This window comes from Salvelinus alpinus, chromosome 5 (genome assembly GCF_045679555.1).
Source record: "Salvelinus alpinus chromosome 5, SLU_Salpinus.1, whole genome shotgun sequence".
NCBI lineage: Eukaryota > Metazoa > Chordata > Actinopteri > Salmoniformes > Salmonidae > Salvelinus > Salvelinus alpinus.
In genome coordinates, this window is record NC_092090.1 from 82,042,109 (window position 1) to 82,151,696 (window position 109,588).

Here is a 109,588-nt window from a genome sequence, read left to right on the forward strand (position 1 = left end):
GAGTTATAATTAATATGAATTTTCATTATCTGTGCATATCTTCTTTCACAACTCATCAGTGCTCCTTCACTGGGAACAATAATAGAAACACAATACTTTGTATTGTATCGTGATAATAAGCTTGTTATAATACTGTTGGAAGTGGAATATTTGGGATCTCCTTGTTCTCATGTGTGTGAAGGTGGTTTTGTTCTTCATTATGGCTATAATTGGATTATGCTCTGCTCTTCTGTTTGTGTGTGTGTGTGTGTGTGTGTGTGTGTGTGTGTGTGTGTGTGTGTGTGTGTGTGTGTGTGTGTGTGTGTGTGTGTGTGTGTGTGTGTGTGAGTGCGTGCAAGTGCAAGTGAGCGTGGCTTGTCCTTTCCACCTGGAACCTAAGCATATGCAGCTGACGAACGGAGAGTTTGCACAGACTGGAGAGAGCTGGAGAGATCTACTGGATGAAGGTAAAGTATATTACTTTATACATCATAATACTGTATTTCATATTTCTATAACTTGCAAATAAGTAGCATAAGCAAAGGTTGTCTTGTAATTTTTGTTATTTTGCTACAATATGTAACACTTCCATGCTTTCTGAATTTTATGTTGTCATTCATTTGAATAGTTTAAAGCTATAGTGTTGGTTCCAGTAACAATAGTGCTAGTTGCAGTTACATTCAAATATACTGAATATTACAGTGGGTGTTTGTGCTTTTCTGGTAATTACATTTCATATTAATTTGGTAATGTTGCAGTGGCCTTTTACAAGCACTGGAATTATTTTCATGCATCTATATGTATGTTTTCAATATTACACATAAATAATGTATTATTCAAAAACAAATTGATAGAATTTTGATGGTTTGGGAGCCTGTCTCATTGGAGTATGATTGTTCTTTTACATAAAAAATGCTGCTGACAAATAATGCATGTCTATAAGGCAAAACATCTGAAACCAAAACAAAGAAAATCTTAGTGGAAAGAGAGACAGAGCATTTAAGTGCTTGAGTGAGAGATTAAATCCAATCTTAATGACTTGCTAAACTGCTTGCGAGGTAAATGGTCTGCTGTGAGGCCAAAGCAAACACACACCCCCAGGCTCTCATCAGATAGCTGTGTGTTAGCATACCCACTGCTGGCTCTGCTTCCCATGCCAGATGAGTCAGGCCCGTAAGTGCCCATTCACATGCCCACTATCAAGCACTTCCACTACCAGCCAGGGTCCATGGCCATGGGACCACTTTCACTATCACAGTGTTTAACCCATTACACTCTAAGACATCAAAAATATGAAATAACATATTTGGAATCATGTAGTAACCAAAAAAGTGTTAACTTAAGGCTAGGTGTCCCGCTAAAATTCTGGTTGGTTTTTCTTTGGATTTTCTCCTACCATATCTATTGTGTTATAGTCTCCAAAATTTCTACAAACTTCAAAGTGTCTTCTTTCCAATGGTACCAATTATATGCATATCCTGGCTTCAGGGCCTGAGCAGCAGGCAGTTTACTTTGGGCACGTCAGTCAGGCGGAAATTGAGAAAAAAGGACCCTAGCCTGAAGAAGATTTATTTAATTTTAATTAAACAAATCAAAATATATTTTATATTTGAGATTCTTCAAAGTAGTCACCCTTTGCCTTGATGACAGCTTTGCACACTCTTGGCATTCTCTCAACCAGCTTCACCTAGAATGCTTTTCCAACCGTCTTGAAGGAGTTCCCACATATTCTGAGCACTTTTCCTTCACTCTGCGGTCCAAATCATCCCAAACCATCTCAATTGGGTTGAGGTTGGGTGATTGTGGAGGCCAGTTCATCTGATATAGCACTCCATCACTCTCATTCTTGATCAAATAGCCCTTACACAGCCTGGAGAAGTGTTGGGTCATTGTCCTGTTGAAAAACAAATGATAGTCCCACTAAGCGCAAACCAGATGGGATGGCGCAACACTGCAGAATATTGTGGTAGCCACGCTGGTTAAGTGTGCCTTGAATTCTAAATAAATCCCTGTCAGTGTCACCAGCAAAGCACCCCACAACATTACACCTCCATGCTTCACGGTGGGAGCCACACATGCTGAGATCATTCGTTCACCTACTATGCGTCTCACAAAGACACAGCGGTTGGAACCAAAAATCTCAAATTTGGACTCATCAGACCAAAGGGCAGATTTTCACTGGTCTAATGTCCATTGCTCGTGTTTCTTGGCCCAAGCAAGTCTCTTCTTATTATTGGTGTCCTTAAGTCGTTTTTTCCCCCAGCAATTCGACCATGAAGGCCTGATTCTCTGAACAGTTGATTTTGAGATGCGTCTGTTACTTGACCTCTGCGAAACATTTATTTGAGGCTGGTAACTTTAATGAAATCCTCTGTAGCGGAGGTAACTCTGGGTCTTCCTTTCCTGTGGCGGTCCTCATGAGAGCCAGTTTCATCATAGCTCTTGATGGTTTTTGCAACTGCACTTGAAGAAACTGTCAATGTTCTTGACATTTTCGGGATTGACTGACCCTAATGACTTAAAGTATTGATGGACTGTCATTTCTCTTTGCAATTTTGAGCTGTTCTTGCCATAATATGGACTTGGTATTTTACCAAATAGAGCTATCTGCTCTACCTTGTCACAACACAACTGATTGGCTCAAATGCATTAAGAAGGAAATAAATTCTACTATTTAACTTTTACAAGGCACACCTGTTAATTGAAATGCATTCCAGGTGACTACCTCATGAAACTGGTTGTGAGAATGCCAAGACTGTGCAAAACTATCATCAAGGCAAAGGGTGGCTACTTTGAAGAATCTCAAATATAAAAAAAGATTAAAAATGTGTTTAACACTTTTTTGGTTACTACATGATTCTGTATGTGTTATTTCATAGTTTTGATGTCTTCACTCTTATTCTACAATGTAGAAAAGAAAAAGAAAAACCCTGGAATGAGTAGGTGTGTCCAAACTTTTGACTGGTACTGTAGGTGTAGCCCAAACTGTTCGGACTCTACAGACAGAAGTTGGCAGATCAGCTGTACTGACTTCAGACGAGTCCCAAGACGCTGTTCGTGAGAGTCTCATCTTTCCATAGAGGGGTCATAATATACTGAACTAAAATATAAACGCAACATATAAAGTCTTGGTTCCATGTTTCATGAGCTAAAATAAAAGATCCCAGAAATGTTCCATACGCACAAAAAGCTTATTTCTCTTGAATTTTGGGCACAAATTTGTTTACATCCCTGTTAGTGAGCATTTCTCCTTTGCCAAGATAATTCATCCACCTGACAGGTGTGACATATCAAGAAGCTGATTAAACAGCATGATCATTATACAGATGCACCTTGTGCTGGGGACAATAAAAGGCCACTCTAAAATGTGCAGTTTTGTCACACAACACAATGCCACAGATGACTCAGGTTTTGAGGGAGTGTGCAATAGGCATGCAGGAATGTCCACCAGAGCTGTTGCCAGAGAATTAAATGTTCATTTCTCTAACATAAGCTGCCTCCAACGTCGTTTTAGAGGATTTGGCAGTATGTCAAACCGGCCTCACAACTGAAGACCACGTAACACCTCCACATCCAGCTTATTCACCTGCAGGATCGTCTGAGACCAGCTACCCGGACAGCTGATGAAACTGGGTTTGCACAACCGAAGAATTTCGCACAAACTGTCAGAAACCATCTCAGGGAAGCTCATCTGTGTGCACGTCGTCCTCACCAGGGTCTTGACCTGACTGCAGTTTGGAGTTGTAACCAACTTCATGTGGCAAATGCTCACCTTCGATGGCCACTGGCACGCTGGAGAAGTGTGCTCTTCACGGACGAATACTGGTTTCAACTATACCGAGCAGATGGCATAGGGCGTTTATAGCATTGTGTGAGCGAGCGGTTTGCTGAGTGCCCCATGGTGGTGGTGGGGTCATGGTATGGGCAGGCATAAACTACGGACAACTAACACAATTGCATTTTATCGATTGCAATTTGAATGCACATAGATACCGTGACGAGATCCTGAGGCCCATTGTCGTGCCATTCATCCGCCACCATCACATCATGTTTCAGCATAATAATGCACTGCCTCATGTCCCAAGGATCTGTACGCAATTCCTGGAAACTGAAAATGTCCCAGTTCTTCCATGGCCTGCATACTCACCAGACGTGTCACCCCGGGAGCATGTTTGGGATGCTCTGGATCAATGTGTATGAAATGTTCCAGTTCCAGCTAATATACAGCAACTTCACACAGCCATTGAAGAGGAGTGGGGCAACATTCCACAGGCCACAATCAACAGCCTGATGAACTCTATGCGAAGGAGATCTGTCACGCTGCATGAGGCAAATAGTGGTCTCACCAGATACTGACTGGTTTTCTGATCCACGTCCCTACTTTTTTTTAAGGGTATCTGTATTACCAGTCATGTGAAATTCATAGATTAGGGCCAAATTAATTAATTTAATTTGATTGATTTCGTTATATGAACTGTAACTCAGTCAAATCTTTGAAATAATTTTTTGTCACGTTTATAGTTTTGTTCAGTGTAGTTTGTAGGCCAAACCTACAAACTTGGACGCTACAGACGATTTTGTGAGAAGACTGATTTTCAGGACATTTCATGGTCTGACAAACACTGCTCCTAACTGTCACATTTCACCTCAGATTGAGATGCATACAATGCAAAAATATATCTCTAGCTTAAACTGACAGATTTTTAAATATTTTTAGTTATTATGCTAATTAGATTTATGTGGGGGCACAGACATCGCCTCTATGGGGTTAAGTTTTCTGTGTCCACACTGCCTGCACTGTTACACTTAAATTAGTGTCGAATTGTCAGGCATCTACTTGAAATATTTACGTTGAATGGAAATTGAAGTGTAAGCTTTGTTGCCTTTGGTGTTGTATGTTTCCATACTATTAAAATCAATGTTCATGTACGTGAAACACATGCCTCTACGAGCACCAACTGTCACATCACATAGTCATTCTATCCTTACATAGACATGTTGGGCTGAGCATGAGCATGAAAGCCCATGTGATCAGACAGGCAGCTTTCTTCCAGGGGGGCTGATGATAACTGATCTTCACAGTACAAAGCTCCGCAGTCCTTTTCATGTCACCTTCATTGAGTGGAGGGGCTGCTGCTGCTGAACTGGAGGATGAAGTGGCTGGCCTATTGAAGAGAGTAAAGAGGCTAGTAACAGACAATGCTCCACTGCCATCGCGGTACCACTGAAACACACAACCAAAATAGGTATCATACAGAGACAGAGAGACAGAGACAGAGAGACAGAGAGAGTGGTGAGCTCTTTCATATATTACATGGACCACTGAGAAAATGCATACACACATGCACGTGCACAAAAGAACTGCAGCAGTGCAACACAATTGGCAACCCTTTTGGATGCAAAATATTATTAGTTACGCACTATAATAAATCCACAATGAGATGAATAATTGCAAACAACACAGGAAAAATTTGAAATAAATCAGGCCAGGCCCCTGATTGAACTGGTCAAACATTCAAGCTACCTTTTTTAAACCTACTTATATAATATGATGGGCACAATGTTTTTCAGGACACGTACACTGCTGGTGCCATGGACGAGCCTCTCTGGATCTCAGTGTCAGGTGGAGCCCTGCAGTAAGATGCTCGAGTCTATGTTTGTCTGCAGTTCCCCTCCTGTGACCCCTCACCTTTGGCTGCTCATTCTCTCCTGCTCTCTTCATGGTCAACCAGCCCTGTCTGACCTGGGTGAGTGAGAGGCAAATTAAATACAGGGTGCACAGTATGTATGCTCTCGCTTTTGTTGCTGTTAATGCCGTTTAATGTTAAAGAGTGGGGCCAGATGTGGTCATGAACTTGGTGTTGCCTAATGATTGTATCCATAATTAATGCATAGACTGGTTGCTGCACAATTATTGCATAATACTGGTGATTATTTTCTCGTCATATCATTAATGACACTTACAGAACAATGTTTTCATTAGATAGGTCCACCTTTATGAATTGCAACACTAATAATACGAGATAATTATGTGTCAATTAAATACTGATAACTATCATGATTTCTGCAATGATCGAGACCAGTTTTTCTAAATAGTCCCAATGCAAATTTCCAGACCCCATGTATAATGTGACAAAAGGCTTTAAAAAAAAACCTGCTTCAGCTTCATCTGTCTCCTAGCAACATGCAGCTTCACACCACACTGTAATCTGTGATTTCGCTCAGTCCTCAGGTAGACTGGATGTTTGGGAACATATTCAATCATTAGATCTTTTGTAAATTCATATATTAATGTTATTGAATACTCTTATGTTTTTATTTTATTCTGCAGAGTAATAACTCAAAACAATACTCACTTTTGCTGGGTACTTCACTGTCAATGATTGCATCTAACATGAATGTTTTGAAGTATTCATTTTACTATACATAACTAGCAATGTGGGTGCCTAACTGGTGCACTGATCATTGCTGTATCCTTTCCTATGACAAGTTACTGACAATTAGACTGACTGGGTCTCATGTCTTACTTAACATAACTTATAGGATCAACCCTTAATAGGGAAGTCTCAGAATACAATTTGTCAATTTGCCGCCTGTTCTCTCTCTCCGGTTTGTATCTCACACTTGTGTCTGTGTTCAGTGTTCTCCATCCATCCAGAGGATGGTGTTGGTGTACTGGGTGCTCCCCTCACACTGTACTGTGCAGTGTATGACTCCAGCAGCCAGGGGGAACTGTCTGTTAGATGGGAGAGGGCCAGTGGAGAGCCAGCAGCATTGAGTCCTGGTCCTGGCAGAGGGATCCACCAATTGGCCAACGGATCTCTGTTCTTCCCCCAGCTGAGAGAGGGGGACCTGGGGAAATATGTCTGTAGTGCAGGCATTGGAGCCAAACACATCATGACTGTTGTCCAAGTGATGGAAGCTGGTTAGTTGTCCTTCTCAGCTCTTCTATATTTTCTGCTGAAATAATACAATGCATTAGCTTTAATACACATATTAGCTGGCTTTTTTGTGAAATCTGTCTCGGAAATTAGAAAAACATAGATACATTGGATCCTTTGTTTGATACTGTGTGTCTTTGTGTGTAGACCTGGAGGGGGTGTTCTTCAGTCCTCAGTCTCAGACAGTCAGTGAGGGTCGGGCAATGTTCCTCCAGTGTGTCTCAGGGGACAGCTCCCCCCCAGCACACATCACCTGGCTCAAAGACAACACACTCTTCACCAAAGGCGCTCAGATTCAGGTATCAAATGCATTAGGCTTTGCATGTATTGTATGGATTTGATCGCATGTCAATTTTTGTGTATGTACAAAAATGGATATGATCGCATGTCAATTTTTATCTTTGTGTATGTAAATTTGATTGTGTGTGGCTGTGTATGTTTAAATACAAAGTGTGTTTCTCTAGGGGCAATATGGAGGGGGTAACCAGAGGAAGACCTCGGGCACTCTTCACCTCTCTAATGTCTCAATGGAGGACGACGGGGAATACGTCTGTGTTACACACAACGCCTTACTGAACACCAGCCGGGAAAGCAAGGCAGCTACACTCACAGTACAAGGTGAGACAATGCACAGCCTCTCCCCTACTCCCTATCCCTTCTGTCTGCCCTGTCCTGTCCTCTTAGAACAGCATGGATGACGGAACTAGTGTTGAGGTCGGTCTGTTTCTGTATCCTGTATCAAAGCAGTGGTGGAAACAGTACACAATTGTCTATGACTATGAAGGTAAAGATTTCACCTTTATTTCACCTTTATTTAACCAGGTAGGCTAGTTGAGAACAAGTTCTCATTTGCAACTACGACCTGGCCAAGATAAAACAAAGCAGTTCGACACATACAACAACACAGAGTTACACATGGAATAAACAAACATACAATCAATAATACAGTAGGAAAATCTATATACAGTATGTGCAAATGAGGTAGGATAAAAGAGGTAAGGCAATAAATAGGCCATGGTAGCAAAGTAATTACAATATAGCAATTAAACACTGGAATGGTAGGATGTGCAGAGGATGAATGTGCAAGTTGAGATACTGGGGTGCAAAGGAGCAAGATAAATAAATAAATACAGTATGGGGATGAGGTAGATTGGATGGGCTATTTACAGATGAGCTATGTACAGGTGCAGTGATCTGTGAGCTGCTCTGACAGCTGGTGCTTAAAGCTAGTGCGGGAGGTAAAGAGTCTCCAGCTTCAGAGATTTTTGCAGTTTGTTCTAGTCATTGGCAGCAGAGAACTGGAAGGAGAGGCGGCCAAAGGAAGAATTGGCTTGGGGGTGACCCGCGCTACGGGTGGGTGGTGCTATGGCGACCAGTGAACTGAGATAAGGCGGGGCTTTACCTAGCAGAGACTTGTAGATGACCTGGAGCCAGTGGGTTTGGCAACGAGTATGAAGCGAGGGCCAGCTAACGAGAGCATACAGGTCACAGTGGTGGGTAGTATATGGGACTTTGGTGACAAAACGGATGGCACTGTGATAGACTGCATCCAATTTGTTGAGTAGAGTGTTGGAGGCTATTTTGTAAATGACATCGCCGAAGTCAAGGATCGGTAGGATAGTCAGTTTTACGAGGGTATGTTTGGCAGCATGAGTGAAGGATGCTTTGTTGTGAAATATGAAGCCGATTCTAGATTTCATTTTGGATTGGAGATGCTTAATGTGAGTCTGGAAGGAGAGTTTACAGTCTAACCAGACATCTAGGTATTTGTAGATGTCCACATATTCTAAGTCAGAACCAGACAGAGTAGTGATGCTGGACGGGCGGGCAGGTGTGGGCAGCGAGCAGTTGGAGGCCACGGAAGGAGAGTTGTATGGCATTGAAGCTCGTCTGGAGGTTGGTTAACACAGTGTCCAAAGAAGGGCGAGAAGTATACAGAATGGTGTCGTATGCGTAGAGGTGGATCAGAGAATCACCAGCAGCAAGAGCGACATCATTGATGTATACAGAGAAAAAAGTCGGCCTGAGGGATGAACCCTGTGGCACCCCCATAGAGACTGCCAGAGGCCAGGACAACAGGCCCTCCAATTTGACACACTGAACTCTGTCTGAGAAGTAGTTGGTGAACCAGGTGAGGCAGTCGTTTGAGAAGCCATGGGTATTGAGTCTGCCGATAAGAATGTGGTGATTGACAGAGTCGAAAGCCTTAGGCTTAGTAAAGTACAGATACCCCTAAAAACGACTTAAGTAGAACTTTTAAGTATTTCTATTTAAGTAAACTCAGCAAAAAAAGAAACGTCCTCTCACTGTCAACTGCGTTAATTTTCAGCAGACTTAACATGTGTAAATATTTGTATGAACATAACAAGATTCAACACCTGAGACAAACTGAACAAGTTCCACAGACATGTGACTAACAGAAATGGAATAATGTGTCCCTGAACAAAGGGGGGGTTCAAAATCAAAATCTGGTGTGGCCACCAGCTGCATTAAGTACTGTAGTGTATCTCCTCCTCATGGACTGCACCAGATTTGCCAGTTCTTGCTGTGAGATGTTACCCCACTCTTCCACCAAGGCCCCTGCAAGTTCCCGGACATTTCTGGAGGGAATGGCCCTAGCCCTCACCCTCCGATACAACAGGTCCCAGACGTGCTCAATGAGATTGAGATCCGGGCTCTTCACTGGCCATGGCAGAACACTGACATTCCTGTCTTGCAGGAAATCACGCACAGAACGAGCAGTATGGCTGGTGGCATTGTCATGCTGGAGGAGATTGCTTGCAATGACAACAATCTCAGTCCGATGATGCTGTGACACACCGCCCCAGACCATGACGGACCCTCCACCTCCAAATCGATCCCACTCCAGAGTACAGGCCTCGGTGTAACGCTCATTCCTTTGACGATAAATGCGAATCCGACCATCACCCCTGGTGAGACAAAACCGCGACTCGTCAGTGAAGAGCACTTTTTGCCAGTCCTGTCTGGTCCAGCAACAGTGGGTTTGTGTCCATAGGCAACGTTGTTGCCGGTGATGTCTGGTGAGGACCTGCCTTACACCAGGCCTACAAGCCCTCAGTCCATCCTCTCTCAGCCTATTGCGGACAGTCTGAGCACTGAGGGAGGGATTGTGCGTTCCTGGTGTAACTCGGGCAGTTGTTGTTGCCATCCTGTACCTGTCCCGCAGGTGTGATGTTCGGATGTATCGATCCTATGCAGGTGTTGTTACACGTGGTCTGCCACTGTGAGGATGATCAGCTGTCTGTCCTGTCTCCCCTTAGCGCTGTCTTAGGCGTCTCACAGTACGGACATTGCAATTTATTGCCCTGGCCACATCTGCAATCCTCATGCCTCCTTGCAGCATGCCTAAGGCACGTTCACACCGGGACCCTGGGCATCTTTCTTTTGGTGTTTATCAGTCAGTAGAAAGGCCTCTTTAGTGTCCTAAGTTTTCATAACTGTGACCTTAATTGCCTACCGTCTGTAAGCTGTTAGTGTCTCAACGACCGTTCCACAGGTGCATGTTCATTAATTGTTTATGGTTCATTGAACAAGCATGGAAAACGTGTTTAAACCCTTAAAATGAAGATCTGTGAAGTTATTTGGATTTTTACGAATTATCTTTGAAAGACAGGGTCCTGAAAAAGGGACGTTTCTTTTTTTGCTGCATTTACTTAACACTACTGTATCAATGTATACCTCATTCCTGTAACTCATCCAACTCATATGCTGTATGCTAAATCAAGGTTGACTAAAGTAGGGCAACTAAACATAAGGAAACTGAACCTAGGAAAGAAAGCCACTGTATAGTATTGAGGCACACCCTCATGTTTTTCTGTTGCTCTGCAGGAGTCCCTACAAGGCTGCAGATCACTGAGGGCCCTGACAACATCACAGTTGCCATAGATACGGAGGCCTCCATGCGCTGTGCTGTCCGAGGATTCCCACCTCCCACAGTGCAATGGTTCAAAGACAGCCATCTCCTTGTGAACAACTCTGGCTTGAGTCTGCAGAACAAGGGACAGCTGCTTGTTTTCAAGTGAGATCTTGAGGACATTAAGACATTATAAAAGTTGTTTACCTTTAAATCAAATGTAAAAAGCAAGCAGAGATAACAAAAGTGATATTAATGTGTGCTATGCCCTTTATCCCCAGGAACGTGTCTGAGGATGATGAGGGTTCCTACCACTGTGAGGCCAGGAACAAGAGGGAGATAGTCAGGTCTCAGACTGCCTTTCTCCTTCCAGCAGGTACTCTGGTTGTTGTCAATCAAACCCAAATATCATATCTATACTAGCCCCTTTACTGACATACAGTACCTCCCTCCCTCTCCACAGTGATGGGGTGGACCTTTGTCCAGCAGCCTACCAACAAGGCTGTGAGGATGGGGGAGTCTGTTACTCTGGTTTGTAGACCCCCCTACAGCAGGCCTCCAACAACAGTGTCCTGGTTTAAAAACAACCGCCTCCTCGCTCCCAAGACACACTTCACTGTCAGGCCTAGTGGAGACCTCATCTTCCACAGGTGTGTGTGTGTGTGTGTGTGTGTACAGTGTGTGCGTGTGTATGACTAGATTATTTTTCTGTATGATGGTAGTCCTCCAGTCATACTGTACCAGTTTCAAGCTGTATTTAAGTGCTTGTTTCTCCAGTGTCTATGACACAGACAGTGGAGTCTACTTCTGCAGAGCATCCAACGTCCACCTGTACAGATCTGTGACCTCCAGCGCTGCCAGACTGACCGTTCTGGGTAGATACTGTATGACATCACACAGGATGTAGGCTTATTATTGTCTAGTCATGTGTCTGTATAGGAGATATTCAGGATGATACCTGATACAGCATGTTAATATTCATACAAATATACTTGTAATCATAATCAAAGACACAGTTTATTATCTGAGATATACTTCCTTAGGTACAGAAGTAACAAGCTCACCAGCCTATTCTTCCTCCTCCCCCTGACCACCAGCACCTCCCTCTGTGAGGCTGTGGCCACCAGTGGTGACGGTCCCTGTAGGGGCCCAGGTGGTGTTCCAGTGCCAGGTCTGGGGACAGCCCCTCCCCTCCATTGTCTGGTCCAAACAGGGACACTCCATTCAGACTGGTGGCAAGATCGCTGTGGGGTACGTTCAGTGTAATAGAGGTGGTTCTGTGAGGCTTTAGCACAGTGGGCGAACACAGTCTTGTGCTACTGATCACTAGAGGAAGTATTTTGCGTAATCAACCAATCTGTCAGGAACCGTTAGCTTGCAGACCACTAACCTTCTTGTGGTAATGAATGACAAGCTTCTCTGTTCTCAGCGTGAGAAACACTACCCTCTACATCCTGTCTGTCAGGAGCTATGATGAGGGCACGTACACTTGTGAAGCCTCCAACACTGTGGGGCATGACCGGAGAACAGCTACTTTACGTGTCGCTGGTAACTTACCTCCCCCAGTACAGTACACACATTCTGTTTGATGTTATACTATAGAACTGTGTGTATAATGGATGTCTGGATGCCTTAATAGAGCCAAGTACTGTTGATCATGCTACAAATCTTGGCCTATATCCCATGTATGGACAACAAAGTTAACTTCATCACATTAGCCGGAAGTGAAGCTCAGGCGTGTGATTAAGGTGCTTAGTACCTGAATGTATTGAGACAATGTGGTGCTCTCTCTCTCTCCCCCTCTCTCTGGCTTAGTAAGCCCCATCATAGTGTCCTTCCTGGGGGCAGTGAGCAGCTCAGAGGGGTCCTCTGTGGTCCTGCCATGCAGGGCAGTGGGGGACCTTCCCATCAGGTACACCTGGACCAGGGGACACTCCATCACCCCAACCCTGGAGAGGCATGTAGATGGTGAGCCAGTCACATTTTAAATAAAACTTACACCTGCCAAGAAAGATACCCTACCACATTCCCTTATGATGGCATAGTCCCTTCTACTTTAGTGTTTGCAGATCTGAAGAGATGAGATTGGTGGTAAGGAGAGTAATGAGAGCTTTGGTGAATGTGTGACTGTGCCTTCATGTGTGTGCAGATGAGGGGGCTCTGCATATCTCCAGTGTTCAGGTGTCTGATGCAGGGGACTATCACTGTACCGCTGAGAACATAGTGGGACGACAGCAGAGAAGAGCCACCCTCACCATCTCTGGTTTAACCATGTCTTTATGATATCACCTCAACATTAAAGTAGACCACTTTTGCAGCTTCAAAATGACTAACAAATATATATTCATAATGAGTGAGACATAAGGTAATACACTTGACATCAACTTCTTATACATGTGTAGTAACTTTGAATATTACAATAGCAACATTGTTGTTACATAGGACTTTGGAAATTGCAATATAGTGCATCACTATTCCTCTTGTGTACAGTAGTTACAAAAACTCTCAGCTCATTGCTATGCATTTACCAAAGTATTATGGAACAACATACTAATAAAATGTTGCTCCAAAAGTAATTACAGTTTTATTACACAGGCACAATACCAATTTAATGTTAAGTGTTATTGAGAATGATAACAGTAACAAAATATGTCTATTAAGTGTTGAAAGGAAACTAAATATATAAAAAACGACCTTCTTGAATAAACTATGGCCAAGGTAGGTGGAAAATCATGTTAGTTTGTATTCAGCGTAACTATCCCTTTATAAATGGTATAGTGTGTGTTTGAAACAAGAACACTTTCCGTCAGATGGACAAAGAGGTTCAAAATTGTTTTTGCTAAGCATCCAACTTGCTGTTTGCAATTGGATTTGAATTTCTCTTCAGTATTTTCAGGTATCATAAAATTAAGGCCGTGGCTACAGATAAATCGTTTTCGCCCCACCCCGCCCCTCCTGAAACCGATTTCTCAAAGCTAATGCTTCTATTACACCTATATCATCTTTGCATTTTGGTACACCAGAAGTACATTAATTTCCAATGGAATGTTGCGTTTGCCTTGCAGCATTGCATTGCAGAGGCAGTGCATACATTGGATTTGACAGAAATGGTAGCAGAAGGTGAATGTTGAACTGTTGTTGCACCACACAGAACGCACTGCAATTGCCTCTGCTGGGCAATGCTGCAAGGCAAACGCAGCGTTCCATTGGAAATGAATGTACCTCTGGTGTACCAAAACGCAACTTCAATGTCGATGTGATATAGGCGTAACGTAGCTGCTGCTCACCCTCCCCCTTCCTTCACATTTCGGTCTTTACTCACCCTCTTCTACTTCTGGGCAGCCGAACGTTCTAGGCAGCCAAGCATTTAACGTTACCCGAAAAAGTAAAAATACATGTCGATAATGTATTTTGTGCAAAACATGTAAATAGCTGCATGTAGCCTACTCCCCACCTGAAAAAATAACATGACATCGCGCTTCTGCTTTTCTGAGGCATAGAATGCAATAGTTCGAATAGTTTTGTGTATGACATGAAGTTTGTAGGAAATCGCGCTTATGCTAAATGGCCTACTGAGGGAATGCAATAGTTCGAACAGTTTTGTGTCCAACATGAAATGTGTAGGCTACACCAGTGACCAGCCAAAGAGGGGGAGCGACTGTCAGATGGATTGGAATAGTACAGGAGATTGTTTGTGCTCTATTTATTTTATTTCTATTTATTTTATTTCTATCTTCAACATGCAGTTCCAGATGCAGCCCTACCAATAGTTGAAGGCAGCCAATCCAATAGTTTCTGAAAAGTAGTTACTTCTCGAGATCTGTATTAAAATATATATGTTTAAGTAGTTGCTTTCTCAGATCTGTATTCAAATAGTTTTGAAAAAGTAGTCACTTTCTGAGATCTGTATTCAAATAGTTTCTGAGATCTGTATTTAAATAGTTTTAAAAAGTAGTTACTTCCTGGGATCTGTATTCAAATAGTTTTGAAAAAGTAGTCACTTTCTGAGATCTGTATTCAAATAGTTTTAAAAAGTAGTTACTTTCTGGGATCTGTATTCAAATAGTTTTAAAAAGTAGTTACTTTCTGGGATCTGTATTCAAATAGTTTAAAAAAGTAGTTACTTTCTGGGATCTGTATTCAAATATGCTCATCATTATCTCCTCTATCTTAAGCCGAAGATGACCCAGCTGATAGAGAAAGGCAGCATAGACAGATTGTGTCTGCAGTGAATAATAATGAGGTTGGTGTGAAAGTCTCTATCGCTTGTCTGCTGAATTGTTTACCATAATCAGTAGTAGACATGTCTAACATCCTGAGTCACATATTTGTGGCTCTCTTCAGTTGTGTAATTATTTCAAACGGCTGTCAGTGGCTCTGTGTGTTATGCGTTTTATCAATGCTAAATTTCATGAATCTGACTAACATCTTTTCACAAATTGCAGGTCACAAAGACTGAAGCAGAGCAGAGAACTCCCCTGTCCAGTAATGACCTGAGTTTAGTTCAGCATTCTGAGATGACCCACTCACATGTCTCCCTACAGGGAGGAAGCACAGGTGTGTACAGACAAAAACATAAACTGTAGTATGCAGTGCAGGCACATCCTTGTACTAACTACCCTTTGCTGTATTTACTTGCCAAAACAATATTTTACCTTTTTTATGTAATGTGGATTCTTGATTTTGAATCACACTCTTTGGCATCAAACTTTATACAGTCAGCTATTGAGCCTAGAAACACAAAGAAAGGAGTGGTTTTCTTGGTGTTCTACTAGCATGCATTGTTTTGTTTGATACAATTATTTTCTATTTGCAGTCCGAGCAACTCAAAGAGACTCAAGCAATGACATCACCCAAGTGTCTACTCCTGACACTCTACGACTGCTCTCATCTCTCAGGCAGACAGCTTTAGGACTAGCAGGTCTCTTCAGAGGACAAACAGGACTGCTGGTGCCACCTGACCTTCACTCTCTGCTCCCATTGGACCTGGCCTCGGCCAATCCAACCCAGCCCCCAGTCACACAGATCCAGCATCCAGTGCTACAACCCCCACCTCCACCTCTATTTGAACCCTTAGACCTACTCACCCAGCCTTCAGTAACTCATAGAGTCATCTCACTCTCTCAGATTCAAATAATACATAAGCAGCCAACATTAACACACAACCCACCCCCAGTAACACAACGGCAGGTTTTAGTCCCACATAGCCAATCTCCATTAACACAGTCCGTATCCCAAAGCCTCCACAACCAGCCATCAGTCATGCATATCCAGCGTCAAGTCACTGAGCAACCAATTAAACCCCTAAACCACATTGGCAGTATTACCCAGTCTCTGGTCTCACTCCCGCAGCCTCCAGACTCTCCCAGCCACCCTTCTGATCCCTTTACCCAGCGTCCTGATTCTCTTACCCAGCCCAAAGAACCTTTGACTCAGTCTCTACTCATACAAAGCCTGCATGCTCCCGACTCAATCACTCAAACCCACCGTCCTGGAACTCAAAGTAATCCTTCAGACCCACATATCCAGGATCCTAGCACCATCACCCTGTTTTCACTCTCACAAACCCAGACTCAACCATCCAAAACTCAGCCTCAGCCTCAACCATTACCAACCCAGCCTGAACCTACACAAACCCAGCGTACAGATCTCCTCACCCAGCCTTCAGGCTCAAACACCCATCTTCCTGACCTGATCACCATACCCCCCACCCCTGACCCCCAGGGCCCTAGTGCCCCCTATGCCTCCACCCCAGACCACCTGCAGCAGAACACGAGCCAGCCTGCTAACCCAGCTCATCCAGCCAAAACAACTAGGCCCAATGACACAGAGCCCACAGAGTGGCTGAAGAGGAACACCTCTCAGTCCCCCATGAGGACCAACGAGGACCCCAGGTAGGGCACCATGTGGTACAGAGAGAGGAGGCGGGAGACAGAGGGGAATTTTATTCCTCCCAGGCTTGCCTGCTTACATCACGGTTCCCCAACTAGCAGCTCACCACAAGTGATTTTATTTGGCCCCCCATGTTTTCTGAGCAAAAACAACACATTTTCTATTTTATTTTTACTGTTGCACATTAAAGACTGTAAAAACACCAGCAAATCAGTTCCAAGTGATTTTAATTTGGAAAAATGTTCCCAAAGTATTCCCACGCATAATAGAGAGATACAGTATATGTGACCGTTTACCAATTTAAGCATGGTTTGAAATGATGTTTTGGGCTTCTGCGGTCAATTTGCAGTCTACATATTATTTGTGATTATGTTCCGGCCCTGTGACCATCCGCTCAAGTAAAAATCGGGCCACAGCTGAATCTAGTTGATGATCCCTGCGTTACATCATACACTAGATAGTTTCTACTGTCTCTGCTTACAATGTCCATACATTTATTTGAGAAAAGCAAAAAATATAATACTCAATGTTTTAATTAATGGAATGCAACAATAAGGCTTAATCAATGCAAGAACTTTCAAGACCTGAATTTCTTAAAATAGATAATGATCTGCCAAAGATGTCTGGATTTGGATTGGTGAAGATTGTAGATACCGGTATGCAGCTTTTATCTATCTGGGGCTGACAGGCTTAAACTCCAGATGAAACTCCACCACAGCTGCTATCACTTTATCTTGCTTACATAGTTGCACGAGTTACGACATGCACGTGGGCGTATTATTCTGTTGACTGTAACGACCTAACTTTCTGCATAATGAGACCATGACTTGGTTATGTTCCTAATTATTTTGATTGGATAATGTTGCAAGAGAAATGTACATCACAACTGAACCTCCTAATATCCAAAGTCTGTCTTTTACATACTGTATTTTGATCATTTGACAATTATAATCACCATTAACAATGAGAATATTTGAATAATCTCTCTCGCTCTGTCTCATTCCCTGTCTCTCCTCCCCCAGAGTAAAGCCTCCTCCTCCGTGGCTTCCAGTACTGCAGAAACATGACATCCCCATCGTGGTGGGAGTGGGCGTGTCTATGGCCTTCATCTTCATCACCATGGCCTTCTACTCCCTGGTCCAGAAGAACGAGCCTGTCCCCACTATTAGAAGTCAGTGGGCCTGTATAGCTCACTCTGTACTGTAACTTCCTCCTATTGTCCACCCTTTGGCATACTGTACTCATTGTTTAAAATACTCTAAGACACACTCATAACAAACCAGGGCACTCCCTATTAATGTGGGAACCCCTATAAAAAATATAAAAATTGTTTTGCTCATTCCCAAGATTCTGTATGTGATTTGAACCCTGCATGGAGTCAGAAGTGGAAATATTAATTTCTCTTATTGAATCCCATTAGCCTTGTCTTCCACAGTTCCCAGGAACCTGGGCGTCCCATGCAGACATGCTGAACGTCTGGACACTGGGAGGACCTATGAGAACAGGTGACTGTTTTCAGCACCATTGTTGTTGTTGTTGTTGTGGAGGATATCTCTATGAAAATAGGGCCGTACTTTCCGTGATGGCTAATATTAAGTACATGTATCCTCTGTTCTGAAAGGGCGTTTGAGGATGATGATTTGGTGGCTGTGATTGAACAAAGCCCCAACACATCAGATACACGTGCCAGGCCTCCTGCCCCCAGCCCAGTCACTGTGATGATAGACCCTGCCTCTGATGAGACACAGCCCCCGCACACTCCAGAACACTCGTTCATAGCAGAGACCTACCCTGAGCCCAGCGAAGACACACAGGTCAGTGTGTGTGTGTGCGCGTGCATGAATATGTAAAATCAGGTCAAATATAACATTTCCCACACATTACCATACCAATATATTACAAATTTGGTTGCAGCAGCTGTCTGGATCCTCTCCACCTCAGGTTGACCCCTTCCTGGATGAAGAGAAGGAATGCAGCCTGTCTCACCCCAGCATCCAGCTGCAGTGTGTGGAGGACTGGGGGGGCGGAGGAGTAGAATATGGACAATGCCAGGGCCAAGAAATCTTACCCCATCCCCCCTCTCTCTCTCCTTCCCCCCCTCCTGCGCGTGAGGAAAGCCTGCGCTCCTCCCTGACCCTCCAGACCGCTGAGCCCTATGCCACGCCGGTCCGCCACAGCGTCAGCATCTGCCACGGTAATGCCCCCCTCCTCCTCTCCCACTGCATCTCCCTGGGGCTTACCACCGTCGCCGTTGATGTCCACTTCTACCCAGCAGCCCCTGCTTCCACCACCACCACGACTGTGGCAGCCGTCACCCAGATCAATGCTACTGCCGCTGCTGCTCCAGGGCCCCAGCTCAGCTCCCGATTGGCCCATAGTCAGGAGTATGACCAATCGGCTCCTAGCGTGCGCCAGAGTAAGTAACTAGATATTGGGAAAGGCAGATGGAGAGATTATTCCAACACAGATGTTGCCATTAGTCCCCACTGGAGAGTTTGGCTAGATTGTTGGTCGTCTTCACATTTCAACTGTCTTGTTCTGTCGGTGGTGAGGAGAATGTGTGTGTATGAGAAAGAGGGATCCATCTGGATTCTGGAACCATCCACTGAAGACTATAGGACAACAGCCTTTACTCTGATGCCTTTTATCAAACCTAAATGCGCTACACATACCGTACCAGTCAACTACAAATGTGTCAATAACATACAGTAATTTCAATGTATTCTGTTTCTGTCCTTCGCAAAGAAAAATCATGAGAATAATTTATTCATATTTATTATTTCTGCTCAGTTTTCTATTTTCTTACTACTGAAGTCTTTGAATAGGGAAACAATGTATTATGGCTTCAATGTGTATTAAAAATGTCAGTTACATAATGGTTCTTTAGGCCTAAAATAATGCATTCATAGGAAGCAAAAACAATATGTAATATAGGCAAAAAAGTATTAACTGCTTCCATAATATTCTACATGCCATGGTTTCTGACTTTACTGAATATATATAGTGTTGTGTACATGTCCATTATATTTATATACTTCATAAACTAGTTTGAATGTGGCAAATACATTTTTATCAGTTGTATATTCTACAATGAAAAAGCCAAGGAGAAAACAGCAGTGTACAAAATATTGCAATCTTTGTTGCTGTACACTTCCTATTCAGGTAACCCTCTCTCTCTCTGTTGGGCCATAAACAGACTGTTACTTCTGTGCTGAAACCAAAGGAAGATGTTATGACGACAGGGCTTAAGTCCCAACTGAGACCCAGCGGACCCAAAATTGAGATGATCAGTGATTTTGTGTTTTCATTATCTGGATCAGTTCACTTTATGTTCAGTGAAATGTCTCAATTTCATGAATTTCCTTTTCTACTGCCATGAATTCATCCCTCAGACATTACTGTGTAACAATTTAGAATTCTGTTTTTCCAGTATTTATCACTGTATTTGTTTCAACAACATGTACAGTATCAATTGTTGCTAACAATTACAATGTCAACAGAAGTGATTGTAAACAAAGGTTTTTATTTTGTAATCTTACATATTTATTTTGGTGGATAAAAATATCAATCTTTAGTGATCTTGTTACCTTTTGTATGGGTGATAAAATAGCAACTAAAAATATTAAAGTTATTTGACACAGATCTAACATTCACATTCTGTGAAGTAAAACAAACAAAAACAGTACTGTATCAAATAGATTTTTTATTTACTCAAGAATGGCCAACAAGAGGTTAAAATAATACCGCTGTACTTCATTTGACAATATTCTATTATACAGTTTCCACAATGTGATTGTCGTTTGTACCTTTTTGCAAAAATACTGTTAAATCAATGACCATTGCTAGATCATTATGGATGTACTGTAATGTAGACCTAAATCAATATAAAATAAACCGTATTACAGACTATTTCACTGTCGGACTATTTTATGAGTTTTTATCCAGGCTACTTTTCATGTTCACAAAGTACAACGTACATAGGGAACTTGGTGATGATTCATAAATGCAGTTATTGCATTGTAAACATAATATACAGTACAGGCATCAAAGGTGGGCAAGGGCATTACAATAATACCATACAACAACACTAACGTAACCATGAATTACAGTAAACTCACTATAGCTTACAGTTCAGTGGACGGTTTCCTTGGCGGCGGCTCCTGCCCGGCTGGAGGCACACTGAAGGCTACGTACGGACACCACTTACTGTTCAGACACACCAGTCTCTCCAGCGAGGCTGAGTTGACTATATCAAAGCCTGTCTGGCCTCCGAACGTGCTGGGCTTCCAGTACTCAGGGGAACAGATCGGGTTACCCAGAAGGCCTTTCAGGGAGAACGGAGCCCCCATCTCCACCATGCTCTCGCCAAATATGGCGTTGGGGCGGGTCTTCTCCAGCATGAGGGCGGGGTAGAACTCCAGCGCATCGATGTCACCATAGAGCTCCTCCAGCTCCCTGGCTATCTCCTCCTCACCTAAGAACAATAGAATAGATCTTTATTGTCCCAGAAGAGCTATTCAGTTGCAGCACAATTACACCGATAGGGCACATTTAAAGCAAATTAATACAACATTTATATGTTGGTTATTTAGCAGATGCTCTTATCCAGAGTGACTTACAGTTAGTGCCTTTATTTTAAGATAGCTACAGTGCATTCGGAAAGTATTCAGACCCATTGACTTTTCCCACATTTTGTTATGTTACAGCCTTATTTAAAAATTGATTAAAAAATTGTGGATACAGTACTTCGTAAAGAGGTAGGTTTTCCAGAATTTTTCGAAAGTTGTGCAGGGACTCAGCTGTCCCGACGGTAGGGCGAAGCTGGTTCCACCATTTGGGTGTATACAATACAGTAAAGAAGCGTAAAAGGGTTAATCAGAAACACATGAAGTTAAAGAGAAGACTGGTTTAAGATGACAGGACGACAGACTGCAGTTGGTTTCTTAACCCATAAGAGTCTAAGCCCCGTCTAATCTGGGGGAACCCTATTTTTGTTGTGTCTGGGTGTATTGATACACCATCCAAAGTGTAATTAATAACGTCTCACCATAATCAATGAATATTCAATGTCTTCTTTTAAAAAAATTTACCCATCTATCAATAGGTGCCTTTCTTTGCGAGTTATGGGAAAACTTCCCTGGTCTTTGTGGTTGATTCGGTGTTTGAAAATCACTGCTCGACTTATAAGGTATGTGTGGGGTACAGAGATGAGGTAGTCATAAAATAATCATGTTAAACTACACTATGCAGGGCATTCAGGAAGTATTTAGACCGCTTGACTTTGTCCACATTTAGTTACGTTACAGCGTTATTCTAAAATGGATAAAAAAATATCCTCAATCTGCACACAATACCCCATAATGACAAAGTGAACAGGTTTTTAGAAAAGTTTGCAAATGTATAAAAATTAAACACAGAAATACCCTAGTTAGATAAGCATTCAGACCCTTTGCTATGAGACTCGAAACTGAGTCTGAGACTGAGAAATTGAGCTCAGGTGCATCCTGTTTCAATTGATCATCTTTGAGATGTTTCAACAACTTGGACAAGATTTGGAAAGGCACACAACTGTCTATATAAGGTCCCACAGTTGACATTGCATTTCAGAGCAAAAACCAAGCCATGAGGTCGAAGGAATTGTCCGTAGAGCTCCGAGACAGGATTGTGTCGAGGCACAGATCTGAGGAAGGGTACCAAAAATGTTATGCCATATTGAAGGTCCCCAAGAACACAGTGGCCTCCATCACTCTTAAATGGAAGAAGTTTGGAACCACCAAGACTCTTCCTAGAGCTGGCCGATGGGAGAAACTTTACAAAGGACAACCATCTCTGCAGCACTCCACCAATCAGGCCTTTATGGTATAGTGGTCAGACGGAAGCCACATGACCAGCCGCTTGGAGTTTGTCAAAAGGCATCTAAAGGACTCTCAGACCATGAGAAACAATATTTTCTGGTCAGACCCAAAATTGAACTCTTTGGCCTGAATGCCAAGTGTCACGTCTGGAGAAAACCTAGCACCATCATTACGGTGAAGCATGGTGGTGGCAGCATCATGCTGTGGGGATGTTTTTCAGTGGAAGGGACTGGGAGACTAGTCAGGATCGAGGGAAAGATGAATGGCGGAAAGTACAGAGAGATCCTTGATGAAAACCTGCTCCAGAGCGCTCAGGACCACAGACTGGCGCGAAGGTTCACTTTCCAACAGGACAACGACTCTGGAGAGACCTGAAAATAGCTGTGCAGCGACTCTCCCCATCCAACCTGACAGAGCGTGAGATGATCTGCAGAGAAGACCGGGAGAAACTCCCCAAATCAGAGCCGGTCAGCCCTATACATTCACTGCGGAAATTGTGTAGGGCCCCGCAAATTACACAAGGGCCCTGCCTCCCCCTCATGTCAAAGTGGGTGTCAATGTTTACAACTTCAATGAGAGGATAAAGCTGAACTATCCTTCTGGTCACGAAAAGAGAACAAATAAAACACCAGAGTGAATTGCGGGAACAGCAATCAGGTAAACTTGTGTTCTCTCCTCTCCAAGTTTGATGTAATCAAATAACAGTACCGTTAAGTTGATGTGCTAGCTTGCAGTGCATCTCTCTCTAGTCTGTCTGTCTTGCTAACCTAGCTGGGCAGAGCATCTCTTGGTCTGTCTGTGTCTTGCTTGCCAGCCACTTCCACGGCTGTGTTCTGTGACTTTGTGCCTGATAAAGTGAGAATGAAATACAACTATTTGGGGCAACAGTGTTTATAAACTGCAGTTCGGAAAAGATAACCGTGTCGAGTGTGAACATGCGTTCATATGCGCGTGCACGAAATGAAACTTGCGCTTTCCAGCAGCAACCTCTGTGGTAACCAGTCCAGACAATATATGGGCGTGATGGCACTCCTCATAGGCGCAAATAATTTTAAAACAAGACAATGATTATCTAGTCTCTCAGTCAAGGTTTAGTTACAACTCTGGACTAATGCAAGATGGAAAGCAATGGATTGACATTGACTATTGATTTATATATTGAATTTAAAATGTTGATTAGCTGGGCGTACTGGGCAATATGGATGCACATCTCTCAGTAAATAATAACCATCATTCAGCCAAAGCAGAGTATAAATAGTATTTTATATTTGAAAATGTATAAAAGGAAATCTGGGGGAGCCAGTTTGAATGGGCCTGATGCAGCTGATAAAATTAATAATAGTATTGTTATCTATAATTTACAGGTGCTATGCTTACGTTTGTCAGTAGAGGAGATGCTGGATCATCAGCCAGTACAAGCACAGACTCAGTTGATCCACATCCAGCCAGTACTAACACAGACCCAGTACAGCCGGTTTCAGCAAATACTAACACAGACCCAGTACAGCCGGTTTCAGCAAATACTAACACAGACCCAGTACAGCTGGCTTCAGCAAATACTAACACAGACCTAGTACTGGCAGCTTCAGCAAGTACAGTACTAACACAGACCCAGTACAGCTGGATTCAGCAAATACTAACACAGACCCAGTACTGGCAGCTTCAGCAAGTACTAACACAGACCCAGTAAGTACTAACACAGACCCAGTACAGCCGGTTTCAGGAAATACTAACACAGACCCCGTACTGGCAGCTTCAGCAAGTACTAACACAGACCCAGTACAGCTGGCTTCAGCAAATACTAACACAGACCCAGTACTGGCAGCTTCAGCAAGTACTAACACAGACCCAGTAAGTACTAACACAGACCCAGTACAGCTGGCTTCAGCAAATACTAACACAGACCCAATACTGGCAGCTTCAGCAAGTACTAACACAGACCCAGTACAGCTGGCTTCAGCAAATACTAACACAGACCCAGTACTGGCAGCTTCAGCAAGTACTAACACAGACCAAGTACTGGCAGCTTCAGCAAGCACCAAGGAGTACAACTGCTCCAAAAAAAATCCCAGAGCCGTGTTCGTCCCAATGACAAGCTAAACCTTGTCATTGCAGATGCTGCCAAATCTTCAAAAGATGTAGTTGGGTTTAGTGCAAAAGCTCTTCACCTTCTTTTCAGCTGGCACATAAAGATGGAGTGTTTTCAAGAAACACATGAACATAACCGTGAAGTCATGGAGTGACACAAGATGGGAAAGTAGGCTCCAAAGTGTTCTGCAATCAGGCATCAGGCTTCTGAGGTTCGGGAGGCATTACTGGAAGCCAGACAGATGATCACAACAATCCTGTGGCCAAAGTGGAGGCACAAGCACTTGCAGAGGAAGTTGGGTCCTACCGCTTCTTGATTTGCTGTGTCGTATGGTGTGAGATACTGACAATGACAAACAAGGTGAACAAGCTCCTCCAATCCGCCTCAATGCAGTTGGACATCGCAGTGAATTTAGTCTCAAATGCAAAAGGCCTCCCTCACTACATACCGGGAAACTGGATTCTGAGGCCCAGACAACAGCCAAAAGCATTTGTGAAGAAGTGAGTGCTGCATCAGATGACCTGGCCTCCACAATCCCCCAACCAAATTGAGATGGTTTGGGAGTCAGACCGTAGAGTGAAGGAAAAGCAGCAAACAAGTGCTCAGCATATGTGGGAACTCCTTCAAGACTGTTGGAAAAGCATTCCAGGTGAAGCTGGTTGAGAGAATGCCAAGTGTGTGCAAAGCTGTCATCAAGGCAAAGAGTGGCTATTTGAAGAATCAAATATATTTTGATTTGTTGAAAACTTGTTTGGTTACTACATGATTCCATATGTGTTATTTAATAGTTTTGATGTCTTCACTATTATTCTACAATATAGAAAATAGTAAAAAAAAAAAAAAAAAAAAAAAAACTGAATGAGTAGGTGTTCTAAAACCTTTGACCGGTAGTGTATGTAAACTTGATTTCATTTTATTTTGGGGGGTTTTAAACATTTGCAAACATTACTAAAAACCCATTTTTGATTTGTCATTATGTGGTAGTGTGTAGATTGATGAAGGAAAAAAATAACTATTTCATATATTTTCAAAATAAGGCTGTAACTTAACACAATGTGGAAAAAGTCAATGGGTCTGAGTACTTTCCGAATGCACCGTATATACAAAAGTATGTGGACACCCCTTCAAATAATTGGATTCGGCTATTTTAGACATACCCCATTGCTGACAGGTGTATAAAATCGAGCACACAGCCAAGCAATCTCCATAGACAAACATTGTCAGTTGAATGGCCTTACTGAAAAGCTCAGAGACTTTCAACGTGGCACCGTCATAGAATGCCACCTTTCAGTTCGTAAAATGTTTGCCCTGCTAGAGCTGCCCGGCCAACTGTAAGTGCTGTTATTGTGAAGTGGAAACATTAGGAACAACAATGGCTCAGCCGCCAAGTGGTAGGCCACACAAGCTCACAGAGCGGGACCGCCGAGTGCTGAAGCGTGTAGCACGTAAAAATAGTCTCATCGGTTGCAAAACTTACAACCGTTCCAAACTGCCTCTGGAAGTAATGTCAGCACAAGAACTGTTCGTTGTGAGCTTCATGAAATTAGTTTACAGCCGCAGACAAGCCTAAGATCACCATGCGCAATGCCAAGCGTCATCATGAGTGGTATAAAGTTTGCCACCATTGGACTCTGAAGCAGTGGAAATGCATTCTCTTGAGTGATGAATCACACGTCACTATCTGGCAGTCCGACGGACGAATCTGGATGTGGAGGATGCCAGGACATTATAGATGATTCTGTGCTTTCAACTTTGTGGCAACAGTTTGGGGAAGGCCCTTTCCTGTTTCAACATGAAAATGCCCCCTTGCACAAAGCGAGGTCCATACAGAAATGGTTTGTCGAGATCGATGTGGAAGAAATTGACTAACCTGCACAGAGCCCTGACCTCAACCCCAACGAACACCTTTGGGATGAATAGGAGCGCTTTTGGTCATGTAGTGTATTATTGCTCACAGAGTGAGTCCATGCAACTTATTATGTGACTTAAGAACATTTTGACTCCTGAACTTATTTAGGATTGCCATGACAAATGGGTAGAATACTTACAGTTGAAGTCGGAAGTTTACATACACTTAGGTTGGAGTCATTAAAACTAGTTTTTCATCCACTCCACAAATTTCTTGTCAACAAACTATAGTTTTGGCAAGTCGGTTAGGACATCTACTTTGTGCATGACACAAGTAATTTTTCCAACAATTGTTTACAGACAGATTATTTCACTGTACCACAATTCCAGTGGGTCAGAAGTTTACATACACGAAGTTGACTGTGCCTTTAAACAGCATGAAAAATTCCAGAAAATTATGTCATGGCTTTAGAAGCTTCTGATAGGCTAATTGACATAATTTGAGTCAATTGGAGGTGTACCTTCAAACTCAGTGCCTCTTTGCTTGACATCATGGGAAAATCAAAAGAAATCAGTCAAGACCTCAGGAAAAAAATTGTAGACCTCCACAAGTCTGGTTCAACCTTGGGAGCAATTTCCAAACGCCTGAAGGTACCACGTTCATCTGTACAAACAATAATACGCAAGTATAAACACCATGGGACCACATAGCCGTCATACCGCTCAGGAAGGAGACGCGTTCTGTCTCCTAGAGATTAACGTACTTTGGTGCGAAAAGTGCAAATCAATCCCAGAACAACAGCAAAGGACATTGTGAAGATGCACGAGGAAACAAGTACAAAAGTATCTATATCCACAGAAAAACCGCTCAGCAAGGAAGAAGCCACTGATCCAAAATCGCCATAAAAAAGCCAGACAACGGTTTGCAACTGCACATGGGGACAAATATCGTACTTTTTGGAGGAAAAAGGGGGATACTTGCAAGCCGAAGAACACCATTCCAACCATGACGCACGGGAGTGGCAGCATCATGTTGTGGGGGTGCTTTGCTGCAGGAGGGACTGGTGCACTTCACAAAATGGATGGCATCATGAGGAAAGGAAAATTATGTGGATATATTGAAGCAACATCTCAAGACATCAGTCAGGAAGTTAAAGCTTGGTCGCAAATGGGTCTTCCAAATGGACAATGACACCAAGCATATTGCCAAAGTTGTGGCAAAATGGCTTAAGAACAACAAAGTCAAGGTATTGGAGTGGCCATCACAAAGCCAGCTCTGTCAGGAGGTATGGGCCAAAATTCACCCAACTTATTGAGGGAAGCTTGTGGAAGGCTACCCGAAACGTTTGACCCAAGTTAATAAACAATTTAAAGGCAATGCTACCAAATACTAGTTGAGTGTACGTAAACTTCTGACCCACTGGGAATGTGATGAAAGAAATAAAAGCTTAAATAAATCATTCTCTCTACTATTATTCTGACATTTCACATTCTTAAAATAAAGTGATGATCCTAACTGACCTAAAACAGGGAATTGTTACTGGGATTAAATGTCAGTAATTTTGAAAAAGAGTTTAAATGCATGTAAACTTCGGACTTCAAATGTAAGTCAAGACATTTCAGCCTTTCCTTTTTAATTAATTTATTTAAAAAATTGTAAGCCAGTGACACAAAATCTCAATTGAATACATTTTAAATTCAGGCTGTAACACAATAACATGTGGAAAAGTCAAGAAAACATTCTGAAGGCACTGTAGGTGCTCTTTTGACCGCAAATCAGTCTTTGTCGACGCTTCATCAATTGAGGTCGAAACGAGTCAACCTTTTCATTAGTAAAAGAGCAACTATGCATTAGAAAATACATATGGTTGTTGCTGTCTTTTTGGATTCATGACTTTACCCAGATGAGCATCCGATTCCATAGAGCCATTTTCTGTTTATCATCAAACGTCACATTTGATTGATGCGCACGCATCCCGACATCAAAAAGCTGTCGCAGGATAGCTAATTCTGATGTCGAGACCTTGACAAAATTAACAGTGAGTGATGACCATGAAAACAAGCAAGACTAATGGCTATAGCTATGATCAACAAGTATATTATATTTTTGGCTTTATCTAGCTCTATTTGGGATATTTTACCTCGCCTCCCTGGTAATCAATCCTCTCATGACATCTGCAATGTTGTAGACGATAACCATCTGATTAAGTGTTAGTTTACTTACACGATCTGCATTTGAAGTTGCATGTGATCGTATCCACTGCTATGTAAACAAAGAGGTTTCTGATTACGAACTGTTTGTGTGTATGCATTGATATGTAGGCTACGTGTGCCTTTTGTAAAAATAAAATAAAAATACTGATGCAGTTCTGTCCTTGAGCTGTTCTTGTCTATTAATGTTCTGTATTATGTAATGTTTCATGTTTTCTGTAGACCCCAGGAAGAGTAGATGCTGCTTTTGCAACAGCTAATGGGGATCCTAATAAAAGACTAATAACAATACCAACTGCGCATGCAACTTTTTATGATGCAGCCGTTAAATGGTTCTATAGAAGCCTTTAGTATCACCGGAATTTCCAAAACTCTAAATATGTAGTCTTACCAGTGAAATCAGAGAAAGATGTGTAGGGCCTCAGGTTGAACCTCTTCCTGTACTCGTTGAAGGGTTGGAGACGCAGAGCCCTGGACTCTTCAATAACACCCTCGGCCACCTTGGTCACCACTGGGTGGATGTTCTTCCCACCTCCTATCTGAGAAACAGAGAAAGGATTAAAACCAACTGACCCCATACCCATAGGTACTGGTGTAGACTAGTTCTAAAAGGATCAGCATCAAGTTTATTGAAAACTCTCCAGTTAAATTAATCATTGTTTATTAACAGTTAAGATTGATTTCAAGTGTCCCTGTGTAGAATTTCCACAACAATAGAAATCTAAAAACAGGTGGCTGCGTCTGTTCTTTCACTTAACTCTTCCTGAGTAACCAATGACTATAACGGGCAGAGGATTGCTTCGCAGGCTACATGACAGAAGGTGAGAAAGGTGCCATCTCAGCAATTGTATATTTTGTATACAGTGGGAAAAAACCCTTTAGACATGGTAGTGACTGCATACGAAGATGACGTTTTTAAAACTGCAGTTGAGGGTCAGCTACTCTAATGTGGTCTGGGTGAGAATGGCCCTCCCAAGAAGGGCCCTAAATGTGTTACTCCATATACAGTATACACCCACAGGACTTCACAGTACATGGATTACATTCCGATTGTGTGTCACTGACCTACACACAACACCTCATGTCACAGTGGAATTATGTATATATTTTTTATTAATAAAAATTGAAAAGCTGAAATGTCTTGAGTCAATAAGTATTCAACCCTTAGTTAATTGTATTTATTATGGATCCCCATTAGCTGCTGCTGGATCCTACTAAATTAAGGCAGTTATACCTCAACTAGCTTTAAAAACATTACAATACATTCACAACAGATTTCACAACACATTAAGTGTGTGCCCTCAGGCCACTACTCTACTACCACATATCTACAACACAAAATCCATGTGTACGTGTGTGTATAGTGCGTATGCTATCGTGTGTGTGTGTATGCATGTGTCTGTTTGTCTCTCTTCACAGTCCCCGCTGTTCCATAAGGTTTATTTTTATGTTTTTTCTAATCTAATTTTACTGCTTGCATGAGTTACTTGATGTGGAATAGTGTTCCATGTAGTCATGCCTCTATGTAGTACTATGCGCCTCCCATAGTCTGTTCTGGACTTGAAGACTGTGAAGAGACCTCTGTTGGCATGTCTTCTGGGGTATGCATGGGTGTCTGAGCTGTGCCAGTAGTTCAAACAGACAGCTGGGTGCATTCAACATGTCAATACCTTTCACAAATACAAGTAGTGATGAAGTCAATCTCTCCTCCATTTTGAGCCAGGAGAAATTAACATGCATATTATTAATGTTAGCTATCTGTGTACATCCAAGGGCCAGCTGTGCCGCCCTGTTCTAAGCCAATTGTAATTTTCCTAAGTCCCTCTTTGTGGCACCTGACCACACGACTGAATAGTAGTTTAGGTGCGACAAAACCTGGACCTGCCTTGTTGATAGTGCTGTTAAGGCAGAGCAGCGCTTTATTATGGACAGACTTCTCCCCATCTTAGCTACTGTTGTATCAATATGTTTTGACCATGACAGTTTACAATCCAGGGTTACTGGATTAGTTACCTCAACTTGCTCAATTTCCACATTATTCATTACAAGATTCAGTTGAGGTTTAGGTTTAGTGAATGATTTGACCCAAATACAATGCTTTTAGTTTAAATATTTAGGACTAACTTATTCCTTGCCACCTATTCTGAAACTAACTGCAGCTCTTTGTTAAGTGTTGAAGTCTAACAAAACTGCCTCGACAATCTTTTTATGAATTTCTCTCAGCCAGTCAGTCATTTGACTAAGTGCTGTGCTTGTTGAATGTCCTTCCCTATAGGCCTGCTGAAAGTCTGTTGTCAATTTGTTTACTGTAGCATTGCATCTAGTCAAACACAATTTTTTCCAAAAGTTCATTAAGGGTTGGCAACAGGCTGATCGGTCAGCTATTTGAGCCAGTATAGGGCGCTTTACTATTATTAGGTAGCGGAATGACTTTTGCTTCTCTCCAGTCCTGAAGGCACACACACTTTCTAGTAGGCTTAAATTGATAATATGGGAAATAGGAGTGGCAATATCGTCTGCTATTATCCTTAGTCATTTTCCATCCACCTTGTCAGACCCCGGTGGCTTGTCACTGTTGAGACAATTTTTCACCTCTTCCACACTCACTTTACGGAATTCAAAATTACAATGCTTGTCTCATAATTTGGTCAGATATACTTGGATGTGTAGTGTCAATATTTGTTGCTGGCATGTCATGCCCAAGTTTGCTAATCTTGCCAATGAAAAAAAGCATTAGTTGGCAACATCAGTGGGTTTTGTGATGAATGAGCCATCTGATTCAGTGAATGATGGAGCCGAGTTTGCCTTTTTACCCAAAAATTAAGGCGCTTCAAAACTTTTTAATATCATTCTTTATATAATGTATTTTTGTTTCATAGTATAGTTTCTTCTTTTTATTCAGTTTAGTCACATGATTTCTCAATTTGCAATATGTTTGCCAATTGGTTTTGCTGCCAGACTTATTTGGCTCATTCCTCTCAACCATACAATGTTTTCAATTCCTCATCAATCCAAGGGGATTTAACAGTTTTTACAGTCATTTTCTTAATGGGTGCATGCTTATTAGTAACTGGAATAAGCAATTTCATAAATGTGTCAAGTGCAGCATCCAGTTGTTCCTCATTACACACCATAGACCAGCAAATATTCTTTACATCATCAACATAGGAATCATTACAAAACGTATTGTATGACCTCACACTATATTAGGCCCAGCCTTCAGCACTTTCTTTTTCCTAGATATGGTTACTATATTGTGATCACTACAGCATTAGTAAAGATGTGATCAATACATGTTGATTATTTCATTCCTGTGCTGTTTGTAACTACCCTGTTAGGTTGACTGATAACCCAAACCAGATTTCAGGCACTGGTTACAGTTTGAAGCTTTTTCTTGAGTGGGCAGCTTGATGAAAGCAAGTCAATATTGAAAATCACCCAGAAAATATACTTCTCTGTTGATATCACATACATTGTCAAGCATTTCACACATATTATCCAGATAGACCAGAAAGTGCTAACAGTCACTATGGCAGCTTCCCACAAGAATGGGCTTTAGGAGAGGCAGATGTACCTGTAGCCATATTACTTCAACAGTACTTAACATGAGATCCTCTCTAAGCTTTACAGGACTGTGGTTCTTAATATAGACCGCAGCACTGCCTGCATTGACATTTCTGTATTTTCTGTAGATGTTATAACCATGTATTGCTACTACTGTATCAAAGGTATTATCTAAGTGAGTTTCAGAGATATGAATGTCATCTGTTACTAGTTAATGACTTCATGAACCTTGTTTCTTAGGCTACATATGTTAACGTGGGCTACTTTTTAGCACTTTTCTGGGATGTTTGATTGTTTTCATTGCTTTACTGCTTTACTGATCCACTGGGAAGCATAGCAGAAGTAGACATGCTTATGCTAGTGCAGGGTGAGCTGCACACAATGGACTTCCTACTAGGGCACACCACCTCAGTGCAACTCTGGTTCATAGGCACATGATTATTGCATACAATATCTGTGGGATCAGCAGAGGCATTATGGCAAGCTTAAACAAGTGCAGGAGTAAAAATGTGCTTAACAAGTCACATAAAAAGTTGCACTGACTCTGTGTGCAATAATAGTGCTTAATAGTGTTGAATATCCCTTTGAGCACGGTGAAGCTATTAATTACACTTTGGATGGTGTATCAAGACATCCAGTCACTACAAAGATACAGGCGCCTTTCCTAACTGAGTTGCCAGAGAGGAAGGAAACATAAGTGGAAACCACTTAGGGATTTCACCATGAGGCCAATGTTCACTTTAAAACAATTACAGAGTTTAATGGCTGTGATAGGAGAGAACTGAGGATGGATTACAACATTGTAGTTAATCTACAATACTAACTTAAACGACAGAGTGAAAAGAAGGAAACCTGTACTGGAAAAAAATATTCCAAAACATGCATCCTATTTGCAATAATGCACTAAAGTAAAAGTAAAACTGCAAAAAATGTGGCAAAGAAATTAACTTTATGTCCTGAATACAAAGCATTATGTTTGGGGCAAATCCAACACAAAATCACATCACTGAGTACCACTCTTCATATTTTCAAGCATGGTGGTGGCTGCATCATGTTATGCGTATCCTTGCTATCGGCAAGAACTAGAGATATTTTTTTTACAAAAAGAAATTCACCTTTCAGCAGGACAATAACCTGAAACACGAGGTCATTGGCGAGTAGTATGCTAGGGAGTGGAGCGCAATGTGCGCTCATTGTTATACTAACTTATACTAACTTCCGCGACGCATATAAGGCCCTCCCCCGCCCTCCTTTCGGAAAAGCTGACCACGACTCCATTTTGTTGATTCCAGCCTACAAACAGAAACTAAAACAACAAGCTCCCGCGCTCAGGTCTGTTCAACGCTGGTCCGACCAATCTGATTCCACGCTTCAAGACTGCTTCGATCACGCGGATTGGAATATGTTCCGCATTGCGTCCAACAACAACATGGACGAATATGCTGATTCGGTGAGCGAGTTCATTAGGAAGTGCATTGACGATGTCGTACCCACAGCAACGATTAAAACATTCCCAAACCAGAAACCGTGGATTGACGGCAGCATTCGCGTGAAACTGAAAGCGCGAACCACTGCTTTTAACCAGGGCAAGGTGACCGGAAACATGACCGAATACAAACAGTGTAGCTATTCTCTCCGCAAGGCAATCAAACAGGCTAAGTCCCAGTACAGAGACAAAATAGAGTCGCAATTCAACAGCTCAGACACAAGAGGTATGTGGCAGGGTCTACAGTCTATCACGGATTACAAAAAGAAAACCAGCGGACCAGGATGTCTTGCTCCCAGACAGGCTAAATAACTTTTTTGCCCGCTTTGAGGACAATACAGTGCCACTGACACGGCCCGCTACCAAAACCTGCGGGCTCTCCTTCACTGCAGCCGAGGTGAGTAAAACATTTAAACGTGTTAACCCTCGCAAGGCTGCAGGCCCAGACGGCATTCCCAGCCGCGTCCTCAGAGCATGCGCAGACCAGCTGGCTGGTGTGTTTACGGACATATTCAATCAATCCTTATCCCAGTCTGCTGTTCCCACATGCTTCAAGAGGGCCACCATTGTTCCTGTTCCCAAGAAAGCTAAGGTAACTGAGCTAAACGACTACCGCCCCGTAGCACTCACTTCCGTCATCATGAAGTGCTTTGAGAGACTAGTCAAGGACCATATCACCTCCACCCTACCGGACACCCTAGACCCACTCCAATTTGCTTACCGACCCAATAGGTCCACAGACGACGCAATCGCAACCACACTGCACACTGCCCTAACCCATCTGGACAAGAGGAATACCTATGTGAGAATGCTGTTCATCGATTACAGCTCAGCATTTAACACCATAGTACCCTCCAAACTCGTCATCAAGCTCGAGACCCTGGGTCTCGACCCCGCCCTGTGCAACTGGGTCCTGGACTTCCTGACGGGCCGCCCCCAGGTGGTGAGGGTAGGTAACAACATCTCCACCCCGCTGATCCTCAACACTGGGGCCCCACAAGGGTGCGTTCTGAGCCCTCTCCTGTACTCCCTGTTCACCCACGACTGCGTGGCCATGCACGCCTCCAACTCAATCATCAAGTTTGCGGATGACACTACAGTGGTAGGCTTGATTACCAACAACGACGAGACGGCCTACAGGGAGGAGGTGAGGGCCCTCGGAGTGTGGTGTCAGGAAAATAACCTCACACTCAACGTCAACAAAACAAAGGAGATGATTGTGGACTTCAGGAAACAGCAGAGGGAGCACCCCCCTATCCACATCGACGGGTCAGTAGTGGAGAAGGTGGAAAGTTTTAAGTTCCTCGGTGTACACATCACGGACAAACTGAATTGGTCCACCCACACAGACAGCGTTGTGAAGAAGGCGCAGCAGCGCCTCTTCAACCTCAGGAGGCTGAAGAAATTCGGCTTGTCACCAAAAGCACTCACAAACTTCTACAGATGCACAATCGAGAGCATCCTGTCGGGCTGTATCACCGCCTGGTACGGCAACTGCTCCGCCCACAACCGTAAGGCTCTCCAGAGGGTAGTGAGGTCTGCAGAACGCATCACCGGGGGCAAACTACCTGCCCTCCAGGACACCTACACCACCCGATGTCACAGGAAGGCCATAAAGATCATCAAGGACAACAACCACCCAAGCCACTGCCTGTTCACCCCGCTATCATCCAGAAGGCGAGGTCAGTACAGGTGCATCAAAGCAGGGACCGAGAGACTGAAAAACAGCTTCTATCTCAAGGCCATCAGACTGTTAAACAGCCACCACTAACATTTAGCGGCCGCTGCCAACATACTGACTCAACTCCAGCCACTTTAAAAATGGGAATTGATGGAAATTATGTAAAAATGTACCACTAGCCACTTTAAACAATGCCACTTAATATAATGTTTACATACCCTACATTACCCATCTCATATGTATATGTATATACTGTACTCTATATCATCTACTGCATCTTGCCATCTTTATGTAATACATGTACCACTAGCCACTTTAAACTATGCCACTTTATGTTTACATACCCTACAGTACTCATCTCATATGTATATACCGTACTCTATACCATCTACTGCATCTTGCCTATGCCGTTCTGTACCATCACTCATTCATATATCTTTATGTACATATTCTTTATCCCTTTACACTTGTGTGTATAAGGTAGTAGTTGTGGAATTGTTAGGTTAGATTACTTGTTGTTATTACTGCATTGTCGGAACTAGAAGCACAAGCATTTCGCTACACTCGCATTAACATCTGCTAACCATGTGTATGTGACTAATAAAATTTGATTTGATTTGATTTGATTTGACACTGTAATTGCTTACCAAGATGACATTGAATGTCCCAGACGGGTCTAGTTACAGTTTTGACTTAAAATCGGCTTGAAAATATATGGCAAGACTTGAATATGGCTGTCTAGCAATGATCAACAACCAACTTGGCAGAGCTTGAATAATTATAAAAATAATAATGTACAAATATTGTACAACCCAGGTGTGCAAAGCTCTTCAGCCTTTTTCACACCGCAGGCCTTAATGCTCAAATGAGTTTGTTTTTCAAATCCGTGTTGGACTACTGACTGTCCAAACAGCTAATTACAAGTGACCAAATTGGATGTGTTGGTTCTGACAGCAGTCATTTGCTGACAAGGCTATGCTAGTTGTCACAGTAATAATGGGTGTGTGCACAAATGTGTAGGCTGTTTTGTGGTGGTGCTTGTGCTTCCTATCACTCAGAAGCTACGTAGCAATTTGAATGTTCCAAATCATAGAGTAAGAACACTTTTAAACCTTGAAAGGATAAGACGATCCAACTTTCAAAACAAGTCCTTTTTGGCTAGCCACAACAGCCAACTAGCTTACTAGGTAGCTGTTTAGTTTTCTAGCACATTCCCAAATTTGTTTGTAAACAATTAACAAGCTAGTTAGCTACCACATGTGCTTGTCAAACTGTCAGAGTACCTAGCAAGCAACAAGATATGTCGAAAAACTGTCGAAAAACAACTTGAGGGCAAATATGTCAGATTTGACCGTTCAAACAAGTCACATGGCCAGGAAACAGATTTGTATTTGACTTCAAACCACCTACGAAGCTGGTTTGAAATGTGGCTTGAAATATCTGATTCCATGTGCTTTTTGGCTGTTCAGACTGCAGGAAAAAAGAACAGATTCGAATCGGATATGCAAATAAATAGGATTTGAGTCACTTTAAACTGCCATCTGCCAATTTAGAGACTTACTCAGAAAGACTCATAGCTGTTTATCGCTGCCAAAGATGATTCTAACATGTATTCACTTAGGTGTGTGAATTCTTATATAAATGAGATATTTCTGTATTTCATTTCCAATAAATTAGCAATATTAAAAAAAACATGTTTTCACTTTGTCATTATGGGGTATAGTGTGCAGATGGGTAACCCCCATCCATTTTGAATTAAAGCTGTAACAACAAAATGTGGAATAAGTCAAGGGGTATGAATACTTTCTGAAGGCACTTTCACAGCCTTATCATTTCCTCTCCATCTCTCGTACACAAAATTTGCCTGGCTCAAAAGAAGAACTACGACAACACACACATCAGGGTTGGGGTCAATTCAGTTGAAGTCACTTAAAATAAATAGCTTCTGCTTTTTGGTGGAAATAGAAAATAGATGCCATTTTTCAGAATTTCTGTTTACTCCCTGAATAGACTGACTTCAATTCGAATTGACCCTAACCTTGACCCTAACCTTGACACACAATCCTATCAGACAGATCACTATAGCCCAGATCTGTATGCACTTTAGACAACTTTCTATGTTGGGGAGAGTGCCAGGTAAGTTGAGCCAAAGAGTTAGTTGAGCAACCCTTTGTTTCTAGGAAACAAAATTAATAAATGTGACCAAATATTTAGGAAGAGGTCATCATTTCATGGAATCTGTAAAGGAAAATCCCACATGGAAAAAGTGGTTAGCAAGTTAGGTAAAATAAAAAAGATTCACAAAGTCAGATTAATTTATTGTGTTAAGAGATTTCATGATGCTTGTATCTAAACTGAATTAGATTGATTTATAAATCAGTTGGGATCTCTATAAGCTACAAGATGAGGTCCTAAACATAGCATGAAAGTGCATCCTTGTAGCTGTATGGGCTAATATAGTCAAAATGTTTGCCTAGGGGTAAGTTGAGCCAATGGCCAACATACCCCATACAAATTATGATTCAATTTTTGTCAGTTTGATGCATAATACGAATAGTATTTTTGCATTGTGTCATGCATATGAATGCATTTTTGTTACAGAGCAGATATCATGCAACAAGCCCCCCTTAAGGTTATTGAGAGAGCAGCCAAGGAAGTGAGAGAAGGGAAAAGTACAAGCAGCAGCAAGGGATGATAAAAACCTATTCCCCCTCAAGAGACTGAAAAGATTTGACATGGATCCTCAGATTCTCAAAAGGTTCTACAGCTGCACCATCGAGAGCATCCTGACTGGTTGCATCACTGCCTGGTATGGCAACTGCTCGGCCTCCGAATGCAAGGCACTACAGAAGGTAGTGCGTACGGCACAGTACATCACTGGGGCCAAGCTTCCTGCCATCCAGGACCTCTACACCAGGCGGTGTCAGAGGAAGGCCCTAAAAATTAAAGACTCCAGCCACCCGAGTCATAGACTGCTCTCTCTGCTACCACACGGCAAGCGGTACCGGAATGCCAAGTCTAGGTCCAAGAGGCTTCTAAACAGCTTCTATCCCCAATCCATAAGATTCCTGAACACCTAATCAAATGGCTACCCAGACTATTTGCATTGCCCCCCCCCCCCTCTTTTACACAGCTGCTACTCTCTTATTATCTATGCAGTCACTTTAATAACTCTATCTACATATTACCTCAACTAACCGGTACCCCCCTGTATATAGTCTCGCTGTTGTTATTTTACTGCTGCTCTTTAATTACTTGTTACTTTTATTTCTTATTCTTATCCGTATTTTTTTAAACTGCATTGTTGGTTAAGGGCTCGTAAGTAAGCATTTCACTGTAAGTATTGTTGTATTCAGCACATGTGACTAATAAAATTTGATATGATTTACCATACTCTGTTCAAAGACATCCATGTCTCAAGGCTTATTAAATCGTTCTTTAACCTGTTTCCTCCCCTTCATGGATTGAAGTTGATTTAACAAGTGACATCAGTAAGGGATCGTAGCTTTCACCTGGATTCACCTGGTCAGTCTATGTCATGGAAAGAGTTCCTAATGTTTTGTACACTCAATGTACAATATACCACACCCCCATCCCATGAATTAAACTTTGACCTATCAGCACCGTCACCCACTTACCCCAAGGCGGTTCAACTTACCCTGTCTCTATGCTCAACGTAACCCATACCCTGGGTAAGTTGTGCCAAGAGGCCACTTTTTTTGGACATGCTATTTTCTCAAACTGTTATGTTTACATGAATTCTAGCATCCTGAAATATATGTAGATATCTCTGTTAGAAAGAATGCTATATTTCCCTTGACTTAGTGATGCTGAATAACATATACCCCACTCTCCCCTATGGCATGACAATGATATTGAGACTAGGGTTCATCAATACAACACTGCATATGACATCCCATAGTCACCACACAACCCATACCTGTCCAGCACACTGGCGTGAGAAAGCGTCCACCAGTTTCTCCACCCCGTAGTGTGTGACGATGGAGGTGTTGAAGATGAACTGGGAGTAGGGCACCACGTCTCCGTCTATGTGGAAGCTGTCTGGCATCAGGGGGTGCCAGTGGTACAGTTGGTTGAACTCCACAGCGATGCGGTTCCTGTACTGGAACGTGGACTTGAAGAGCAGAACCGGATCGAACTTCAGATCCAACAGGTAGCCGCTCAGGTGCTGCACGTAGTCCTCGATCACTATCCGGATAGTCTCACCTGGAATATGAACAAAAAATGAATCTACTATAGCAGTGTGTGGATTATTTTCCCCGTAACTATTCACTCAACCCAGAACATGGAAAGGTTTCCTTAATATTAATATTCCTGCCTAAAGCACAGTGTCTAAAATGGACAGTGTCTGGCAACATAAAAGACTAGAGTGAGATCTGTTCAGTCCAGTGTGTACTTACCTATGACGATGAGCCTGGTGGTCTGGAAGAGCTGCTCATCCCCCCAGGTGGGGTGCTCGGCCTTCAGGATGTCACAGACGCGGTTGTGTTCTCTCAGCCACAGGGTGGCGTACATGGTGAGGCCTGGCAGCAGCCCAAACACCTCCTGCCCAATGGCCATGCGCTGCCCCTCGGGAACCCCTCGAGGGTAGCTCATATTCACCGGTGCCTCGGCTACCGTTGGAGGGTACACCTCACCTTTAATTACCTGGAAGAGAAGATAGACAGTGAAAAAGGGAAAGTAGTACTATGGACCCTTTAAGAGCTTTACTGACTCAATAGCACAATACTGAGCTTTAGTGATTCAATGAGCATGCTTTACTAATTTCTTTGGATGATAAAAAACTAAACATTAGTGTCCCCTTTGGGGTTTTGTGGAAAAGACATTTGAAATATGTCACTGACAATAGAGCAGGGTTTCCCCAAAGTCAGTCCTGGGGAGTTCTGGGAATAATGATAAGCGTATTTCCAATCTACGGCAGATAGTGAGCAGTTGTGAGACATTTAAAAAAAAAAATATATATATATATATTATATATATATATAGCATTGTGAATACATAGAAACCCAGTGAAATCGTCAAGCACTTCATTCATTCCTGGATAAGTGTGCATGGCCCGCCCCAGAAATTGTACAATGACAATGGAGGAGAATTCAATAATAATGAAACAAGAGAAATGGCTGAGAAATCCAACATGGAAGTAGACAACTGCTGCATACAGTCCATAGAGCAATGGACTTCTGGAGATAATCAAACTTGCATTTCTACAGGGAACAGAGCTGTCAACGGACATTCACGTCTGACCTGAAGCTAAGGGCGATGGAACACTGTGGAAACTAAAAAAGTGTATGTATGGCCTGGCAGATGCATCGCTCTACTGGTACAACAAAGTCAAGGCAACAGGCCTCCCGAGTGGCGCAGCGGTCTAAGGCACTGCATCGCAGTGCTAGCTGTGCCACTAGAGATTCACAGCCGGCCGCGACCGGGAGACCCATGGGGTGGCGCACAATTGGCCCAGTGTCGTCCGGGTTAGGGGAGGGTTTGGCCGGCAGGGATGTCCTTGTCCCATCATGCACCAGCAACTCCAGTGGTGGACCGTGCGCAGTGCACGCGGACACGGTTGCCAGGTGTACGGTGTTTCCTCGGACACATTAGTGTGGCTGGCTTCCGGGTTAAATAGGCGTTGTATCAAGAAGTAGTGCGGCTTGGTTGGGTTTCGGGGGAGCGCACGGCTCTCGACCATCGCCTCTCCCGAGTCCGTACGGGAGTTGCAGCGATGAGACAAGACTGTAACTACCAATTGGATACCACAAAATTGGGGAGATTTTTTTTTTTTTTTTTAAGTCAAGGCAACAATGGGTCAAATTCTTTTTTTACAAAAAGTCAAGGCAACAATGCTGAATACAGGTGGAAAAATGTCACAAGTGGGTCCTGCAGTCTTCTATTGGCTTGATCAAGACTGCAATGTGACTGGAGTACCTGCCTGTCATGCTGATGACTTCATCTAGTGTGGCTCACAGATCTTTGCTACAACTGTGATTCCACACTTCAAAACCGTTTTCCATGTCGGCCGTGAGGAGCATGATAGTTTTAGTTATGTTGGCATATAATTTATTACAGCTGACGCAACAATACTGATGCAACAAGAAAGCTATGTCAATCTTTAACCCATCCACATGGATTCTAAAAGAGCCCTACAAAGGAATTCCCCTCTGTGGAATTGAAGCTGATTGAGGTTGCTAGACAGTAGACCTGATGTAATGTTTGATGGCTGCAACTTGGCATCCAACACAAAACATGCCACTGTACAAACCATTCATGAGGCAAACAAAGTTGTTTGTAAACTGAAATCAGAACAAGTGACTAAAGTTTCAGCATGTGGGAAAAGATGACTCTCAGAAACCAGTTGTCTTCAGTGATGCTTCCCTAGGAAACCTTACAGATGGAGGCACACAATGTGGACATATAATCGTGTTAATGGGTGAGGAAGGAAGATTCTCATCTATCTGTTGGCAATCAAAAAGGATAAGGAGGGTTGTCCGGAGAACACTTGCTGGAGAAACCCTTGCTCTTGCGGAAGGAATTGACAATGCCATCTTTCTGGCAAGTTTGTTCTCAGAGCTTACCACTGGTGAGTCAAAACGACACATTGTACCTGTAGTTTGTGTCACTGACAACTACTTTCTAGTTGATGCTGTCAAATAAACCAAGTCTGTCACAGAGAAAATACTTCATATTGAGATTAGCAGCATCAAGGAATTTATTCAAGCACAGAGAATCCAGCGGATTCTGTGGTCGGCCATAAATTAACAGCGTGCTGACTGTCTGACTAAAAAGGGAGCATCATGTCTTGTGCTCCTAAAGGTACTCAGTAATGGAAAGTAGCAGCTTGATTAATAAAAACAAACAAATTGTCAGACAACCCATTTGTAATGGGGGACTTGAATAATACTTGGACATTTAATTATTTTGTTGATGTTCTATTTGTCTTTAAAGAAAACTGGGAGATTGTTAGAGTCATGTTTTAAGTATCCCTACTCTTCTGTTATTACGGTGCAATCACTCTGTTATTAATGCACCTGCGCAGAAATCTCTCTTGCAGTTGGACCTGGCCTGAGTGTGATCGCAACTAAGTACTGTGGAAATACGGTAAAGTAAACATTGTTAAACTGGAACCTAGTCGTGGTGTCATTTATAGTTTACACAAGCCACTGCTGAAAGAGACATTGATCAATGGGGTTGTTACAACATCAGCTCTCCCGGACTCTGAACCAACCCCCATTTCCCAAAAACGGATACCAATCCCAAAACAACTTTCTGTAGAAGTTCATTTCAACAGATATAGCCAATGGGTGTACTTCTTTATCCCGACATGAGTCAAGATGTATTCCCTCTTAAAAGATATGTCTATTCTTTCATGCTAGTGATGCGATAAGATAATTTATGGGGCTCAGAACCAATAGTATTTACTTTAAGCACAAGTTCTTCAGAGTTACCACAGAGTGGTACCATGTTTACAGTAACATTCCAGTGGAGACTTGTCCATGCTTTCGCACAGCTGGAGTGGAGTTATGCATTATTCTACATACCTGGTATTTCATCTTTCCGTCTTTAAGAAGCCGGAGGTTCAGTTGACGCACCAGACTATCGCCGTAGACATGGCCGGCATCCACCTGGTTAGAGATTATTATAAAATATGAGATTAAAAAATAGATTTTGTGAGACATGATGCATGGCAAGAGATAGATGAATATGGTTCTCATGTCTCTCTCTCGTAGAGTGTGCAGGGTTTGTTTCGTTGATGGTGATGACATCATGATGAGACATGATGGTTTAGCTTATTTGAATTTGACTGGCGCTGTGCAGTAAAAGTCTCACAGCGCACAAGTGACATTCAGTAACATGCGTATTCCTATAGAATATTTCATTCAATACAGTAAGCTCCAAAAGTAAAAGTGACATCTTTTGTTGTTTTGGCTCTGTTTAGTATTTGGTCCCAAATTCCTAGCACGCAATGATTACATCAAGCTTGTCACTACAAACTTGTTGGATGCATTTGCTATTTGTTTTGGTTGCATTTCAGATTATTTTGTGCCCAATATAAATTAATTGTAAATTACGTAGAGTCATTTGAGTCACTTATTGTAAATAAGAATCAAATCAATTTGTTATACATCCTCATTTTATTTACACCTTTTTCTACCGAATTTGGAAAGGCACACACCTGTCTATATAAGGTCCCACGGTTGACAGTGCATGTCAGAGCAACAACCAAGCCATGAAGTCAAAGGTATTGTCCTTAGATCTCTGAGCCAGGATTGTGTCAAGGCACAGATCTGGGGAAGGGTACCAAAATATGTCTGCAGCATTGAAGGTCCCCAAGAACACAGTGGCCTCCATCATTCTTAAATAGAACAAGTTTGAACACACTAAGAGTCTTCCTAGAGCTGGCTGTCCTGCCAAACTGAGCAATCGGGGGAGAAGGGCCTTGGTCAGGGAGGTGACCAAGAACTCAATGGTCAAGCTGACAGTGCTTTAGAATTCCTCTGTGGAGATGGGAGAACCTTCCAGAAGGACAACCATCTCTGCAGCACTCCACCAATCAAGCCACTCCTCAGTAAAAGGCACATGGCAGCCCGTTTGGAGTTTGCCAAAAGGCACCTGAAGGACTCTTAGACCATGAGAAACAAGATTCTCTGGTCTGATGAAACCAAGATTGAACTCTTTGGCCTAAATGCCACGTGTCACATCTGGAGGAAACCTGGCACCATCCCTACGGTGAAGCATGGTGGTGGCAGCATCATGCTGTGGGGATGTTTTTAAGCAGCAGGGACTGGGAGACTAGTCAGGATCGAGGGAAAGATGGAGCAAAGTACAGAGAGATCCTTGATGAAAACCTGCTCCAGAGCGCTCAGGACCTCAGACTGGGGTGAAGATTCACTTTCCAACTGGACAGCGACCCTAAGCACGCAGCCAAGACAACACAGGAGTGGCTTCGGGATAAGTCACTGAATGTCCTTGAGTGGCCCAGCCAGAGGCCATACTTGAACACGATCGAACATCTCTGGAAAGACCTGAAAATAGCTGAGCAGCGACACTCAAATCAAACTTTATTTGTCACATGCGCCGAATACAACAAGTGTAGACCTTACCGTGAAATGCTTACTTACAAGCCCTTAACCAACAGTGCAGTTGAAGGAGAGTTAAGAAAATATTTACCAAACAAACTAAAGTAAAAAATAATAAATAATAAAAGTAATAACATAACGAGGCTATATACAGGGGGTACCGGTACAGTGTGCGGTGGTACAGGTTAGTTGAGGTAATTTGTTACATGTAGGTAGGGGTGAAGTGACTATGCATAGATAATAAAACAGCGAGTAGCAGCAGTGTACAAAACAAATGGGGGGGGGGGGGGGGGGTCAATGTAATAGTCCGGTGGCCATTTGATTAATTGTTCAGCAGTTTTATGGCTTGGGAGTGGAAGCTGCTGAGGAGCCTTTTGGTCTTAGACTTGGTGCTCCGGTACTGCTTGCCGTGCGATAGCAGAGAAAACAGTCTATGACTTGGGCAACTGTAGGCTCTGACAATTTTATGGGCTTTCCTCTGACACTGCCTATTATATAGGTCCTGGATGGCAGGAAGCTTGGTCCCAGTGATGTACTGGGCCATATGCACTACCCTCTGTAGCGCCTTATGGTCAGATGCCGAGCAGTTGCCATACCAGGAGGTGATGCAACTGTCAGGATGCTCTCGATGGTGTAGCTTTAGAACCCTTTGAGGAGCTGGGGACCCATGCAAAATCTTTTCAGTCTCCTGAGGGGGAAAAGGTTTTGTCGTGCCCTCTTCATGACTGTCTTGGTGTGTTTGGACCATAATAGTTTGTTGGTGATGTGGACACCAAGGAACTTGAAGCTCTCGACCCGCTCCACTACAGCCCTGTCGATGTTAATGGAGGCCTGTTCGGCCCGCCTTTTCCTGTAGTCCACGTTCAGCTCCTTTGTCTTGCTCACAGTGAATGAGAGGTTGTTGTCCTGGCACCACACTGCCAGTTCTCTAACCTCCTCCCCATAGCCTGTCTCATCGTTGTCGGTGATCAGGCCTACCACTGTTGTGTCGTGTTGGTGTTGGAGTCGTGTTTGGCCACGCAGTCGTGAGTGAACAGGGAGTACAGGAGGGAACTAAGTACACACCCCTGAGAGGCCCCAGTGTTGAGGATCAGCGTGGCAGACGTGTTGTTGCCTACCCTTACCACTTAGGGGGGCGGCCCGTCAAGAAGTCCAGGATCCAGTTGCCGAGGGAGGTGTTTAGTCCCAGGGTCCTTAGCTTAATGATGAGCTTCGTGGGAACTATGGTGTTGAACGCTGAGCTGTAGTCAATGAACAGCATTCTTACATAGTTGTTCCTTTTGTCCAGGTGGGAAAGGGCATTGTGGAGTGCGATTGAGATTGCATTATCTGTGGATCTGTTGGGGCGGTAATCGAATTGGAGTGGGTCTAGGGTATCCGGGAGGATGCTGTTGATGTGAGCCATGACCAGCCTTTCAAAGCACTTCATGGCTACCTACGTGAGTGCTACGGGGCGGTAATCATTTAGGCAGGCTACCTTCGCTTCCTTGGGCACAGGGACTATGGTGGTCTGTTTGAAACATGTACAGTGGGGAGAACAAGTATTTGATACACTGACAATTTTGCAGGTTTTCCTACTTACAAAGCATGTAGAGGTCTGTAATTTTTATCATAGGTACACTTCAACTGTGAGAGAAGGAATCTAAAACAAAAATCCAGAAAATCACATTGTATGATTTTTAAGTAATTAATTTGCACTTTATTGCATGACATAAGTATTTGATACATCAGAAAAGCAGAACTGAATATTTGGTACAGAAACCTTAGTTTGCAATTACAGAGATCATACGTTTCCTGTAGTTCTTGACCAGGTTTGCACACACTGCAGCAGGGATTTTGGCCCACTCCTCCATACAGACCTTCTCCAGATCCTTCAGGTTTCGGGGCTGTCGCTGGGCAATACGGACTTTCGGCTCCCTCCAAAGATTTTCTATTGGGTTCAGGTCTGGAGACTGGCTAGGCCACTCCAGGACCTTGAGATGCTTCTTACGGAGCCACTCCTTAGTTGCCCTGGCTGTGTGTTTCGGGTCGTTGTCATGCTGGAAGACCCAGCCACGACCCATCTTCAATGCTCTTACTGAGGGAAGGAGGTTGTTGGTCAAGATCTCGCGATACATGGCCCCATCCATCCTCCCCTCAATACGGTGCAGTCGTCCTGTCCCCTTTGCAGAAAAGCATCCCCAAAGAATGATGTTTCCACCTCCATGCTTCACGGTTGGGATGGTGTTCTTGGGGTTGTACTCATCCTTCTATTCCTCCAAACACGGCGAGTGGAGTTTAGAGCAAAAAGCTCTATTGTTGTCTCATCAGACCACATGACCTTCTCCCATTCCTCCTCTGGATCATCCAGATGGTCATTGGCAAACTTCAGACGGGCCTGGACATGCGCTGGCTTGAGCAGGGGGACCTTGCGTGCGCTGCAGGATTTTAATCCATGACGGCGTAGTGTGTTACTAATGGTTTTCTTTGAGACTGTGGTCCCAGCTCTCTTCAGGTCATTGACCAGGTCCTGCCGTGTAGTTCTGGGCTGATCCCTCACATTCCTCATGATCATTGATGCCCCACGAGGTGAGATCTTGCATGGAGCCCCAGACCGAGGGTGATTGACCGTCATCTTGAACTTCTTCCATTTTCTAATAATTGTGCCAACAGTTGTTGCCTTCTCACCAAGCTGCTTGGCTATTGTCCTGTAGCCCATCCCAGCCTTGTACAGGTCTACAATTTATCCCTGATGTCCTTACACAGCTCTCTGGTCTTGGCCATTGTGGAGAGGTTGGAGTCTGTTTGATTGAGTGTGTGGACAGGTGTCTTTTATACAGGTAACGAGTTCAAACAGGTGCAGTTAATACAGGTAATGAGTGGAGAACAGGAGGGCTTCTTAAAGAAAAACTAACAGGTCTGTGAGAGCCGGAATTCTTACTGGTTGGTAGGTGATCAAATACTTATGTCATGCAATAAAATGCAAATTAATTACTTAAAAATCATACAATGTGATTTTCTGGATTTTTGTTTTAGATTCCGTCTCTCACAGTTGAAGTGTACCTATGATAAAAATGACAGACCTCTACATGCTTTGTAAGTAGGAAAACCTGCAAAATCGGCAGTGTATCAAATACTTGTTCTCCCCACTGTAGGTATTACAGACTCCGTCAGTGAAGACACTTGCCAGACACTTGCCAAATGCAGTGTATGTCACAGGTGTAAATATGGGTCATAACAGTGTTACCTAACACATAACAGTGTTAGGACACTGGGTGTCAAGTGTTAGCTTTATTTTTATAACGGACACTACCTAACTATCTTGTGTCTAGCAGTTTTTAAACGTTTCATTGTTTTATGCATGGCTTTTTCCTAATCAAACAATCCATCTCAAAAAGTACGTTAGCCAGAGGACTAATAATGAGAGAGAACAATCAATATCAATAGCCTACAGAAAAATTGGATAATAAGCTTAAAATGTATTAAACTTAAGAAAGAAATTATCCATTAAGGCCGAGAAAATCCTTGCATGCGTGGTTGAAAACCAAATGGCCAATAACCCATCCTCCTACTAGGCCTATCATAAAAGCTTTAAGACAAGTTAAAGTTATGATTAGTAGCTTAATTCCCAAATATTCTAGCCTACGAAGGTGTCAAAGTTGTTGTAGGTTTCAAAAATAACATTGAAAGTCTATAAGCCTTACCCTTGGACATTCTCAAATCACAGCATTATGAGAGACAAGCAATATTTATTTTTCTATTATTTTATGAGACAAATAAAGCAAGTATTATCCAGTTCTGAAGACGGCAGACTGCTTCTATCCAGCCCATGGTGTACTGTAGGTTTATAACCCAGCTCATTATGGTAAGACGGTCCGTTCCTCAGGCAGTCACTGCTCCATCATGTGCTCGCAACAGACAGACACAGACAAACCTATTTTGCTCCTCCACCAGAAAGGAATATAAGAAAAGTGCCAGGATTTCAACAACATTATCTTTTGCCATGATTCATTCAGTTGCATTTGATTTTGCGCTATAGCCCAACTGTCGTTTTAGCGGATATTTTTATGTAATTTTGGGGGATATTTTTACATACTGTATCACAATGTTTTATGGGTACTTATGATCAAGATAGGACAAAAAGTTTGACGTCGCCAAACACTAGTTGGAATAGATTTTTGTTTTGCGCCAAGGATTTGAATTGTCTGCCCCCGCTAACGCCTAAATACATTACCTCCCCTAAATATAATAGAATATAATGCGATAATTATATCATAATTGAATAATATACAGTACAGGAAGTACAAATACAGTAGCGGTAGTAACATTCTCACCCCATGCCCCAGCGCCCTGGTGAAGCCTAGGCCCATGCTGTTTTGAGTCTTGAAGAACTGATGGGTGAAGTGCTGAGCGAAGAAAGCAAACATCAGGTTGGTTCCCTGTGGATCCGGCCTGAACTTCCTCCTCAGCAGAAACGTCTCCACAACCAGCTTTGGGTCTGGGAGGACAGACTTTCCTGGAGAAAAGTATGTATGTTAGCTATGCATGTTGCCGTTGGGAAGATTTATTTTCATAAGTAATCTTCAGTAGTCATTATTTTGATAGGAACTTTGGATGCCATCTCACCTTTGGCACCCATAGGGGTGGGGCAGCCTTCAGGCACAGGGGGTAGGATACGGGTGTAATAGGAGACATTGGAGTAGGATTCCCAGCTGAGGTATCCATACTTTGAGTTGAAGGTAGGAGGACTGGGAATAAGGTTTGCTCTGACTTTGGCAGGGAGAACACAGAATTGTTTGACACATTGATCATTAAAGGCCTGAAGTTTCACTGAAAAAGCAATAATGGTTGGAGGAAATACAACCCATAGGATGGAAATGCATGCGTACGTACGTGCATCACACATTTTAGATGAAGAGATGTCACTTCATGAAACATTCTGTAATGTCAGAAAATAACTGACTTCCAAACAACCCTGATGATAATAATTTTTTTAAACTGCAACTTTCAACTCAGTCAAGACACATTCTCAACTTTCAGCTGAGTCAAGACACATTCTCAACATTGAAGAAACTTCCAATTGAAGTTGAGAAACATTCAACTTTTATAGTTTAAAACCGGAATCTAATCCAAGGCCATTGGCAGAGATTCCACTCATGGTAAACGCTGAGGAGGTCGGCTCAAGCGTAAAACACCTTTAAAAAGGGGCATTGTTGGCTGTGTAGTGCCCTGCAGTATAACACGCCTTGGATTTCATCCCAAATAAAAGTAAGTTAAAGTTGAGAAACAGTCTAGAAAATATGATTTACTTCATCAGAAGTGTTGCTTGACTTTGCAAAGCCACAAGCAAACATTTGAGGGAAGAAAGGATCAATATGATGCAACTAAAAACAATTATCATTATAGTACATAATATCAAGAAACAAACTTCTGCAAGGCAAAATAAACCAATATTTCTTAGACACACAAGTCAGTCAGGTTCTGCTTGTGTTTATAGCACATGACAATCAGCTATACATCTTAAAACAACAATGGCTGTGGAAAAATACACGGATCAGATCCTGTAATAAAACTGAAAAACCGTGAGGAAATCCAGCTTCCAGACAGAGAGGGAATATAATCCTGTGAGGAATGCAGCTGGCAGACAGAGAGAGGGGGTGAGGGGAAGCCAGGACATTCAGTAAACAAGCTCACGTCGACAAACACACTTAGCTCAGACGCCATGCCATGAAAGATTAGACCTTAGGAATTCTTAAGACACATGGGGCTTGCTATGGCAGACGAACATGACATGGTTGTTAACAGGGTTGACACAGATGTGTTGGGGTTTAGTGGAGGCACAAGGTTGATACAGTACATACTGATGAGATGAACACCATGGGTTTTATTGTTAAGGCTTAACACAGTAGCCTTTTAGTATAATGGAAGTACAGAAGTGACCCATGCTCCGTCCCGCCATTCCCTTCCATTTCAGTCATTTAGCAAATGCTCTTATGCAGAGACTTACAATCAATCAATGCTTTAAAATAAAGTAGGTAAAACAACCACATCACACCTAGACGATACCAGTATTGCAATACTCGTTAGTATGGCAGCAAGGAAACAAAACACAAAGCAGATTTAACTTCTTTAGGAAAACAGCCCTAATGTTGGAAACAAACATGTTGTCATCCAGAGTCACATTTATTTCCCAAGCTAAAGAACACAATATTTTACATATAGCTGTTTTTTAAAAGGACCAAAAACTTTTGCTTTAGGCTTTAATTTTTGGCATGGAAAATATATTGCGAAACTGGTATCGCCCGGGCCTAATCACTACCCTCTCTCACCTTACCACCCTAACACACCAGAGATCGGTAGCACACTAGTGTCTCTTCCCAGTCATGGGGTTAGAAAGAGGGGAGACAGAGGTGAGGAAGTCTCCATTCCAATCTCCATGGAAGGAAGTGATGTGTAGAGCAAGGTGGTAAATCAGCTGGAGGACCATGGAGCACAGGCCTGGGAGAGAGACTGAATAAATAAGGTCAGGATGTCAGGCCAGGGTACGCTGCTCCACCCAACTACCAGTTAGCACGCACACAAACACAGACAGGAGGAAATTGGTTGAGAGAGTGTGGGCCAGCATAAAAACACTGGACCATGTCAGCTTAAAAACAACCTAGCTGTACAAATGAATGACAGTATGGTTAGTAGAAAGCGTTGTAGGATGCAAATATACATTTAAAAAAATATTGGACAACTCAAATAAAAAAGTCCAAAGTCCAATGATCACAGCTGCTGCAGCTATTTCGACTTTAAGGCAGTGTGTATCTGCAGATGAGTAGTGAACTCAGTGACCCCTTTCCTTAAGGCAACAGCCCGGGCTTCTGAGATGACTTACAATACCTCACCATGCCCCTCTCTTAGATGTTAAACCTTGTAAATACACCTAAAACTGTATGCAGCTGTAGCGAGTTAGAAGGGAGAGCTCAGAGTGTGGTGATGAAACCATGGGCCAATACGTGTTTTCCAAATATTTACATGCTGGGAACATAACAAAAGGAACCAAGAGGCAAATGAACACAAGTTGTAAGCAAACTGTCCAATTAATCTGCCGTAGTCGGAGTACATTGGTAGGGAAGAGCAACTCTTCTCTTAGTGCAGTAACATAAGAGTAGATATGAATATATGGCTCTGGAGAGCGTTAAAGCATTTTCAACAACATAATTGATCCATGCATGCATTTCCATCATCATAACTTGTTCCCCCTGGTTACAAAGCACTGTACATAGTACGGCATTAAGTTAGCCATTCCACCCCTTATACACAGCACCCACACGGCAACCATTTTGTGCCAGAATGCTCACCACGGCTGCATTGAATGCCAGGCGACTCACCTGTGAGGACTACCCTCATGAGCCAGTCCCGTAGGAAGGTCCTGTTAATGAGGCTCCACAGCCAGTGGAAGTGTGTAAGGATGTAGTGGACCACATCAGGGCTCGGCTTCAGCTTCAGGTAGACCCTTGTCCAGAACTCAGCTACACACAGAGATAAGGCACACAGCAGGGATAAAAAAGATAATGCACAAAGCTTTGATGAAGCAGGCGTTGCATAGAGTACAGCAGAGTTCCCAAACTGGTGGCTCACAGGTTTCATTTGGTCCCCCCTAAGTTTTCAGTAAAAAAAATGAGGGGACATAAAAGACTAAAAACAGGAAATCAGCTCCAAGTGATTTCAATTTTGGAAATATGTTCCCAAGTATTCCCACTCTTAAGAGAGAGACACGTGATTGTATACAAATGAAAGCAAGATTTGAAATAATTATGTTTTAGTCAAATATGTGTGTTTGGGCTTCTTGTGGTCAATTTGCAGTCTACAAATTATTTGTAATTTACTTAAGAAAAAAATAAATAGTTGATGATCCCTGCAGTACAGTATCACTCTGTGGCCCACCTAGACAGCCAGTCAATGTTTCCCTCAGATTACTTTACAGGCAGAGTGAAGAGGGTCCCTAAATAATCATCCAGGGTTTCCAAAGCCAACATTTTCAATTGAGACTAATTCAGGCCAAACTAAAGGGGAAACAGAGCAGGGCAGATGGCCCACCCTGCCTGAATAATAGTAAGGGAAACACTGCTGCTGCCAACTATAATAGCCAGGATTGAGGCGATAAACCATGGTAACATTCTAGACTACTGATGAGCACTCCACATAAGGAGACATTTAGCAGAGACAGAATGATGACAAGGAAGAGTATATACAGACCGTTGATGGGATAGAAGAGACTCACTACTGAGTTTATCCAATTTAAAGTCTACTGTATTTGACATTGAAAAGCTATATTATAAGACAACCCCCAAGCAGGACAACAATGGAAATGGCTTGCTTTCCTTTTAATCTAATTTATATTGGTGTTCACCTGAAACCTGGCCGGTTTCTTTTTACTTTGAGCTGTGATAAGGGGATGTTGGTTCATTTCACCTCATTTTGAAAGTCCCCTCTCCACAGACATGCAGTTGACATGTTACTGAAAGTCTATCCTTTATTGAGTATCTATAGATGGACTATGCAAAAACTTCCACAGCTTAAATGTCCTGAAAGTAGAGTTGTATAGTGCCCAAAACAAACATGCCTGTTAGATATGCTGGGCCAGCCCAGGACAGAGTGTCCTAGTAGTGGAGGTTAGAGAGGAGGTGAGAAATGCAACCATGTAGTGCCATCTGCATCAATCACTACTGATCCCTGGCTCCTCTGGTATGAAAATATTTAATGTGACAAATGTGACAAAATGAACTTTATGTCCTGAATATAAAGTGTTGTATTGGATTTGCCCAAAACATATTACTGAGTACCACTCTCCATATTTTCAAGTAGAGTGGTGGCTGCATTATGTTATGGGTATGCATATACAGTGGGGAGAACAAGTATTTGATAACCTGCAAAATCGGCAGTGTTTCCTACTTACAAAGGATGTAGAGGTCTGTAATTTTTATCATAGGTACACTTCAACTGTGAGAGACGGAATCTAAAACAATAATTAATTAATTAATTAATTAAGTAGCATTTATTAATTAAGTAGCAAAAAAAAAATGAATGGAGCTAAGCACAGGCAAAATCCTAGACACTGGGAGATGAATTCACCTTCCAGCAGGACAACAACCTAAAAAGAATTTGCCTGTCAAGAAGACAGTGAATGTTTCTGGGTGGCCGAGTTACAGTTTTGACTTAAATCTGCTTGAAAATCTATGGCAAGACATGAAAATGTTTGTCTAGCAATGATCAACAACCAATTTGACAGAGCTTGAAGAATTTTGAAAATAAGAAATGGGTAAATATTGTACAATCCAGGTGTGCAAAGCTCTTAGTGACTTACCCAGAGAGACTCACAGCTGTAATCTCTGCCAAAGGTGTCTAACATGTATTGACTCGGGTGTGAATACTTATGTGAATTAGATATGTCTAAAAACATGTTTTCAGGAGAAAAAGAAAAATATTTAATCAATTTTAAATTGAGGCTGTAACACAACAAAATGTGGTCAAGGGGTATGAATACTTTCTGAAGGCACTGTAAATGTTCAATTTTTTGATAAGCAAGGTTTTATACTGGTTTGCCTATTTGAACAAGGCATTCATTTTTAACCCTAGACCGTATATCTGTTACCTTATTTCACAACTGGCAGTATTAAGAGACAACATTGAAAGTAATTTCATTTCGTTTTGGTATTATTCATTACTAAATCATGCACTATGATTCCCAGAAACCTTTCCTACAAGTGTGAATGGTACGCCACAAAACATGACTGAATTCGAACCACTATTAACTATTACCCATGTCAGTTCCCGTTAGGATGGAAGAGGGGGAATGAAACAAATTAAGTGTTTACAGAGCTACTAGATGGACGAGGGACCAGTGGAACTTTAAAATGCGTAGACATTTTTCAAGTAAACTATCAGTGTTAGTTAGACTGGACACAAAAATGTCTCCCTGGCTTTGTAAAGCCATACCCCAGCTGTGCAGAACCCCACTACCAAAATCATTCACTTTTATGGCCTAGGAATGTTATTTCCTGGTTATGTAATGCGCTTATCTTCTCTTTCCATTTTACTTGTTACAAGTCCTTCTGCACATCAGGAAAGGATAGCAATATTTTGATAAGCCAGGGAGGAAAATGGAAAATGTAACTTAATCAAAAGAATAATAATCAAAAGAATGTATAAGCCAGACATTTCACTTACGGATAGTGCAATTCTGTCCATAGAAGCCGGTGCGAGTGCAGTCACATTCATAGCGGTCAGTGCCAAACCTGACACACACAGCCCAGTTCTGACAGGGGTAATAGCAACAGGGATTCACTGCAAATGAGAAAACACACACTTCGATTAAAGTATAGTTTGGGCACTGAGCTTTTCCTGACAATTTGAAATGACCAAGAACGCCAAAGTTTTTCCTAGTAGAGCACATACTTTTTCCTGATCAACATCATTGTCATAACAACGCACGTCCGTGTTGTCAGCCAGGACAATATTCAGATGGTGTCCAATGTCTCTCTAGCTTGGATGCCACACTGAAAAATGTGCTTAAAGCATGAGCAGAACAATAATCTCAGGCTGGAATTTGATGTGTTTCCCTCCTCCCTGGCGAGGTAGGGAAGATATTTAATAATACAGTTATGTGCACACAGTAGAAGGGAGGAGGGCAAAATCAAGTTCCAGCCTGAGGTCATTGTTTTGCTCATGCTATAAGCACATTTTTCATGATTGTCATCTGGCGAGGACACTCACCAATACGACAGCTAAATGAGCACGTCATCTTAGTCTGGGCCAAATCCTAACTCGAGGTGTGTACAACCTAACCTACTATTTTCACACAAATCTTCCATTAGCAACGATGCACTAGTGCATTAACAGTAAGTTGAATGATTTCCAGTTGAGATTTAGCCTACAATTAATTTACAAGCCAGGAAAGAAGAGTGTTGGGACTACTGAGAGTCAGACTGGGGTTGGAGAGCTGTGCAAACAGAAATGTCTGCTGCCATGAGACAAGCAAGATGCCAACTCTCACATCCTTGGCCATGCAGTCACTATCATGTTATGGCTTCCTGTCCTTCCCTGCAAGACACGCATCCATTGAGATAATCATAAATATAATTTTCACAATGAAGAGTATGTATGAGTGGCAGTAGTTCAGCCGATCCTTCCTCATTAAGCAGTATTCTTCAGTCATTTAGATAACTGGATTCTTTCAGTCTCTTTCTGCTAAGAGGAAATGGTGGCTTCTTGATTGGAGACATAGCCCTATACTGTACTAGTAGTCAACTCATTCAACCGACAGGACAGATATTTGGTTGAATATTTATAGTATGAAATATGTATTAAACGCCATAGTGTTCCTAACCCATTCAAATGTACAAACAATGGAAGTTTAAGATTTGTACCGTTAAGTGAAGAAAAGAAAAAAAAAGTATGATACAGCAGAATACGGCAGATCATGTAAATTTAAAACAGTCTTCCTCCGCCTGCAAATATGCTTTGTGCCATCTGTGTTAACACAAACAAGTAAGTGTGCCAGTCGGTATTAGGCCATTATTACTACAAGTTTAGATAGCTGGCTAACTTAGCAATCTAAAAATTGTTAGTTTACATTCTAATTGAGTGACTTTCAGTGACAAACAAGATAAAAGAAAATTCTAAATTGTGTATTTTACTATTCTAACTCTTAACAGTAAGTTGAGAGCCCGACAGTTTATTATAAATATTGAACTGGGGTGTATTCATTAAATCCTGCACCAGAAACCGTTTAAGGACCAAATGGAATAAAACTGGGAGGGACCTACCTGGGGTATATTCATTACGGAAATCGTTTACCATTTAAGAACCAAACGGAAGCAAAACGAGAGCTTCTATTGGGCAATTTTAGTTAGGTCCCTCCCTATTTCGTTCCATTTTTCTTAAACTGAAGTACTCTTTTTTCCCCATTGCTAAATGTTTTCCGTTTGGAGTAAACAGTTTGTCGCAAAACATTTTGCAACAGACTAACTATTGTCTTTCAAATTAACTCATGGCTAGACGGCTTGCCTAGGGCACATAGCAGTCCTATGAGTGGGGGCTATCAGTCAGGGATGTAAATCACGTCTTGAATGGCAAACTACACTTGCCCGCTGGCGGTAGGAATTTATGGTCTAAATAGTAAGCGGAAAATAGCAAGCGGGAGGAATTCTTTTGCCATCTGGGCCCCTGTTCATTAGCTTCATATTCATGTTGTATACTTTGGAAAATGTACATAAAACTGTGCTCTTTATACGTTTTGGACATTATTTTTGCTGTTTTCATCACCCACACCAGCAGAAATCCACTTTTTCGAGCTGAAAGACAAGAGCTTACCCATGATTTTGCACAACGATGCAAGTCAATAAGTCATTGTTTTAGTCAAAGTATGATACACACAGAACAGAAATATAAAAACGCAACATACAACAATTTCAAAGATTTTACTGAGTTACAGTACATTAGGAAATCAGTCAATTGAAATAAATTCATTAGTCCCTAATCTATGGATTTCACATAACTGGGAATACAAATATGCATCTGTTGATCACAGATTACTTTTTTTTTTTTTTTATGTAGGGGTGTGGATCAGAAAACCAGTCAGTATCTGGTGAGACCACTATTTGCCTCATGCAGCGCGACAGATCTCCTTCGCATAGAGTTGGTCAGGCTGTTGATTGTGGCCTGTGGAATGTTGTCCCACTTCTCTTTAATGGCTGTGCAAAGGTGCTGGATATTGGCGGGAACTGGAGCACGCTGTCGTACATGTCAATCCAGAGCATCCCAAACAATGGGTGACATGTCTGGTGAGTATGCAAGCCATGGAAGAACTGGGACATTTTTCAGCTTCCAGGATGTGTACAGATCCTTGCGACATGGGGCTCTGCATTATGCTGAAACATGAGGTAATGGCAGCGGATGAATGGCACGACTATGGGCCTCAGGATCTCGTCACAGTATCTCTGTGCATTCAAATTGCAACTGTGTTCGTTGTCCGTAGCTTATGCCCGTCCATCATGGGGAACTCTGTTCCGCACGCCCACACGACGCCATACACACTGCTTGCCATCTGCCTGGCACAGTTGAAAACGGGATTCATCCATGAAGAGCACACTTCTCCAGCTTGCCAGTTGCCATCAACGGTGAGCATTTCCCCACTGAAGTCGGTTACAGTGCCGAACTGCAGTCAGGTAAGGCACTGATGAGGAGGACGAGCACGCAAAAGAGCTTCCCCGAGACAGTCTCTTGACAGTTTGTGCAGAAATTCTTCGGTTGTGCTGTGGAGGTCGTGAAATTTTGTCAGCAGGTAATTGCCAAGCAAATAACTGCTAGTCTCACGGTAATTAACTAACACTTTTAGCATCTCCTGGCTTCCACGCATTTTTCCATCTACATTTTAAAAAGTCTATAGCCTACCCATCACAATAAATTAATTATTTATAGCATATTCTGAGTTTTCCTTATTTTAAGCCCTCATCTGGCTTTGCCATATGGCTTTGGGCTACACTAGTTCATTTAGAAGGCAAGATTTGCTTTGAATTCCATGGTGTTATTTTATATTATTTTACAGTATGAAGAAAACAGGGCGAAAGAAGAAATGTAAGCCATCTGAAATAGCCTATAGCCTACTCCATACGCGCTCAGCCATGCATTGAACTGTCTTTTTTTGCAAACAGTGATCGAGTTATATTAGCCTACATTATGACTATCCAATCTACTCATCACATTACGAATAGTAGGCTAGTCTACAAATGTGATAATGAATGGAATGTTTTATTATAGAGGTTCAATTTTATGGTGAAAATGTGCTTCCCCAAACTTGAAATACACACACCACATACTGTATGTTGTAAAGCAGATTAAATGTGCTTACTTTCGCAAATTTTGCAATAAATATATAAGCACGAGAAAGCTGGGATCTTCTTTTAAATAGTGGCTAGTCAAAACTCTTTTCACACCCAATTGCGCAATGACTAGTCTTATAAGAACAGATGTTTCACTAGGCTCTGTAGGCTATGTCCACTCCAACCGTGTTGCAGGGGTCCTTGGCCTATAGGTGACGTTTGGAGTCATTTGGCCATTTTAGTTGTAATACAAACCTTATCAAAACATATAGGCCTATGGACTAGGCTACATGTGTGCCACTATGATTTGAAAAAGTCAACAAGAAAATTTGCCACTGTTTCTTGCCTGAGACTGCACATGCTGGGCATAATTCACAAGTGATAATATTGTCACCCATCAGACTATTTTCAATTGAATCTTGTCTTTATATATACTAAATAATATATGTGTGTGAAATTAGTTTTAATTTAGAATGTAACATTATCATGCACCTGTCGGAACAGGGTCAGGGGGAAAAAATAAGTGTCATATGCACTTAAATAGCGAATGGAGGAAGCTTTTCCCACAGTAAATTTTTATGCCAGCCTGGTAAGCTATACTCCTGTTGTAAAACAAAGCAATGTGTTTAATATTAGGAACGTTGACAAATAAACAAAATAAATAAATATAGTAGGTCTAGCCTATAGAAAGCTGATGGGATCCTCTTTTTAAGAGACCATCAGAACTGTTTTCTCACGCGATTGCATAGTCTATAGAAATGTTGCGCAACATGAGCTCATGGACTCTAATGAAGTGTTGTATTTGCAATAGCATTTGCATTGACATCAGAGTGATTAGAGGGACAATAGAGCGCTGAGTACCAGGCCATTAGCAACTGGCCGTTAGCAAGTTTGGTAGGCTACTAATGACCATCAGCGGCATCAGAGCGCAGATTTGGAGAATCCTAGTTACCCTGACTAAACGGTCAGGTGGAATTTGACTGCGGCCATGACTTGTGACGGGAATATGCTCACCTTAACAACCCTAGCTGTCCAAACCCACAGTTTCATCAACCGTCTGGGAGGCTGGTCTCAGATTATCCTGCAGGTGAAGAAGCAGGATGTGGAGGTCCTGGGCTGGCATGGTTACACGTGGTCTGTGGTTGTGAGGCCGGTTGGCTGTATTGCCAAATTCTCTAAAACGACTTATGGTACAGAAATGACCATTTAATTCTGTGGCAACAGCTCTGGCAGACATTCTTGCAGTCAGCATGCCAATCGCATGCTTCCTCAAAACTTGAGACATCTGTGGCATTGTGGTGCGTGACAAAACTGCACATTTTAGAGTGGCCTTTTATTTACATTTGAGTCATTTAGCAGACGCTCTTATCCAGAGCGACTTACAGTAAGTGCATTCATCTTACGATATGTGTAGCTATCACAGGCATAGAAAGTACATTTTACCTCAATAATGTAGCTGTCAGTAGTGTCAGAGCTAGAAGGTGGGGTGGGAGGAGGATTATTTAAAGATACTGTTTGAAAGGTAGGGTTTCAGATGTTTCGGAAGATGACTCTTCAGAGACTCTGTTATCCTAGCGTCAGGGGGAAGCTGGTTCCACCATAGGGGTGCCAGGACAAAGAAGAGCTTGGACTGGGCTGAGCGGGACCTGCCCTTCCATAGGGGTGGGAGGGCCAAGAGACCTGAGGTGGCAGAATACAGTGCTCAGGTTGGAGTGTAGGGATTGAGCACAGCCTGAAAGTAGGGAGGGGTAGTTCTTGTTGCTATTCCGTAGTTAAGCACCAAGGTCTTATAGTGGATGCGAGCTTCAACTGGAAGCCAGTGGAGTGTGCGGATGAGCAGGGTGACATGAGAGAAATTGGCATGGTTGAAAACCAGGTGGGCTGCTGCATTCGTTGCAGGGGTTTGATGGCACAAGTGGGGAGCCCAGCCAACAGCGTGTTGCTGTAGTCCAGACAGGAGAGGACAAGTGCCTGGATTAGGACCTGCGCCACTTCCTGTGTAAGGTAGGGTCGGACTCTACGGATGTTGTAGAGCATGAACCTGCAGGAACGGGTCACTGCCTTGATGTTTGCAGAGAACGACAGGGTGTTGTCCAGGATCACGCCAAGGTTCTCTCCAGTGACACTGGAGTTGTCAACCGTGATGGAGAGGTCTTTGAGCGGGCAGGACTTCCCAGGGAGGAAGAGTAGTTTCATCTTGTCGAGGTTGAGCTTCAGGTGTTGGGCCAACATCCAAGTTGAGATATATGCCAGGCACGCAGAGATGCTTGTCGCCACACCTGGGTGTCAGAAGGGGGGGGGGGGGGTAGTTGAGTGTCATCCGCATAGCAATGATAGGAGAGACGATGTGAGGACATGACGGAGCCGTGTGACTTGGTGTATAGAGAGAAGAGGGCCTAGAACCGAGCCCTGGGGGACACCAGTAGTGAGTACGTGGTGCAGACACAGATCATCTCCACGTCACATGGTAGGAGCGGCCTGCCTGGTAGGATGCAATCCAAGAGTGTCCAAGATAGAGCCCCACAGTGGAGGTGTCATCATACACCAAAAAACATAGCAATCAAACGTTCCAATCGTTGTTCCACCATTCATTTCTCCCATAGGGGATTTTAGAAACACTTAAAATAAGGTCTGTGTTTCGTGTAGGCTTACCCTCGCGTGATGTTTTGATAAATTTACATGGTTCTCACGGACAAGATGACTTTTATCAATCCCCCGACCTCAACCAAATTGAGATGGTTAGGGATGATTCGGACCACAGAGTGAAGGAAAAGTATCCAACAAGTGCTCAGCATATGTGGGAACTCCTTTAACTTCTCTAGGATAGGGGGCAGCATTTTCACGTTTGGATGAAAAGCATACCCAAATTCAACTGCCAGCTACTCATCCACAGAAGAAATGTATATTGTTAGTAGATTTGGATAGAAAACACACTGAAGTTTCTAAAACTGTTTGAATCATGTCTGTGAGTATAACATAACTTATTTAGCAGGCGAAACCCAGAGGACAAACCATTCAGAGTAGTTTTTTTTGAGGTCACTCTTCAATGGATTTTCATTGGGAATACAATTGCAGTTCCTACCGCTTCCACTGGATGTCAACAGACTTTAGAAATTAGTTGAAGGTTTTTCCTTTGTGTAATGAAGAAGTACGGCCATTTTGAATCAGGGTCACTTGAAGGGTCCTGTTAGATAGAGGCGCGTGACCAGAAAGCATGCTACAGATTGTTTTAATCCTGTATTGAACACATATCATCCCGTCTTCAATTTTATTGATTATTTACGTTAAAAAATACCTAAAGTTGTATTACAAAAGTAGTTTGAAATGTTTTGGCAAAGTTTACAGGTAACTTTTGAGATATTTTGTAGTCATGTTTCACGAGTTGGAACCTCTCTTTGTTTACAATGGTGCTAACTCAGATAATAGCATTGTTTGCTTTCGCCGAAAAGCCTATTTGAATTCTGACATGTTGGCTGGATTCACAACCAGTGTAGCTTTAATTTGGTATGTTTCATGTGTGATTTTATGAAAGTTTGATTTTTATAGTATTTTATTTGAATTTGGCGGCTGCATTTTCTCTGGCTTTTGGCCAAGTGAGACAGTAGCGTCCCGCCTAAACTCAAATGTTTGGATATAAATATGAACTTTACCGAAAAAAACATACATGTATTGTGTAACATGAAGTCCTATGAGTGTCATCTGATGAAGATCAAAGGTTAGTGATTAATTTGAACTCTATTTCTGCTTTTTGTTACTCCTCTCTTTGGCTGGAAAAATGGCTGTGCTTTTCTGTGGCTATGTACTGAGCTAACATAATCGCAAGGTGTGCTTTCGCTGTAAATCCTTTTTGAAATCAGACACTTTGGCTGGATTAACGAGAAGTTTATCTTTAAAATGGTGTATAATACTTGAATGTTTGAGGAATTTTTATTATGAGATTTCTGTTGTTTTGAATTTGGCGCCCTGCAATTTCACTGGCTGTTGGTTAGGTGGGACGCTAACGTCCCACATATCCCAGAGAAGTTAAGACTGTTGGAAGAGCATTCCAGGTGAAGCTGGTTGAGAGAAAATGCAGAGTGTGCAAAGAGTACAGGGTGGCTATTTGAAGAATCTGAAATATAAAATATATTTTGATTTGTTTAGCACTTTTTTGGTTACTACATGATTCCATATGTGTTCTTTCATAGTTTTGAAGTCTTCACTACTATTCTACAATGTAGAAAATAGTTTTTAAAAAATAAGAAAACCCTTGAATGAGTAGGTGTTGCAGTTTGGATTTACGCATCCTGAAAATAAACGCTTAGACGGCAAAGGCTTTCTGTGGCAGAAAAATCTCTGTAGAACCATTCCCATCCCTTACAATGGGCAAAAATATAGGTTAATTTGTGTGCATATCTCAGCAAAAACACTGTTATTCCTCATACTTTTATTTCCCTTAGCCTAATTACGTCAGCAAATTCTGTATTTAAAATCTGATATGCCAACTTGTGTCTTTGAAAATAAATGTAATAAGCATTTATGGACAGTGATGAATTTAGGCTAAGTCATAAAATGAGAAATGCCCCTTGCCTTAAATATCCAGTTTTGACATTTTAGTATAGTGCACAAGCTGCTAGGCAAAAAAGGTAAGCATAACTGCAAAAGATCTTGCCTATGTAAGATGGCAAGGTTTTGCAAATCAGCCTCAAACACCTTAAAATTGATATTCATTCGATTTTTCTTGAATTTGGGGTTAGTTGTGTAGAAATCAAATGTCACACGAACATATTCAAATATTCAAAGATCAGGCCTGCTGGAGGCCTGCTGGAGGTCATTTTGCAGGGCTCTGGCAGTGCTCCTCCTTGCACAAAGGCAGCGGTCCTGCTGCTGGGTTGTTGCCCTCCTACGGCCTCCTCCACGTCTCCTGATGTACTGGCCTGTCTCCTGGTAGCACCTCCATGCTCTGGACACTACGCTGACAGACACAGCAAACCTTCTTGCCACAGCTCGCATTGATGTGCCATCCTGGATGAGCTGCACTACCTGAGCCACTTGTGTGGGTTGTAGACTCCGTCTCATGCTACCACTAGAGTGAAAGCACCGCCAGCATTCAAAAGTGACCAAAACATCAGCCAGGAAGCATAGGAACTGAGAAGTGGTCTGTGGTCACCACCTGCAGAACCACTCCTTTATTGGGGGTGTCTTGCTAATTGCCTCTAATTTCCACCTGTTGTCTATTGCATTTGCACAACAGCATGTGAAATTTATTGTCAATCAGTGTTGCTTCCTAAGTGGACAGTTTGATTTCACAGAAGTGTGATTGACTTGGAGTTACATTGTGTTGTTTAAGTGTTCCCTTTATTTTTTTGAGCAGTGTATATATATATATATATATATATACCAAACACTCAATCAAACAGACTCCAACCTCTCCACAATGGCCAAGACCAGAGAGCTGTGTAAGGACATCCGGGATAAAATTGTAGACCTGCACAAGGCTGGGATGGGCTACAGGACAATAGGCAAGCAGCTTGGTAAGAAAGCAACAACTGTTGGTGCAATTATTAGAAAATGGAAGAAGTTCAAGATGACGGTCAATCACCCTCGGTCTGGGGCTCCATGCAAGATCTCACCTCGTGGGGCATCAATGATCATGAGGAAGGTGAGGGATCAGCCCAGAACTACACGGCAGGACCTGGTCAATGACCTGAAGAGAGCTGGGACCACAGTCTCAAAGAAAACCATTAGTAACACACTACGCCGTCATGGATTAAAATCCTGCAGCGCACGCAAGGTCCCTCTGCTCAAGCCAGCACATGTCCAGGCCCGTCTGAAGTTTGCCAATGACCATCTGGATGATCCAGAGGAGGAATGGGAGAAGGTCATGTGGTCTGATGAGACAACAATAGAGCTTTTTGGTCTAAACTCCACTCGCCGTGTTTGGAGGAAGAAGAAGGATGAGTACAACCCCAAGAACACCATCCCAACCGTGAAGCATGGAGGTGGAAACATCATTCTTTGGGGATGCTTTTCTGCAAAGGGGACAGGACGACTGCACCGTATTGAGGGGAGGATGGATGGGGCCATGTATCGCGAGATCTTGGCCAACAACCTCCTTTCCTCAGTAAGAGCATTGAAGATGGGTCGTGGCTGGGTCTTCCAGCATGACAACGACCCGAAACACACAGCCAGGGCAACTAAGGAGTGGCTCCGTAAGAAGCATCTCAAGGTCCTGGAGTGGCCTAGCCAGTCTCCAGACCTGAACCCAATAGAAAATCTTTGGAGGGAGCTGAAAGTCCGTATTGCCCAGCGACAGCCCCGAAACCTGAAGGATCTGGAGAAGGTCTGTATGGAGGAGTGGGTCAAAATCCCTGCTGCAGTGTGTGCAAACCTGGTCAAGAACTACAGGAAACGTATGATCTCTGTAATTGCAAACAAAGGTTTCTGTACCAAATATTAAGTTCTGCACTTCCGGGTTGGAGCGAGTAGTCGCATTTCGCTTCGCTCCACAGGTAGTATTACATTTCATTTCATTTCATTACAGTACAACGGTTTGATTTGTTTGATCTTAGCAAATTTTTCTTAGCTAGCTACATAGCCGTCTTTGTATCAAAGACAATTGTGTAGTTTAGAGTAATTATCGAGGTTAGCTAGCCAGCTATTTTCGTCCTTCTAACGTAGTCAACACTGCTAGCTAGCCAACTTCTACCGAATAGCAGCACTGTAGAAACTATTACATTACAACGGAACGACTTGATTAGTGTAGTGTTAGCTAGCTACATAGTTGTCTTTGCTGTCTTTGTATCTAAGATAATTGTGTAGTTTAGAGTAATTATCGAGGTTAGCTAGCCAGCTATTTTCGTCCGCCGCGCCGCCGTTCTCCTACCTAGTCAACACAGCTAGCTAGCCAGCTAGCCAACTTCTACCGAATAGCAGCACTGTAGAAACTATTACATTACAACGGAACGACTTGATTAGTGTAGTGTTAGCTAGCTACATAGTTGTCTTTGCTGTCTTTGTATCCAAGATAATTGTGTAGTTTAGAGTAATTATCAAGGTTATCGAGGTTACCTAGCCAGTTATCGAGGTTACCTAGCCAGCTACACTTTCAAACAAAGTCAACAACGCAGCCACTGCTAGCTAGCCTACTTCACCAGCCAGCAGTACTGTATAATTTTAGTCAATAAGATTTTTTGCAACGTAAGCTTAACTTTCTGAACATTCGAGACGTGTAGTCCACTTGTCATTCCAATCTCCTTTGCATTAGCGTAGCCTCTTCTGTAGCCTGTCAACTATGTGACTGTCTATCCCTCTTCTCTCCTCTCTGCACAGACCATACAAACGCTTCACACCGCGTGGCCGCTGCCACTCTAACCTGGTGGTCCCAGCGCGCACGACCCACGTGGAGTTCCAGGTCTCCGGCAGCCTCTGGAACTGCCGATCTGCGGCCAACAAGGCAGAGTTCATCTCAGCCTATGCTTCCCTCCAGTCCCTCGACTTCTTGGCACTGACGGAAACATGGATTACCACAGATAACACTGCTACTCCTACTGCTCTCTCCTCGTCTGCCCACGTGTTCTCGCACACCCCGAGAGCTTCTGGTCAGCGGGGTGGTGGCACTGGGATCCTCATCTCTCCCAAGTGGACATTCTCTCTTTCTCCCCTGACCCATCTGTCTATCGCCTCCTTTGAATTCCATGCTGTCACAGTTACCAGCTCTTTCAAGCTTAACATCCTTATCATTTATCGCCTTCCAGGTTCCCTTGGAGAGTTCATCAATGAGCTTGACGCCTTGATAAGTTCCTTTCCTGAGGATGGCTCACCTCTCACAGTTCTGGGTGACTTTAACCTCCCCACGTCTACCTTTGACTCATTCCTCTCTGCCTCCTTCTTTCCACTCCTCTCCTCTTTTGACCTCGCCCTCTCACCTTCCCCCCCTACTCACAAGGCAGGCAATACGCTTGACCTCATCTTTACTAGATGCTGTTCTTCCACTAATCTCATTGCAACTCCCCTCCAAGTCTCCGACCACTACCTTGTATCCTTTTCCCTCTCGCTCTCATCCAACACTTCCCACACTGCCCCTACTCGGATGGTATCGCGCCGTCCCAAACTTCGCTCTCTCTCCCCCGCTACTCTCTCCTCTTCCATCCTATCATCTCTTCCCTCTGCTCAAACCTTCTCCAACCTATCTCCTGATTCTGCCTCCTCAACCCTCCTCTCCTCCCTTTCTGCATCCTTTGACTCTCTATGTCCCCTATCCTCCAGGCCGGCTCGGTCCTCCCCTCCTGCTCCGTGGCTCGACGACTCATTGCGAGCTCACAGAACAGGGCTCCGGGCAGCCGAGCGGAAATGGAGGAAAACTCGCCTCCCTGCGGACCTGGCATCCTTTCACTCCCTCCTCTCTACATTCTCCTCTTCTGTCTCTGCTGCTAAAGCCACTTTCTACCACTAAATTCCAAGCATCTGCCTCTAACCCTAGGAAGCTCTTTGCCACCTTCTCCTCCCTCCTGAATCCTCCTCCCCCTCCCCCCTCTCTGCGGATGACTTCGTCAACCATTTTGAAAAGAAGGTCGACGACATCCGATCCTCGTTTGCTAAGTCAAACGACACCGCTGGTTCTGCTCACACTGCCCTACCCTGTGCTTTGACCTCTTTCTCCCCTCTCTCTCCAGATGAAATCTTGCGTCTTGTGACGGCCGGCCGCCCAACAACCTGCCCGCTTGACCCTATCCCCTCCTCTCTTCTCCAGACCATTTCCGGAGACCTTCTCCCTTACCTCACCTCGCTCATCAACTCATCCTTGACCGCTGGCTACGTCCCTTCCGTCTTCAAGAGAGCGGAAGGGAGAGAGTTGCACCCCTTCTGAAAAAACCTACACTCGATCCCTCCGATGTCAACAACTACAGACCAGTATCCCTTCTTTCTTTTCTCTCCAAAACTCTTGAACGTGCCGTCCTTGGCCAGCTCTCCTGCTATCTCTCTCAGAATTACCTTCTTGATCCAAATCAGTCAGGTTTCAAGACTAGTCATTCAACTGAGACTGCTCTTCTCTGTGTCACGGAGGCGCTCCGCACTGCTAAAGCTAACTCTCTCTCCTCTGCTCTCATCCTTCTAGACCTATCGGCTGCCTTTGATACTGTGAACCATCAGATCCTCCTCTCCACCCTCTCCGAGTTGGGCATCTCCGGCGCGGCCCACGCTTGGATTGCGTCCTACCCGACAGGTCGCTCCTACCAGGTGGTGTGGCGAGAATCTGTCTCCGCACCACGTGCTCTCACCACTGGTGTCCCCCAGGGCTCTGTTCTAGGCCCTCTCCTATTCTCGCTATACACCAAGTCACTTGGCTCTGTCATATCCTCACATGGTCTCTCCTATCATTGCTATGCAGACGACACACAATTAATCTTCTCCTTTCCCCCTTCTGATAACCAGGTGGCGAATCGCATCTCTGCATGTCTGGCAGACATATCAGTGTGGATGACGGATCACCACCTCAAGCTGAACCTCGGCAAGACGGAGCTGCTCTTCCTCCCGGGGAAGGACTGCCCGTTCCATGATCTCGCCATCACGGTTGACAACTCCATTGTGTCCTCCTCCCAGAGTGCTAAGAACCTTGGCGTGATCCTGGACAACACCCTGTCGTTCTCAACTAACATCAAGGCGGTGACCCGTTCCTGTAGGTTCATGCTCTACAACATTCGCAGAGTACGACCCTGCCTCACACAGGAAGCGGCGCAGGTCCTAATCCAGGCACTTGTCATCTCCCGTCTGGATTACTGCAACTCGCTGTTGGCTGGGCTCCCTGCCTGTGCCATTAAACCCCTACAACTCATCCAGAACGCCGCAGCCCGTCTGCTGTTCAACCTTCCCAAGTTCTCTCACGTCACCCCGCTCCTCCGCTCTCTCCACTGGCTTCCAGTTGAAGCTCGCATCCGCTACAAGACCATGGTGCTTGCCTACGGAGCTGTGAGGGGAACGGCACCTCCGTACCTTCAGGCTCTGATCAGGCCCTACACCCAAACAAGGGCACTGGGTTCATCCACCTCTGGCCTGCTCGCCTCCCTACCTCTGAGGAAGTACAGTTCCCGCTCAGCCCAGTCAAAACTGTTCGCTGCTCTGGCACCCCAATGGTGGAACAAACTCCCTCACGACGCCAGGTCAGCGGAGTCAATCACCACCTTCCGGAGACACCTGAAACCCCACCTCTTTAAGGAATACCTAGGAGAGGAGAAAGTAATCCTTCTAACCCCCCCCCCCCCCCCCCCTTAAAAGAGTTAGATGCACTATTGTAAAGTGGTTGTTCCACTGGTTATCATAAGGTGAATGCACCAATTTGTAAGTCGCTCTGGATAAGAGCGTCTGCTAAATGACTTAAATGTAAATGTAAATGCTTTTCTGATGTATCAAATACTTATGTCATGCAATAAAATGCTAATTAATTACTTAAAAAATCATACAATGTGATTTTCTCGATTTTTGTTTTAGATTCCGTCTCTCACAGTTGAAGTGTACCTATGATAAAAATTACAGACCTCTACATGCTTTGTAAGTAGGAAAACCTGCAAAATCAGCAGTGTATCAAATACTTGTGATGGAATTTCTCATGGAAGAATGGTGTTGAATTCCTCCAATAGAGTTCCAGACACTTGTAGAATCTATGCCAAGGCGCATTGAAGCTGTTCTGGCGGCTCATGGTGGCCCAACACCTTATTAAGACACTATATTGGGGTTTCCTTTATTTTGGCAGTTACCTGTACCTCAAGGCAGGATTTGCAAAAGTCCTATTTTCAAGGGATAGTTAATCCAAATGAATGACATATTTACATGTTGGTTTCTTAAAGTCAAGGAGAGACTGCAATTCGTACTATGGTTAGCCACTGCCACCAACCATTAATATCATATACAGTTAGCATACTCTAAATTCAATGGCCAAATAATCTGAAAGTAACTTAAACCAAGTCGTTGAGTTTTGAGTGTGTATATTTAAAATAAACCTTAATACATCTGACCAGTGCTTTAAAAAGGGCCTAAGGCTAAACCATGAGAAAACATGTAGATTTGCAGGAAATTAGCTTTAAAACAGATTTTTTTTCCTGGGCCGGACCCATGGAAAAACTTGAAAACCCTGGAAAACTTGGCACCCCTGAATAATACTATAGGTTATAATAATACAAGATATTATACGCTTACCAACATTCGCAGAGGCGTCTTTGATCTCTTCCCCTGGACATGTTGGTAACCTTAGCAGCAGGATAAACGCCCATACGCACACGATGCACTCTAGAAACACAATTATCAAAGTTAATTAATTGAGAAACAACCTATAATAACCATTGTTGGCGACTTTGATTAAATATGTTCGGGGGTGAATTAGTTGTAAGGAACTCACCTCTCATTGTAAGATTTAATGCATAAAACGCACCTTCAACGCGCGCGCTCTTCTCATTAAGGCAGTGCAACAAAACAAGTAGTTATTAGAGTTCTCTCATAAATAAACACCCATACCCGATACGAAGTATTTTCTGACAGGAACCTGTTTAGATACCATCTAAAAACTGACAAGTCCACACAGATTTACATACAGGACATTATGACTGCGAGAAAGTAGAAGCGAAACGAGCGGTGTAGCTCCCCATCTCCTGGTTCACTTCAGTATGCAGCCTACTCAACACCCAGATTGGCTAGTGTACAATGTAGTTTACTGGCTCCATCTATTGGTTATTATGAGGGCATTACAATCCAGGTGAAGATTCTTTAAACTAGTATGAATACTTGCTTTTCTTGCAATTGCAATATCCTTCAATTTTGCAAATGACTCACCCTGAAAATCATCATCATTGTAAGTGTAACCAGTATAGAGGTAAAATGGTTTTATATTGGATATTCAGTTCTCTCCTCAATAGCTATTGAACCAAACATGCCATTACTATGAACATAGTATATTCTGAATCAGGGGTGGATGGAGAAAAATCCACATGAGTTTTTATAAATAAAAAAAAACGATTTCAGATTTCAATCTTCAATAGCTCTTACACGAAGCGTTCCAAAGACTATGAAAATGACATATTCTGGATCGGCGGAGGATAGACAAAAATGTACAGAGTCATCATTTAGGATGTGGAGTTCCAGGTCCCAGTGGGAATTTACAATGCAGGAGGAAAAAAATAAGAATAATAAACAAACTTTAAAAAACACGAGGCTAGACTTGAACTTGCTTTTAGGCTACGTCCATTTGGTGCAGGCCTACATGTGTAACAGTTTAACTGTAGTCCGTCCCCTCGCCCCGACCCGGGACCCTCTGCACACATCAACAACGGTCGCCCACGAAGCATCGTTACCCATCGCTCCACAAAGGCCGCGGCCCTTGCAGAGCAAGGGGAACCACTAGCTAGCCATTTCACATCCGTTACACATGCAACATGCTTGTGAGTATCCCGTCATCTGCAGTGGGGAACTTTACGGAAAGAAACCTTTTATTTTTCTTCTTCTGTGGGTTTTATGGCGGACTACACCCCCAAAAAGTGTATAGCCACTACAAACTGGACAGGGTTAAAACATTTTTCTTTAAAGAAAATCCATATGTGATGGGGAAAACTAACTTCATCCACCCAAATAAAAACAAAAACAAAACTCCCACTTCTTCCTCCCTTCAAATCTTTGCATATGGCTCTAGCCCAATATTGGACTAAAGGAGCCTAATGTTACTCCTTAGTCCAAAGACCTTACTTGTTCTGTTTAAAGTGTGAATTGGCTCTTGGAGCCAAAACAGCCAAATAATCCAATTAAACCTGATTCGATTCTCAATTGTAGTATGGTTCTAGAAACATAACCGGTTTTAACTCAGTTGCAGCCAGCAGTATTTGTCAGACAGTGAAAACACATTTGTGGTGTCTGTGCTGACATGGTAAACATCTGTCGTTCTGCCCCTGAGCAAGGCAGTTAACCCACTGTTCCCCCGGCGCCGAAGACGTGGATGTCGATTAAGGCAGCCCTCCGCACCTCTCTGATTCAGAGGGGTTGGGTTAAATGCAGAAGACACATTTCAGTTGAATGCATTCAGTTGTACAAATGACTAGGTATCCCCCTTTCTCTTTCCTCCGTTTACAAACAGATGTTCGGAGATGCAGATAGCTAATTAGCACAGGGGCCTGTTGCACAAAAGTAGAATTAAGACATCCGGGATAAATGACTCAGCTGAGCTCAATGAAGCCAAAACATGTGCGTCCAGGCTTAATTGGTTGCACAAAGACCAAGCCAGGATGAGCAGACACGGATTCATTAAGCCAGGTGAAACCAATCCTGGATAGGTGCGCGCTCACGGCTCACTCAAATAGACCCCGCCACAGATCACAGATTAACTGATTTACCATGGCAACTAGAGCCGCGTACTTTTCCCCGTCGGAAGCACAAATCCTCATGGAGGCATACGAGGAGGTAAAAGATATAATTAAGAAGAAAGGCAACACCGCCACAGTGATAAAGCAAAGAGAAAAAGCGTGGCAAAGTATTGCAGACCGCCTGAATGCGTAAGTAGTGCACAATTACACACTCACCGCTCCGCTGAAACATCACAATTACAATTCAAATATTTAATTCACATCTCCAAAAATGCAGTTGTACTGTAATTATGAAACGGTTAAATTTTTAATTGAAATGCACTGCAGATATGAGTGAAATTGTGTAAAGTAACTCCATCACACTGTATAAAGCTATGATAAATTTTTTGATATTTTTACTGAAAACAAGACAAAAATACCAAGTAATTTTTTGCAGTGTGACTCCATTAAATGTGTGTGTGTGTGTGTGTGTGTGTGTGTGTGTGTGTGTGTGTAGATTAAACATGAACGGGCCAAAACGGACATGGCAGCAGGTCAAAATCAAATACAAGAACATTCTGCAGAATGGTATGGTCCCTGACTAATATTTAACAAAGCACAAGCATATATTGTACCCAGAAGGTGCCTGCTCACACATTGTCTGTACTGTTTTAGCAGTGAAAAAGAATACCCACAGACAAGGCACGGGTGGTGGGTCACCAAAGGCTGACCTTACCCCAGCAGAGGACATGGCCTTGGAGCTAAATAAAGGCAGGCCCGTCTTAGAGGGGATCCCTGGGGGGAAAGAGACGAGCATAGGTTCCTCCCAAGATGCCACCCGCTTCATTCAAGGTATGTCCTTCCATCTCTACATGGGATACAACCACATTCATATTGAATCAATTTGGACTGTCTGACTTTGGTTTACCTATTGCCTTGCAGTGTCTGGCAGCACTGTGTTCCTGTTAGAGCCACCAGCACAAGCACCAGACGATGCTGATCCAGTGAGTACTCCATCAAAGGCATACTGTAGGCCTGGCATGTCTTGTCTACTAGCTTCAATATGAATCCGATTAAATGTGATAGGGTGAAGGCCCCAGTGCAGCAGCAACAGCACATGATGGAGACGATGATGAGGAGGAGACCATCTCTCTGGATTCCAGAAGGCATGAGGTATCATGTTAAGACTGTGAAAGTACTATTTACTCTACAATGGTGAGGAGTCCTCATCAAAATCAAAAAATCTAATTTCTTTTACAGGACCCAGATGCTATACAGTGGGAAAACCAGCCTGGCAACATAGTGCGTATTAATAAAAGGACACCACATCCTGCCAAATTCCAGCTGCGCTAATTGTATTGTGTTCACAGAGCTCACAAGCTATCAGAAAGTTGTATGGCAACCACCTCCGGCGCCAAATAGAACTGGCAGACATAGACATTCAGTACAAGAAGAAAAAGATGGAAAATCTTGCACTGGAGTCCGAAATAAAAAAGAGGACAATTAGGAAACTGGACCTTGAAATAAAAAAACTTGAGAGGGAGGTGAGATATGCCTTCAATGTACACTGTATGCTAACTGTAACACAAATGTATTAATCATTATTTTTCTTTCCTCCCCCAGCTCCAAGAAGATGACACAGCTCAAAATAAAAATTAGGTATATTCTCGTAAAGTCAAGTGAGCCATGACATATGAGCTCTTATTGTGAGCACACAGGACGGTGGCATCTTTCTAAGGTTTTTTTTATTTTCCCAGCAATCAGTACAACCAAGTCATCGTTATAAGGCATCGCCCTCTTTTGCCCACCCCCCCAGCACCAGGTGTGGCCACTAGCCTATATGAAGGCCCAAAATTGTGTGTTCCTTTCTGCTCTGACAATGGCATGCCCATTCGTGCGAGATGTGGTGGATGAAGAAGCACTTGTGCTGAGGAGAGCCTTCAGGCGAGAAAGGGTCTTCAGGGACCGGTTGGACCCACTGGCCTTCCCTGATGACCATCTATATGAAAGATACAGGTTTTCTGCAGATGGCATCAGGTATCTATGCAGACTACTGGGTCCCAGGATTAAGCACCGCACTGCACGGAGCCATGCACTGAGTGTGGAGCAAATGGTTTGTGTGGCCTTGCGCTTTTTTGCTAGTGGAGCCTTCCTGTACTCAGTGGGGGATGCAGAACAGCTGAACAAGGCCACAATTTGCCGCACAATAAGGAGTGTGTGTCTGGCTATCAAAGCATTAGCAGATGTCTTCATCTCCTTCCCTGGCCACAGAAGACTCTGTGACATCAAAGAGGAGTTCTATAGGATTGCAGGTAAGAGGATCTACAAATTACAGGACAACTGTTAACACATAGTAGGATACTCATTACTTTGTGTGACAGGTTTCCCCAATGTCATTGGTGCAGTGGACTGCACACACATAAGGATAAAAGCCCCCTCAGGTGCCCATGAGGCCGATTTTGTGAATAGGAAATCCTTTCACAGCATTAATGTTCAGTTGAACATAACTTTTTGATATTGTCCATTGACGAACACTCTGCATTGCCAGTGATGTGCATTGATTGGTGTAATATTCCTCATCTTATGATTTCAGATGGTCTGCAATGCTGACTGTGTGATCAGCAATGTTGTGGCAAAATGGCCTGGCTCAGTCCATGACTCCAGAATCTTTCGGGCCTCTGAAATCTATCAGTGCCTATCACAAGGTAAGCCACACAACCCCTATTTATAACCATCATGGCTGTGTCAAGAATATCACTGTGTTTATGAGGTAGTAATGATGAGATTTTGTGTTGACAGGTGAATTCTCTGGTGTGTTGCTGGGAGACAGGGGGTATGGCTGCCAGCCTTTTCTCCTGACACCTTTCACAGACCCCCAGGAAGCACAGCAGGCCTACAACCATGCCCATGCCAGGACCAGGGCCAGAGTTGAAATGACCTTTGGCCTCCTGAAGGCACGCTTTCACTGCCTTCACAAATTAAGGGTCAGCCCTGTTAGGGCATGTGATATTACTGTGGCTTGTGCTGTCCTCCACAATGTGGCCTGCCTGAGGAAGGAGAGGGCCCCCAGAGTGCCACCAGCCATGGACTGGGACAATCCGGCAATCTTCCCTGATGACGACAGTGGTCGGCTGCTGAGGGACCAATATGTGTTGAATTATTTTAGTTAGTATGTGTGCTTTCAATTTTGGTTAAATATGTCCTGCGGTGGCAGAGGAATTTGGGTTTCTTTGGGTTCGTTTTTTGACGAATTTGGCCTCTTATGATGTTTGTGCGGTATACTGTGTGTAATACAAGGCTGCAGGGAGGCTACTGCATCCATTCATTTGTCTGTTCAGTTGATGTGTATGGATTTGTCCTGCATTTATTTTAGTGTGCAGACATGCAGGGTGTGTTATATACAGACCTTTGAATGTGTATGTATCATTTTGTATAATATGCTTGGATTCTGTGCTTTCCATCTTGTAGAGTCACTGTGACTTCAGTTTCGAAAGGAGCTGATGGTTTACCTGCTTTGTTTTGTCCTTATTCAATAAAGGAACATAATGTTACACATTGTGTTTTTATATTCATATGGAATGTGTATTTGTTTATATGACAGAGTACTAGGGCCACACTGAAGAAAAAGGATAAAGTCATAAATTTATGAGGCTGGTTCTTTCTGCAGAAAAGCTACATATTGTTTTTACAGTTTTGATACTTATGACAATGTGATACTTAATATTCTGGCACATCAGCATGTCTTTGTTTATGAAACCATACTGAAGTACAATTTCACGAAATGCCCCACATCTGTCATTTTAACAACTGTCCTCCTTTAAAACAACTGGTTACAATATTATGACTTGTGTTTTTTTCCCCTCTGTGGCCCTAATATTCTATCATTTTATATATAGCCTTATAGTCTATGGGAAACTGTAAATTATCTAATGATAGCAACATCATCTAAAAATCATTTTTTTATCCAAAATCATTGAAATTAATGATCACAAACGTTTAAATAATAACAGTGGGTCTAGTTATATGTGATAACAATGTATAGTGAGCAGTGAAATAACTATTGGTTTCCATTTGTGGTGACTGCTGACTGACATTAGGGATGAGATTAAATAGATCCTGGAATTTAGCCTGGTCTGGAGCAGGCTAGCTCCACAGAATAAATCTCCATGGTAATTTATACCATAACATATCCTCCTGCCCCCTATCCATCTTTAGTGCAACCGGATTACGGATCAATTGAGCCAGGATCACCAAGATATCCTGGCTTAATCCCTTATCCTAGTTTTGTGCAACAGGCCCCAGGTAGTCGACTCTGTCTTCAATCTGTTTTCCGTAAACAAGCGCTGTAACATGGAAATATGGTCGTGTGGGAACACTAACCCTATAAAGGTGTGTATCAATTTAACCTTTTTTTAATGATTTCTCGCAAATATAAAAGATAGTCGTTATGCTTCCAAACCGCAAAGCGGTGTGTGTTGCTGTTCAGAAGCTTTGCGGCTCTTAACAAAACTCCCCCCTACAGAAGACACCTTCATCCAATGACTCTTATGTGTAATGTAATGAAACTGAGAGTCGTGATCAAGGGCTAGTACGTCCCGTGACAATACTCCACGCAATTCCTTCAACGAGAAGTCTTTCAGTCCCAGGAATCGCTCCAACGCCTCCACAATGATATCTATTTTCCTGGACTTCCTGTCAGTGCCATTTATCACCATAGCTATAAAGACCACAAAGTACACCTTCTTAACCTGTAAAATATCTGGGTCTTGCTGGTGAAAGGCAACCCCTGCAGCCTGCAGTGAAGGCCTATCCACCACTAGGGCTGTTACGGTGACCTTATTGCCAAACCTGCGGTCACAAGTCATGAAGGCAGTCAAATTCCATGTGACCGTTTAGCCATGGTAATTAGGCTTCTCCAAGCTCTGATGCTGCTGATGGTCATTAATAGCCTACCAAACTTTCGAACTGCCTGGTACTCAGCACTCTATTGTCCCTCTAAACACTCTGACATCAATGCAAATGTAATCGAAAATCTAATCAAACTCTCCATGAGAGCCCATGAGCTATTGTTGCGCAACATTTCTATAGGCTATGCAATTGCATGAGAAAAAACAAAGTGATCATCTTTCTATAGGCTAGGCTTACTATATTTATTTCTCAACTTTCCTAATATTAAGCACATTGCCTCTCTTTAAAACAGGAGTATAGCCTACCTGGCTGACATGAAAATCAACCACGGGAAAAGTGTCTCTATTTAAGTGCATAGATGACATGTATTTTTTTCCGCTGCCACTGTTTTGAGACAGGTGCATGATAAGGGTCCATTCTAAATCAAAACAAATTTCCCGCATATATTATTTAGTATATGTAAAGACAAGATTAAATCAAGAATAGTCTGCTGGGTGACAATACTAGCCTATCACTTTTGAATGATGTATTATCACTTGTGAATGATGCCCAGCGTAAGGCAAGAAACAATGGCTTTTTTTGCGACTTTTTCTAATCATAGTCTCACACCTCATGTAGCCTAGACCATAGGCCTATATGTTTTGATAACGTTTGTATCACAACTAAAGTGGCCAAATAACTTCTTAAAATGAAACACATGAATCCGCTTTACAAGGGGTGTAGAGCCTAACTGGCATACATAAGCAGCGCGTGAGTTTCAAGTTTGGGGAAGATAATTTTCTCCATAAAAATGCACCTTTATAATAAAAGCATTACATGCATAATCACATTTGCGGTCACTTTTGATAAAGGTGTTTTCCTGCTAATGGAACATTCGCACTTATAGCCTACTGCCCTGTGCACATTGCTGCGCTTATAATGTGATGAAGAGTTTGTCAACATTTTAAGCTAAACGTTCTGATCTGTTGTGTCAGCTTCATTGCGTAAAAAAGTTTTTGGGATGCTAGTGGTTGTATTAATTTGGGATCTATGGCATCCTACAACTGTTCCTGACTATGTTTGGAATATTTATTTATTGCACAGAATAGGACAACTTTTGTAATATGGGGGATAGTAGATTGACATAGGTTAGTACTTTTGCTGTTCGTTAGGCCTACTCATCTTGTTGGCTGATGAAAAGTAAATGTGGACAGTTCTTCCAAATTCTTCAATACGCACCTCGGATTTGGATAATGACACTCAGTGGCTTTCCTGATTTGTCTGTCTTCACTTGTAGCCTGTGAGAAAGACCTGATCACATGATGGAGAGCCATGTGAGTGAGATGTGCTTCAGAGCACGCAGCATTATCAAGTGCTTGTCAAATTGTGAATGAGAGACTGATGAAGTTTAAACAGCCTATGCTGTCTACTATCTCTTATTTTTACACACAATACCCCATAATGACAAAATGCTAGATTCATTATTTGATCATTTTAATGGGTGCAGAACATGTCAGTTCATGCTGCAAGAGCCCTGATAGGTTGGAGGACATCCTCCAGAAGTTGTCATAATTACTGTGTATGTCTAAGGAAAGGGGTGAGAACCATGAACCTCCTATGTTTTGTAATGAAGTCAATGTACCCAGAGGAGGATAGAAACTAGCTGTCCTCTGGCTACACCATGGTGCTACCTTACAGAGTGCTGTTGAGGCTACTGTGGTCCTTTATTGCAAAACAGTGTGTTTAGTCAATTATTTGGTCACGTGAATATATTTAGAATAGTTTTATCTAACAATGAAAAATCATTGTTTTTATTTTTATTAAATTCACTAAGGATGTTCCTCCCCTTCCTCCTCTGAGGAGCCTCTACTGACACAATCTGTACACAAACCATTCACATGCTTGCCAACCAGAGATAATGATGAGTTTAATGTACAATGTCCTAGTTTCAACTGAACAAACAGCACCTCTTCCTTCCTAATCGGACCTTTGAATCTTGTTCCACAGACCTTTCTTTGGAGGGCATATAAATGTTGGCCCTTGGGCTCGCTGTCTCAACCCTTCTGCCACACATCTATCATAATGGCTCTAATTTTACATTTTGCCTCACCTATACCCAGGGAAGCAATAATTTAAATCTAGTTTGAAAGCCCTTTTGGCTACCTGATCTACTTTCATTACCGCCCACTCCCGAGTGGGCTCAGACCCAGCAGAATCGCACTTCTACACCCAGTCTCTCCATAATAGTAGGTCACTCCTATTAGATTTGCCAGATGATAAACTATTCAATACAGACAGGGAATCTGAGCATACTACAATTCTGACAGGTTGAACATCCTCCACCCACTGGAGGGCAACTACTATCACCAACAGTTCAACAGAGTAAACTTAAAGTTCATCTGTTAGTCTTTGATATATCTCCACATCAAATTCAGGAATGTAAACTCCTGCTCCTGTGCGACCACTATCTGGGTCTTTGGAGCCATCTGTAAAAAATGATAAAAGCTTCTACCAGTGTAATTGTTAACCAGTACCATAGAGATAGATAAATGACTCATCTTTATATCTGTGCCATTATAGCGCCTGTGACAGCAGGGCATCGCTATTGAGGCTACAACCCTTAGGAATCCCCAACCATTTGACTACTCTGACTACTTTAAAATGGTGGCAGCATGGTGGAAGCCCTCAATGGCCCTGCCCATATTAAAATGGCCTTTGGGTCACTAAAGGCCTCTATCATTCTCCATGACCAGTATATTATTTTTCTTCTTCTCTAAGGTTTTATGGCGTACCACAACTCAGTGCTGTATTGTTGCCACCAACTGGATGGGGGTGAATAAATTCACAAAAGAAAAGCAGTGTAGGCTGCAGTGTAGGCCTACCGGTATTCACTACCATGGGACCTTTACAGATCTTTCTACCTGTTTGACAGCCTCCACATAGAAGACTCTCTAAAGCACCCTGATTTTGGCAATCTCTTTCACTCTAATTGGGCATTCCAAGGACTTCATTTCATGATCTCCACCACAGTTACTGCACTTTGCTCCTTCATCATTCTCTCCTGCTACACATTCTTCTTCATAGTATTTTTTTCATACATATCCCACACATTTGCATCTTCTTCTTCTTCGGTTTTTAGTGGCAGACTACAACCAAGAAAAGGTGTATTGCCACCACCTACTTAATATTTTTGCAAGAAAATATTAATATTAACTACCAATTTTTTAAAATAAATTCAACTCTGCATTCATTTCCGCCATTGTTCCCTCTCCCTTCGGCAGACACTTGATACATGTCCAAACATTTGACAGTGGCTGCATTGCAAAGGCCTGTATACAAACACTCTGACATTACAGAAACCTGTTTGCACCAGCCCTTTTGTAGCCATAGATCCTCCTACGGAGACTAACCAAAGATGGGTAATCCAATGAAACAGCACAAAATTATAAATTATAAATAACATTCTCCATAGTATAAGGTAGGCTACCATAAATTAATACAAGTTTATTATAATTAAAATACCTAAATTTAAGGGTATACTTAAACAGTAGGTTAATTAATAGGATAAAATTCAAAACTTTTCACATGGAAAACTTACCACTTACTATACTATACTATACCATAGCCTAGAGTACCTTGTTTGAACCCCTACTTTCAGCCAGGGGTAAAGAACAGACTGCTGTAACCTGATTGGCTGAATACGGTGTGCAACATCCGGAAGTTGTCAGAAAATCCAAAAATGGTGGTGGAAAGTTGTGTTTTATTAAGACAGTACGCATATTCTTTTCTGGCGGCACACCATTAAACTAGTTAAGGAGGAAACCGAAACCGTTGCAGCCTTAATGGAGGATGTTTTATGTACGAACCTGTCGCGGGGGGACACGAGTGTAGTACCAGCAGGGCACTTTAAGCCAAGACGATAGTGGAGATCCATAGCCCCCACTAGCGGCTGCCCAGATTAACCACAGCATGTTTGGAGTGGACAGAAGGAGACTTCAATGGCAACAACAAACAATTCTGATTTCAATGATTTACTATAAAGATAACATAATTATCTTAAATATCAAATTTGTATTTCTTTGAAATAGTAAATACATGTCATCATAAATCTGCAACGATAAGATATAACAATGATACGCGAGGACGTGCTGGCAAAATTAATGGGGTGGGTATAATTTGTGGAACGTTCCAACAGGAATCCGTTCCAAAAACTCCGTAAATATCAAGGTTGCCAACAAAAAACGCATACAGTCGTATAACAGTAGAATGACATACCGGGTAGGGAGTGAGCTATGTAATTACGTGTTTCACTCTCCACGTTTATTCGGAAAAATGTCTCTTCGTTCTGCTAGCCTCCACCATTTCTCGTTCGTTGGTTTAGTTATTATTTCCGGTGTTCCTGCATTTGCCGGTGAACTCTGTTGCGCCTCAATTAGGGAATCGCTGTGGTTGAAATGTAACTAATGACCGCTAGTCCCAGTATTTTTGTAGCTAGGTGGCTTGTACACAATTGTTACCGATGATACTGTATATACCTACTCTTACTACAGAAACATGCATTTTGCCAAGTTCTCTCTGTGTTAATCCTGTTTCCCAAATATAGCAGGTAACTTGTGTCTGTCGATGTTGTTGAGTTCATCTTGCCTAGTTAAATAAAGATTAAATAAATTAGAACATTTAAAATATATACTTTGACCTATTTCAGGTAACCCCAAGATGCTTGATTCACTACACCTGCTTTTGAATAACTTTCCAGTCGTTTTTGCTTTACATTCCGACTTTTGAACGTCTGTTTATTGGACATATATATTAGTGTCTAATAAAAAAGAGCAACTTATGTAAAGCATCCTATCTGTTTTAAGGTTATAGTGTGTGTGTATATATGGGTGTAGTGTAGGTCCTCTTGATGTCCACTAGGTGTCAGCACAGCTTCAATAATGTCACACCAGGTTCACAACATGTTTTCATGTGTAACAAATCAAATTGTATTTGTCACATGCGCCGAATACTACATGTGTAGACCTTGCAGTGAAATGCTGAAATTAAGCCCTTAACCAACAATTTAGTTGTAAGAAAAATAAGAAATAAAAGTAACAAATAATTAAAGATCAGCAGTAAAATAAAAACAGCGAGCCTATATACATGGGGTACCGGTACAGAGTCAATGTGTCGGGGCACCTGTTAGTCGAGGTAATTGAGGTGTTCCTTTCAAGTCCAGTGGTGTAAATTACTTAACAAAAATGTATTTAAACTACTCCACTACATTCCGTTTATATCTGTTTTTTTTTGTATCTGTACTTTTACTCTTTCTGTTTCTTTACAACATTATATTTTACTTCACCACATTTCTAAAGAAAATAATATTTTTTTTACTCCATACAGTTTCCCTGGCACCCAAAAGTACTTTTTGCATTTTGAATGCTAAGCCGGACAGGAAAATGGTCCAATTCACACACTTATCAAGAGAACATCCCTACTGCCTCTGATCTAGCAGACTCACTAAACACATGCTTCGTTTGTAAATTATGAGTGTTCCCATGGCTATTTCTTAAATAAAAATACAAGAGAATTGTGCTGTCTGGTTGGCTTAATATATGGAAGGTCAAATCATTTATACTTTTACCACTGATACTTAAGTATCTTTTAGCAATGACATTTACTTAGTATTTTACTGGGTGACTTTTACTTGAGACATTTTCTATTAACATATCTTTACTTTTACTCAAGTATGACAATTGGGTACTTTTTCAACCACTGTTCAAGACGTTTAGCACCCAATATCCAACATTCACTTGGTGGCTTGAAGTAGGAGTGCTGAACTAGGATCTGTTTAGCATTTGTGAGTAGAATGAATAACATTACTTTGACGGGGGGTGGGGGGTAGTGATTCCAGTTCAGCACTCTTAGCCTGAGACATTTCATAAATGCGTACAGAGGAGCACTTTTTTACAATCAGCTTTGCCTAGATCATTCTGACTCAGTTGTGTCTGGAATAAGATTATATGGACAGGGGTGGGTTTGATCATAGATCAGCACTCCTACTCAACACCAGTTGCTGTACCCTAACATTTTATAATCCAATTTCCCTTGCTGTCTATGTCCTTCCGGAACCCCACCTCAACATTGTTCTGTCAAGGCAACAAAAGCAAGTTGGCATGCTCTTGAAAGGAATTTAACTCACAACCTCTCCTTTGGGAATTCACCACCATAACTACTACTACAACTATTTTTAAACTATCTTAACATGTGGCTTTCTTCAGGGGGACCAAGACTAGGAACACCTTTGAATGGTCTACAAAGAATGGCCCCAGGTAAAAGTTGGCTTATACAGAGTATGGTTGTATTGTTACTCCACAGCATAGTATGTTATCACAACTCTATTGAAATTACATTTGAAACAAGGTGTCACTTCATTCTTGCTATTTGATGGGAACTAGCCCCTTTTCCCCTACATACCTCTTGTTTGCTCTTTCAGGCCCACAAAGGCAACACGAAAGAAGTTGCTACATTAACTGTTTCTCTGGGATTTGAACTCTCAAACTCTGGCTTGGGAAGCATCCACCATGGTTCGGGAAGCAGACGTCATAACCACTACTCTAGCAGACAGACATAGACTAAATATTAAGGGGTACATGAAAATGCACACATCAAAGACAACATTTCAGAGGTTGGAGAATGGCGTGGGGGCTTGTACTTCTTGGGTCCACCAACCGTTCCTCAATCTTCTTCTGATGATTACAAACATAGATTATGAATCTTCAAAACCTACACTATAGGATGGATGTGTTTAGGAACGGGGGACGAAATTCAAAAGGGACGTGTTTCCAATTACCAGCAAATAAACCCTAGAAATGTTAATTAAAAATCTTAATATTGGAACTTTGTCACTTCATTTGCCTACTACTGTCTATAAGCTATCATGACATGTGGGTTTTTTCTTGGGGACAAGGTATCGGAACGCTTTTGAATGGTCTACAAAGCATGCCCCCAGGTCAAAGTTGGCTTTTTGCAGACATTGTTACTCCACGACATAGTATGTTATCACAACTCTATTAAAAGGACATTCTATACAAGGTGTCACTTCAGTCCTTCTATTTGATGGGAAATAGCCCCTACCCCCCTACACACCTCAAGTTAGCTCTTTCATGCCAACAAAAGGCAACATCAGAAATGTCTCTCTAAAAATTGCTCTCCTCAGATTTGAACTCTCAATCTCTGGTATGGGGAGCAAACACCATAACCACTACTCTACCAGACAGACAGAGAATAATTGTTAAGGGCTACTTCAAAATGCACACATCAAAGACAACATTTCTAGGGTTTATTTGCTGGTAATTGGAAACACGTCCCTTTCGAATTTCGTCCCCCATTCCTAAACACATCCATCCTATAGTGTAGGTTTTGAAGATTCATAATCTATGCTTGTAGTCATCAGAAGAAGATTGAGGAACGGTTGGTGGACCCAAGAAGTACAAGCCCCCACGCCATTCTCCAACCTCTGAAATGTTGTCTTTGATGTGTACATTTTGAAGTAGCCCTTAACATGTATTCTCTGTCTGTCTGGTAGAGTAGTGGTTATGGTGTTTGCTCCCCAAACCAGAGCTTGAGAGGTCAAATCCAGGGAGAGCAATTTTTAGACAGCCATTTTTGATGTTGCCTTTTGTGGGCATGAAAGAGCTAACTTGAGGTGTGTAGGGGGGTAGAGGGTAGTTCCCATCAAATAGCAAGAAATGAAGTGACACCTTGTGTAGAATGTCCTTTAATAGAGTTGTGGTAAAGTATCAGTGATAAAAGTATAAATTATTTGACCTTCCATATTATTAAAAACCAGACAGCACAACTTTCTTGTTTGTTTATTTAAGTAATAGCCATGGGAACATTCCAACATTCAGACATAATTTACAAACAAATCATGTGTTTAGTAAGTCCGCTAGATCAGATGCAGTAGGAATGACCAGGGATGTTCTCTTGATAAGTGTGTGATTTGGACCATTTTCCTGTCCGGCTTAGCATTCGAAATGAAACAAGTACTTTTGGGTGCCAGGGAAACTGTACGGAGTAAAAAAAATATTATTTTCTTTAGAAATGTAGTGAAGTAAAATCAAAAGTTGTAAAGAAACAGAAAGAGTAAAAGTACAGATACAAAAAAACACAGATATAAACGGAATGTAGTGGAGTACTTTAAATACATTTTTGTTAAGTAATTTACACCACTGGACTTGAAAGGAACACCTCAATTACCTCGACTAACCGGGCCCCCACACATTGACTCTGTACCGGTACCCCATGTATATAGCCTCGCTATTTTTATTTTACTGCTGCTCTTTATTTATTTGTAACTTTTATTTCTTAATTAACCAACAATTTCCTTTTTAGAAAAATATGTGTTAAGGGCTTGTAAGTCAGCATTTCACTATAAGGTCTACATATGTAGTATTCGGCGCATGTGACAATTTGATTTGTTACACATAAAAACATGTTGTGAACCTGGTGTGACATTATTGAAGCCGTGCTGACACCTAGTGGACATCAAGAGGACCTACACTACACACACATATACACACACACTATAACCTTAAAACAGATAGGATGCTTTACATACGTTGCTCTTTTTTATTAGACACTAATATATATGTCCAATAAACAGACGTTCAAAAGTCGCAATGTAAAGCAAAAACGACTGGAAAGTTCTTCAAAAGCAGCTGTAGTGAATCAAGCATCTTGGGGTTAACTGAAATAGGTCAAAGTATATATTTGAAATGTTCTAATTAATTTAATCTTTATTTAACTAGGCAAGATGAACTCAACAACACAACACAGACACAGTTTACCTGCTATGTCTGGGAAACAGGATTAACACCGACAGAACTTGGCAAAATACAATGCATATTTCTGTACTACGAGTAGGTATATACAGTATCATCGGTAACAATTGTGTACAAGCCACCTAGCTAATAAAATACTGGGGCTTGCGGTCATTAGTTACATTTCAACCACAGCGATTCCCCAATTGAGGCGCAACAGAGTTCACCGGGGAATGCAGGAACACCGGAAATAATAACTAAACCAACGAACGAGAAATGGCGGAGGCTACCAGAACGAAGAGAGACATTTTTTCCGAGTTAAAAACGTAATTACAGAGCTCACTCCCAACCCGGTATGTCATTCTACTGTTATACGACTGTATGCGTTGTTTGTTGGCAACCTTGATATTTACGGAGTTTTTGGAACGGATTCCTGTTGGAACGTTCCACAAATTATACCCACCCAATTAATGTGCAGCGCTAATAATACACAAGTAAGTATTGCAAATATGTTATTTATTGTGTGTCGGCATGATGCAACTGAGATATACAGGAATGAAAATGACTTGTATGGAGGTGTTCTTGTAGTTCTTTCACATCAATGCGGGTGAAGAGAAATCCACTTTAGACTATTGAAATGCATACAATAATCCACTAAAAGTAGTGATGGTTTTTCAATACTTTCAAAAGTCATCCTCAGCACAATCAGTTTTTAGCTTTCTATGGAGCCCAAGCATGAGCCAATCCCAACCCTCTGCGACTGCCAAATTCATTCTGTGTGTTCTGAGAGGGGGAAATATATATATATATATATATTATATATATATATAGAGAGAGAGAGAGAGAGAGAGAGAGGGGGAGGTGTAGTTGCATCACTCAACAGCCCAGAGACTGGAGTAGAGAGAGAAGACCCAGCTCACCCTGTATCCTTCATGTCCAAGAACCCAAGACTGTGTCAGCAATACATTCACTCTGACAGTGGCTGGCTCTCTGTCAGGGAGCAGAGACACGTTACGCAAACAGATGCAGCTTTTCTTTTCCCCTGTATCCTTCATGTCCAAGAACCCAAGACTGTGTCAGCAATACATTCACTCTGACAGTGGCTGGCTCTCTGTCAGGGAGCAGAGACACGTTACGCAAACAGATGCAGCTTTTCTCTTTTAAGGCTAATCCCAAAATGGGAATTTTAAATCTGTAAACTGGAGTATTGCAAGCTAAACTCATTGATTTGCTATTAGGCTGTGCCAATCAGACCTGGGTTCTAATAAATATGTATTTGAGTATCTGGTATTTAAAATATTTTTTTCTGTGTATTTTTGTATTTTCAAATACACAGTCCAAAATAAGTACTTTTATTTGAGTATTTGAATGGTTATTTGAAAAAATAAAAAGGCTACCAAATTGTGTTTGAAAGTATTTTCAAATACTTATTTCAAATACTATTTTCAAATATCTGGATTAAATTCACGGAGGTGCATTTGAGTCAGTGTATTTGGTATTTTAAAATACTTTCCAAGTGTTTTTATATTACTTGTATAAATATTTAACTACTTTTCTTTTCTTTTCAAATTAAATATATCTGAATACAAATGTTATTTGTCACATGTACTGAATTGAATACAACAGGTGTAGACCTTACTGTGAAATGCTTACTTACAAGCCCTTAACCAACAATGCAGTTCAAGAAATCGAATTAAGAAAATACTTACTAAATAAACTAAAATAAAAAAAATCAAATCAAATCAAAAAGTAACACAAGAAAATTACATAACAATAGCGGGGCTATATACCGAGTCAATGTGAGGGGTTACAGGTTAGTCAAGGTAATTTGTAAAGTGACTATGCATAGATAATAAACAGCAAGTAGCAGCAGTGTACAAAACAAATGGGGGGGTCAATATAAATAGTCCGGGTGGCCATTTGATTAATTGTTCAGCAGTCTTATGGCTTGGGGGTAGAAGCTGTTAAGGAGCCTTTTGGTCCTAGACTTGGCGCTCTGGTACCGCTTGCCGTGCGGTAGCAGAGGGAACAGTCTATGACTTGGGTGACTGGAGTCTTTGATAATTGTTTGGGCCTTTCTCTGACACCGCCTAGTATATAGGTCCTGGATGTCAGGAAGCTGGGCCCCAGTGATGTACTGGGCCATACGCACTACTTACTTTGAAATGTATGTGAGGTAATTGAGATATCGAGAGATTGGACTATAAGGTTCTATCTGCATTTTTTGTCAAAATGTTGTTATTGCCATAGCCTTTTCCTGTTCAATTTTCTCTACTTATATAGTATTCAAAATATCCCAAATTACGTTGTTAAGTTCAAAAGAATGCAATGTAAAAATTGCTGACACCATTCAAACCAATTAGGGTTCAGAACTTTAAAGCCAATTATCTCAGAATCATCTTTTTGTAGATAGAACCTTATATTCCCAAGCTCTCGATATTTGAAAAATTATTTGAACCCAGATCTGGTGCCAAAACAGTTCCCTCTGGAATGTTTGTGATTGTACAGTACACTCCATAGAATTAGAATATTTATATTCTATTACATTCTATTTCTATGGTACACACCATGGTCTACTACACCCCAGAACACTACAGTCTGAACTTGACTATATCTGATGTCTCTCCAAATTGAGCTCGCAGCAACAAAACCACATGCATCTCGTGATGGATATTTAAAGAAATGAAAAAGCACCAGGAACCAATTATCAAATAATAATTTACCCCTTTTCATGATGCATACCGTATCTGTATGGGGCTATACTCTCTCTATTGGTTACCATGGCTGCACTGCATTATTTGCTCAGGCACGGGTAGTGTTGAGGTTCATATATAGGTTCCCCAGGCAGCAGTAATTGAGATCAGATGCGTGATACATCTCCGACCTGGGCCCTGACTATGACTGAGTAACCTGGAAGCATTTATTTTATCGAGAAGATGTTTAGTTAAGAGCGGCAGTGTGGCTTAATGAGTCTGGACCCGGGCGGCCCGGCCTGGTGATGAATATGATTGGTGAAAGCACTGAAGGCTGGTTCCTGAGCCCTTCCTTCCCCCTGGATCAGGTTTCAGATTAGTAGACTTCCTGTCCAGTGGGTGAGCAAGCGGAGTGGACTGACTCTTTAGCTCCAACTGATGTATTCTGGTGGTGGGGACCATCAAGTATTATCTCAGATGGGGTTTACGACAGAGTCAGGAGGCCCTCTGAGTCTCATTTGTTACATCTGAGGAGAAGCAGCTGATTCGAAATGAGTTCTCCCCTGTCGGGGGGGGGGGGTGTACATTTACCTTGATGGCCCTCTTTGGAGCAGTGGTGTGGGATTTCTAGTGTAGTAGGTGGTCTCCGTCTTCATAAGCTGCTGCTCTCCCCTTTTCGGTTCTTTGAATTTGTATGGGGATCAACTTGAGTTTATATATAGCATGTTTACATGTTATAGGGCCTAATGATGTCTACAACACACGTGACAATTCAACGTGTATTATATAAACAGGAAGTCTAGTCAACATGTAGCATAAGAGTATATCATCTTCAAACAGAATAAAGTGCTGCTAGTGTGATCATTTCCTACCACCCTAGTCCTGCATGGAATGATTGGTAGGCTGAATGGGGGAGCCAGTATTGTGCTCATTTATCAGCTGTCAGAAAGTTGGCACAGTTCACCGTAGGAAAACACAGAGGCCCCTCATTGTAATGTAGTCACTCTAAGCTCTGGGATGGAGGCTGTGCCGTAAAGGGTTAGGCGTTCAAAGGAAATTAGTGAACGAGTACTTAAGGGATTGTCTCCCAGTGTGCATCAAAACACAATACACACAGGAGCACATGAGTTTCTCTTTTGCTGTAGCACTTTGGTTGTGTGTGGGTTATGTCACTTGATGATGTGTGGATCATGACTCTTGACATCTTTGCCCCTCAGTCCCTGATAAATGTCCAATTGCTTATAACTATTCCTGTGCTGGGTAACTAAATGGTCGAGACTGGTTTCACACATTTCGTCTCCTTCTCAAAAGCGGTGAATGACTAGGGGGACTCATTGAAAACACACTGCTGGGGTAGATGAAATTACTGATTGTAGTCCAGGTAACAGGTTACAGACTCTATCCAGTCCCACTCTTAAACACTCCTCTTCTTCCTGTCCAACTGTGTGTATTCCCTCTGGTTGTTCAGAGTGCAGGACTGGCAAGCCTCGGTCAGCTCTCCTTGACAGTGCTAGATTTTACACACTGAGTTGTTAGGATCAACAGGAGGAGCAGGATATTGCAGCCGGCATTAAACCAAGCATACAATGGCCTCCTGCGCAAGTAATCTCCACGTTGAGCCGATTTGATCTGACAGTTTAAACACTTGAACCCAAAGACGTTCTGTTTTGAGGGGATTGCTCAGTGCCGGGGTGTGTTCTGGACATACTGCACGTGGACCCAAGAGGGTTTCCTTTTGATTATGGGCTCATTTTACTGTGAATTGCTCAGGTCATTGTAGGTGAGTGCAAGTAGTCGGATGTAAACAATTTTCCACCTGGAGGTAGTTACCTGATTGTGTAAGTAGCTGACCCTTGACGCCAGCCCCACTCCATACAAATATGGGACTGGTGCTGGGGCTGGGCCTAGGGCTGTGGCTGGGACTATGGCTAGTCAAGGACTGGGGCTGGTATGCTTATCTAGGGCAGTATTTCTACAATACAATAAATGTGTCACCACAGCATTTGACAGTCAGTCAGACAATCAGTCACCTGGATGCCTGCACAATGACCATACAACCTGCACAGGACCCTTGCAAATAGTGGAACATCTATTACCATGTTTACAGACCTCTAACAGCTTGTATATTTTCATCCTGCAGAGAAAAAGCATTAACTCTCCTCTCTGCTCAGCTCCAACCTATGTGCTGCCTCCAAGTAGTAAACACAGAGGCATACTGTAATACACTTGATAAATATCAACCGAAATAAAGCAATCAGCTGCAAGCAATTTGCATGTCTGTGTTGGAGCCAGCGGCGGGTGATTTTCTCTGCTGTCATCCATCATGGGCTCCCAGCTCGGGCCAAGATACACAATGCCCTTCAATTGCTGTCATATGGAGCCCAAGTGCAGAAAAACCAACAATTTCTACTGGTCTGTACTTCAAATAAACTTGTGTTTTAATGTATTTTTGTCCACTTACAGTACAACAATGCTTCAGAGAGAGAGTTGGTGTAATGTTAGGACCCTAATCTCCCTCATGCAGGACCCTAATTTTATTTGAAGAGTAGCTCCAGACCAGTGTTACAGTAAACTCCTCATGGGGTTTTTTCAACGGCCCACATCTGTTCCAGCTTTCAATTCAATATGATAAGATATGCAACAGTGTCCACTCATCATTTATAAGAGAGAATTTTCATGTAGCCTGATTTTCAGTAAAATAAAGAGGTCAGGAGTCCCCGCACTAAACCAAAATTGTAGAAAAAGTTGAAGGCTATATGATCTGAGGTGCTTACCCCAAAAAGTCTCAAAAAAGGGTCCGGCTGAAATATATAGAATTCAATCAATGTAAAGTAAGCAAAAACAAACTTTTATTTTTTGCTCTACAATAACTGACCAATGGAAATATTAATATAATCCAACCGCCAACACCCGTTTGTTTAGCCATAATTTTTTATCAGTGTGTCATATGGTGAAACAAACCCAAGGTGGCAGTGGTACTACAGAGACAAGATAAGGTCCCAGCATTGCGTTTGGGCTTCGTTGCCTCCTTCCCCAAACACTTTCCTTGGCGAACATGCCAAGCAGAGCATCTGTCATTCTGTCACTTGGCTTTAGGCTGTGTGTGTGTGTGTGTGTGTGTGTGTGTGTGTGTGTGTGTGTGTGTGTGTGTGTGTGTGTGTGTGTGTGTGTGTGTGTGTGTGTGTGTGTGTGTGTGTGTGTGTGTGTTCAAGTTCAAGTCACATGCACAGGATGCACATGGTGTACACAGCCCAATCAAATGCTTACTTGGAGGATCCCTCTCGACAATGCAACAACAATAATAAATAATAAAAATAAAAATAAAGATAATGTAATTAAATAGAATACACATTTTGCATAAGTATAAATACAGGAAGGAACTCTACAATTTTACAGTACAATATTTACATTTGATGAGCAAAGTGTTTAAATTGTGCAGTATTTAGCAATAATAAATAAAAGTCTAGTAGCAGCAGTCGTGATGTGTGTGTAGCATGAATGTATATGTGAGTGAGTGAGTGAGTGAGTGAGTGAGTGAGTGAGTGAGTGAGTAAGTGAGTGAGTAAGTGAGTGAGTGAGTGAGTGCATGTGTGCATGTGTGCTAAGGTGCAGAGAGTCAGTGCAAATGATCAGTCCACTCTTACAAGAAAGTCATACAGGAATCTTGCAGAAATGTTACCCTTTGTGAAGGAATTGTGCAAGTGTCCTGCAGAATTCACAAGTATGAATTTCGAAAATGGTACAGAACCATGTCAATTCCTGCAGGAATCCTGCAGGACCGAAACCTTCAGGATTTTGATATTCCTGTAGGTTATGGAAATTCCTGCAGGACCTGGCAATTCCTGCAGGACCAAGTACATTACAGCACGAATCCTGCAGAATTTTGATATTTCTAGGGCCATATCGGATAGTCAAACTGCTGAAGGAGGAGATAAAATGTGTGGAGGTGAATGTACTTAACTTGACTATTTATATTTTTGACAACTTTTACTTTACTTCATTACATTCCTAAGTAAAATAATGTACTTTTTACTCCACACATTTTCCTTGACACCCAAAAGTACTCATTACATTTTGAATGTTTAGCAGGACAGAAAATGGTTCAAATCACACACTTATCAAGAGAACATCCCTGGGCATCCCTACTGCCTCTGATCTGGTGGACTCACTAAACACAAATGCTTCGTTTGTAAATTATGTCTGAGTGTTGGAGTGTGCCCTTGGCTATGCGTAAAAATATATACAGTATATAATATATTTCTTTTTTTATTCATACTTTTTTACTTTTGATAGGCAAGTATATTTTTGCAATTACATTTACTTTTGATACTTAAGTATATTTTAAAGTCAAATACTTTTAGACTACTCAAGTAGTATTTTACTGGGCAACTTTCACTTTTACTTGAGTAATTTACTTTTATTGAAGTATGACAATTGTGTACTTTTTCCACAACTTTATTTAACTCTCCTTTACAATTTACAACAAGAAGAGGAATGGTCATATGACATCTTGGTCACCATAGTAACAGTTGACAATTGGCAGTTGGGGAAATGGCTGCCAGGCAGTGTAGCTAGTTCAAGCACAGATTGAACAATGAAAAAATATTTGGTTCAAGTACTGCTAATATTACTGTTTCAGAGAAACATACTAAAACCACAACAGATATGTATGTATATGAACATGTTAGGGGATAGCATAGTTATTTTTTATGTGTTGAGTTTGTAGAATATTTTTCATGAGTAAGATACTTGCTTAGCTAGTATGATCTCTACCACTGGCTGCTAGCTAGCTTTGATTTAAAAAAAATATTTTAAACTTTTGTTTCTATGGAAAGTGACAAATGAGATCTGATATCCCTCTTGCTACTGTGTCTCTAGTACTTTTGTCACAAGTTAGGCTATCATTTTTAAGTGTTTTGAAACTGATGGCCACAGATTCAATTTTTAGAATAGGTTTCCTTTACTACTACAGTATATAGTTATAGTTATATTCTGAACTCTTCCCCACTCATCTCTCTCCTCCCCAGTTAAAACCGAGCATATAAACAACAGAAGACAGCACTGAACAGCCATGCAGGTGAAGGTAACACAGTTTCAGCCTCTCATTTCTCCCTTTAAAATGAAGCCTAACACACACGCATACTCACAGATGTTGTTGGTGTACCAGCCATATTAAAACAAACTATCACCAAGTTTACAATTGGAGACATCTCTTTCCCTCCTTCACACCAATACACATAAGTTGTTCATGTGACGTCACCATTACTCTCACTCTTGTTACAAAATATGATTTTACCATATTTATTCAAAATCTCATATTTCCTTTCTCCTAGGAATCATATTTTATGCAGTGCTGGTGAAATGGACAATCAAACATGTCCACTGTTGCTGCATTGAATAAAAAAATTGCCATGCAATCTGATACCTTGTGCTTTCTGTCCATTCATTTCAAAGAATGTGGATTATTCTACAGTAAATTCTCTCTGAAGGATAAGAAAGGGATCCTGCAGGTTGTCCTACAGGAAAATGGTCCTGAAAATCTTGTGGAATTACCTGCAGGATTTTTACCTATAAGATCTCCCACTTGATTTTGGGGCCATTTTGCTGTAGGACAATTCCTGCAGGTAGTTCCTGCAGGTAGGACTTTGTGTGCATGCACAGCACGTCTGTAATCGACACCAACATGGGGAAAGCCTGCGGTACTCCAGGAACAGGGTTGCCTACCCTTGGACTAGAACATGTTGTTTTCCACAATAGGACTCCTCCTTAATAATGATAATTTTCCTGCAAGCAATAGGTACACAAACAATGCCTTTAAATAACCCCTCCTTACCTTGTGCATGCATTCACACAGAGTGGACGACACGTGATCCATCATCGACGTACTGACCCATGGACTGTCCACTGGGGCCTACTCAGTGGCTGTGATGGCTTCAACATGTGTTATGCAGGTTGTTGTTGAGGTTGTGGACAGAATGCTTATTGTCTGTGTAGAACATGAACAGATGTATTCTACCTACCGGAAAGGCAGGGCAACAGGAACACGGTCACATCGCTGCACCTCACCTCACAACTTCCACAAAACAACACAGGAAGCAGCAGGATGCCGCAGGTGTCACGTCCCCGCCAGTGACCTTTCCTATTGTCTGAGGATACAACCAATCAAAACACACTTCATGATTTTGTTGAATTACAGTAAGTCCTTAGAGCAGAAGCTGAAGAAGCAAAGCCAAATAAATTGATGCCGAACAGAACGACTATTAAACAGAGAAAAGAGTCATCCATTATTTTTTACTGTATTACAGTAGGATCATAGGTGACAGTAGTTTGAGTGCCAGTCTTCCACTCCTTAGTCCTTGTATTCCGGGTAATGTTCCAAATAACATGGAGTACAAGGAGTGGAATGTTGCAGAGGCTGGTTCCCATCCTAAGGTTAAAGTATATTGTATGGTTATTCTACTTTATGATATAGAATGAGTGAAGGAGACCGCAAAAGCCTGTTACTGACAATCCCATGGTGTTACTGACAAGCCCATCCCACTGGGCACAAACTGGTTGAATCAATATTGTTTCCACATAATTTCAATGAAATTACACTGGACCAACGTGGAATAGACATTGAATTGACTTCTGTGCCCAGTGGGACGGCTGTGCCATTACAGAGCTGCATGGGAGGCTTGCCGGTGTCTGGGAAGTTTTTTATTTTTTTATTTAACCTTTATTTAACTAGGCAAGTCAGTTAAGAACAAATTCTTATTTACAATGATCGGCCTACACCGGCCAATCACGGCCGGTTGTGATACAGCCTGGATTCAAACCAGGGTGTCTGTAGTGACGCCTCTAGCACTGAGATGCAGTGCCTTAGACCGCTGCACCACTTGTGAGCCCCAGTGACACTCCCCTGAATTAAAACTCCATGGGGAAATAGGCGGAAGACATTAATGTAACAAGCAGGACAATGTGGTTCCTCCAGTTCATACTTAATCACATTTGTGTCAGAACAATTAAGTAGGTCTACAATTCATCAATGGAAGTTCCTGAGACAATCCCAAAGTGTAACACGCATGGAACACTCAATGTCCTCATAAAGACGTTGAATGCTGTTTGCAGTGTGTTCTCTCTACAAGAGAAAGAGGTGTGGCATGTTTTTATAGAGAGACATTCCATTAAAGGATGCCTCCCATCAAAGCACACACACACTTCTGAAATGTCCACCAATATTGAGATTTGTTGAATTTAAGAAACCAGTAAATGAACAAATAAGTAGACCTAAATGTTTATTTTGATTGGCCAATTATTCATATTTGATTTCCTGTTACTATAAAACAGGGGTAGGCAACCCTGGTCCTGGAGTGCAGCAGGCACTTCATATTTTGGATTTAACCGACCTGGAAGACCAGGTGTGTTGAATTTAGGCAATCATTGAACTGATCGATTAGTTGTTGGTCAGGTGTGGTGCCTAGTTGGAAGAAAAGTCGGCAGTACCTATGGCACTCCAGGAGCAGGGTTGCCTACACCTGCTTTAAAAGTTTCAGTATCTCGAGTATGATCAAAAAAGTATGCATTCAGCTGATTCAAACCTCAAATCATCACAATTACTGCAGACAAGGTGAATGGGGTCGGAAACATCATTTAGTGCTCCTGTATTTGTGAATTTACCACATCTACTTTTTCTAAGACAAAAGTTTTCTATTTTACATAATAGTAGGCCTATTTATTTAATTGTAATGTTTCATATTTATGCATGATCTCACATTTACTGTAGGACTTTGAAACATCCATGTATAGTACTGGTAAACGAGATTATAGATAGGCCTATTTTCGTCATCTGCTGCCCGCAACAACAATACAAAAAAATCTTAATTATGTTATTTATGCCCCCACCCCACTCCTATTCCTCTCAAGGCAGACCGGAGTAACGTCCCTTTTGGAGAGGTGGAGAGGGCGAGTGCCTGAAGGACCAGTGATTGTCCGTCATCCCCTCAAGAGCTTTCTTGAATGGAAACCGGTCGCTGAATTTCCTGAAAGCACCGACCTACACCGTGCAGAGCGCGCGGGATAGCCTCCCCAACTCAGCGCATGCCGATACATCGCAGGCCACTGTCGATTTGGGCTAATTTGCTGCTGGCTGCAGCTTCAACAACATATAGCGCAAAGGACTGTATCTTGGAAATAAACCCTAACAGGGAGTGGCAGTAAAGCTAACTGTCATGGACAATTAAACCTACTTTTATGAATGTCCGTGCAAAGGGTTAAACGCTTTTTCTGCTGTTTCAATTTAAATGTTCATGTGTAAAATCGCAATTCGCTACTAAACCCATCCCGGAACCCTACTTGGATACCGCCTGCCTCTCACTTAGACTGCCTCTCACTTAGACTACAGTGTTAACGGGTCCCCTGCATGTACTGGAACAATGAAGTTCCATCTCCACTCCCGGAGGAGAATAAAGTCTTATTGGACAATGTTTTCGTTAAGCAGGTATGACATGACATCTAATTATCTGAGTATATGCAGTATAGACTATCGACTCACTGCAAGTGAAGACTTATGCTAATTGCTTGGCTGCGCTGCTCGTTGAATAGCCCAGCTGATTGCCTTTTTGTTTTCCACGCTCCAGCCTATGTTTTAATGATAATTATAAACACATTTAACAATTGTGCTAGCCTAATTTTGTTTAAACGAAGGACAAAATAGATTCGGAATTCCACCCAAAACCAGATTTCTGGCACTCTTTGAATACCGTTTTAATCACCAAGAGAGGCTCAAGTGGCCTATCATAAGGGAAGCCGAGACAATCACCCTCCTTTATGTTTCAAGATCAGCTGCAACTTATGTAGGCTACATTGTCTACTATGAATAGTGCGATGTTCAATTGAGTCTCTTCAAATCTTAGTCTTGTGTTGAGAAATTCGATTTTCGATTACGGCTATTAAAATTAAAATATGCAATTATTCTGGTGGCGCGATGCCTTCTCTGATTGACAGTTGAAATTGACACTGGCTGCCTCTTATCCCGAGCATTTGAAGCCATCACTAATTGCAGGTAGTCCATCTTTTCAGTGCTTTCGATTGCATGGGAACTATATGCGATTATTTAAGGAGGTAGTTTTTTCTGCGTAAAAGAAAAAGATAAGTCCTAATTATAATTGCTTCAGCAAATTTAGCTTTTGTCGCCAGGATTTAAATGCAGTAGAAAGTGTTATTCATTGTTTTGGACTGGATATAGCTTGCAGTATGGGCTGGTAGGGATGCGTAATGCTCAGAGCAGAGCAGGGCGCAGAGCAGACTTTTGGCGCAGCTCCAGGCTTCATCTACACCGCTGTTTCTCCACAAACAGAATAGCTTGATAATGGTGAGTTATTCCAACTTAAAACATTAATTATGTTATCTAATCAAAATAGGAACATCGACATAGTGTAAACTGATAATCGGAGTCTTGGCCGAACTTGGACTACCTGTTTTTCATTTCCCAACCCCATTTTCATAGTTTACTTTTGTGACAGGCCTTTTAAGTTTTGTTTTCAGTAGCAGGGTGTTGTTGTAAGCCCATTTCATTCGAAATGTGTGTTGCATTTAGGCTACTGCATACAATGCTTGTTTTCTTGTATCCTGTGAGTTTGTCATGTGCTGTGCCATGTGTCCTGTAATTTATACAAGTCGAGAGGCCTTGTAGCCTACCTTGCATCCCTGGCGATATAAGATTATGACAAGAAAAATCTATCCCAAACCTCAGTCTCACTCGGACGGGGAGTCTCACGCAGATGTAAAAGAAGAGTCTCCTCTCCTGCCCAGTCCTCCGGTAACACCGTCTATGTGCTCGCATCCGACCCTGGCCTCCCCGACGCCAGTTCGGTCCACGGGGAAAAACCAGTGTGCCAACTGCGGCACAGAGATCCAAGACAGATACCTACTGAAAGTGAGCATTATAATGCCTTTTGTTACACTGCTCAAATCAATAATCATTTAATATTGAATTTAAAACCTGTTTATTCCTCACGAATTGCATGCATATTTGCATAGTCTTTCACATTACTTCCATTTTATAGAATAAGTACGCCGAACAAAACATTATTATTGTTGTTATTATTATATGATTATTGTTGTTGTTATTATTGTTATTATTATCATCATTATTATTATGAGTGTTTATTTATCATTGCAGGTGAACAATTTGAATTGGCACGTGGGATGTCTGGAGTGTTCAGTCTGCAGAATATCATTACGTCAGCACAATAGCTGCTACATCAAAAACAAAGAAATATTTTGCAAATTGGATTATTTCAGGTAGGGTAAGTTTTGCTATTTGTTTTCCTTAAAATGTATGTTCTATATTTGGCACGAGGACGAATGTTCATAAACAATTGATTACTTATTATATCATCGTTATTATACATTTTACTAAAAATGTATTGTTATAAGGCGAGTGTTTCATTATGTCTTGGGACAAGTAAACAGGATTGAACTGTTTTTCGTTGTAACTTCTAAATCAAATAAATACAACTACACGCTTTACTTTTGGTAAAGCAACAACAAATGCAAATCTGTTAACGAGGCTATTTGAATAAAAACCTAGACCATTTATAACATATCATGATAATGCATACTTTTACGACCGATAAATAGTTTTTGTCACGTTATTTTTCTCTTTATATATATATATATTTTAATTGTTGTCTTTAGTGATAATGTGGCGGACATTATCAACATTTTTACTCTCAACCATGATTCTTACAACTTTGAGATCACTAAATTTAGATTATTCGTGTTTGTTGTTCTTCATTTATTAGTGTATTATTCCCTCAGACCGGGGCCATTGCTAAAACATTATGTCCTTTATCAGGGTCTCTTTTTCTCACTCACTCTATATTTGAAGCATGTCAAGTAAACGCTATTGTTATTTTCTCATCATTATTCTATAATTATATTGTTATTATTATCTTATTGCTGTTGCTTGTTATGGTTTTAATTAACATAAGGATAAATAATATTTGACTAAAGTGAAATTAGTTTGGAAAACTGTAAGCAATGCTGTCTATAATCTTTTACAATAAGATTACTTCTATCTATTCCTGGCCTGCACAACATTTCAGGTGACTACAAGTTTATTTTCATTAGCAGTGAAAGACTACTGACAATGCCCCCTGCTCTTCTCTGTCTCACCACAGTAAGTTTGGCACCAAGTGTGGCCAGTGCAGGCGCCAGGTGTATGCCAGTGACTGGGTGCGGCGGGCGCGGGGCAGTGTGTACCACCTGGCCTGCTTCGCCTGCTACTCCTGTAAGAGGCAGCTGTCCACAGGGGAGGAGTTTGGTCTGGTGGAGGGCAGGGTGCTATGTCGAGCCCACTACGACACCATGGTGGAGAACCTCCAGAGAGCGGCTGAGAATGGTACGTGGTCAGACGGGTGTCACAGACAATGTCAGGGAGTAGGGAACCCAAATATGAGCCAAGGGAAGGGTACTGATTCCTAATACATTTTGTGTGGGATGCATGCACCCTCAGAATTTAATCAAGTAAATCACCATGTATGGGATTTTCCAGGTAGGATTTGTCCCTGAGTAAACTGTATTGAGGGAGAATTCAGACATAATTGGGGTCCTACGTTTCTTACTCTTAGGATTGTATGCTTTGATGTCCAGCACCTGCACACATTATATGTGTAGCCTATTTCTCTTTCCATTGTTTTATGAGACAAACAATATAACACTGTGTGTTGTTTTCTTCCACCCTGTTTGTGTGATTTAGGGACGGGTCTCACTTTGGAGGGAGCCTTCCCCTCTGATCAGGATGGCCAACCCAAACCAGCCAAGAGAGCACGTACTTCCTTCAGCGCTGAGCAGCTACAGGTACTGTCGGTGTGTGTTTACATGTGTGAGTGAGTCTGTGAAAGTATGCACAGTTTTTGTCTGACAGAGAGAGACTGAACAAAGAAGACAGGATGAATGTTAGTTTTAGTAGTGCGTTCTACATCATTTAGATAAATGTGTCTGACTGACTGAATTCGCTTGATTCAGTGAATATTCAGCTGAATATATAGCTTCATGACTGAGTTTGCTAGGTGTGTGTTCCCAGGTGATGCAGTCTCAGTTTAACCAAGACAACAACCCTGATGCCCAGACTCTACAGAAGCTGTCAGACATGACAGGACTGAGCAGACGGGTCATACAAGTATGTATGACAATATCAAACTAGTGGGTGTAAGGTTGTTAGACATTTAGGATTTTTTTTAAATAATGTAATAAAATAAATATGATATAATAAAATCATTCATCTATACCACATTACTTGTTGCGTGCATCATTCAACGATCTTTAGTAACGTTCCATTTCCATATAGGTTTGGTTTCAAAACTGCAGAGCAAGACATAAAAAGCACCCTCCCCCCCAGCACAACGGTCACCTCCAGGGAGCCCCCCATCCCCACTCCAGAATCCCCCCCTCACTGCCAGACAACCTCTACTCCCCCTTCAGCAGTCCCGACAGACCACACCTGCTGGCTCTGCATGGATACATAGACAGTGAGTTGGGTTTTTCATATCGATGGACAACACATGCATGTACATTTAGCTGACTTTGGCTCTAACATAATTCAATTTTTTTTAACTCCATTCTTCGATGCAGATTGTCAAAGATAGTTACTGACTATAATGTATTTAAATTCACATCGCATCACTTATAGTTCTTGTGTATTTAGTCTAATTGAGTAAAAAAAAATATATATATCTTTCTGTGCACAGGTCATCCCTTCTCGATGCTGTCCGCCCCTAACCACCTCACCCACCCAGGCATGACCTTACCACAGTTACCCATCAGCCGCTAACTAACACCCCTGAGACCACCACTTCCCCCACAAACTTTATTTCTCACAGAACTTTCCATCCCGCAAAGTTGAGAACATTTCAACATTTGCCTCTCCCATTTTACTATACAAGAGGACTGCTGCGGTTTCTTCCGCCTCCATGGTCTGCAGAGTTGGAAATATCACATTGTCGATTGGACGGACAGTTTTATAATGGCAGCTAGACTTTAGATCATCTGTGGAAAAACATCCCAGTCCAATATAAATATGATAATCATCAGGACCAGATTTGACCACCCATCCATTGACAGGGAATAAATTGGAACTCCAGGACCAGGATTAGGAACAGGAAGACTCATCCAACAGGAAATCTCCTTTCATTCCTTGTGGATTATGATTTTTCATCATCTTATTCATCAACTGGTAGCTCTAAAGGTATTTCATGTTTCAATTTCCATCCTTTTAAATACAATTTTTTTCTGTAACTCTGTCCGCTTGTTTTCCTGTATATAACCCTCCCATACATAGACTATTATTTATGTGTAAGGTGACGATGAAGACTCTTCTGACCTTGTGTGCTGAGAGAGTGTTGAGTGTTGTTATTTACTGTTTCAGTTCAGTAAAATGGAAAGCTTATGTGTCGCTTTATTTATTAAAAAATATACTTCACCAAGAAGCACTTTTAAAAATGTTTTCAAAATAAATAAATAATTTATTGTAAATTGTAAATATTTTACTGATTTAATCAAATGTGCCTGAAAGGCTGTTGGGGGAAAAATCAGTTGAGAAATAGAACATTTCACATAACATTTATAGAAATAACACTATTTGGTTTTACATGGACCCAACAAGAAACATGAAGGATTCGAGTTCTATAATCGTGTGGAATAGGGAACATGCTGTGCAGAAGATAAAATACACAAAGTTTAACTAATTATTTCACTAACACACACACACATACGCATGCACACACACAAACACTTTTATTTATTGCTAAATACTGCACAATTTAAACACGTTGCTCTCCAAATATAAATATTGTACTGTAAATTGTTGAGCTCCTTCCTGTAGTTATACTTATGCAAAATGTGTATTCTATTTAATTACATTTTTATTTTGTATTATTTCTTATTGTTGTTGCAGTGTCAGGAAGGAACCTGCAAGTAAGCATTTGATGGAACTGTGTACACCCTGTGCATATGACAAATGAACTTAAACACACGCACACACACACACACACAAAAATTCCCCCTGATAGAAGCACCTTACACTCATTCAACAATAGTAAATCCATTAGGTTACCCAGTAAAGGCCAAGTACCCTTTATAACCTGTATTTAACAGCAATATTCATAAGTATGTAATGATCATGCTACAAGTTGAGGGTCCCCAATTTAGTCCCTATGTGTTTAATGGCTGCAAAAATCAATCCGATGGCAATAACCATTTAAAGTGTTTAACTCTGTGGATAGTATTGATCTAGCACTATGATTAATTCCATAAGACCTTTTTACTGTGATATTCTGAAGTTGTTGTATTAATTGGCAGCACTCAAGCTGCTGTTGTGGCAAGGAAGAGCATAATGAACTCTGAGGAAGATATAGTCCTGACCGTTTCCTTTGTTAGAGACCCTAGTCAGTTATCTGTTAATACTAAGCATGAATCAATTCCCGCCTTTCCATTTTCATGCTCTCTTCAAGTAGGTTGACAGTCCGTTTTCCCTGATCTTTGAATTTGATCAAATGAGAGAAAAATACAGCTCAATGTACCTTGCATAAAAACCGTAGAACACTTCAACATGTTTTACTACCTGTCATTCTTTGCCTTGTAAAACTAAAGTGAAACACTGATTATACATAAGTCATTGAATGAACAAACTTATTCATACTCATATTGCATACAGTGTTTCCAGCTCACATAATCAAAATTCTCGTTATAACAGTACATTTAATTAAACAGGTATTGTCATAAGCAGTGAAAGTGAGAGAGGAACAATACTCCGGCAGACCTCATACACGCACGCATGCCACATACTGTGGAACAAATGGAAACCACAATCATTCCTAGCTTGTGACATTCGTTGGTGCTTTAACCATGCTAAAATATCTGGCATCCCAGTCAGAACCTCTCTCTGTCAGAGGGAATTCACTTGAAATCAAAGAATCTTGCTGTTGGCATTCAATAGAGGGAAATGTGTTTTGAATTTGATGCATGACAGCACCAGCAAAGTATGTTTGACAAAGAACAGGATTTACTGTAAGCTATCTGTCTGTTTTTTGAGAATTCGAAGGATTCCATTTTTTAAAAGTGTGTTGGTAAAGGCCAAATAGCACCATTTGAAATGAAGATACCTCCAGTCTCAAGAGCCCTCTATTATCACCATTCCCCGCAGGCACAGATCTGGGATCAGCGTAACCTTAATCGATCCTCAACCATTAGGGAGGGGAGAATGCAAATCTGACCTTAGAGGAGTGTTTAGGGGCAATGTCAACCTATACTCTCATCCATACTCAGAGGGACCACTGTTCACCACAAGGGGGCATACATCCAATAACCACATCATCCCAAGCCATAGACCAATGGTGCTCTCGGGAGTAGTAGTTGAGTTGCTCCTTGACACTGATTTAAGGTCGGTTTTTAATTTTCCCACCTAATGGTTAAGATGATGATTGAGAGGGTAAGCTGATCCAAGATATGTGCTTATGGGCAACTTCTACCCAGAACATGTTCTTGCTGCGTTAGGAGACAGATAGCCTCCACCAGGCTTTCACCTGAGTGAGGCCTGAAAGCCTTGGCTAGGAGACAGAGAATGTTAGATACATGACTACATGTTCCTTGACCCAGTGACACAGAAACCAGAGCTACAGTAAAAAGAGGGGTATGTACTATAGATAGAAGCAGCAACAGTGGCTTCCCTTGTGCTGTGATTTGACCATTGAAGATTGATTTGGAGATGGGTATGCATTGACTGAGCCAGGTGTGGATCAGGCAAAGATGTGAAACCCACCCAACATGAGTTGAGCAACGGAGAGGACATTACCATGCCTGACACATGGAAACAAGGACAAGGAGGAGAAAACGGAATCTCAAGATGTGGCCAATTACAGAGAGATGGAAAAGAACAGTCAGGAACAACAGTTGAACAGCTTGGAATTTAACATGACGTTTACATTCATTCTAATTACTCTAATTACATTTGTAATTACAATGTAATAACTTCTATTTTTTAAACAAGTCATTATGAACGGTCTCTACAGCATATTCAAAGTCACTTTTTTTTATTATTCCTTTACAATCAAACCAATTGTGAAATAGAAAACAATTCTGAATTCCTTGAGGTGACTGGTTTTGCAAGACACTTTACCAATAACCAGTGCTATCAGCTATATGATCTGATTTGCCTTTCTTGTGCCATTCTAGATGTAATCTGTGAAAGGACCTTTTTTGTGTGTTGTACAAAGAACTACCTGATGATTATCAATCAGGCATATTCTGGGCTACAGTCCAACTAAATGAGATATAAATGCAAATTCGATTTTTTTGGTCAAATCAAATCAGCACAGCACCCAATACCCATTGAAAGCATGAAGCAGACAGAACAGAGGATTTAGAACCATGTTTCTCCAGGCACAAGCATCTTTGGTAGTTAGAACTGTCTCATTTTGTCGTAATGTCATGCGTCTGCCCTGTGATTGGCAGGCTCAAGTGCTTACAGATGAAATGGGGCCCCATGCTAATGAATAGGACTCTGATTGCAGGATTCCTCTTCCTGGATTACAGCGTAGCTCCACTGATGAGCAATTACATCTACAGTAGCTCTTGTCTCTGCTGCATATTCACATCATCACATCACTGTTCCTGCTACTCACCATCATACTGATCAGCAGCACTTAACAACTCTCGCTGCAGACAACAAAAGTCTGTGCCGGTTGGTGTTAGTTCCTCTACCTCCTCTTTTTTCTCTTTCTCTTCCTAAAGTAAAGTTCATTTCTGAAGTTTCATTTTCTTCCTGCTTTTTTTGTATGCGCACCTTTTTTTTCTGTTCAGAGGAACCCTCATCCATACAATGTATCGCAATGATGTACAGAGAATAGCCTATGACAAAAACAGTCATAATGGTCACAAGGACTTACACAATCTAACATAGATAGTGATGATGACATACTGTAAACTAGAAAAAAAGACAAGCTGTAAAAGCATAGTGTTCTAGGAATGCCTCAGCTTGTTGACAACTTTAAAAGGTCTCTTCCTGTCATCTTTTTCAGAGTATTCACATCGGATATCAAGAATAACAGTCATGCAAGTCCACCACAAAATATGGGTTGAGTGGAGCTTTTTTAAGCATCAGAGAATATTTTGTTGTTGGAACACTATAGTTGTACTTAAACCTCATATTTAAAGTATTTCTGGCATGCAGGGTTATTCATCAGCTGTTTGTGACACAAGACAGAAGAAATATCTACATGAAGGACGTTCAACCCCACTCTCTATTCTGGACCCGAACTAGCTGGATGGGGGCCAGTGGTTGAAAACCATCTACAAGGGCATAGTAGTTGACACACTACTGTACATAGCAGAGCATTGCTGAGAGAAACACCTCACTTTGAGGCCAAGAGCATGCTGTTTATGAGCATTATGTTGAGTTAGTTTACAACAAAAAAATAGTACATGTGTATTTTTCTTAAATATGGGAAGGAGAAATGTGAAAATCATGGAGACTGTACACAAAGTAGTTTCTGAATGCGTGAACATGAAAACCGTAGTATAATAAGCTCAGATTCTTACTATAGCACACAGTACAACTACGCCTACACTAAGAACCATACACATATGCATTCCACATGAGGAGTAGCCTACCACTGAGGAAAACTGAGGAAATAGCTAACACAAATGATAAACTTTGACAACGCTCAAAGCCAACTGCCCACTTTGCAAAAATAAATATGAAACGTCAGCGTGAGTCAAAAATGTGTTTATTTATCAGGGTGACAACAACTGTTAAAACTGTACAGCAGTACTTCCGTTTGATTAATGATTGGCTACACTCACTACCCTATAATTCACTGTAACATATTGGAAGCATCACCCTGACTGTGGCTACTCTATTGTATTGTACTGGCAGGAAGGGGGGGGGGGGGGGGGGGGTGTATAGACTGTGGACCAAGCATCTGGAAGATTAGAGTATAGACTATTTTTTAAATGATTAGAGTATAACAGCCTTTTAGCTTACCGAATACACCCCTGCCCTCTCAGACATAGAATGAGAAATCAGTGTCTATATTCTTAACCCAGTTAATTGCGTATGTTTAGGCCTACAAATGATTTGATTTCTATTTTGCACAAAATTACTGAATTCAAATGCATCTACACTGAGTTTACAAAACATTAAGAACACCTTCTCTTTCCATGACAGGCTGACCCCTTATTGATGTCACTTGTTAAATCCACGCTTGTAAGCAGGAATCAGGATAGAATTATGGTCGGATTTGCCAAATGGAGGGCGGGGGAGAGCTTTGTATGCACCACACACAGAGATGCATAAAAAAGCTCTCCCCCACCCTCCATTTGGCAAATCGGACCATAATTCTATCCTCCTGATTCCTGCTTACAAGCAAAAACTAAAGCAGGAAGTACCAGTGACTCGCTCAACACAGAAGTGGTCAGATGGCGCGGATGCTACGCTACAGGACTGTTTTGCTATCACAGACTGGAATATGTTCCGGGATTCATCCAATGGCATTGAGGAGTATAGCACCTCAGTCACTGGCTTCATCAAAAAGTGCATTGACGACGTCGTCCCCACAGTGACCGTGCGTACATATCTCAACCAGAAGCCATGGATTACAGGCAACATCCGCATCGTGCTAAAGGCTAGAGCTACCGCTTTCAAGGAGCGGGACAGTAATCCGGAGGCCTATAAGAAATCCCGCTATGCCCTCAGACGAACCATCAAACAAGAAAAGCGTCAATACAGGATTAAGATTGAATCCTACTACACCGGCTCTGAAGCTCGTCGGATGTGGCAGGGCTTGAAAACTATTATGGACTACAAAGGGAAACCTAGACGCAAGCTGCCCAGTGATGCGAGTGATGCGTAAAATGCCTTTTATGCTCGCTTCGAGGCAAGCAACACTGAAGCATGCATGAGAGCACTAGCTGTTCTGGATGACTGTGTGATAACGCTCTCAGTATCCGATATGAGCAAGTCCTTTAAACAGGTCAACATTCACAAAGCTGCGGGGCCAGATGGATTACCAGGACATTTACTCAAAGCATGCACGGACCAACTGGCAAGTGTCTTCATTGACATTTTCAACCTCTCCCTGACCGAGTCTGTAATACCTACATGTTTCAAGCAGACCACCATAGAACCTGTGCCCAAGGAAGTGAAGGTAACCTGCCTAAATGATTACAGCCCTGTAGCACTCACGTCAGTAGCCATGGAGTGTTTTGAAAGGCTGGTCATGGCTCACATCAACAGCATCCTCCCGGATACCCTAGACCCACTCCAATTCGATTACCGCCCAAACAGATCCACAGATTACGCAATCTCAATCGCACTCCACACTGCCCTTTCCCACCTGGACAAAAGGAACACCTAAGTGAGAATGCTGTTCATTGACTACAGCTCAGTGTTCAACACTATAGTGCCCATGAAGCTGATCACTACGCTAAGGACCCTGGGACTAAACACCTCCCTCGGCAACTGGATCCTGGACTTCCTGACGGGCCGCCTCCAGGTGGTAAAGGTAGGAAACAACATGTCTGCCACGCTGATCCTCAACACAGGGGCCCCTCAGGGGTGTGTACTTAGTCCCTCCTGTTTTCCCTGTTTACCCACGACTCCAACACCATCATTAAGTTTGCTGACGACACAACAGTGGTAGGACTGATTACCGACAACGATGAGAGAGCCTATGGTGCCAGGACAACAACCTCTCCCTCAATGTGAGCAAGACAAAGGAGCTGATCGTGGACTACAGGAAAAGGCGGGCCGAACAGGCCCCCATTAACATCAATGGGGCTGTAGTGGAGCGGGTCGAGAGTTTCAAGTTCCTTGGTGTCCACATCACCAACGATCTATCATGGTCCAAACATACCAAGACAGTCGTGAAGAGGGCACGACAAAACCTTTTCCCCCTCAGGAGACTGAAAAGATTTGGCATGGGTCCCCAGATCCTCAAAAAGTAATATAGCTGCACCATCGAGAGCATCCTGACATCCTGACTGGCATCATCGCCTGATATGGCAACTGCTCGGCATCTGACCGTAAGGCGCTAAAGAGGGTAGTGCGTACGGCCCAGTACATCACTGGGGCCAAGCTTCCTGCAATCCAGGACCTATAAAATAGGCAATGTCAGAGGAAAGCAAATAGAATTGTCAGATACTCCAGTCACCCAAGTCATAGACTGTTTTCTCTGCTACCACACGGCAAGCGGTACCGGACCAAAAGGCTCCTTAACAGCTTCTACCACCAAGCCATAAGACTGCTGAACAATTCATCAAATGGCCACCGGACTATTACATTGACTTCCCCCTCCATTTGTTTTGTGCACTGCTGCAACTCGCTGTTTATTATCTATACATAGTCATTTCACCCCTACCTACATGTACAAATTGTCTCTAACCTGTACCCCCGCACACTGACTCGGTACCGGTACCCCCTGTATATAGCCTCGTTATTGTTATGTTATTGTGTTACTTTTTCAAATTTTTTCTTTCCTTGATTTGGTAAATATTTTCTTAACTCTTCTTGAACTGCACTGTTGGTTAAGGACTTGTAAGTAAGCATTTCACAGTAAGGTGAGCAAGTATTCGGAGCATGTGACAAATACATTTTGGTTTGATTTGATTTGAAGGGGATGAGACAGGTTAAAGAAGGATTTTTAAGCCTTGAGACACTTGGAACATGGATTGTGTATGTGTGCCATACAGAGGGTGAATGGACAAGGCAATAGATGTGTGCCTTTGAACGGGGTATGGTAATAGTAGGTGCCAGGGGCACCAGTTTGTGTCAAGAACTGCAACACTTCTGGGTTTTTAACGCGTAACAGTTTCCCGTGTGTATCAAGAATTGTCCACCACCAGCCAACTTGGCACAACTTTGGGAAGCATTGGAGTCAGCATCCCTGTGGAATGCTTTTGACACCTTGTAGAGTTCATTCCCCGACAAATTGAGGCTATTCTGAGGGCAAAAAGGGGCTGGCGTTTGGGGGCAGGGAGGGTAACTCAATGTTAGGAAAGTGTTGCTAGTGTCTGGTATATCAATTTAAGTCTGCTTTGCTATTTCAGAAAATGAATGTAGTTGCCTATAAATGCAATAGCTCCTTCTTACCACTGAATGGGGTGAAAGCACTGCCAAAGGCAGCTCCTATCAACATTTCATGTTGGGAATGTCAACAGGTATCTCTCCACTCTTCACACAGTGATTAGGGATTCATCATTTATGCTCCTCCAGACTACAGCTGTAAGAATTATACCATAACCTTACAATCTTAATTATCCCAACAATTTGTTTATATATTGTTAACAACTTTGGATTTCCTCATGCGGTCAGGGTCCAGGTATGTCAATATGAATGAGGTCAGTTTTAGTATCTGATGTGTTGGAGGTGGTGATGTTTCCCAGTTTGACTCAAAAAGCACCTCTCTTTCATTGTTTAATGCAGATGTTGTTCAATCTGACAGTGTTTAGATATCAAAAATAAGGACTGCACGAAGGCACAGATAGACATTACATAAACCTAGACTTGCAA

General features: G+C 42.1%; 4 protein-coding genes and 2 long non-coding RNA genes across 13 annotated transcripts; 4 read left to right on the forward strand and 2 right to left on the reverse strand.

Annotated features, from left to right (window-relative positions):
- Positions 1-349: 349 nt before the first annotated feature.
- LOC139576992 (uncharacterized) lies at positions 350-20,595 on the forward strand. Of its 3 annotated transcripts, none has more exons than XM_071403674.1 (20): positions 350-446; positions 5,551-5,726; positions 6,620-6,904; positions 7,068-7,219; positions 7,385-7,538; positions 10,770-10,959; positions 11,076-11,170; positions 11,258-11,444; positions 11,572-11,669; positions 11,892-12,045; positions 12,224-12,342; positions 12,610-12,762; positions 12,944-13,057; positions 14,970-15,037; positions 15,240-15,351; positions 15,611-16,688; positions 17,709-17,857; positions 18,107-18,191; positions 18,308-18,500; positions 18,628-20,595. In XM_071403674.1, the coding sequence occupies exons 2-20, from the start codon at positions 5,621-5,623 to the stop codon at positions 19,108-19,110; spliced, it is 3,975 nt and encodes a 1,324-aa protein (XP_071259775.1). In that variant the 5' UTR covers positions 350-446; positions 5,551-5,620; the 3' UTR covers positions 19,111-20,595. The 3 variants fall into 3 exon arrangements, with proteins under 3 accessions (XP_071259775.1, XP_071259773.1, XP_071259774.1); XM_071403672.1 differs by having other exon boundaries at positions 351-446; positions 18,601-20,595; XM_071403673.1 differs by having other exon boundaries at positions 351-446; positions 18,604-20,595.
- On the reverse strand, positions 20,373-70,026 carry ptgs1 (prostaglandin-endoperoxide synthase 1). Of its 2 annotated transcripts, XM_071403675.1 has the most exons (11): positions 69,728-70,026; positions 69,529-69,618; positions 54,704-54,820; positions 51,865-52,005; positions 49,115-49,258; positions 48,823-49,004; positions 42,971-43,054; positions 39,842-40,088; positions 39,361-39,647; positions 29,081-29,228; positions 20,373-21,160 (listed from the first exon to the last, which is right to left on the reverse strand). In XM_071403675.1, exons 1-11 carry the CDS (start codon positions 69,732-69,734, stop codon positions 20,811-20,813), a joined length of 1,797 nt encoding a protein of 598 aa, XP_071259776.1. In that variant the 5' UTR covers positions 69,735-70,026; the 3' UTR covers positions 20,373-20,810. The 2 variants fall into 2 exon arrangements, with proteins under 2 accessions (XP_071259776.1, XP_071259777.1); XM_071403676.1 differs by lacking the exon at positions 54,704-54,820 and having other exon boundaries at positions 69,728-69,889.
- A 33-nt stretch (positions 70,027-70,059) lies between these two features.
- On the forward strand, positions 70,060-75,226 carry LOC139576994 (myb/SANT-like DNA-binding domain-containing protein 4). Of its 4 annotated transcripts, XM_071403680.1 has the most exons (11): positions 70,060-71,864; positions 72,172-72,242; positions 72,330-72,506; positions 72,597-72,658; positions 72,741-72,827; positions 72,915-72,956; positions 73,025-73,198; positions 73,278-73,313; positions 73,412-73,966; positions 74,248-74,359; positions 74,454-75,226. In XM_071403680.1, exons 1-8 carry the CDS (start codon positions 71,707-71,709, stop codon positions 73,311-73,313), a joined length of 807 nt encoding a protein of 268 aa, XP_071259781.1. In that variant the 5' UTR covers positions 70,060-71,706; the 3' UTR covers positions 73,412-73,966; positions 74,248-74,359; positions 74,454-75,226. The 4 variants fall into 4 exon arrangements, with proteins under 4 accessions (XP_071259781.1, XP_071259779.1, XP_071259778.1 ...); XM_071403678.1 differs by having other exon boundaries at positions 73,025-73,313; XM_071403677.1 differs by having other exon boundaries at positions 73,025-73,966.
- Positions 75,227-84,379: 9,153 nt separating this feature from the next.
- Positions 84,380-85,358, reverse strand: LOC139576996 (uncharacterized). Its single transcript, XR_011675195.1, has 2 exons — positions 85,144-85,358; positions 84,380-84,590 (listed from the first exon to the last, which is right to left on the reverse strand). It is a non-coding gene; the product is annotated as an uncharacterized lncRNA (long non-coding RNA).
- Positions 85,359-85,461: 103 nt separating this feature from the next.
- On the forward strand, positions 85,462-93,460 carry LOC139576995 (uncharacterized). Its single transcript, XR_011675194.1, has 3 exons — positions 85,462-85,698; positions 93,066-93,121; positions 93,372-93,460. It is a non-coding gene; the product is annotated as an uncharacterized lncRNA (long non-coding RNA).
- Positions 93,461-95,442: 1,982 nt separating this feature from the next.
- Positions 95,443-101,556, forward strand: LOC139576997 (LIM/homeobox protein Lhx6-like). 2 transcript variants are annotated; one of them, XM_071403682.1, is made up of 9 exons: positions 95,443-95,647; positions 95,944-96,517; positions 97,772-97,954; positions 98,201-98,322; positions 99,204-99,424; positions 99,782-99,882; positions 100,109-100,204; positions 100,373-100,553; positions 100,773-101,556. In XM_071403682.1, the coding sequence occupies exons 2-9, from the start codon at positions 96,440-96,442 to the stop codon at positions 100,853-100,855; spliced, it is 1,065 nt and encodes a 354-aa protein (XP_071259783.1). In that variant the 5' UTR covers positions 95,443-95,647; positions 95,944-96,439; the 3' UTR covers positions 100,856-101,556. The 2 variants fall into 2 exon arrangements, with proteins under 2 accessions (XP_071259783.1, XP_071259784.1); XM_071403683.1 differs by lacking the exons at positions 95,443-95,647; positions 95,944-96,517 and adding an exon at positions 96,544-97,390.
- Positions 101,557-109,588: the final 8,032 nt, after the last annotated feature.

Excerpts from the sequence above, each read along its gene's own strand:
- LOC139576992 (XM_071403672.1), top strand. The coding sequence starts at position 5,621 with ATGCTCGAGTCTATGTTTGTCTGCAGTTCCCCTCCTGTGACCCCTCAC. Across the intron at positions 7,539-10,769 it reads AGCTACACTCACAGTACAAG|GAGTCCCTACAAGGCTGCAG; the intron begins GTGAGACAATGC and ends GTTGCTCTGCAG. Across the intron at positions 16,689-17,708 it reads AGGACCAACGAGGACCCCAG|AGTAAAGCCTCCTCCTCCGT; the intron begins GTAGGGCACCAT and ends CTCCTCCCCCAG.
- LOC139576997 (XM_071403682.1), top strand. The coding sequence starts at position 96,440 with ATGTACTGGAACAATGAAGTTCCATCTCCACTCCCGGAGGAGAATAAA. Across the intron at positions 97,955-98,200 it reads AAGACAGATACCTACTGAAA|GTGAACAATTTGAATTGGCA; the intron begins GTGAGCATTATA and ends TTATCATTGCAG. Across the intron at positions 100,205-100,372 it reads TGAGCAGACGGGTCATACAA|GTTTGGTTTCAAAACTGCAG; the intron begins GTATGTATGACA and ends ATTTCCATATAG.
- ptgs1 (XM_071403675.1), bottom strand. Across the intron at positions 54,821-69,528 it reads AGACGCCTCTGCGAATGTTG|TGAATCCCTGTTGCTATTAC; the intron begins GTAAGCGTATAA and ends TCTCATTTGCAG. Across the intron at positions 49,005-49,114 it reads CACCCCTATGGGTGCCAAAG|GAAAGTCTGTCCTCCCAGAC; the intron begins GTGAGATGGCAT and ends ACTTTTCTCCAG.
- LOC139576994 (XM_071403677.1), top strand. The coding sequence starts at position 71,707 with ATGGCAACTAGAGCCGCGTACTTTTCCCCGTCGGAAGCACAAATCCTC. Across the intron at positions 72,507-72,596 it reads TGCCACCCGCTTCATTCAAG|TGTCTGGCAGCACTGTGTTC; the intron begins GTATGTCCTTCC and ends ATTGCCTTGCAG. Across the intron at positions 72,957-73,024 it reads AAAACCAGCCTGGCAACATA|AGCTCACAAGCTATCAGAAA; the intron begins GTGCGTATTAAT and ends TTGTGTTCACAG.